This window comes from Diadema antillarum, unplaced genomic scaffold (assembly GCF_040938485.1).
Source record: "Diadema antillarum isolate AM-2024a unplaced genomic scaffold, OU_Dant_1.0 scf00000132, whole genome shotgun sequence".
Lineage (NCBI taxonomy): Eukaryota > Metazoa > Echinodermata > Echinoidea > Diadematoida > Diadematidae > Diadema > Diadema antillarum.
Window position 1 is genome coordinate 75,959 of NW_027271021.1, and position 104,299 is coordinate 180,257.

The window sequence follows — 104,299 nt, forward strand, 5'->3', positions numbered from 1 at the left end:
ATAACAGAATTCACTGAAAACACAACAAAAAGCTTTTCTTGCAAGGATAGCCTTTACTTCACACTTTCTATAAATAAAAGCATTTCTTTGATAAAAGTCTAGAGAACAAGCACACGCACACATTCAGCTAGGTCGCACAACACACCAACAACTATTCAAATTCATACTGTACTCTATGCATTCACCTTTCACACTTTATTTGGACAGAAAAAGAAATCTGCATACTTCAGGTAAACCCTTTTTTGTCAAATAAATAGATATATCCATCTTTATTCACCCCATGCTCTTGATGTTTTCTGATCTGACACATGCAAACATGAAATTGACATGCTCCAACCTTCCAAAAGCACAGAAAGACAATGCAAGGAAAAAAAAAATGGTTCATGAATTAAACCCTTCACGAATCAAAATGAATCCTTTCAAAACACAGCAGTCGAATATGCAATGCAATTGGAAAACAACAGGCACATTGCATTGTAACATGCGCTTTTCAAGCCAAGCGTGAATGGCTGTACAAAGTCAAAAAGAGCTGCAAGCGCATTTCCTTTCTGCCTTTACAACAGCTTCAGAAGGTTAAATTTTCTATGAATAAAACTAGAGAGAAATTTTTTCTGAAATACATCTGCACATGGATAAATGTGACCAGTTCAAGCTGGCAAAGCATTGCCTGAATCCTTCTTCAATGGAAGTGTGAACTGGTGAGCATTCACTTAAAAGAGTTGCCGTGACTATGAATTCATAAAACAAATAATGCCCACCTCTACTGGGGAGACTACATCACTGTACTAACTCGTGTGTGTGTGTGTGTGTGCGCACATAGAGAGTGGGTCTTGATGACTGTGTGCAGCTTGCAGTAAAAACAATTCAGCATTTTTTGTCTTTCCATTTGTTTCTGGGAAACATTGAATTTACACGGAGAAAATCATCATACTCATTCAATCAGAGTCATCTAAGATGTGAGTGATGGGTCAGATCCGTCAGTTCAAAGATAATTTCCATACACTATCTTATTTCATCCATTAGTATTGCCCAATACTTCTACACATACACAGTAGAACCTCATTATAAAGAGGTTGGATTTGACAACCCTCTTACAAGATGATTTTGCAGATCTTTGCTGTTGCACCCTAATATAGTGAGAAACCTGATATAAAGTAATCTTCATGTTTGTTAGGTTCTTGTTACAACGAGGTTCTCCCGTGATCTCTAAATGCAGGCCTCTTTCCCTTTATCACCAGAATCGTAACGACACATTAGCATGAAGTACTCGGTCAATATGACATCCTTTGACCCAAAATAAGCCAAAGTGGAATTACATGACAAGTACAGTACAGGTTGCAGTGATCTGTGAAGCTGAACTAGCCACTGAATACATACAGTTGTAACCCACAATGCACCATCTACCCAAAAAGAGGACAACTGTATGAACTACACAATCGACTGTTTCACCTGTTTCTCAGATTTTTCAATTTACGGTTTGCTCACATGCGGATGTGTAGCTTTGATTTCTATGTGCCGAGGGGAAAGTGGAAGAACATGTGCTCCTTGGATCATGCAAAATAGAAAAAAAAAAAGTCACGAACATTGTCTTCTTTACCAAGTTTTTCTATCAATGGGAGTCATCCAAGTCGGCATCTGAATTGGAGATGTGATGTACAAGATTGGGCATACATCTGAATGATGAGAAAACTTGCCCCAAGGAATAATTTGCTACCAAGAAAAAAAAAAATGTTATTTTAAGTATTCATGGTAAGAAATCTAAGCCAACACGAGCACTAATATGTAATACTAATCACATTTTGTGTATATCGTTCAATACATTGACAGATTTTCATACTGATGTATTTCTTACACTGTCCCCTTGATGCAGAAACTGATCAAAGTCTACAATGTACCTTTTCACCTTCATTAGGTACACTGTACGTTGATCTGACTGATCAGCGAGCCTTCCTAAATTTCACTGCTTTTCACAACTTACACACATTTCTTGCAGAGTGCTTCTTTAAGGCAATTGTGTGTGTGTGTGTGTGTGTGTGTGTGTGTGTGTTTACAAAACAGCTGCTAGTGGCTAAAACAAAACTTTTTGCTCCTTAACACAGACTGTGACAGAGAGACTGCAGCAGTCTGCGAATCTCCTGAACACACCGACAGCCACATCACACTTTGACAAGCGCTAAATGCAGACTGCAAACAAAGACTACCACTTTACAGTCGTACTTGATACAGTTCATGGAGAATGTGCTCCCAACATCAATCTTTGAAGAAAAATTCTCTGCACACAGTGAGGAGTCATACAGAAATAATCGGCTGTATTACAAATTTAACCATGATACACACAAAAAACCCTAAAAATATTTAAACAAATTGTAATATCTTCACATTTGACTATCATTCCTTAAAATCCAGGACTTTATGTCAACATTATGTAGCACTTTCTGCTACCCAGTTTAACATGTTTTCTAACTGTTTAGGATTGCAACTGCACAAGGCATAGGAAAGCTGTTAACAAACGGACAAACACAATATCATCTCAAACCTCAAGATAGAGTTTATATCAGGCTCATACAGTCATTAAAGAGGTTATGACTGGACAAAATATCAACTCTTGTGTGGGGAATTTATCTATTTAATGTGACACATGGAAACATAACCATGGTTTTCTTCATGGGGGGAGAGAGCATTTGACACAAATTTCATCTGAGGTTGAAATAACCAAGTACATGTAGCAGCAGTAACTGTATAACCCAGTGAGGACGAGTCCCGAGTATACTCGGGCAGGTGTCTATGGGAAGTGCCTGTTGTAGCAAAATCAGCCCATCCTCAACGGGTTAAAGATACTCCTTAAAACATCAACTGGTTTATGATATAAGTTACTGACAACATTGGGTATGGACCCAGAACAGCCCTTTTTTCCTCCAAGGTCTTGAAAATCAGAAATATGATGACGTGGAAAAAAAAAAAGAGAGTATAATGTTCCATGTTCTGGGATTCAACAAATTTTCATGATGACAAAATATAAATTCCTCTTCTATACATACATTGTATATACTCCATTCATCGAGTTGTTTTGATGTATAGCTTTATGAAAAATAATATAAACATGTAATTTCACAAACAAGTTGTGCACACATCACTGCAAAGACTATCAGGAGAAGGTTAATGGGCATAATTAAATTTGGACACATTCCCCTGTAAACCAATATAACAATACCACCAACTATTGTCTGTGTCATTATTATCACTTAAACGTTGATAAATGGTTCATGTGAAATAAATTGTCAATTTGAGTATCCAAAACAAAAAGGGCTATGTGGCCAGTGTTCCCTGAACAACTTTCTTCTGGTGGTAACTGATGTTTTTAATATTAGTAGGAGCATGAAGCTACTTGAGAGTGCCAAAGAATATATGCATATACTCAAAGCAAGAGTGCATCAAAGACAAGTTAAAGTTTGAAAACTACTCCTTGAAAAGAGAAAAAAAAAAATTTAAAACAGGACATCGTATGAATCAAGAAGGTATATAGTGAATATATTACTTTGTCTCTCTCTTGCGAAGTTATATAATATATTGATCTCCCTGTACAATGTTTCATGCAATGGCAAGCTATCTTAATACACATTAGCTCACACGTAAAAAAAAAACAGTCGTCACAAATATACTGAAAGGATTACAATAAGTTCAAGCTATCACAATTGGTTCCAACAGAATTAGCATACATGTACTGCTAAACCAGGTCTCAAATACATTGTACGTACTCTGTGTACTAAGGATATCAATATTCCGAACTGGAAGTCGAATCTTCTCTGTATGTTTCTGTAGTTTAGCCAGAATATGCATTGCCCCGTAGAGTATCCTTAGGTATTGTCCACAATGGCTTGTTGAAGAATTTTAATGACAATAAGGATGGAATTTCTGTCTGTGAATGCAGAAAATATGGTACATGCTGCTTTTGCTTCTTTGCAGAATGTGGAGTGCACATCCTCTGCTATATTTCTTTTCAAACAGTATCAACTTTCTTTTCTTCATCTATATACATAAACATAATTTTAATAATACCAGATGTGCAAAATTCAGGACAAAAGGAACAAAAAAAGAAATGATAATTGCATGAATATACAGAAGACAGATACTTTTCAGACCCTTGGTATGCATGTTTGATAGAATTTTCATGACAACTGAACATCTGTCCCTCATTTTAAAGCGATTACGCAATTTATCACAAATTTAGAATACTAAATAGGCCTACTGGATATACAGTACAACCATGTCCCTTGAAGAAGACTTTTTGGTGGAAAAAAAAAAGATGAAAGCTTCACCCACTTGGCAGGCTTAATGTCATCTGCAACTTTCAAATCTCATGCTTTTGAAGTGTTCGTGTCCTGTCATTTGTAATAAATGAAGTTTTGTCACTGAGAAATGCAAATAATTGTATGCACATCTTTCAAATATAACTTGGTATTAATATAATTATGTCAGTTGCAATTGTACTACAATGCTTCTTTTGTTTGTTTGGGTTTTGTGTGAGTGTGTGTGTGTGTGTGTGTGTGTGTGTGTGTGTGTGTGTGTGTGTGTGTGTGTGTGTGTGTGTGTGTGTGTTTCTTCAAAGCTACAAAAGGTGCAACTGTATTATTGAGATCAAGAATGGAATGCAATGTTTGTTTCAAGACTTTAACATTTTTCCATGACTGCCATGTTCACGGAATCACTTAAGATCAGACCCTGGGGCCCATTGCATAACAGTTACTATTATGGTAACTTTGCCATCCAATGGTAACTACCATGGTAGCAATACTCAACAGCCAATCAAAATCAGGAATTCCCATGGAAGTTACCATTGGATGGCAAAGTTACCATAATTGTAACTTTTATGCAACGGGCCCCAGAGTCCTGAAAATTTGCATAAAAGAGCACAAAATGTATCATTCTCTACGATACTATTCCCTTTGATATCATTTTCTATGGTATGGTTAGTAAATGTTGGTCAGTGTTATCAAAAACATGCTACTAAGCATGACTGTGAAAAAAAAAATTGTAAGAAATGCATTTTATGACGACATACCATAAATAGATCTCTTTAAGATTAAACTTTATAATGTAAATTATATGTATTTTCAAAATATTACACAACAGGCAGCAAAATCAATTTGACAATGATGGTCATACATCTTCAGAGCTATACAGGCAAAGTCAAATACACACAGAAATACGTGGGAACCCCGGTGTACAAACACGAACACATTCACGTTTCCATCCTTTCTTTTTGTCTTTTTTGGGGTTTAATTTTTTGAAAGCGATTCTTCTCGCCTCTCTAATCATGTGTATGCTATACGACGCAAGTCTTAGCACATCAGTACCCTACCACAAAACACAACCACTCAATCACTGTCATGCAGTCTACAGTTCAAATCACAGATACTTCAGCTATCACGGATCCATCGAATGTACACACTACCAACACCTCCATTTACAAAATAACCACTTGCTATCTATTCAACACCCTGCTGTGATGTTAGGAATTGATTTCTCACATTTGAACCCAACTAGAAGCATTTCTCTCTGTCAGTTTAAACTTGAAAGCTTAAGTCAGCAAAGCCAGTAACATTGCAATTTATACTGCACTCTCGCCTACTATATCTTGCACAATGTCACCTCACCACATATCTGCTACGATGCGACTCGATATGAACACAACAACTGATATCTGTTCCAAATCCCACCGTCGCACCTACTAGCCAACACACATGTACGTCAAAATCTTGATTGGAACAGAGTGACGTCAAACTGTACGACACATTTTGTCGTGAGGAAATACAGTTCACACACCATAACCCCTACCTCTTGGCATTATTCACATTACAATAATTTCAAAAAAATTAAAATTTCATGACATCTTACACACAAAATGCACAAGAGATCACATCTTTTTCTTTCTTGTCTTCAACTCAAAATCAGGATTAAGGCCTGTGTCTAACCTTGACATTACTTCAATAATTATTATAAATTATACTGAAGAATATAAACCAAGCTTTGGCTATATAGAACTGAATGAAGTACATCTGTTAATAGCATCAGATTTAACAGACAAGAAAGTGGTTTAAAAACAGACTATTATTGGAGACTACATCCATACCGTAATCTCAATCAAGACTGAAAGCTCAGATGAACATGTCGGAACAAACTCATCCCACATCTTATTAAAATTCAATTTTGATTTAATTGTTCACATTCTGCAAAGAGTACAATTCTAATGGGTTTAAAGGAAATTTTGACAGCAAACCCAACTTATTATTGAAATAAATTAGCTCCATTTTGGGCTTGAAAACTGTATACATTTACCTGTAACTCAACAATAATTGACTATTCTACTGTATTGTGCATTAAAAACTCACACACTGTTAAATATAATTCTGGGAACATGTGACGCAATAGAACACCACACAGATACACAAAAAAAATACACAGCCACACACTTATCATCTGTAAATAAATGTTTGGTTACAGAAACCCATGGTAACACACACACGTGAACCACAAAAGTTAAATAATTCAATTCTCGTTCTTGCTAAAAAAAAAAATCTTATAAATATGCACTCAGACACACGTAATCAGGTTTGATATTTAACTTTTGAATAAACAAATATCAACACAATGTGGATTTATCTTCAGAACTGAAGGATATCCTTTGAAAACCATTTCTCGCGATGTATCTCGGGATGTGGACATTCAGCTGCGCTCACTGAGTTGCCACTGACCTCTCTATATATATATTGATATTTTTTTACATGCTGATTTATTAAAGAATACATGTCTGTTTATGATTGACTATGATGTGCGTGAAACGGCTGGGTAACAAAACATCTACGAGATGTATGACACACAGAAAACCCTACATCTGACACAATATACTCCTCTGTTGATAATCTTACATATGAACTGTTTTGTGTCTTTTTGTGCAAAGTTTGGTCCCATCTCCACCAAAGCACCAGTGCCGTTCTTGTCGGTTTATTGTACGCAAAGATATGATACACTTTTATCAGTGGAATCCCATCTCTAAATATGTATTGCTGATTGAGAGCTACAGGGCACCAACACTGTACAAAGTCTCATAAGTTCATGTCAAGTTCATGCTATTCTGGTTCTTAATTGATGATATGATCAACTGAGTATGAACAAGAGCAGGAATGGCCCGTGCAGTCTGTGTGTTACAGGTTAAGTGTCCGAGAAGTATGGACTGTGAAATGGCTTTTTTTTTCTCTCTCTCTGTTCACAAATCTTATGACAAGGATCTAAGAGCCACGGTGAACATGGAAGCAGAAGAAAATATACAACCCAGCAAATGGCAGGGTGACTGTTTCTAACTGCCTGACATGCTTTGGAAAGGGTGGATGATATGAAGTCACAGGTTTTGGCACAAGAATGTGAATGAATTGATTTGAAGTTTTAGCATTCAGGGCTAACACCATATTAGATTACGATGACACCCTATCTCTGCTTATCTCTGCAGAATCCTGAACCTAGCACCAGCAACCCTAACCCCTTTTTCATATTTTCCCTAGTAGAATCTTCACAGAAATCAAAATTCTGCATAAACTATCTTTTGCTCACTATGATTTATCACCCATTACTATTCTTTTTCTTTTTTTTTTGCATTTGATGTGAAAACTGCTTTTATCACTCTTGAAATAATTGTACAGGATACTGTTGACCCAGACAAACTCTGGGGCATTTCTTTCAAACGATGGACTAAAAATTCACCAGCTCTTGTCTATTTGAGGCATACTTTCTTCAACACACCTCATCTACTCTTCACTGCATACCACATTTCATGGTAAAGAGCATGTACTGTACATATTACAATATTAGTGATATCATTCACAAAATATGGCAAGAACTCAATTTCTTTACAATTCACTGGTCTAAATATATACTTTAAATATTCTATTTCATAACTCTCTTGTATCTACACATTAGTCATCTCTTCATATTTTTCTCTTTTTTTTTTGCCTGTAAGTTGTTTTTTGTTTTTGCCTTTTTTTAATCAACCATAGATCTAAAAACATATCTTTGGTTACATACTACTGCATATCCTCCCACTTCAATGGGAAGAGAGTGTTATCATCAAATTGCCCTACAAGGCACTCGCCCTAATTTGCCCTGCACGTCACAGAGCCTCAAAACAAGACAAATCATTCGAAGAAAAAAAAAGTACAAATAATCAAATTAGCTTACTGAAACATCCCCTTTAAAAGGACATGTAATGTTACAATTTTCTCCTGCAAGATGAATGACTGTGAACTCGACTTTGCCTCTTATCATGAAATAGAACGTACTTTCATATGACAACATTTTGAGAAAAAAAAAAGATCTTGAAGGTTGAAACTAGTAAGTATCCCAATTGCTCTATATATAATGTCATGACCTTTTTCACGATATCTTTTTTTTTTCATTAATGTGAATTCAAGGGATCAAACCCCTGAATAATTAATTATGTATAAAAAGTATGCCATTTCATGAACTCGAAGACTTGCAAAGCACAAAGCCCAGGCCTTGAAATTCTATTACAGAGGAAAACCACAAGGACAATACAAATACAACATTCATTGCAATCAACACTATCATTAAATTAGGTCATTAGCTCTGTTTATAAATAAGACATTTGTAACTCAAAGATGACGAAGCCCTGTAACAAGTCGGCTTTACACAAGCATAGCATAGTTTTCAGCGGGGTAACTTATATTGATACAAGACAAGAGCATGCTGGGGATTTGTGGAAAATATGTGTCATAACGCTATCGAACCATCTCCAAGGGTTAACTGCGAGAACGTAACTTGTTAATTTACTGCTTTGGAACAAATTCTCAATGATGCTGAAATTACCATCGCAAGATCAGGCGAAGAAGTTCTTGATGATGTGCTGGATCGGGCGTCGACAGACCGGACACGGCTTCCCACGCTTGCGCAGCTTCTTGGCGCACTTGTAGCAGCAGACCTGGTGTCCGGTGCGGCCATGGATGATACTGGCTGTCTTGGGGCGCACGAGGCAGAAGCGACACAGCTGTTCGTGCACTTGGGTGGGGCCTTCACTCGCTGGCATCATCTGAGCATTGGTGGGCTGATGGCTGGGATCTGGACGGCTCCCTCCACCTGAGGTCTCCTGCCGGGATTCTTGCTTGCCCACTCTCTCTCTCGCCACACAGGAACTGGCATCAATGACAGGTGATGGGCTGATCTCACTGGAGCACCATAGCCCCGCATCGTTCGATGAGCGAGGGGCCTCTTCGCCCTCAGAGCGCCCTGACATGTGCCGCTTCATGCAGACACCAGAATCCTCCCGGCTGACAGAGAGCGCTTTTCGCTTCCTACCGAGGCTTTCCGCCGATTCAAAACCTTCCTCCACACTGATGCTATCAGTCGAGTGGCGAGAGACCGTGTCAGCCGCGCCCGCTACTGGCTGGCATCCATCGCTACCAACTCCAAAGTCTTCACTCCCACTCCCGGCACTGCTCCTTGCGAGGAGTCCACACTCATCAACTCCGGCCTTCTCCGAACCTCCTGGTGCAACATCCTCTGTGGATTCAGCGACAGCAGAGAGCCTAGCTCCCTCGCAGCGGATCCCCTGCAAGGTCCTGATGGGAGTAGGGGAGGACATGGTGGTCTGACCCAAGACATGCTTGCTGCTTCCTGGAATGGTTTCACATCGGTCTTCCTCGCTGGCACGGCTCTTACCGTCTGCAAAGTCCTGGCCACCACTCCCTGCCGGTGGCAAGTACGGCAGCTGGCCATACGCACGGACATTGCGTTGCCGGGTGGACATGTGGCCTGTTCCAGCCTCGTCAGTGGTTACGGGGTAGAGTCCCGTCGGTGTCACAACTCTTGTGGTACTGGAGGCCTGAACAAGGCTGTTCTGGTGGCAGCCAGCTGCAGCATCAAAACAAGCAATATCTCATGAACAACAGCATTGGGGGGGGGGGGGGGGGGGATGAGGATTATCTCTAAAGAGGGACTTGCCAGCTTGTGCCATTGTTGTGGCTTTAACGCAAATATCATTCTAAAATCATTACTGCACTGCTTTTATGAAGACCAAAATATGACCAATGGGGATCACGCTTGAAAACCCAATTACTTGTGGAAGTCAATACTATCAGCAAAAGTACAATAATGTCTTCACATAAAGATAGCACAACGTTTGTGGCACCCATGCAGTTGGCCATCAAAAATAGAATCATATTTACCACAGCATCCAAAATGACACTGCTCTAAATCACGTTTCCCTGTTGAGACAGAACTTGATGAAATTCTCCCCAAAATAACTAAACACAAACTGAAATCTCCTCATCTTTTGACAAAGTTAGAAAGTGTTCCTGACTGGGATTTGCTCACAAATCATAATGACCCATTATGACTCCAGCAAAACAACAATGCAATGGACTCATATTTCTCTTTGGGTTTGGGTTTCCTTTAACCTGTCAGAGATGGGTGACTCGCGTGCAGATACAGTAGTTTACTTAACAAATGGACGCTGAACACAGGAACCATACCTAAGTGCCTACCATTGACAAGGGGATGATAAGAGAGAGAGTAAATTGCAAAAGTCACTTTATTTGGAAGAAAGATAATATGCACAACTCCTTTCTAGTTTTAAAAATAACAGTCCACTCACCGGGGGCGGACAGAGCTCTGCGGAGGGTGTGCTTGTCGCCGAGTCGCTCCGAGGGGTTCTTGCGGTCCTCGTCAGCGAGCCATCCCGTTCTCCGGGCCCAGCAGTGGGAGCAGTAACCGTGGACCGGGTTGTTGATTTGATCGCACTCGGAGCAGCGCCACTTGTCCTACATCAGACAGCGAAAACACACACACACAATGGCATCACGTATCATAAAGGAAGAAATAACAACAATGGATTTCCTAACTGACACTAATTGTGATAAATCAAGCGCAAACTATATTTGTACGCCCCTATCTTTCTTCATAATATTCACTATTGATTTACATATATCCAATACTAATGCTCTCAGTTGCAACGCTGTGTTCAAACTTAAAGACACACACACACCCTGTGAGGGAGAGAAAAAAAAAGGAACTCCTGCCTAACAATAGATTTAATCTCTGTGGGGGAGGCAGCAAGTCACATGACTCTTGTCTGGCTTTGTTCCTTTCTACGGCTCTCACTGGCAATACCTCCATCCAATCAAATTAATATGCCATTGTGTTCACTTGAGCAGACATTTTGCAACTTGAACCAACAACCACCTGGAGTTTCAGTAATAATAATTGCTTGTGGTACTCGACGAAACGATCTACAACAAACAAGAGCTTTATGTGAGTATTTTGTGTGGGCGCATGTGTGGGTAGTTGTGTATTTGTATGTTTTAATTGTATGTGTGTGTAAGTATGTCAATATACATATTATGTATGTATGTATGTATGTATGTATGTATGTATGTATGTATGTATGTATGCATACACATACATGTACTAATTTTGTATTAGTGTGTATGTGTGCATGTGCTAGAATATAGCCAACAATGTTGAACCTGTACGTCTTGCAACACCAGCACCTCAGATTATTAACGAGTCCAGGCAATAAAACTCATCAGAGAACTTATTACCTGAACTAGTTCTTGAAGAGAGTAACACGACTTGGAATAAAGACAGTAAATCTGATGAGATGATACTACATCAGGGTGCTAGATGCTGTGTAGTTCCCTGCAATTTTAGATATCACTATGGATAGCCACAGGCATTCGTACAACAATATGGACTCTCCATTTGTCCTCTTTATCTTGAAACTGTTGCTGATTTTTTGAATCATGAGTCTTCCACATATCATACAAACTTTTTGACAAACAGCTCTGCTCACCAGCTTCCTTTCATCTCCTACCCCTCCCCCCCAAAAAACAAACAAACAAACAAAACACACACACAAAGATCATAATACTCAGTAGTGAGTAACCTATTTACGGCACTTCGTTATACTTACCCATCCTAGATTTAACATTGCTATAGGGTACTGTAAAACACGATATTTTCGCGTCATGAAATTTTCACGAATTGGAGCCAACGGTATTTTTCGCGGCATGACATTTTCGCAAGATGCCTGTAACATTCAATGCATATAGTGTAGACAAGAACATTTGCGTGCATTTTTATTTCACGAATCTTGGCTCTTGCGAAATTTGCGAAATTAAAATGTACGCGCACATTCCTCGTTTCACAGTAACGAAAATCAATGTTAAATCTAGGATAGGTTAGTGTGGCGAAGCGCCGTAAATCATAAAAGCTGTATGAAATGACATGAGCGTGACTAAAATCACAGAAAGAGGAAATTTGAATGACGACGTAATGACTCCTTTGCCTACCTCTTCTGGAATTTCTGAATCTGTCGTGTCTTCATCAGCAAACCTGGAATCGCTGGAGCTGCCAACCTCGACGAATATCTGCAAGGACACAGTTGACTCTTCGTTACAATGACCGAATGCTTAACCAGCAAATGCAAATATATCGCTCCCTTTGCACTCCCCTCCACACCTCAAGAGACAAATTCATCAAGTGAAATCTATTGGACTGGATATCACGCTGGCTGAATGTTTGGAATGAATGCTAAGGCCCTTGATGGAGGTCCTTCCATTCACCTCTGTGCCACAAGGATGAATGCTAGTGTAGTGTGACCCTGCAATACCCGCCGTCAAACATTGCAAGATTTCTGTCTGTGACTCATGAATCAAATGCAAGTCACGGGATGATGGGAACCCAAATATGGGCGACGTCGTGTAAGGTAATTTTATTTTGCAGGAAATTAGCCGGTTGAGAGCCATCCATGACTGACCACAAACACAGACTGTCAAAAAAAAAAATTAGATGGGAGATGGTGCAATCGTGTACTGTTTTCATAATTCTTGTCACATCTTTGATTGGTTTGGCCTAAAAGACACACGATAGCCGAGGCCTTAATTTAGAAATTAACTGTCAGGTTTGCTTTGGTCTGGTTTGTTTTGACTTTTGGTTGTTTTCTTTTTTTCTGACAGCGGTTAATAATAGACCCACCCACTCCGAGAGGGGTGTCAGGTCTCACAGTCTGGATAAGTTCCCACTGCTAAAAGTCTTCACGCAATAACTCAGCTACCAATGGCAAACCACTCTACGTGTGACATAGGAGGAAATCCCCTACCAAGAATACCCATGTGAGAAAGCTCAGTTCTGTTTTAATATTGCTGTTTTTAACCGGAATGATATCTGAGACACAGCCTTAACCTGTCTTCGTCATTTAAATGTAAATACCATACCATCTGCATTGTACATCTAGTTGTTTAACCTTTACATGATTTGCACATACATTCAGCAAGCCATGTCAGCAACACCAAATTCCGGGAACATTTAGATTTTGTTAGGCCACAAGGAAACCTATACTGGTTCATTGGGAGACATCATTGGTTGGGAGGCAAACGGGGGAAATGAAGATCACCTCGGCATCCGTGACGGAGGTGTCGGAACCTGAACTCAGGGACTCGCTGGAATCAGACGCGACTTCGTACTCAATCGAGAACCTGTCGTCCTCCATGAACCAGAGGTCATCAGACGTATCCGTCACCACCGCAGTCTCTCTTTCCTGTGGCAAAAAAAAACAACAACCAACAAATAAATACATAAATACAAGGGGGTGGAGAGACCAGAAGAGAGATTCTTACAGAGACTGAAATGGGGGAAAGCAGTTCAGCCATCTTGCTGCCATCTGCTTCTTAAAGGCATAATCTACCATTAGCTCATGAAATAAAAAACCCAGCATTAGTGTTTCAGAATAGTTTTAAAATATGAGTAAGGGATAGAAACAACCAATGTAAAATTTGAATCAGTATAATCAGTGTGAAGTATTGTTAAATATACAAAACGTGAACAATGGTTATAATAAAAATGTTTCCAGACTAAACCGTCTACAGTTATGGTTTATTGAGAAAAATAGTGATATCTTCTTATATTTTAGGTTTCATTGCAAAATTCTTATATGGTAGGATGTTTTGTGATACAACTGACCTACACATATGCATCAAATGTGATATCTTTAACATTTTTTAAATAAGTGTTCCCAATAGTAAACAGGACCTTTAGATATCTCAAATTTAGTCTCCTTTTGCCGTTTTTTTTAATATATTTTTTTTTTTACTCTCCAGCCCCTACTAAAGACTGCTGATCACAAAGCAAAAATGTTTTTGTAATTCAGCCTTCACCGTCGGCTGTGCACGATGAATTCAGAGTCTACTAAATGCACTGATACTCATGTCATGGTCATATTATCAATTAACCCCAAATCTTGCTCAAAACAAGGCATTCAAAAGAAAATAAAATAATCAGACACAATTGCCTGGACCAGCTGTTGCAGTGTGGCAAAACAGGGCTACATGCATCTACTGTTCACTGTTTGTAGATTGAAGAGTGCACTAAAGCACATGCAGATGCTTTTATTTTCATGCACAGAACATTGAAAAATAAACATATTTTTGTGTTTCATTTACCTATCAGTCTCCTTCCATGCTAAATGCATAACAGTTTAACACTGCCAACCGTTTCACACTTAGCGTTTGTAATAGCTTACGTCTGTGGTAAGTCCCTATTACAAGTGTGTTATTCTTAATGAGTTGTTGAGTAATACGGAACTGGATCATTTTTACAGGAAGCATCTTGTGACGCACACTGGGAAAAGTATTCCATTGAAAATTTTGCGACAAATTTCTGTTTCATAATACTAAATTGTCATGTGAATTCATCACTTTGTAAGCATCATGACTGTGATATTCTGCTTTATTAGACTTTTCATACACTGTAATGATTTCCTTTCTTCATTTTGTATTCAAAAATCATGTGCCATACTAGAATGCCGAGAGTCACTCTTATGGTATTGATATGAAATATGAGATGGGTCTGTAGCCATACAAGATCCTGAAATAACAACATAAAATAATAAAAAAGTAACATAGAATAGGTCTGGATGCAACATCATTGTTTTTTTTTTTGACAATTTTGTATTAAGTTAAGTCCACAAAGTAAATTTTTTCACTCTGGGATTGTGAGTGTATGTGTATGTGTGTGTGTGGGTGGGTTGTGTGTGTGTTGTGTGTGTGTGTATGTGTGAGCGTATTTATGTGATATGTCACCACAAAAAACCTGGTAAAATCTCTGATCATTGATTTCATGACCAAGGTGTTATTCAATTTTCTAGCATCAAAGTTAAAGCTATCCATACACATATTTTTCCCCATTTTACTTCCTAAAACCTTCAGATAAAAATGATAAGAAAGCCAGCCATCAGATAAAATGAGGAGGAAATCAGCTATGAAGTCAGGATACTGTCAATCATGCAGGATATTGTGCATTCCAGTACAAAAGGTCAATTCCAAATGCCATAGCCACATGCTTCAAATAATCTGAAGCATTCAAAACTTACTGTACATTCTGAGACTTTTAATAGACAGAAGGCAGATGATGTCAAAACTTTGATTTTTTTAAAGGAAGGTTAACACACAATTTCATACATTCAGCAAAATTAATATTGTGCAATTTTCTTGGCTTTGAGATTTGAAACTTTATCTATGTTTAGCGGTAATAAATCATATGATACAGTCTCACATAATCTACAATGGATTCACATAATTATGCAAGAGACAAAAGGGGAAAGGGGCAACAGGGCTTACCTGAACACTCCATACGTCGCTACTCTGCGATTTGATTTCCTCTTCTGCCTTGTACAGTATGCAGTACCAGGGGCGATCCTTCTGACTCCGCCCACCATCCACATCGCCGTGGTAACTTCCCCTGGACTTGCTGGACCTCTGCGCTGACCTCGACGATCTTTTCGAGGATCGCTGGGATGACCTTCGGCTCACATGCGAGGTCAGGGTCAGGCTGGATGATTCCGACCTCGACCTTGACTTCCTGCCTGCAATGTTTAAAAGATTCCAGTGGAGAACACAGAGGGTTATATTTCCATCTCCATCTCAGAGATCTTTCACTTGAAACTGGTCGGGGATAGTTTCATGACAATATATATCTCTAAAGGATGTAATGAGTACTTTGCATCACTTTTGCATGATAAATGCATGGACTTGGTGGAGGCATGTCCACAGTATCCCAATTCCAAATGGAACATGAAAAGTGAAGTGACTTTTCTGCTTTTTAATTGCTAAAAAAAAACAAACAATGAAAACACCAAAATTGAACAGAAACATACGATTTGAAAACAACAACAGTGACTTCCACCAGAAAGGAAATCTACATAAAAAACCTCTCAAAACGTCATGTCAACCCAACTGCAAGTGGGGGGTGGGGGGTGGGGGGGTGAGTGAAGCTGTTACCACTTTGCCTTGGCAAATGGAAATGGTATTTTACACCTGTGAAGATCAGAGTACATGGTTCATGAAATGTTTGAATTCACACTGTCTCTGTAAAGGAAAGAAAGTCTAATTCTCAAATGAGAGAATATTAGAATCATGATTTTCTTGTCTTCTGTGAATTGCTTACAAGTTGAATGTGTGTTCATGAACTGACTAACTGCTCATATAGATTGTACTTAAACATATTTCCCATTATATACCCTCTGCTTACTCTGTAATAGCTGGATGGCTAAACGTCTAAAAATAACAATAATCCTCATTATGTACATAGCAATGAACATAGTCTTCATGACACAACTGGTTTTTTCCCTAAACGCGTTATAGTGGCCTTCCCATTTTCATTCCCACACAATCATGTGTGTCAATTACAGTATCGAAATACCGACTGTAAACATTTCAGACAAGAACATCTCCTCATAGCGTGGAAAAAAAGGAAGTGTGCAAGTTCCTGCAATTCTGTTGTAATTTCCCTTAAATGTGTCATAAATATTCCAGACACATTAACACACGATCACACAAGCACACAAAAACACACACGCACATACATACATACATACACTGATCCCCTTGCCAATGCAAGTAAAGAAAATAACATCATGAATACGGCCTTTCTGTTTTCTAAGGAGCATAATATAGATATGTGTAGTTCCATGATCCCAACTAGCACTAGAATTTCATATAATACAACAGGGAGATTTTGTCATTCTGAAACAAACGGGTTTCTTCTTCTCAGACTTTGAAACATGTTCTGATTCCCTGAGCATTGGGGCAGAGCACTCTCACTCCAAGTCTTTTGAACCATACATACAAATCATAACTGTACGACAAGTGTGCACTTCCTACGCGTAGGCGTGAAGACTTCCCTTGGAGACAAGTCCAGACAGCTGCCTAGCATCATTTAAAAGGCACCTGGACTTCCTATCAGATATCCTTTGCTGTCTACATTATGAATAGTATTTTCTTCAGTTTCTTCTTTTTTTTTTTCAGTTCGTGACATCACATATTCAAAATGATAAAAAGAATACAAAGAGAGTTCAACAATATTTAATTTTCTTATGAAAAACATTCCTTTGACTTGTTTCTGACATACTATTCCCCCCCCCCACCCCGCTTTCTGAAAAAGGTAAGCAAAGTGCTCTTTCATAATGGGAGATAAGTGACAATATGTTGAACTTTCTTTATATTTTCTCTATATCAATGTCCATATGACATTGCAAAGTGTTGCAGTCTTATCATCCTGTGATTGCCCACCAAAACTGTAAAAATTCATAGCTTTTGAACAAATTGTCCAATTTTTCTCAAACTCCTCTGATGTATTCAACTAAAATTGCTGCATTCCCTCAATAATTCACTATATTTGGATTTCAAGTCTCTTTATAATACAAACAACATCAAACCATCAAAATATCCTTTCCTTCAAAGTCTAGCACAAAAGTATACTGTACGAGCTGAAATTTTCCCATACAGATATTTTCGCGAATTGCTACTTGGAGGACATTTTCGCGTGTTGTTAATTTCGCAGCTGCGAGGGTCTAAATGAACTTACTTACAGTGTATTCACGCGTTATTATTTTCGCGTGTTGTTATTTTCGCGCTTCAAAGGAAATTCGCGAAATTTGCGAAATAAAACCACTGCGAAAATTTCAGCTCATACAGTATTCTCACTCAGCATCGACCATACTCTGGAGGTCAGCAGATTAAGTGACATGGCGTGGGTAGGATTTTAATGCAGCTACAGTTCGGCAACATCAACAATTCTAACTTCCCCATGATCCAATAATGTTTCCAATCATCTCGGAGGATAAGCAGCAAAGTCTTGTGAAATGCTGTCGCATCCAGATCCTCTCCTCATATGCAGAGCTGAAGCTGCCAATAAAGATTTGCTGGATTCTGGAGATCACGCCAATGGCTATTCGAGCCCCATCTATTTCTGTGAACTTCTCTTTCACGAATTCATGCATTTTACTATGTATGTAATCTTAATCACCAGGATGTTGGACAATGATAACCTTGCTATAAACAGGACGCACATAAGGAAGATACTGACATAAGTAGTGCCGTCTGCATTTTCAACGATAACTGAAGACAGTATTACAGACGATTGTGTGCAAATACTTGGCAAACACCTATTAATATCTAATCTACTTCTTTCACTTGTACTTTAAGCTGGATAGTGTTTTAAAAACAAAAGCTGTTGCTAGGTCGGACAAGACTCGCCAAACTTCACACAAAGCTTAAAGGTTGCCCGGGATAACCTTTGTTTGATATGCACAGGTTATATCTGATCAAATCGGTGACTCAAAAAAGAAGTTTATTGGCCCCGATGCAATCGCAATATGTGCAAGTGGTAATAGCCTCTTTTAGGCAACGGGGAGTGCCATATGCAGAGCTAGACCAGAGGAGGGAGTGTTCTGGCTAGGAGCAAAGTGAACATAAAGCTACTGTATCTTGCTTTAGAAGAGAATGCACCCAAAAGATATGCAATGTAGTTATTACAATGCAGGTAAAAAGTAGAAGTAGACTGTTAGCAAAGATGTTGCATAAAATCTCAGACACAAACATGAACACACACATGGTTGCATGACATTTGCCCCTGCGATAATTGCTCTCATGAAATGTCTGCACACTATTAAAACCAAACATAAACTCTACCCCATACAAAACCATAACCCTAACTCTAACCCTAATCCTCACATCAAACTGAACTTAAAATCCTATCACACACCCTAACCCTAAGTCCTTAGAGAAAATAAGACCAGAGCAATTGTTGCAGTAGCAAATGTCGTGCCACCCACACACACACATACACCCACACACACACACACTCTCACACACAACACTAGCATGCACAAACACACACACATTCCAAAGGTCACTACCTTTTCTGGGTCACTACCATTTCTGGGTATACATGGCATCCATGTATACCCAGAAATAGATTGGTGACTGATGACCAATGAATACACTGCACAGCTGGTACAAATCCTTGTGCTGGACACAAAAAGACCTGTCGGAAATGAATTTATGGTCTTTTTCTACCATAGTACGTTAGGATCCCACAGTATACAGTATCAAAAGCTTCATGCCCCCCCCCCAAAAAAAAAAAAATATATATATATATATATAATAATAATAAAATGAATAAATACCAGTACATAAGTATCTATCCCTTTTAGGTATGATGACAAAGAGGAACCCAAATTAAGGTGCTGTCACTAGATTCCAGAGACAATGATTAAATTTTCCACACAATTCTTAATGACACCAAGAGCAATCTATGCTAAATTCATCATAAGGATATTTTTTCAGAAAAGGATATAAGAAGAGAATCCAACAAAATCAGGCAAATCATCCACTATCTTCAGAATATTATATATCTAAATCAGCTGTACGGGTCTGGTAAAGAGGCAAAGTATCCACCAACTACAGACAAATAATGCACCATCTAAAGTACATTTTATTTTACTTGTAAGGCTCTGGAGATGAGGCTAGTGGCAAGCTAATGATCAATTTAGTGCTGCACATCATTTTCCCGCCACATTGCTGCTCATGTTCACGTGAGTTTCTTCACACCACGGGTCACATTTGACAAAAACACGAGGCAATCGGAAGTGTGGTGGAGGCAAAGTCTCCCAGGTCAAGCGTACTCGAACCGATTTAGGATGTTTTTCTTCCTTCCTCCACTGATAGGAAACAAAAGGGCACGTACTGACATGTTTGACTAAGTCGAATTCATCTTGGCAATATTTGTGCTGTAAAGTGAATCAAGTTTGTACCTTTAATCTCATAAACAGGGCATGAGAGATATTGTGTGTAAATATTTGACAACGTATCCTCGGCTCATTACAGTACCGGTACACATGTAATGGTGGCAAACAAGAGTAATTGTATATGTGTGGAGTGTAGATGTGAAAAACAAACACGAATATTGGCCAACTTTATAGTGATTATTTCCGGTGATAATGCATTCGAGATAGGAGGAGAGTGACAAAGACTCGATGATGTTCACCTCTTGTTTGAAATAATAATTCCATCAACTTCAAAAACAACTGCCCTGGGCACTCTTCTACATAGAGCTGTGAAAATGACAAATCACAATAACTCCCATTCACCACTGCATAAGCAATCTCTGCTTACTGCCATAATTGCAACAAGTTACGCAACAACAATTGCTGAAAGTTGCACAATTTGTAGATACCATGTCAACGACAGACTCCAGCAAATTCTGCTGCCGGGATTATACCACAGCAACACATTTTACGGTAAGGTGCGGGCATTGCGCTTACGATGGCAACAAAAATCATTAATGGCTGCAACAGTTGCAACAGCTGCAGTTACCATGGTAACGACAATCACTGACGGTTGCAGTTACCACAGCGACAACTCAATTATTCACCGCTGATTGATTGTTGCACAGCTGTTGTCATAGAACGTGAAATACCTGCCAGTAATAAAGTGTATGAATAAGGGGCCATTTCTGTCTACATTTTGCAAGCTTTTTTTTTATATACCACATTCCTCCCTCCATCTCCCCCCCCCCCCCAAAAAAAAAAAATGAAATAAAATCACCAGCTGCTGAGAGACGCTCTAAGGCTTAGTTTTGTCACGTAGCTTTGTCATGCCAACATGTCACATTGATGATCATATAAGACTCTTGCCGGATGAGTCTGCACATATTTGTTGTCATTGTCTTGTCTTTGACAATACATGCAGCAGGCCACAACTAACATTTAATCATCCTACATACCATGGTACCTGGCCGAGATGAGACAAGCTTATAGAGAATCTATCTGAGGTTGAATGAACCAACTTCAAAGGGTCAAAGCTTGAGATTGATCTTTAAAAAAAAGGATTTTCCAGGGTTTATTTACAGCAGAGGTTAAAATAGCAAACCTTTGACCTTTCACAGAAAAAAAAACTGCTTCCTTGTACCTCTAGGATCAATGCTGCTTTCAAAAATAAAGATTGGTTTACAAATAGATAAAAATTCACCTGCTTTTCTTTTATAACCATACATGACATTTTTTATAACCATACATGACATTTTTTATGGAGGCATCTTCACTGATATTTAGAAACCACCAACGTCAGAACTATCAATGACTTTGAGTCTGTCTGGTTTATTTTGTAGATTTCCATTTCCAATCAAAAGAGTTGTCCATCCTTACGTATAATCTTCAATCAAATTTAAACAGGTAAGCAGAGTTTACCTTTCACTTAATCATACACACTATACAAACACACTTTACAAGACATGAAGGAAGGCTGGAGCAATCAATTTCTTCAAAGTCGAACGATCAATATTAGTGAAAAGATTAAAAGAAGATCAGTGCTACCCAAAAGCAGTTGTGTGACCATGCCAGCCAACTATTTTACCTGGCCTGGTGATCAAGGTATCATCATCTCTTTTCAAAACAAGTTTCCTTTAGGGTTTGACGCTTCACGTCAGTTTGATACTGAATGCAAAATCAGTTGAGAAATAATGCAGAAGGTCTGTGTTGCTCCGAGTGAGTCTTACTACATAATGTTGCGGACAGTTGAGATATAACCCAGATTGTAACTTGTTGATACAGTGCCTGAAATGGAACACATCTTCTTGGAGTGTGTTTTCTTTTCGGAAGGTGCAGACCAGACCATGGGAATGGTTTACTACACCCCTCACAAAAATGGGTCAATTCAACATGGGCATGACAGGTATGTTTCTTGAAGGCAACAGTTGTGCAAATAATGCCAAAGCTTTTGCCCGTTGTGAACAAATGGTACATATACTACTGTTCATGCACTTTGCAGACTGAAGTCTGATCAAAGACGACTCCTTTTTTTTTTTCTTTTTAAATAAATCTTTCTTTACTCACATGAAGAAATTTTTGAAGGTTGCAGGTACCTGGGAATACAAGGTGTCTCTAGAACAGCTAATGCCTCACATGCAATAATAAATTTCCTCTAATGGGTTTAAAACCATACTGGAGGTTGAGGGTGGGGTGGTGCAACAGAGAATTTCAACTTATTTGAGGCTCTCATTTTATCATTCACGTTATAAATCTTTTATGTGTCCGGAGCGATAAGGAACTGCTCACAAATCCTACAAAAGCCTAAAACCAGGCAGTATCAAGTCTGTCCATGCCTGACAATGGATGAACACTTGCAACATCTTTTCCATGTCTCACAAAATGCTCAGATACAGGGTAAGAAAAGCAGCTACCTTCAGCCATGGATAATTTGCCTTCTTATCATACATGTACATCAAATGAGCCATGAAGGTGAAGTGGGGGGGGGGGGGGGGTTTCATATCACATTCAAAACTTTGCAGCTCATGTGGACAGGGCAAAGGTCTCTTTTGAAAAGGGAAAACCCATATTATCGGAAATGACGCATTGTGCCCTTACTTGATTGTAATACTTTTACCCCCCCCCAAAAAAAAAAAAAAAAAAAAAAGGAAACACTAACTTTTACAGGTTTCGTAGTCAGAAAAGGATCGAGAATTGCTTCAATTTCCTATCACAAATCCTCTGAGCGCTGTGGACATCTTCTACTTGCCTGTCATTGAAAAGAAAATCTTGGTAACTGAATCAATAAAATCGTAAATGTAAAAAAAAAAAGTCTTTATTGGCAGCTACATGTATGCTGGCTGACCTTTTTCACAAACCATCACAATGAAGGCATCTAGTGTTATCCCATTTTTCATTTTTTTTCCCCATTAAAATGCTTTGGTTTGTTAAAGGGAAGATAAACCCCAAGAGCAATGTGGATTGAGTGAAAGCAGCAACATAAGTAGAACACATCAGTGAAAGTTTGAAGAAAATCGGACAATCGATGCAAAAGTTATGAATTTTTAAAGTTTTGATGTTGGAACCGCTGGGTGAGGAGACTACTAAAGGTTATGACGTATGAGTGGACAACAATACCAAGAAAATATAAAGAAAATTCTGCAAAAATCCATTTTTCATGAAAATTACAAATTCCATCAACTTGATATTGACATATGTTAAGGGTAGCAATTATTCCCCCTGCTTTCTGAAAGCGGTTGGTCCATTGCTCTTTCATGATTCTAGAAAAGTGAATTTTTGTTGAATTTCCTTTATATTTTCTTTGTATTGTTGTCCACTCATACGTCATATCCTCTAGTAGTCTCCTCACCCAGCGGTTCCAACTCCAAAACTTTAAAAATTCATAACTTTTGCATCGATTGTCCGATTTTCCTCAAACTTTCACTGATGTGTTCTACTAATGTTGCTGCTTTTACTCAATCCACATTGTTCTTTGGGTTTACCTTCCCTTTAAGTCTATGATGTATCAATCAACAACAACAAGAATGATATTACTGATAATATGAACTTTTTCCCTTTGTAGTTTGGAGTGAAGTCTAGATTTGTTTGTTTGCTTGTTTGTTTGTTTGTTGTTTTTTTTTGCTTCTTCTTAACATGAAAAAACAAAACACAAAAAAATGCAATTGTAAGACACAGCTAATGATTTGTGAATGACATGCTTTTCTATCCAGTCTCCGCCATTTCTCCGCAATACGTTCTTCCCAATTTGCAATTGCACAGGTCTTACTGTACACACCTAGGTATTTTGGGTCTACACTTGAGTTGTTTATTCTGAAGCTGGCTTAATATTGTCTCATAAACTATCTTCCCCTTATCACTTACTTTAAGTACTTCAGGATGTTTGCACAGTACACATTGGTTTAGGAGATGCTGAGCGATTAATATGTATCCCTGTAGATACAATATTACATTAAAGTTCAACACACGGCTCTAAATAGTCAGCCTTTATGATATATGTTCAGATCACTCTGTGAAAAACAAAACACTTATGATGTTGCAACTTCAGATGACAAACATGGCTGCATGAAATCCTGTTTGCTTTTTGAACAAAAAAGAGAGAAAAAAAAACCCTTGTGTGTTTATCGTCGGTTGTAACGAATCTGAGAGTTTGAGAACAGAAAGTCATGGCGGGAAACGATGGAAAATACAAACAAAACGTGCTGAGTACACTAATGACACTGTTTTAAAGACCTGGCAGAGTGGAGAGATTGTGCAATAGAAAAGTTGGCCTGATTGAGTCTATATCCATTTGCTGGCCACCACTGTACATTTGAAAACCACAATCTGCGCAGGCCTGCAGAGGAACAAAATTACCCGTTAGCAAATGCATGCATCAAAACATTCGCTAGTCGACAACAGTCAAGATTCTTCGGTTGCGTGTAGGCTATGTATAAAGCTGTAAACAATTTGTTACCGGGATTCCCCATATGTCCGAGTCAGGCCAACCTTCACAACACACAGCTACCAGGTTATGAAGCAGTGTCCGCCATTTGTCACCTACGTCGAATATACATTTCAGAGCTACCTTCCAGAGTAACAACAACAACATATTTCTGGTCTCCTGAAACTAGAAATTAAAAACTTGGGGGGGGGGGGGGGGGGGGAGTTGGCTTCAAAACATGAACCATACAGGAAAGACACAAATAAACAAACCCATCAATTTCATGCTATTGCAGGCAAACAAGCAACAGTACTTGTACTCACCTATGCACTCCATTATTTCCTAATCGGATATTGAATGAATTCTCACTTTAAGTGAACTCAGAGTGACTCATGTGCCTTTTTCATCATGCAAGATTAGCAAAAGGCACTGTGTGGAATAGTCCGACACCAATACTTGATATGACCAACACATTCCATAATGTCCACAGAAGCCTGTTTCTGGCACTTCTACATCCCCCAGATTGAATGTCTTCATTCTGCCTACATCACATTACATTCCACCATCTCAAGATCGACCCTCTGGGTGCGCACTTAACCCAAATGATGTCACTATAACCATGGGGGAAATATTCAGAGACAACCCCCCCCCCAAAAAAAAAAAAGAAAAAAAAGAAAATGAAATAAAAACAAAAACAAACATATTACATGCAGAGGAAGCAGGAAAAGAAAGTAGAAATGAGATGCTAAACTGTGTGCATGCATATCCCTCCCCTTATATGTGTCTGTTCCCTCATGAGCATTACAAGTATAAACTTTTACATGAGGATACCTACAACCTCTTACAAATGAACACTGATGTACATAATTAACATATTGATGCTTCCTATGGTTGTTGTTGTTGTTTTTCTGGCTGCAAAAGTCCCTGTGTGTAGCTGTTTTTTGTTGTTGTTTCTTGTTTTGTTTTGTTTTGTTTTGTTTTGTTTTGTTTTGGTTTTTTTTTTTTTGGTTTTTTTTTTGGGGGGGGTCTACACCTTCTGTTATAATAAAATGTTTTTTATACTGATTCCTGTAATGTATCAAATAATTTTAGCCCCCCAGGTGTGACTGCAATACACAACTCTTATTGGTTATCCTGTAATCACAAATCTAAAATTCTGACATAGATGTGGATTACTAGTATATTCATGCTTTATGCACTTCAGCATATAAATCACCTTACATGGATAGCTCTATATTTCTTTTGTAAATTCTACAATTACTACAAGGTATCTTCCCACTACTTCCTGCACAGTTCAATGTCTATATGTTCATAAAATTTTACAAAATGACAATACATTGCAACATAATTACAGATGTGATATCTTTACTTTTTGAAATGTCTTTTAAAGCTAAAAGGACTTTAGTCTTCTAGGACACATCCAAAATGTTCATAAATAGATGAGAGCTTTAAAACTTTGTGTGCCATCTTTGCATACTCACTTAACGGCTTGCCAACTTCGCTATTTTGCTCAAATGCACCATCACGCACAAACCAATCAATAATTCACAACATCCAAAGTACGATGAAAGCGTCACGCACAATTCCACTCCTCACATAGCTTGCAGGGCATGGTGACTAAAAAGCAGGGTTCATGCGGATTTTTCAAGTAAATTCAGATTTTCTGTAGAAATTGTGTCTTCAAAAAGTCATGCCTCTCAGACCTATTTAAGAAAGTACATGAAATCACAACCTAGAATATAATTTTGCAGCCTGTTCGTGGGCTTTGTCTTGAAGACTGGCCATTTGTAAGAAAACTAGTCACAGCTTTATCCTAAAAGTCACATCACAGCAAAGCTTGCAATTTTCTCTCAAACTTTTGCTGAACTGCATTATTACTACATAGCATAAACATTTTTATAAAGATGTACATGGATTTGACACAGAATCTTTTTTCGAAAGGGCTCACGTTCTGTGGTCTCAGAATAATGTGGCACACAAGGGGTTTACACCACTGCAAACAAATGTTTGGATAAGGAGCACTTAACTTGCAGCTCATGTATTTCATGACTGCAAAGACCCATGATAAAAATCATTGTTATCATCACTGGGGTGACAAGGGCTTCTACATAAACATTTGGCAGAAAAATTTTTTGGTGACAGTCAGATAATCAGTTAAGTGATGTCCTATCCAAATCCAAGTTGTCTTACCTCCCAAACTGAAGCCACCACAGCATGCAAAAGGAGAGTCTTAGGTTGCAAGGGTTTGGTGTTTTTTGTTTTGTTTTTTTTTTTCAATTTTTTTTTCTTTCACGAACATTTTACATTTTTAAGATATGTTTTGTTGCCCAAACAAAATTATGCTCATCTGAAGATCAATTTACACTAATTTTCCTACAGCACCACACAATGTAATCTTTGTTGGTTGCCTGTCTTTCAACTTGCTAGACCCGGATTCAGTACTATCTCGACAGCAGCCTTGTAAAATCTCCTCTGTTCCTTTATATAGGGCCTCTTTCATCCAGACACTTGCAATAGGTCCAAGTTACATGTACTGCATTTATTATCACAAATTTTCTTGAATCTTGACATAAGTCTGAAAAGGAGATCAGTCATCTTTGTTCTTTATATTTAGGGAGTAGTTAAAACATCAGCAAAGCACATATCACCCATGAAATAACATGACCTCCCCCTCCCCCCCCCTAAAAAAAAAAAATATCCTGTTAAAATATACTATATGAATGATCTACAGTTGTCATAAACAAACCTGTCTGTAAGGCACTGCATTTCTCCACTGTTGGTACTTTTCAACGTTTATATGACAAGCCCATGACAAACTCACCATTAAGCCTATTGTTCAGCCTCCGCTTGGGGTACTTCTTCCTCCTCCGCACTCGCCCAGCGCTGCCCGCGAGGGCGGTGCTCTGATTGCTCTCCGACAGGGAGCCAAGCTGGGGGGCGTTGTCCTCCGAGCACGGCCTGGATGCGGGCGGAGTCACCGAGATGCCAGCGTCTGCTTCATCCACACCTCCTGAAGATGCACAAAGTTGTGATTTGGTTTCAGACTCATTCTCGACATGAATCACTGATGAGCAACTTCAATCACTGTTTTGCCATATCAAGTTGGCAACTTTGTGGAAAATCTTGCTAATGTAAGGATTCCCTCGAGTTGTAATGACTACGTTTTGATGTCACAGAGTACAGGTCCAAACAAGATTGCAAATGAAGGAGTAATTTACATTCTTCTCTTCAAATTATCTAAATCAACTGTTTGACTTTCATTGAAGAATCCAACAACCAAACCATACATATGAGGCCATTCTTCCGTAATGGTTTTAAAAGCAAGGAAGTTATCTCACAAGTACATTTCTACTTCGTGAAGTTCAAAGAGTCATAAGGATCAGAAGCAAGTCCGTACTTGTCACCGACTACTGTATCAGTAGCAAACTTCAATGCAAAACTTCTGGGGCACATTTCAGCTGGTCAACTCGAGCACAGTAGTACAGAGCTGGTGCCAATGTGGGCATGCACAAACATGTAGCATCTTACTGCCATAACAGCAATGAAGAAACTTCTTCTCTGGAGACGTCACAGCAGCGCTAGCCAATCCAATGTGTAATACTTGGATACAACATCACTAGTGGGAATGTTACTTGTTTTTGGTACTGCAAGTCTATTCAACCTCGCCCTGGTCAAACAATCTTAAAAGTCTTCGTGCCATTTACACACGTAGATCCCTCCACTGCTGTGAAAGCAGACCAAACTCATGTGTGTTCCAAATATTGTGCTGGCGAAAGTCCTTTTTTTTTCTCTTCCCGTCCAATCAATCTCAATTATTTGAGATTAATGGTGTTTACATTGGTCTGGTCATTAAAAAGACATTGCAGCCAGCAAAATGATTCATGAGGCCTATGTACAGAGTCACATGTCTTTGTGCGTTCTGAATCATCATCAAAAGAATTTACCCCTAGATATCAAAAATGCATTTCTATAGCTTATAATGTTCGCAACATGCACAGCCTAGATACTTTTCACAGACATGTTGAGGCATATCTTTTTCCTCAATCATATAATCAGGTTTTTTTTAATATAATATTTTTTCTTCTTTTCTTCTTAGTTACTGCTAATGTACTATATTGTATTGTAGTGCGTTGCTCTGTAATGTATTGTTTTATTTTTGTACTTTATCCATTTCCTATATTTTCTTTAACATTATGCTGGAGAGAGCAGCGAGCGCTCTGAGTAGTTCATGACTAGATATCGACTATATAAGAAATTACTTAAATATATACTTATATGTTATGCACTGTTATTGGATCATACTCTTACACGAACATCGGTTTTTTCGGGATGGATTTTGGTACCTCAGCACCACTGCTTGCTTTGACAGAAACTGTAGCTATGCCTTACCCCGGCAACAAGTGGAAATATTGCTACATTTACTATTCAAAATTAGGGAGATCCAAAGAGCAATGTGGGAGATACTTTTACATTACATGCATCTCAAATTGCAATATGCAAAAATATCAAGCAGGGTGGGGGAGAAGGTATTGTAAATAAGAAATTTTCATGTGCATGAAACTTTCAGCTAATTTCACGAGGAGCCAAGATTTATAAAAGTAAAATGCATGCAGAAGTTTTTGTCTCCACAACGCACTGAATGGTAGAACAATGTTGTACACCGTATAAGTATAGACAACTTGTACATTTGTACCACTGCTGTGCTAGCGTGTCTAGTGATGTGCATTCAGTTGCATATGTTTTATGTCGCCCAGCATAATGTGTTGAAAACATCACTGTATTATCAGTACGTATAGTAAAATCATAATTTGTCATGGTCGGCAACATGCGAAAGGCCATAGGCTCAAATTCACAAAAATTTCATGCTGCAAAGGTTTATAATTCTTTTGTCAGGACATTAAGAAATAAGTTTCCACAGAGTCTCCTGTGGAATTATGGAGAGTTTGCAGCTCTGCACAAGCTGCAACAATGTAATGTCACAATCAAACGTATCTATCAAGCCTTTAGCCATTACTCCATATTTGGTACCTGTGAAACTGTGTATGTTTTACTCTCACAGCCTCTCATCCCCCCCCCCCCACCCCATCTTTATGGTACCATTTTATGGCAGGCATGTTCAGTGGCAGTTTCGCTCTTTTTATTGATGCAAAGGAACGCACTTTGCTGATTTAGACCTTGGCAGGCATCAGAGTAGTGAAACCACACTCGCAATGAGAGAAAGAGACATTCATTTACAATGGTGAAGGTCCTGTGCGTTATCCTTCACCATATTCAGAGATGAGATTTGTAATCAATGGAACACGCATAGAAAAACAGAACTGACCCCCCCCCCCAAAAAAAAAAAAAAAAATTGTTGGACTTGTCTTGTACGTAACCTCCATGAGTGTGCTTCTTACGTTCTTGATCAGATAAAAAATAAAGAACTATCAATAAGGTGTCTAAAGACAAATGTGTAAAAACCGATGAAGTCAATGTTCACATATTTCTCAACTTTCCAAATGTGTTCTATGTGTGTGGGAACATAAACAAAAAGATAATCAAAGGAACAAGCCAACCCAACAAAGACTAGATCCATACCTTCCCTGGTCTCCACTAATGTATCCAACGTGATTCCAACCGGCTTGAAGTCTGCAGCCGACTTGCTCACACAGTCTGGCTCGTCCGCGCCGGTCGACATGAGAACCTTGCCACTGAGGAGGGAGCCTGTGACGTTGACGGAGGCGGTGAGGCAGCCGGTGTTTCTGGGTGGTGGGAGGATGTAGGGCTGGGACAGGGAGAATGAGGTGGGCGGGGCACATTCCTGTGTGTGCTAAACGGGACACAGGAAAACAACAGGAAAACATAATTCAATCATGGCTTTAAAAAACACACACACATACACACACTTTTGCCATGTGCAAGCAAAGAACTTCATTGCTAACAATAATTACATCATCATAATTGTGAAATGAAGAGCACTGCAGCAAAGATAATGTGTCTCAAATTAGCATCAGTTTTATTTCTGATAAATTCATACTGCCTCAAAGTAATTATATCTATTGCAGGTAACAATGTAACTCAAAACCAAATATCTTCTTCTTCTTTTCAGTAATGACCTTAATGCCTTTGTCTACACCATAGAAAACAATAGAGTAGTCTTTTTATTATCATATTTTTTTTTTTGGGGGGGGGGGGTTCATCACACCTTGTTGTCAAAAACTCATGTGTATAAAATGTTAACAAATCTTTCTGTATGGCCATCTAATGAAAAGTATATTTCTTTTGTACATACTTCAAAAATGGTGTCAGAAAGAAATGGTCTATCCCACAATATACTAGCTGTCCCCCTCCCTCCATTTCTTGTTAACAGTCCAGAGAAGGTGATTTATGGATGATAAAATTTAAAATATGACATAGTTGGTGGTTGGCTTGCCTCCCTGTTGTTGCGGAAGGTGATGTAGCAGTCCTTGATGGGCTCGGGCAGGGTGTGGCTTCGCTGTATGCTGGCCACCTCGGGTGGTTTGTGCAGCACCGTCATGTTCTCAAACAATAGCCGCCTGTCCGCGGAGGCACAGGAGCACGCCACAACAAAGAAGCAATGCGGGGGAAAAATAAGTCATTTCAGTTTATCAGTTGTAGTTTATCAGTCGTAACAAAACAATGAATAGGTGAAAATGACTCATAAGATGAGATGTATTCATCTGTTGTGTGGAGTATCATTTTTTGGTGAGGACCTTTTTAAAAGCATAAAACATGAAAGTTATACAATTTGCAGACAATTAGTCTTTTGCATAAAAAATTATAAAGTACAATACGTGTAGCCCTATGCCACTCAAATAACAAGGATAGGATACCTAGGTAGTAATCTAATTTCCCTTTGATAATCTTTACCAATTCAGATGCTTTCTTTTTCTTCTTCTTTTTCCTCTTTTTTTGCAACAGACAGCATTTGCGACAGAGGCTGCCCGATATATTCATGTTGTTATACTTCCCCTTTCACAGGTGATGATGTCACAAACAAGGTTCATCGAGCAGCATTGCAATGTAGGTATTTGATACAATGATTGAATAGTGTTTGTTTTAATTTGAGCATAGTATCACCCAAACACCATAAAACGTGATTTGGCCAAGCAAGAAAACAAATACTATGCTGCACTGATAACACTGAAACCTAAAAATAAAAACATCACAAATACAGCTCTTCTAAAAATTGCATGAAGATCAATCATCCACAAGCCCTTTTTTTGAAGCACATCTCTTGTTTACAAATGAAATCAAAACCAAATTCTTGTAAGAGGGCACTGTGAAAAACAGTGTCAGTGCTCATGGTAAACAAATGTATTTTGGTCTTGAAACTTTGTTGCTTGGTTCTGTTGTTGTTGTTTTGTTCTTTCTGGGATTCAAAGGTCACATTTCCATCCCTCCCCCTCATAAATACAAAAAAGCACAAGAAATTTATGATCTCACATCCTTTCCATTTTCTACAGAACTTTAACTGGCAAGCAAAATTTTTGTGCAGACAACTCTTTGAGTCAACTGCAGCGAAATGTGAGTGGCCAGTGATAGTCACTGCCCTGCCCACGTTCCAAAGTAAGCAAAACTCGACACCTGGCCACAGCTCTCGATTGCGCAAACTTTCCCAAAATATTGTTGGTTTCCTTGCCAATAGCCAATGTGTCTTGGGCCATTTCTATATTTGCAAACCCCGGGGGTTCATGTTCGGTGCCAGAGAGAGGTCATCGCGTGCAATGCTGCGGACACCTCTCGCCTGCCCGCCCAAACCAATATCCGCCACATTTTGTCACAAGATGGGATCTGATACTGTCAGCATGTCAGGTGTCAATTTTCAGCTTGACCTCACCTGCACTCAATATACCAAGGAGATAATCTCTACAGACTTTTTCTATTTTCCTTCCGTTTCACATGCTTGACATGTTTCCCATTTTGCCATGCAATGAGAGGGCCTGCCGCATTATGTCAAGAAACGTCCTCTTGTGACAATGAAGAGATTGTTGTGATCATGTCCATCACTTGAGCAATTATCTGAAACAACATAACGTTCACTTCTTTTCAAGACTGCTCGCGATGTTTTGCATATATGTGCTACCACCTTTAATGTCTGCCTGCACTTGATAACGACTCTGTTTTGGATGCATGCCATCAAATTTTAACTGAACCTTTGCAATCAAACACATCTATAGTTTAGTTTGTACAAGTTGCATCTGACTTCTACAAAGTTTGAAAATATGAAATTACCGGAATATGAAATGTTTAATACGCATCCATAACCCCAATGAGCCCACAGCAGTTCACCCTACACTAATTTTCAAAATGCAACAACTACACGACTACAAAAGATAAATTGCTATTAAAGTAAACGAATCAAACCAAAACATGGAGGGGGTTATCTTGAACATGTTGTCAATGCCAGAGAAACAGAAACAATGCCACTTTTATGAAATACATATATGTGTGGCTCTGATTTCTTTTCTCTTGATGTTGGTTTGAGGTTTGTTTATTTTGTCTCCTTTATGTTTGTGTCGCTGTTTGTTTGTTTGTTTGCTTGCTAGCTTGTTTTTGTTTGTTTGTTTGTTTGTAGTTGTTGTTTTTTTTGTTTGTTTGGTTTTTGTTGTTGTTTTTTTTTTTTTTTGGGGGGGGGGGGGGGTGAAGTTAAACCTGGATATCAGAACTGCAATCAGCAGCTATTCGAAGCACTCACTTGGCATCCTTGATGGTGAAGTAGGGGACATTGAAGACATCACCAAGCGGGTCTGACTTGCAAAACACCTTCTTGGGGTCCAGGGGGTCATAAAGCTGTCGGGAACTGATGTACTTGATAAGATATGACAGGACCTGGTGTTTCATGCAACAGCCAAGAAGGAGAAAGAGATAGGAACTTCAAACATATACTCGTCAAAAGTCGAACAATGAAGATGATGCGACAATATGATGTTCTAATCTACATCTGCAATATTCCTCCTCCATATCTTTGTCATTTCTGTGTTTTTATCTACATCTTTATTCATCAAGTTACACAACATTACTACACTTTATTGCAAAGAAAAGACTGCTTTGAGTGAGAGCAATGTACACACCTGCAAGAGGCTGTTTATGAAAATCTGAGAGAAAGCAGAAAAGTTCAGGTGACCCACTGACTCACTGGTCTTGGAAAATATGCGAGAAAATATGCCCTCCACATATCTCACCATGGGTGACAGAGAGAAAGAGAGAGAGAGAGAGAAAAAGAATCTCCTAAGAAATGAGATACTGGTGACATTATATATAAACAATGAGACTTGATAGAGAGTGAGGTCATTAGAACTGATTTGAAATGCCCGTGGGACCCTGTGCTAATTGGCTTGGTGACAATCCTGTTGTCATTGTGCCAAAATTTGTCCAAATTTCTGATGTTTTAACTGGGCTATAAATAGTTTCTGATTCTTTGCTTTCACTCAAAATAACTTCTCTTTCTTTATCTGCTGAATAGAACATCTTACAAAGTACTTCTACAATGTATCACAAATGGAAGGAATTTGTAAACATCAATGCTAGTTTTTTTTTGTGTGTGTTTTGTTTTGTTTTGTTTTGTTTTTTTTGGGGGGGTGGGGTTATCATCACTATCACTGTCACCGGGTAATCTTATTAGAGTTTTTTTCTATGATTTATGACTTTGCATTCTGTCTCGTTTCTGATTCGAGAATCTTTCGCAGAAAGCGTCTAGATGGTAATAACTGCACGTCTTGCGTCGGGCAAACTCCAGGATGGGGAGTAGTACTCCGCATCATGTCAGTCAAAACAAAATGTGCTCGTGCAGCGCGTGCCTGGGAGAGAAAAAAAAAACGCATCCTGGTCTCCATATCCTGGTTGAGAATCCTGAATCATCATCTTACCTGGAATCTCAACAATGGCAACTCCATCACACTGACTAATTTGCCTTGATTGCAAAAGGGAGAGAGAGAGAAAGGGAGAGAGGGAGACAGGATGAGAAGGAGAAACAAAGGGAGAGAGAACGCTCGGACAAAGGAGCTGGGGCTGTGTGTGTAAGGGGGGAGGAGGGTGGCTGGTTGCGGAAGGATGGGGGTTAAAACATGGGTAATGCCTAGATGACTTATTAAACGGGAAGTGAGAGACATAAAAGAGGGACATGGCTGGAGGTAAATATGCTCATACTTTGGCATGTCGCCTGGAGGTTGGTACAGGAAGACAAAGAGACAATGGTGGGGAGGGGGGAGGGAGGTACTTGGAAGGGAGGTACTTGTGTGCAGGTGTCGACAGGGACGGCAGGAGGAGGAGGAGGGCGACGAGAGAGCACTGAATGGAGTGCAGAAGGCAAAGAAGGAGTGAGCCCGGTAAGATTGATACCGCACAAGATGACACTATCAGCATCACAATCTGAGGACATAGAGGTGGGCCAAGGATGACAAAAGAACAGGAAACATCATGGCTGTTTGGGGGGGGGGGGGGGGGTTGGATTGGGGTGGGGTGCAGGGGTGTGTAAATGAAGGCAAGATAGATGACACAACCGATATATGACAAATGGGATGTTGCAGACGGGATGAGACTCACTGTGGGAAATGACAACATGCATGCATAAATTTCCATAACATGCATTTGTGTTTCTTTGGGAGTGAAACCGCAAGAGAGTTCAAAATACAGGAGGGTGTTATAGCGGGGTTTTTACAAAAATACATATCAGTGGAATTTGGGGGTGGGGGGGAGGAGGTGGTATAATAAAAGCATAAGGCAATTTACGGAAGGTGTAAATGGAAGATGGGAGAAAACGGTACTGTGAGGCTGGGCAGGAGAAGAAATGAAGTGCCGGGAGAAAGAATAGATTGCTTTGTAGGAGAGAGATAGATTATGGGAAAGGAAGGCCACCGATGGATAGATGAATACCCTGCAGAGTACATCTGAGGGCAATATACCATCAAGTTTATCTATCAGTAGTTGTCAATCCCTTTCATGACCAATTCCTGGCTCGAGTGCTGAAGCTATGTATTCATAAATATTAGTAACTCTTTGCTGTATGCAAGCAGAGAGCATGGTGACAAATGCTTTTGAAGTCTAAATGGAAGCAATTTTGAGGTATCTTTCTCCGGTTTCTATTGTACACCTACCACTACCCAGAATTCCAAGCAGAGATTCTTGTGTGCTATAAGCTAAAAAGGAGGGGGGGGGGGGATACACTGGCATTGTGCGTTTCATCTTTTCATGTCTGGCGTGTATGAGCACGAGCAATAAACTTACCCAGGCCACTGCAATTGTCACCATGGAAACAGAGCAAGAGTGGACTGACAGATTGATGCAGTCTTAGAAATATGCCTTAAGAGATATAGGTAAAAATCAGCAGACCAAGGTACAAGACTTCAGAAAAGATCAATCTGAGAGATTTGTCCACATTTCACAAGAGGAAAAAGAAAAAAAAAAGCATTGCTGTTTCTAATTCCTTTTCTATTCTTTTTTATTTACTTCACTGGCAGGGGGAAAAATGTGTATTACTCATTCTCTACTACCTTTTCTACTTACTTCTTTGGCAGTAAAGGTATTCCCTCTTGCTCCAACAGACAGGAGCAGGTCAAGAAACTTGGGCTTTGGTCGTACCTAGAGTGAAAAACATTATGGGAAGAAGAATAATCACAGATTTGATTGATGGATAATTCATACAAAGACTTAATAAACATGCCATGAAAGAACAAACTCAACAGACATACGGTACTTTGACTGATCAGACAATGAACTCAAGGAAAAAATCACATTTCCTGGAAGAATCAATAAAATTCACCATAATGGAAAGGTCATCTTGAATCAAAGCAGAGAATAATGATGGAAACACATCAATTTTAAAACTTTATCACAATTGGAAAAGTATCAGGAGGAGTATACCTTAGCTGAATAGGTGCCAGTCAATGAACAATGGTGCCCTTTGGATACACCAATCAAGCTTGGCAGATATATGGCTGTGATGTTACTCACCTAACTACATTTCACTTCTCTCTCATTTTGGTTTTGAATGTCAACAGCTTGATAATTTCTTAAGAGAGACCTTTTCCACTTAAAATCTGTTCATTGCATGTTGAAGAGCTAATGTGCTTTAATAGTACATCACTTGACAGAAAAGCCATCATCTTCCGGTAAAGTGGATACAAAAGGAATTCCTAATGCTTGAAATGTAATAGGCAAATAAAGACTATTTCAAAAATAGATGTCAACAAAGACATGTGATCAGAAGGGCAGGTTTTAACAGCCTAAAGGACAGATATTGGATGATTCTGACACTCAAACAGCCTTGTCTTATTGTCTGATTTCTCCTCGATTTTCACCTGCCTGCTGCTTGGGGAGCACTGTTCACTTGGAATAATTTTCTTTTTTCTTACTTTTGAGGAAATTTTTTTTATCATTGTGACCTGCCTACACATCTGCACAGTCAACTAGTATTTAATGGTTTTGTTTTTGTTTTGTTTTGTTTTTTGAAGTCACCACATGTATTTGTTACAGTATAGAGTATGATATATTTTGGTGATACAAGAAGATGAGTAACTAATTGTGCACTTTTTTTTTTGGGGGGGGGGGGAAGGGTCGGGAATGTATGTTCAACAGAATGAAAGATTACTGTAGCATTGGTATTATAATATCAAATACATATAAAGAAAATCTATAGATCTACAGGGTGTATTACAAAGAATGCACAAAAAAGAAAGAAAGAGAGAGAGAAAGAGAAAGAAAGTAAGCTTTGATCTTTCAAAGATACCATGTACAGTGTATGTAATAAACAACAACACAAACACAGGTATCATCACTCATTTAAAGTCAGGACCACATTAATCTGTCCTTCTGACAAGCAAGCATCAGAGGTTTCAAATTTCTCTGAGATATTCAGGGAATACGCATGACTGGTGCTCGACATAATATAATATCCCATCATAATGATATGTATATCATATAATGCCAACATAGTGTGTTGACTTCATTTCATTTCCTGTTGACTTGTGAGCACTACCAGATTGGTAGAAGAAGTACTAGAAAATTCTACACTTGAAATTTTTGCTCTGTTTGGTACAAAAAAAAAAGCATGAAATCTATAAATGAATTTGTACATAATACATACACATGTTGATAAAAACAAAAGCAAATAAAATGATAATCACGAATTAAGTTGCAACAATATTTCTGCATTAAAAAAAAGAACTGAAAAAGTACTTCCATGACCAATGCTCTATTGAAATTTGTTCCTTCATCAATCTATTGTACAATTGAATGTTACCTATTGTTCTGTCAGGTGACGAACGAACATGATCCATTACATTGATGCTTTGCAGGCATCTCACTGGTTCTGTTTAGCTATACTCTCTTCATTGATCAATGACCTCTGCCATATTTTTACAATGATGAAATACAATTATGCAGACAGAGATAGGGTATTGTAAATCTAGAACTACCAGTTAAACTTTGAATAATTGCATGTAAATGTATGTAACATTTATTCAGATTTCCTAATAACTCCTTAACAGGCATTCAGAATCATAATTCTACAACCCTATCTTATCAACAACAACAAAAATTATCGCTCAAGAAAAAAAATATTATAAACAAAGTGATGAGAGTGTGAAATTACCTAATATCTTACAATCTGAAATTTTACATACAATGTATATGATATATTCAAACTAATTCTTCTGTGTTCTTTCCCAGGAAATGAACCATTGACACCTAATTTCACAATAATTCTTACAATGAATACAATCTTGAAGATAGGCAAAACAGCCGTAAAAGTTAAGAACTGCACTGACTAAACAGCAAGGATTGCAGTTTTCACTTGATGTTTAGTCTATTCCAAAACATATGATGGAATGCACCTGAACCAAGGTAGCTCTATAAAATTGACTACAAGAACAAAATAAATCATGCAAAACTATGATAATCAGTAAAGTCTATCGGAGTGCATGCCAAACTAAAATACAAAATATTCCATGGAGAATAATGACTCTGTGAAAGCTTTCATTCACAGGACATTAGCAGCACAGGAATAGAAAAAAAAAATCTGATTGTTAATGATGTAACAACAGAAAGTTTTACAAAATGGTGCACATGCTATTAGGGTTGGATTTTAACACGAAATGAGTAACCTGAGACAAAAAATAGGAATTGGGATTACCCATCAGGGATCTGCAGTAGAAATAATGAAAAAAAAGCTAACATACCTGACTATATCAGTATTTATCGTAATTTTGTCATAAGCTAAAAAGCTGTTGTTCAGACTTGATACAATTGTGTACACTTTGCTTTTCATTTTCCTGACACTTCTGCTGTTTGTTTGTTTTTTTATTCTTACCTTTATTATAACTACATGTATTAAATCTGAAATTAGCTTCGAGGCCATATACAACATCGGATGATACATGATACAATGGGATACATGCAAATGTTAGTATATATGGGAGTATCTAAGAGCTATGATCTGATATGCTGGAGTTGAACAGTATCGAAAGCTCCATCCGTAGTATCAACACTTGACCTCTAACTATGTTTGTATTCAAGTCAGTTGAGAGGGATTTTTTTCCCATATTGCTTGATTGTCATGCCAAATATGGCACGTTAGGTTCATATTGACACATGACTAAACTATTAGGCAGGAAAAACAGCTTTAGTTTCGACCCTGCTGCAGCTCTGACAATATTCGAAAATTGCAATATAAAGGAAACATTACTATAAAGGGAGCATTGCTATAAATAGAAATTTCCTTGACTACAGCCACAGACACTAACACAGCAAACCACTTATAAATGTATGAATTGAGCATTAAAAGTCAATAAAGAGAAAGTGATGAGGTACAACATTTCACCAAGACTATTTCTATATGAAGGGACTTCAAAACCAGCAAACTTACCTAGCATTCCTTTTGGGATTTATCTATTTTTTTTAAATCAGCTAAAAAAAGAATAAATTCCATTTCTTGACCAGTATATACAAAAAAGAAAGAAAAAAAGATAGAAACCAGATTCATTTTTTCCAGGGAAGATAATTTGAGATCTTCAGCAAAGACATGGCAAGAATTATTGTCTCTTCAGGAAAAGACATTGATTACATACTGCAAGAACAAAGCAAACTAATTTGTACACAAGAGACATCATAACCTTTTAATAAACTGAGGGAAAATATAATGTAGATCAAAGATCACCATATTGGGTGGTCACTACTCTGTTGATTGAATATTCATACTGTCAGATGTTTCTATGTGTGCATATACCTGTGTATCTATCTCATCCCTTTTACAATAAAGTGACTTTGCTTTGTTTCTGCACTGTTACTGCACAATGTCTTTGCCTTTAGGAAGACAATGATTTTAAAAAGATGATTTTTCATGTGTCTCCTTGCAATAGACAACTTTTGTGTATAATATTGTTTTATTTGAAAACCAAGAAATACATGTACCATAATTACAACAATCTATTTCTAAAATTGCTGTCCTCCAAGCAATATTGAGGAAGTGGAATGATATCAGATACATGTATGTAAAATTTGTATGACGGCAATGTTTAGTCTCGATGGGTCTGGCACTGAAGTAATGGTGGGTGGCTACAACATGATATTTTTGCTGTTGGCGTTCCACAGATGGAGCTCTTTAAGAAGTTAGTACAGGAATTAATGTCGACATGCAGTGCTGGAGGCATACCTGGACGAGGAGTGAGCGAGGATACAGCCTGTTGTTGGAGGACTTACTGCACACTGGGGCGTGAACCCTCACCCTTCACCATTCCTACTGTAGCTATGGTGGTGTGCTAGACCTACTGTAAGTGTAACCTCTCCGTTACAAGCACAGCTAGCCCGTATGATAGACCTTCCTACACATGGACCTTTCCTACGGTCAAGGGGTCCTAGCTACGACCTCTTCAAGTGTGTGTGGAAGAAGCAGGGCCTACATGCATCACAAACTTAGCAGGTTGCTGGAGACAAAACAAGAAGAGTAGATAGACTTGCAGTCTTACAATCTAACTAGGTTGTCTGATACCATCAAAACATATAAATGTCAGAAAAACTATATATTTATCACACACAATGAGAGGATTAGACATGAAACATATGCTCTGTACCAGCACATTAATGAATTTTATGTTATTCACATGAGCTTCATGCAGAAATTCCATTTATTTGTACACTGCACAAGTAACACACATTAACTAGCTTCTGTATTCCTTAACCATTCCAAGTCACGCAATTTTTGAGAATGAATGAAAATGTAGATTATAACAAAACCAATAAACAAATTAATAAAGATATATGCATTTAAATATCAAGATGATATCATTATCAATTCAAACTGCCACTGATTCTTCTGATGTATCACAAACTTAGCAGAGTTCTACAGAAAAAAAAAACAGTTGAGAGAGTCTTAAAAACTTACTACATTCTCTAGTAATGTCAAAACATACAGGTACATAGAGATCACATAAAAAGAAAATAAAATGTTCATCAAACACAATATGGCAGGATTAAATATGAAATATAAAACGTTCTCCACAGCACATGCTGCAGTGTATTTTTAGAATGAATAAATTAATACACTATGAATAAGTCAATAAATAAATAACAAACAGATAAACAAATAAATAACAAACAGATAAACAAATGAATATTATATAATATCAACTACATTAAACTAAATCATTTAATTATAAACACTGCTGAATACTCATCCTGAGTAAACTCAGGCAGGTGTCTGTGGGAAATGTGTGTTATAGCAAAATCAGCTCGTCCTCAACGGGTCAATTTAATACAGGCGTGGGACACTTATTCATGGCATTGATAAGAACTCATCTTAGGCCTTTGGTCATTAGTTTTGAAGGTGATTTCTTGAACAATTTTAGCCATCTCCAAAAAATAGTTCCTCTGCATGTGCTACAATCAAGTTTTAACTTTATTTGAGTCCACATGCAACAATAAAAAGGCAGAACTTATGACATATTTCAAAGAGGAGCCTGGACATTTCTCTTTCCAACTACAGGAATCAAACATCACTCGTATGGAAATGTACTTTTGCACTGCTCTATTAAAGGGATGTACAGTATTGGTGGAGATGAGAATTGGGCTTTTAACTTTTTGTGAGATACCAAGAAAAAAACTTATGAAATAGTACAGAGCATACCATTTTAAGAGGAATCCAAAGTTTATTTGATGAAAATCGGGTTTGGAATGACTGAAACATCCAAAAACAAAGTAAAACAAAGCGATTGTAATAAAAGGAGGGTCCCACACTTTATTAGAATCGCTCTGTTTTGGATATCTCAGCCATTTCAAAACCAATTTTCATCAAATAAAATGGAATTACATTCTCTTTCATATTTCTTAAGAGGTTTCTCATTCATTAGAAACCTGAAATTAGGTCTCAACCAAAACTATACGATCCCTTTAAAACATTGTGAATTAGTCAACTTTGCCTACAGCCAGTGTGAAAACTTTGTCTCACAGCCAAGACAGAGCAGTCACATAAAGAATGATACATCAATGCCTATTGCCTCTGATTCTTCATCAATTTATATGACACACCCTCACTGACTATAAGGAAAAGTAGGCAATAAAGAATATTATCAGAAATTTATGACTGAAAGCAAAGAATAAAAGGAAGGGACTGGTGTGACATTTGACTCAAATCAGAAGATAAAAAGATTCTGACCATTTCAATGTATGGACACCAACATCTCATCATATGTCAATTTAAGGGAACCTTTCCAAAGCCAACTTGGAAAAGGTCAGTACATTTCACAAGCATAGAACTTGCGGTTACACTTCGGCCAAAAATGCCATCCTTTCATGATTTTGTATCAAAGCACCAACTTTTTTTCCATCTTGGAGGAAACTTCAGGCCCAAAATGCAATTCATGTACAAATGCCTCCTACGCCGACTCAACAGCTTTACATCAGATGCTGACAGTAGACTCAAGTTGTTAACTTGCTGGATTATGACATGATAACTCCTTGCTCTGCATGGTAATAATAGACAGCGCGAATTAAAGGGGAAGTCCGGACGATTATCAGCCGTTTCGTGTGTAAAGAACAATATTTCATGAACCTATTACCCTTTTCCCGACGAGAAAAGACCATCAGATACATTTACTATGATTTTTTTTTAAAATAAGGTAATTCTTCATGTTCGAATCCGTCGCGAGCTGCCCTTCGTACTATCTGTCCCAGGATGCATTGCGCGTGACGTATCGGGCGCAGTTTCCTCAGCTGAGAGCACCGCGAGCGAAGCCCAGCTACGCATCGATCTCCCATTGCACTGCTGACTGCGGGCGGTATCTGCATGTGTGCCTTGTCGGCGCTACTGCAGGAGACCGTACACCGATTTAGGAGTGCTGTTGCCAAACGCTGTATTCCTTTATTCAAATAATCTTCGTTATATATCTATATAAAATCTTCAAAGATTAATGTAAAATAGTTGCAATGCTACAACATTTTCGTTTAAATTGAAATATGTATGTATTATAATACTGCCGTACTTATTAGTGTCCACCCCATCACTTACAATGCATTAGCTGTTGTCGGGCTGTGCAGGCATACATTTACGTCTGCTGCTGCCAAGTGCTATCACAATCCGCGATCGTTTTTTCGACTTCTGAGTGTGAACAATCTGAAATCAGTCTGTCAATGTCAGAATTATTGCCTCTTTTGCTGTCCGAGACTGTTGAAAAGTGTGTCTGACGGTGATAAAATACGACAGTATACATGTAACTTGAACCGAGGAAGAAACGCCAGCGCCAGCTTGGTACCGCCGCCGCGCCGCGCCGGTAACTACGACCAGCAGCCCACAATACACACAGCGTAATCGGGCTGCGTGTTGTAGCATTCAGGATCATGTAAAGGTAGTATCGTGGATAGATATCAATTTAAAATCGAAATATTTCTTCAATTTGAAGACTTACTAGTAAAGTTGAAGTATTGACAACACCCTAACACTTGACACATCGGCATTTTTTTAATGAAGCAATAGATCATGCCGCGTGCATCCGCTGTGTGGTCAGAGACTGTTGAGCGGTACGCTACTACCGCTTGCTTGGCCCGTATCACCGTTGCTCAAGCAGGGCTCCCCCGAGCCAGCTGACGCTCCAAGCAAAAAGCAATGTGAGGAGGAAACGTCACGCTGTCACGTGATCTTTCTCGCCGGCGTACAGAAATCGAACGGTTACGATTCAAAATTAGTGATGCTAAAAAATCGATTGTGGCGAGTTGGGAGGGTCTTTTTCAATGAAACTTAGTCATTATGGTCCTTCATTTATGTAGATTTTGGTTAATTTTTTTTCAAAATCGTCCGGACTTCTCCTTTAACACTTATTCTAAAATTCTCTTTGAATAATAATGAAAAAAATTCTCTTAGACTGTCACACATTTGACAGGTGGGGTTTCACACAATCAAGCAGAGACCAAAGACAGTTGTCAGCAAAATAAGTGCCTACCAGACATCTATATTATTAAACTCAAAGTACAGAACTTTGCAATGCTTTGGTAAAAGCTAATCAAATTCAATGGGCATTGCAAGAAGGGTACTCTACATCCAGACGACGGGGCAATCTAAGCTCTGGATCTACAGTAATTTCCTATAACATTGCAGGTCAGTGAGAGCTGACTTTCCCAATTAACCACAGTACCTAAGTAATCAGCTCTAGGTGAAAAATTCAATCACTTTCGTGGGAGATGTTTTTACCAATCTTACCCAACAGACGGCTTCACGATTCTTATAATAAGCATTCAAATATATAATGGATGTTCATTTCACGGGGACATACAAGTAGTGACAGGCTATTCCCCTTATTTGTTTCTGATGAATATATTTATATATTTGGAATCCAGTTTGCATAAACTAGCTGTCACTATGTAAGGCAAGCTTGGGTAAGCCTCAGGCAAGCTTTCTGGTTGTTGGAACCGATCTTTGATCAAATGGCATGCATACAATTTTAATACGCTAGTGAATTGGTCTATTAATAGGGGGGGGGGGGCTCGTGATGCTCGTTATTCTGAGACACATGAATTCCCCAATACCTAGAGGTTAGTCAATCCCAAATTGAAAAGGGGTTTGTTAATCCAAACATTTGTGGAATTATTCTGAAGGTTTGTTAATCCAAAAATGAGGTAAGGTTCATTCACAATGATCCGAAAATGTTAAGTCCGTGCACACTTCGGAATGAACCTTCTGAACAACAAACCTTTAATACTTCCATTTTCGGATTAACAAACCTTCAGAATAATGAGCCTTTGAAATAACGAACTGCAACCATAAGGGTACCTGACTAATCGGTACTTACCGGTATTATGTGGAGAAAACTCAAACTCAAAAGTGACAGTCATATGATCATAATATATCCGACTCATGATATACTGATATTGAAAAAAATCCTTTTATTTTGTTTCTTAATTTGTCAACTGACACATTAATGTTAGCTAAATTTTTCTTGACTTGAGCAATTTTCATATAATGTATGTAACATATATATAATGTACACACAAGCTTCTACGCTTAGCAGTTTATTCTTTGAATACAATGCTTTAAAGGCTACAGAACCCCTCCCCTGTCTTAGTGTGAAGATACAGGTAGTACTGCTATTAATGATTTAATTCATTTACAGAATTTTCAAGACGGTACATACAGCAGTGTATGCAGCGCTGACTGGCTTCTTTCATTTTATGGAACACAAGCTAGTCTTTGATTCAAGACCTTACGAAAAATGAGCTGACAATGACTACAATTCTTGAAAATTCATTCAAACATTGAGAGGCTTTAACTTTATTTCACGCTTCTTTTATTAGTAGCTGAGACAGAGGCATCATGTAGTCCAAACAGCAAAGGTTGACTTGGCAACCATGTTTGACTTGCACTGTCACAACACAAGACTGCAATTTTAGTGCTGCAATTGGCCCAATTGCCACCGACAAAGTACTTTGACTGCAAGCACCATCTATCGATTGGTCCAAACCTGTGGCCAAAGGTAAAGAGTTAGAGTACAGGACAACACATGCCAAATGTCAGAGAAAAGAAAAGCATGGAGTATTAAAGCACAAAGGGGGCGGGGCCTTTCCATTGTGTAGCGTGAAAACAGTCACGCTAGACTAACAACAATTGAGCCATGCGTTAGGCAAGCAGTAACATGTCCTGCATAACTTTGCTCTCCGTACCAAGAGGAAACAAATTGATATCCATACACAGCCAACCTCGTTTCCAGGCAAGAGTTCTCCACACCAAAATATACAAAGCGAAAGCCTTTTCTATTTTTGAGTGTCATTTTACAGGGCCCACACACTTTGCCCTCCTGAGGCAAAAGTGACAAATGCTATTGGAAAGCTGTCTAGATATCACAGATAACCAAAGATTAATGCATCATTCTTTGTAATATCAGTATCACAATTATGCACTCAGAATCTTTTACATACAATTGTATACTGCAGAATATCCATACATCATACAAAATTCGTTTCCCAAACAGTTGGTTGAAATAACATATAAAATGGACCTTTCTTTTTTGTTATCATCAACTCACCACCTTTGGTTGCCCACAGCCATTGTAAACGTTCAAACCTTAAAACATGTGCTCAATATTTCTCCTGCTCTCTCTCTCTATCTATCGATCTCTTTATCTCTTTAATATATTTCTACATTACGTAGATGTACACCAAGACCACGTTAACAACACACGGATAATGATTCATAGCAAAAACAAGAAAAACACAAGACCTGGATACATGTATCAAAATACATGCATGATAATTTATATTTATTTCATGACCTATTCTAACTTGCCAAGACTTGCCCAGTCAATTTCAAAAGGTAACAAAATCCTCTGGCACTGGAAGTTTGATGATGGAGTCATTGCACCATGATTATTTTTGAAGAGTCATAGCTCAAAAGTAGCAATATCTTAGACTTCGCTTATTACAGTCTCAAGGTACCCTCTGGCTTTATACCTCAAATATAGTGTACAAAATAAACGTGTAACACCCAAGGAACATTGATTCCATTCACACTGGCAAATGATTAATTTGTAGACACACTTACACACACAAACAATACATCTCTCTCCATCTATATCAATGTATCTATCTGAATATAATCTTTTATTCATTTAGTTATATATTTACCTGTTTATTTATATATCAATAATTCCATTAGCAAATTTAAATAACTTGCCTCGTAAACACATTTGTCATATCACATTTGACCAATCATACAGCGTAGTTGGAGGTTGTTTTTTCAACTGAGTTTTCAGTTTAGGGAGCATGTTGGTAGCATAATCTGAAAGGTTTGACCTCTTGAACATTCATGATGGGGAAGAATTTTTAAAAAAATGTATTCACTTTGACCACGGAACATGCACATAAACAAGTTCTTTCCATTGCAGATATTTTTTTGAAAGCTTTATAGAGAGTTGTGTGTTTGATCGACAAGGAGTTGGTAACACAGCTGTTGTGCTGTTTGCAGTTGTACATGTACGTTGTAATATCAGTCAGGATTTGGGGAGACTATCATGATCAGGAATGTGTTTCAGAAAGATGAATACAACAAGTTTATTTGTTAAAGTGTGACAAACCCTCATTTCTCATCAGATTAAAGTGATATTCTGTACCGTGTTCAAGTTGGCTCTAACAAAAAAATATCAAAATCAAACAAAGAGATTGGTAGCAGTTACATATCAAAGACTAGAAAAGCACTCCAAGAGCACAGACCTCTGCTGAGCGGCTCAGTTCCACCCATATTGTGATTTTCCATTATATGGTCCTACATTCACATCATCTGCATTATTAGATTCCTTGACCATCAAACATACCCTCACTGCCAACCAGCCGCGGTTGCTTCCACTGTACTTTTCTGGCCAAAAGTTCTGAGGATTGCAAAAACTAGCATTAATGATGGGCCCTACCAATGATAAAGAATCCTTCACAAAAATTAATAAAAAACTAAAAAAACAAATCCCTGGATCCAGATGGTGATCCAGATCACTGTGAAAATTTAATCATCAGTTCCTACTGTCATTAACTTTTCCTAAAAATGTCATCCCAAAGCCATTCATATTCATAACTTTTTGAAAATCTGCAAACAGACAGACAAACAAAACAAACCAATGCTGAAAAAAAACCACACATACCCTCCTTGATGGCGGTAAAAAACTTATAAATTGTTCAAGCTTTCAAATCTTTTCCTGAAAGTGGGATGAAATAATTTACCATACATACAGCTGTACATAATGTATGTAAATTAAGATGATAATGTAACCACCTCTCAAGTTCCCTGTTGACCTGCACACAAATCATCTTTACTACCTTTTCTTTTTTTAACTCTAGATCAAAGAGAGAGAAACTTCTATGCATCAAATAAATTTTTGTTACAAAGCAATAACCTGGCATTAAAAAAAAAAAAATGAATATTAGGGGGGAAAGTAACTGACCAAAACATCACCTTTATGGAATATTTGTTACAAAAGAAAATGGCCTGAGCCCTTTATCAATTTTGTCATTTTTTTTTATTGTGTATGAACCTTTTATACTGACCATCACAAACAGTGTTTCTAAAAGCAGGTTATGTATGAATTCCTTGGCTGTGTTCTAAAATACATCACTCTGTGCCAATTAGATTCTTGTCATTTTCAGTAAGCGTTTCAACTATCTTTGTCTTCATATGTAGACAGAGTGTAGATACAAGTACTTTATCTTTTCACTGAATGAAAACAAAAATACAATCTTTCACATTTTACCATATCTGCAATCTTTCTGTCACAGAAATTTCATGTTTGAAGAAAACATACTTGATAAAGATATGTTCCCAAACTCCATATTTATATCATAATGTTATATTGCATCTACATCTATGACAAAAAATACTCTGTGCATGGGATTGTATCAGCAGGTCTCCTAAGCTATTAAACCAACGTAAACGAAAAGAAAAAAAAACAACTTTTTCTAATGTTGTAGAAGCAAAATCCAGATGTGAAAGTCTGAAACAGAGACTAATATCTAAAGATTGGTTTTAATGCTTTTTAAAAATATGGTGCTATTTACTGTTCGCTTTGTACAAAGGCTTCAAAGGGGGGAAATTGATTTTTGTGCAGCATAAGTAGTTTTCTTCTTTATCTTATAGCCCTTTATCAACTGACATCAAACGATAATCAAGGCTGGGGCCTTGGAGAAGTCGTTTGAAGATTTTCCAGACTTGCCCATTCTTGTCCAAAGCCTGTCAATAAATGGCACAATGACACACTCCCAGTTGACAAACCACCCTATGGGGGCTATTGGGTGGAAACAATACCAAGATGCTTGGGATAACAAAAGTCAACACTGCAAAAGGATTTTCACACATTAGTTCAAATCTGTATGGATGGCATTGCGTTTTAGATTGTGGCTAAGCGTAGTGCAGATTTTGCTGTATTTCTCAGTTATAAACAACAGGTCATATTGTACTTGCTATTTTCAGCTTTTTCATCTGAGTTAATGCTGCACTTGGCAAGCATTTTAAAGTTATAGCCAGGCTATTTGAATACGAAATTAGATAAAGTAATGTTGAGTGAATTTGTTGGTCAATATACACATTGTAAGTGGCAGCCCCCTCACACCATGCAGTCACACTTTTTTTTTTCATTGGTATCAAAACATTGAATTGCAAATTATACATATTATATGCCTATTTAGATCATTGCCACTCAAAATAAAGCTGAATATCAAACAAAGATTACCAACAATGATTGTTTTCAAACTTTCTTCCTTCAATCAGCACATTATATTACCGCATGAATATGAATTCGGTGGTCAAAGAGAGGACATGTATCTCTGTTTTACAGTTTATTATATATATTTTAAAAGATATGTTTCTGAGTTAGTGTATCTTAAATATGTCATATCTTTAGAATTATCAGCTGGTTTGCAGATGGGGTACTCCACCCACTACAACTACATGAAATTCTTACACCTATCAACAACAAAAAAGGAAAAAAAAAACTGTCACACAAGTGATCTCTGGTAGACGGAAGAAGACACAACCCGATACAGTCGATAATCCATACCCTTTATGCACACATGCTTGCGAGAGAAACATATGCTGCCAATCAGTATTATCAGTCACAATTGATGAGGGATAGTGACAAGTCTGTGCTTGTTGGCTGTGGAAGGTCACCTGACCCAGATGGAAGACACGTCACATGACTACAGCTCTTAATTCACACTCAATACAGGAGTTCACCGCGAGCCTAACGAGTCACAGAGATCTTACATGTCCAACTCAAACTGGTTTCACAGTCTGATCAGAGAAGAGGTAGAAAAAAATAACACTTTGCTATACCATACAAGAAACATTGGCTTAAATAGCTACTTGCAAGAAGCTATGCTGGCTGGGGGGGGGGGGGGGGGGGGGGGAGGAAATCCAGCAGGAATTATGGGATACAAATTCTCCTTGCATCTTCTTTTTAATTCTAACAGTAAATAATGGCTAAGGTCCCAGAACATTGTACCTTCAGCATATTGAGAAAAAAAAGGCTGTCTGTGTATGTGTAGACTAACAGCAACTTCATGTAGCTCATTATCATTGCTCAGAGGCAATGAGGAGGCCGACGGGTGCATGTCTAGACAAGCAAAATTAATACACTGGTTTTCCCTGTTGGGATTCCTACGGATTTTTTGACAGGATATCTAGCCATCTCTGATGTGTCATGTTATCACATTCCCACTTCTCATGAACATATACATGCATCACATCTCCCTGGAACTGCACCTAAAAGAGCACAAATCCTTCGTAGGCACTTTGTCATTTTCACGCTGACAGCCATGCATGAAAATGGTTTCTGAATCACTGTGCCTGTAACCATGACAACTGTCATGTGCTCTCTTCAACATATTAAAGAGTCTTATTCTTCCATTTTACTCTTTTCCGTCCGTAAAAAAACAGACCAATTCAAAAATGCATGTGACAAAGAAAATAAGAGCTAAAAATACAAAAGTTCAATATTGACAATAAAGTATGCCGGATGTTGTTTTGATATTTCGACTGACATTACAGGATTCAAAGGCAATTTTCATTTCACCCGAGATGTGAATCTGTTTTCTGGTCCATTCTCTGACATGGCAGAGATGTAGAATGGCAAAAAGTCCCAACAAGGATTTCTGGTGCACGCTAAAGTGCATCATTACATTTAATCCTGTTCTGAGATGAGAGAGGCTACCAAGCAAATATCACTTTGCCACGCCCCCACATAGTGTGTAGTCTCAAACTTGGAGACTTTCTCTTTGCCTGTTGGGTTACCAAAAGGTGATCAAAAATTCCTAGCTATCTGAAAGGTCACGACAGACCGCTCTGCTGCAGTAGCATGTCTGCTTTGTTTTTCTATCCCTCTCCTCATGCTATTTGATCACTAGGTCTGGGTATTCACTCTTGAATTGCACATGGAAGTTTGTTTGTACTGCTGTTCTGTGTAAATAGCTTATCAAAAATTCTATTACCCATTTTGGTACATTATAAACATATCAAATTACATGTGGATTTATTTTGATGTTCAACAGAAGAACAGACAATGTAGCCACTACAGTCAAGAAGCCAGATCAAGGCTGATAAGGTTGGTGGGGTGTTTGTTTTTTTTCCTCCTTTTCTGTCAAAAGATGTCCTATCATGCCTACTTTGTTGACAACCCAGTAGAGTAAACAAATATCCATGCATACATGTCCTTACATGACTTCCAGAAAAGACCCCAGTTGCCAGTTCTGTCATTCACCATGCCAGAATTAGCCCACATAACAGCCATCTCACTGTGGTCATGGAACCACCTACTAGTCTGGTTACCTCGCCACAGTAAGAGCATCCAAGAAGCAAATGTAACAGCAAAGATAAGAGGAGCAAAAAGCTGCTAATCACTGGCCACAATGCAGAAAGAAAGTACAGTATACAAATGTTTAAAATGAAATCGTTACAGACACCAAAGGAAGTTGCTGATATGATGATATGAAACAAGGTGGTCATTTCATCTTGAAATGTTTTGTCAATGTCTATTTCATTTTGTTGTTGTTGTTGTTGTTTGTTCTACAAAGCTGCCTGTCATTTTTCTGTCTCGCTTCTAAAAAATACAATTTCACAACTACTGGCAAGTGGTTTCAAGTAGCTTTGCATTCAAAAAGTCTCAAGTTAGATGTGTTTTCTCTACTACTGAAAATGGAGGCACATTTAAAACAGAGAAATCATTTAACTTCTGCAAGTTTTTGTTTTCTTTTTTACTTTCATTACACTTTCTTCATCGATTCAAGCATCGTCTAAACACTTTCATGTGAAGTTCAATTTTTAAATCAAAACCAACAACAATAAGCCAGTTGGCAAAGATTCATACCAATAAATGCCTTTTTCACAACAGCTGGGTGAAACAGGACAGAGTCAAATCCAATTTATCAAGAGGGGGACAGTAAAAAACTGTGACTGATCAATAAAATCAGGATCCAGTGGTTTGCCTTGGCAACTGCATCATCAATCATACAACATTATCCTCCAGAGGATTTTCTACTCATTCGAACATGGGGAAAAAATGCTGAGGAATTCTATAGGAAAACTGGCTGCCACTGGCTGTTTTACACAGCCTCAGTGGACTGAGATCTGGGCATACATGTATGATGTTTTATGTGGTATTCAAGCAATTCAGTGTTTTTTCACATTTTTTTATAAAGGCAGGATGTACAACACTAAAGCATATTCACATTTCATCATCATTTCTGACCTATAAAGCTCTATGAAATGTACAGAAAAATTCAGGGGGGGAGGAACTGAGGACTGGAGAAACTCCAACAATTGATCGCATAGAAATACTTCATTGTATAAACAGCAACTGCTCAGCACACACTATGCATTCAATGTGGCCTTGCAGGTACCTTTCATTTTGCTTTTGATCTTTATTGGCTGTCTAACAGGCTATAAACTCTGTAAACTAAGTCAGTATGCACTGCAATATTTTTAATGTCAAATGACAGTTCAATTGTGATCATGTCACAAAACAATCATTAGAAGGAATAGCCTTCCTCTTCATTCTTTTTTTAAATGTCACATCAAAAGTCACTGTCCATATGGACATTGCTTTTGTTGTCATAAAAACGAAAGAGAAAAAAAAAAGAAAAAAAAAACTTTCCATGGAAGAAATCAAGCCTACCTAATTTTTGCTAACTACTCAGATACAATGTACCTTACTGGTGAGTCAACAAGTGTATTATGTGCAACTGCTAGTTGTATCCTTTGCACATTACCATTTTTTTTTCTCTCTGTGAAAAGTTTTTTACACTGTATATTCTCAATTTAAACTGAGAGAGAGAGGGTTCTGATTGGTGGTGTACAAGTATACAAGCAGCTCTCAGAAGACCCGACTTTCTACTAGAAAAGGGCAAATGTAATAACAAACATGACTCATGTCAAGTCTACTCACACACATAAGCCACATTTTTTTCAATATTTCACAAGATGGCTTTTTTTTATTACTACAAAGCATCTGATATTTTGACATTCCACTGGATGCATCTGGAAGCAGAAAGATGGGAGTATATTATTTTCACAGATATTGGTTTTGAAGCCATCAGAGTGCGAACCAGGATTTGAAAAAAAAAAAAAGAGCATATACGGGGCTGCTGTGGATTTTGGTCAGGATTCCTTCAAACGGAACATACAATCTGCTATTCTCCCTCCAAGACTCTCTCTAGTATCATCACATCTGCCGAAAATCCAGAGATACACATGGCTAATTGTATCCTACAAAAGGTACACAGGGATTCTGCCTCAGCAATAAGCATGACATCTCCTGAGAAGGCACCAACATTATTTAAAAAAAAAAAAATCCATTGACTTTTTATAGTCAAGTGTGCTTTGGGAAAGAATTGAGGTGATGAAGTCCTTTCATTAAACAAGATTCCACAAAAGTCACTGATGCTCTCTTATCCCGTTTATACTGCGGGTGAGTTTCAGAGCCTCTTCAAGGAGGTTCAAAAGCCTGCTCAAAAAAAGTGGTCTCTTGACTGTTTAAACCGCTCGAGCTGGTTTCGCCCAAGCAAGCCCCACTGGTTTCATTCCATGGTAACTGAGTTCCTCTCCTATACAAAGCGAGGGATTTTGAATTTCTTACATAACCACAAATGTGATTGAGCACGGTGAAAGTGTACAATTTGTGCTGAGTTTATCACCGGTGGTTGGTCACCACAGCTGGCAATGACTTTCAGTATAATGACATCCAGGTCGGCAAAACAAAGCTGCTTTATAGAACCCTGAAGTATCTAGGCCTACACCAAGGCTCTTGTAGGAGACTCTGAAATCACCCCCTGTAGGTAATTTCATAACCTTATTTGATCAGATCTCTTTTTCTGAATTATGTCTGCTTTTTCTGTGCTGAAAAGCAGCTTGAGGCTGCTAGAGGAGGCTTAAAGAACCCTTGCTTTGCTTTGTATACACAGGGTATCTCTCTCTAAAGTGGGTTTAAATTGGGTAAAAAATGAACATCAAAAATGTTGCAAAATTACCTAGATGTAAATAAAAAAAAAAAAAAAAACAGATCTGGTCCCTGTAATAACTTTAGATTTACACAAAGAGTATGCTATGAAGATCATCGACATAATAATAATATATCTTAACAAAAGCAGCAGTCCTGCTTGGATTGCACTGCCTGAATCTACAATTTTATTCTTGAGGTACAGTTTGTACATTGTACCTATATGTGTGTTTCTAACAAGAAGAATTTTTGAAATTTAAGGTATAGAAATTCTCAAACATTTACAATCCTCACGGGCCGAACACACAAATTCTCTACCTACAAGGATATACAGATGTCTACTCACTAATGATAGATACCTGTTAGTGTTGTACCAGATAGAGAGATGATGACTGATATTGACAGTGCATGGACCCTATGTGGCCCTGCCTGAAGGTCCCCACAGGAGACCAAATGCACCTCATGAATAACTCTGCATCCCCTAATCCCCCAACTGATGAGTCCGCTTAAATCTGATCAGAATACATCTTGGTGGAAATAATGACATGAGTGTCATTCACACAGACAAAATATTGGGATGTCAATCATGCTCCAAATACCAAGATTTCGTTGTGCCCAATAAGGGCGTGAAAGGTTTGAAATTCACAGATATTTGCCTCCTGGGGTTCTGTCCTTGGAGCCCAGCCCCTGGCCTACTAATGGGGCCCCCTGGCCCTGCACAATTTGAACAACTTTGTATACTGTACCTTGTCCCTGAACCCTGATCCCATTGTTAACTCACTCCCACCCAACCCCTTTTGGGCGTTTACCACCAGGCACTACTGAAAACTGACATGAACAGTACATCTATAATTCTGTAAGTATCGAAGAAGTGTATTAGAAGACCTGGTTGTACTGCTAATTGGGAAAAGACTTGGTCTGGCCAATTTGGTCCAGACAACTGCATTGTATACTGTATACGCTATAATTTTCGCGTACATAAATTTTCGCGAATTGCCGCTGTCACACATTTTCGCGAGTGGTTAAATTCGCGATTGGGGGACCAGAGAAAATATGAAGTGGCAAAGAAAGTGTGAATTTTCAACTTACTAGCAAATAAGAATGATACTAGTTATACACTGCATGAAAAAAACTTACCAAACTCTGCGAACTACACTGTAGTAAGTTAGAATTCAACATTTTTGAAGTGGTTAGTCCATCGCGCTAGATTTCTGACGAGTGATCCCCTTGCGATTGGCTCTCTACAGTATTTGTAAGTAGACGTGGACGTGCGTAAACAAGCTTAGCCAGTATGGTCTGTTCGGTAAGCCGTGACATGTTCGTATCATCAAGGCAAGGGATTCATTTTGGAAGGTAATATTTTCGCGTGTTGTTAATTTCGCGAATAGTTCCCGACTCGCGAAATTCGCGAAAATAAAACCCACGCGAAATATATAGCGTATACAGTACCCGGTACCTCTGCAACAATGTAGGCCCTACCCCTAGACCTAAAAGTGAAATCTTACAACAGTTCATATGACTCAATATGAGCTACATACAGCATCATCGTATCATTTGAAAATGGACTTGAGCTTACACCAAAGTTCTTCAATGTGTCTGATATCCTCATTCAAACCACCTACAGGTAGGCCTATATGCAATCACTTACTAAAAACAACTTTTAGGCATTATTTCCTAGATGACAAATTACCATTTCTTATCCTAGGACTTGTTTGTATACACAGTGTAACTTCCCTCATTTGCAAGGCACTGGGGTTGAGTGGTCTGTAAGATACTGTAAAACACTACTTGAATCCTAAAACAAATCAAAATACTGGCCACACACATTGTAAAGTCCAAAGAGGTTCAACCTTTTGCTGCACTAGACACCTTCGAGCACTCATTATGAACCGTTCTGTGGTTTTTAACAGTAAATCTGAGGAACCATTCACAGACCTCCCAACCGTTCTGATTGAAAAATAGGGACAATGTGGCTCAAAAGTAGGAAAGAAAGAGCAGTTCCCATAGGAGTGTGCAGTAAGATTGTCAAGAAAATAGCAAAACTTCTTTCAAAACATGAGCTGGGAATGGTCAAAATTCATATTCTTTTCCTCCAAATTCAGAATGGTTGGGAGGTCTGCATTCAGTTCTCATTGCAATTTTATAGCTAAAATTGTATGCCTGGTGTTCTGAGGTCAAGTGATTCTTGTCACCAAGAACATACTGTAAAAATTGATATTTTCGCATGAGTTGTTTTTCATGTCTACAGAGTTCACATGTTGTCAATTCTGTGGAATCATAACATTACATAGTGGTACATCTAACGAGCAAAAAATATTTGCATGCTTTTAATATTTTCACACTAGTTTCTGGTTGTGCAAAATGCGTGAAAATTTACATGTTTACAGTATTTACACCGTGGCTTGGAAGTTCGAACCAAAGCGAACCAAACCAAATTGATGTGCCGTGTGTGACACTCCTTAGTACACTCACGGACCTAGTAGGTCCATGGTACGCTGTATGTCTGAAAACAGCTGTCAACTGTTGAAAAGATTCAGCACAGTTAGCCACAGAAAGCTGAAGCAAAGTCTGAGGCTGAGACTAGTCAGTCAGACAGACTAAATAATGAGTCAGGACTGCCCACAAACTCAGGGACATACACTCAAGTGACAAGTCTGTACATGCTTCTCATTTTCCCTTCTCTTTTTCTGTTTCTTTTCTTTTCTTTTTTACTTCAAGTAAATATAAATAATTTAAATCTCAGTGTGTGCATCTCCAGACTTGCCAGTGCTTCGTGCCATGGGTGTGTTCATACAGATATGCAAATTACAAATGCGAGCAAGTGCTTCTTTATTTAAAAGGATAGTCTACTTTTGCAAGAGGCATGGTCATCGCAATGAAGAAAGATCATGTGAGATCAATGACCTAATGTTCAACTCCATGTATCGAAATTGCATCTGCAAGGAGAAAGGCCTCCACTGGCATGACACGAATCCTGACATATTGTATGATAGACGTGATGCAACACTGCACAGAAATGAGACAAACATAGCTCTATAAAACTGTATCAAGAGCAGTATGATCTAAAAATGTGATTGGTTTGGATATCACTGAAGAGAAATCATATAAAAGTTGATTTGTGCAGAGACTGACTAGTATTATCAACGCAACCCTGAAGGCCCATGAGCAAGAATTCATCAAAAATCTCTCTGTGTGAGTTTTATTAAGGAATCAAAACTCAGGGTGAGAATATTATAGGCCTAATTAATCTCCAAATGTGCTGTCATCACGTCAGTCACAAATTTTGTCTAATTTCTATCAAAATTTTAACAATTTCATCTCTTGTTTATGGATGGTCTTTTCAGCAACCCATGTAGCTTTCTTCAAGCAAGCTGTTCAATTTTTCACTGCATACTCGCTATCAAAACTTTAATGACCGTTAATTGATGATTATACATTACACAGTTTGTTTCATCTGATCACTGAATTTATGGAGAATATAGTGCAAGAAATAAGGTGCAGAAATTACCTCTGAATTTGTAAAATGTGAAGAAATTCAAAAGTTCTGCATACTTTATTTTGAAATAAAAGTGTTGATTTCCTTCCTATTTCTGACAAGCCTGTCTTTCTTCTAATTACTGACACTTCAACAAAGTTTCAAGATATGTTGAAAGTGAAACACTTCAGCATGCCAGCTTCTTCTTTTATTTTTTGTAACTGCACTAATACACAGTAAATTCTCTCGTGACGTTCATGCTGTATAAAGAAGCACCACATGGTTATAAACGTACAATTTAAAGGCACTGCATGTCAAATAATATCAAATCTTATTATCTCTTGACTGGAGTGATCACTCATCACCATTTCTTGGTCAGAACAGGTACAAATACGCAGTCTAACACATTTAATGTGATTCTAACAAAAACGCCCTTTTTATCATTAAAGTCAGGTTTTCAGAGTGGGGATCCCTACTAGGAAGAGTGCTAACTGGGACGCCCTCTAATGCCCTCTCCATATAATGAAATACTAGAGCTCTTATCGGTGACTCAAGATGCCTTCCTCCTGGTAACCCTCGAGGCTACATCACCACTCAGCTAATAAAAGTCTCCAACTTGAGCTCTCTAATCTCTGCAGTTAGAGGTAATAGGATTTTGGTCTTTCTGTCATATTCTTGTTTGTTTTTTTCTCTCCTTTTTTTTTTTTTTTTTTGGGGGGGGGGGCATGTTAAAAGGAGACAGACTTTACTTATATCAAGTTACACATGACTCATTTGTCAGAAGAAACCTGGCAAATATCATCTTTGCCAGTGCCTGTGATGGGCCTCAGAGGCCAGAATCACTTCTTTCATCTTATTCCTAAAACTTAAAGCCTCAATCATCTTTTCCAATGAAATGAAACAATATATATACCTAGATAATTCCTTTTCTAAGCAGGATGTCTATGAATGTCAATAACTCTAATAGATTTGTACATACTCTTTTACGGCATTCAAAGTCACAATTTAGCATGGCACGGTATGTCTTGTAAATGCATGAGACATGGTAATACCAAGCCTTAAGTACAGTGTAGGCCAAGAGTTTTGGCATGCGCCTGAATCCAGCTACTTTGGAGGCAGGGGCAGTGATATTATGGCTCAGTCAGTAGTGCGTCTGCCTTCAGAATTAAGGATACCAGATTCGATTCCGAGTCTCACTGAGCAATGTTGTGTGTTTAATCATATCGTCTCATGTGGTAATTGAGGCAAAACACTCTGTTCCTCAAACAGGACCTTAAAAGGAGGTCCATGTGTGAGCTACCCACGACTCACGCACGTAAAAGATCCCACTTCATTCATTCATTGCAAAGAGCAGGGTGCCAACCCAGTGAAGTGGTCCCCCATCCACCCACACAAGAAAACGGACGAATGATGCCGACCCCTCGTGGTTCACCCCTGGTGACTAGCAATAGTCAGCAAACGGTATCAACCAGGCACAGTGTGCCATACATATGCTAGAAGAAGAAGAAGAAGAAGTGCAGTGTACACTGTACAGTTAAAAGTTCTCATCACACAACATTTTTACATATCAACAGGGCAGAAAATCTGGGTAACTGAGATCGTTCTGCTTGCCCTGAGCAAGTGAACACACAAATTGTACAGCTTTGTAGGTACCCTGCTGCAAAAGTGCACCCCCTTCATTCATTTGGAATCTGAGGGACATACTTTCCTACATGAATTGCAAAAGTTAATTAAATGCAAGGTACAGTCTAATACTTCATATGAATATACATGTCTGAAATTTATCCTAGCCAGATTTTTTTTTTTCTAATGCTCTGTGGAACTGCATATAAAATTCACTTCACATCATTTCTTTATCTGCAGGGAAGTGACCGATAGCCAGTTTTGAGTCCCCCTGTCTAGGAGGAGGACATCAGGAGGACCTCCGGAGGACATGCCAGAAGAAAACAAGCATTTTTTTTTAACACAAACTCAGTAGGGGGGGGGGGGGTGAGAGAGAGACCCCCATTTAGATTCCACTGGTTATTAAGTGCGAAGTCGGCATATGTTTCTATGGAAACCAGTAGGCTGGTGTCTCTCCTCCATAGAGGTGGCAGTTTCTCGTACCGGGTAGGCCTACGTACATCATGAATAGCACTCTCCCACAAACAGTGCAGGTCACGGGAAACTGTGTGTGTGCCGTGTTCATGCCATGTTCATGCTGTGTTCATGCTGTATTCATGCTGAGACTGTTTTAAAGAGTCCCCTCATCTGGTGTGAAGATGGCACAACCTCTTAGAGGTTGCGCTAGACTCGTGCTAGGCTGTCGAGCACGACATTCACGCCAGACTCACACCGGACTCACTCCAGACTCATGCTCGATGCTTTATGCCATGACCATTTAGAGCCTCATCGTCTGGCATGAACATGGCACAACCTCTTAACCCATTGAGGACGGTTTGATTTTGCTACAACACACGTTTCCCATAGACACCTGCCCGAGTATACTCGGGACTCGTCCTCAACGGGTTAAGGTTGTGCCATGTTCCAGAGGACTCTAAACAGGGTTATGAGTAACACACAACAGCAACATCAGGATTGTGTGTTATAAGTTAATAAAAGGAATTTTTAATATGCTCTCTCGTTCGTATGCAACTATTGACAGTGACAGTGACGCCACATCATTTAATAGCAGGGAGTAATTTTCAAATTCAAATTTGATTAGCAATTTCAGCAGATGAACAATAATTTCAAATGGTATCCTGTACACTTCTATGGAAGAAAAGTGCTACACATAAGTTAGTTTGTGTAGCAGTGGTGTCAAAATGGACAGCAAATTGAGATGTGATACCAGGAATATTATTCCCTGAATAGCAAATTGGAAAAATCTTGCCCAAGATCAGGAACCATAAAAACTGGTTGTTCAGGAACTAGTTGTAACATAAAAAAAGCATCCAGTATATGAAGAATATTTTATATTTTATCCTCCAGTTGTACTTGTCACACAGTTCAGTGCACAGTTCAATACTACAGACAAGTTATTAGAATTCAAAATGTCACATTTGTGGCTTTAATTGAAATGAGCTGAGCGATGCCACAAACAATGTGGTAAACAATCTGAGCTGGAAGGATGCCAGAAATGTCACAAATTTTCATGGAGAATCAAGGGAACATGCTTGATCATGTACGAACTTGCTTGTAACTCAAGATTATGCCAGCATGCTGATCAGCTAGACAGCAAACAGTAGTTGACTTTTTTTTTCCCCACCAATGTCTAGCACACTATGCCCCATTACATTATCCTATTATTGTCAATTCCAGCTTCATCTATGCACATGTTGGTTCATGAATGCAGAAATAGCGCAGCGAGTGCATGCATGAGCAGTCAACCAGCTGCAGGCACCATTCTACTTCTTGGGGATTTTTCCCCCCTTTACATTGGAGACTGGAATTCATTAATTCTATCCCATCCTCCTCATCTCCCACCGCCCCCCCCCCCCCCCCCCCCCCTTTGGACCCAGTCCACTCCAACTCCTGCAAAAGGGATGAAACTCAAACTAGCAGTACAGATGTATGTCAAAGTTCTCCTTTGTTACAGCAAACAGAACTAAAAGCACCCAGGGACAAATGTTGATTACAAATTTGAACAAAGTGGCATGTTCAGTATCTACCACAGTAGTGATAATACGCATTCATCCTGTGTCAGGATAAGAATACTGCTAACAAGTGCTATCCAGGGCAGTTTGAGCATACATGTTGACCCAATTGGTAGGACATCAATTTATTGTTCATACATTTATAGCAATTATACCCCACGGCAAACAGAAGTTTATGCCACATTGAATGATACGCTGCTCACATCAGCAGAGTATCAAAACCTCTACTGGTATCACTGTGTAAACCTATTTAAACAAACAACAGCTGATAGGAGACTTTTGGACAACCTGACAATGTCAAGCATTTGATGAGTTCAAGTTACAGCACTTAGCAGCCCCCATGTGCACCCACAGTCATATCTCGTTCAGTTCCCGCGCTTGACATTTTTTTACAAGTTCAAACACAATGACTTCTTTTCCCGCCAAAACGAACACTTTGTCCAATGATTAACAATGCAGGGTGATTGGCTTTTGGCCAAGCTTTCCACTGTGTGTACATTCGCAGTTTACTCGCACCAGGGTCCCTCACGTACTGTACTTGTAAATGCAGTAAAATAAAAGCTGTCCCTAAAGCAACCATAGTATAATAGCTTCAGGAGATCAAATGGACCTTTGTCACTCTTCTGAATTTGAAGGACTGGACTTGAAAAGAGATATGCTCTACCTTACATTTACTGGACTTCACAACTTTGCTATCGCACAACAAACATAAAATGTTGTTCCCCAATAAAAAGGTAGGTGGAAAGCAATTCAAATCACCTACTCTACCTCTCTCCATATTACAGGAAATTTCAATGAGCCCCAACATTTAATTTATTGAATGGTGTTAAACAGTCAACTAGAAATGCAAAAGTCCAAAAACTTTACTGATGCATTTGAAACATCCAAACTGCTTGTTGAAAGGCTGATTAGGGAAAAGGGAAAATCTTTTTTTGATGTCAACTTGCCTGTGATCAGGGAAAATATAAGAGAGTCATCATAACAGCACTCACATCACTTAGTACAAACATACTGGGTAATGTAGGGCCTCCACATACACATTCTTTCTGAGATGAATTATGACCACCTATTTTCTTGCGAACTCAGAATGCACAAGAATATGGGCAGCTTGTTGACGGCATTCAGCTACACAGTCCCAGTCAAGCATATTTAGGTAGGCACACATATACACAAACACATGCGACTGCAACTTCTCATAACACCTTCCGTGCTCAAGGAGGATCTCTTGGATATTAAACTATTATCTGTATCAAAAAGAAATTACTGTAAATATTGTATTAAATTGATAAGATTAAAGGCTATGAGACCAACATGCAGGATAAATGTAGGCTTAATGGGTTTATTGCTGACAATGAACAAAATGCAAATGCTACATTTATACAAGATAATTTGGCAAAAGTGATGTTCCAACAGATGGTCAAACAGTCTAAACCTCAACAGCAGGAAAAACAAATTCTAGCTCAACTTAAATACTTGAGTGCTCTTCTCAGAGCTATAGTTTAAGATAACAACAAAATAAGTAGATGAATGATATCTTGAAATAAATAGATAGTCTCTAAGGGAGGTTGACTTGCAAAATTTATGGAAAATTTACCGGACCTGTAAATACCGACAAGAAAAAGCTAAATTGACTTATATAATAATTGGAAAGTACCTTTTTTTTTTGTCAATGCTTAGCTATCGTAGAGCACAACTTACCCAGATCTCTTTCTTGGGCAGTTTATGCTCTGGTCTCAGCTCGCTTCCGAGCACACTCGCCATCTCCTCCGCACTACTCCCCAGCTGTGGGGTGACCTTGCGAGAGACTGCGATGACCGTCCGATGCACGCCCAGACCGTGGCGTTCAGACGAGCTTTGTGAACTCGATGACTGACGTCGTCTCCTGTTCGGTTGCTGTGTGCTGCTAGAAGACTGTTTCCTTTTGCGCTTTCTGGACTTTGGCATCTGAACGATGAAAAAGTATCAAGGGGGGAATCAAAGATAAATTGCTTCTTGTGATAACGTAATGTCCACTCAACACATCATTCAAGCAAATTCTTCTAACTCTTAACCTCTTCGCCAACATTGTGCTAACAACAAAAACTTCTCAAAATCTGCACCCCAAGAAATCACTAGGACCTGCAAATATTACGAGAAGAATGTGCATCAGCACTTTGTCTGGGACTTGGTGTACAACAAAGTCCTGCAAAATGGACCTATTAGAATATTGAAATTTTTTTTTTAAAGTTGACAGCAGATACAATTGTACATGCAGTTTGTTCTCCAACTTTGGTTTGATTCCAGTGCAACTAGGATATAAAACATCAAATACAAGAATTTTGTAATGTAGATCCAAGACACTTGAATAGAGTGTGCACTGCCATCTTGCTACCATCTAATCATTGAAATGACCATACTCAGGGAAACGGGCATTTCAGGTCATAGTGTGTACTGTAACATCCATGAATACACACAGACCCACATGTACAATGTAAAATATAAACAGCTAAATCTCTACATTGTAGCTGTCGATCAATGCCTCTATAATGCTTGGAGATACCAGTCCCCCCCCCCCCCCACACACACACAAATAAATAAAAGATAAATAAAAATGAAACAAACAAAAATGAGACAATGTTCCACAGTCATCTCATTTCATCTGTTCAAGGGATTTTTATATGATAACATATTTTCAGATGGGCATATAGTATACATTGTAGCTTCGGGATTACTGCATCAAGGTAAGGTAAGGGTGTTGTAGATGACAGAGAATACGACAAAGGAATTTCTCAACGTGTAGTCAACCTCTGGAACAGCCTACCACTTTAAGCCACCAATAGCAACAGTATAAACTCCTTCAAATTAAATTTAGAGAAGGTATGGAAACATGAATTCAACCGTTATGATCCAGATACCAAATTCCCATGATGCTCTTGCCCTACACATGCGAAGTCTTGCCCTACACAAGCGAATAGTAGTGCAAAAGATATTTGCAGCAAGAAGAGGATGCAGAGGGGCAAGTAAGTTCTGCATAATATGCCCAACATCAAGCCTCAAGGTAAATCAAGGTAAAATACAGAACTAATACGTCTAGAGTCTAAACCCATACAAGTATAGAGATGAACGTTCTCCATGCAATTGCAGCCCATGCAGCTCAGTGCACGGTGGCGGTGTAGAGGAGGCATTTATTGTTGGCCTTATTTGTTTCATTGATTACAGTCCAAAACTGCACCTTGAAAACTTGGATCATTGGGGATCATAACATATGCTGCCCAGTAGAGTGGAGCCTTGCCGGAAGCAAATGCCATGATGGTGTATTGCTAGTGTTTATACTGTGACACAAAACAATGAATGATGAAAACAATAAAACAAGAGAGGGGAAGGGGAAGACACAGTGAGACCAGGGAGGTGGCTCTCTTCCACTTCCCTGGTGAGATATGCCACAGGAGTCACACAGTTCTTAGTGCGATTCCAGTGAATGACAAGAATGAGTCGACTTTCACTTCTTTCGTTGTTCTTGTTTTTGTTTTTAACGGCAATTAAACTAAAAGGTAGTTTTTTTACTTTTACCTGAACTACCAGGTCCAACATAGCCAATTACAATTATAGAACTCGATATGAGGGCAAGATACGTATCTAGTACGGTAATAGTTAACAGTTAAATAGGTAACATTAGTCACTATCTAGTAATAAGATTAACATTAAGTAATTTATCCTGTCACTACCACAGACAGTACAAGTAACTAATACTATTACGTTACCAGTTCAGTACAGTGTCAGACTGAAGTTGACTTCCCTGTAACAAGTGTGTGTAGGGCCTATGCACATTCAAAAAATTTACTTCCACTTTCTTAGGACTTTCACACAATATTCATGGGTCTTTGTGTTTTATTTTTAGTGTCATTAGCATGGCATTTGAATTTGTTTTTTCATCTCGCTAATAAGCCAAGTCATATTTTATTGAGTGTGAAAATAAAGCCCAAGGTTATTAACGTTAGACCGTCTTAGTTAGAGGAATTAAATCCCTAATCGAGTTCTTTAAAAAATAAAAATAAAAATAGAAGTAGGCCTTACTAGTAGAACAATTAAATGTTTACATTACCATCACATGTTCCACCAGCATTTGACCCATTGTGTATTCAACATTCGCCATCAAAATTCTGAAAGTGAAACGGGTTTATCCATCTGCTACAGTGCACGCCCGAAGAACAACGGGCACAGCGTTCCCTCGGCAGCTCCCCTCGCCGAAGTTCCCCGATACAATAAATGTGTCTCCCCTGCGAGCTGCTATCTGCTCCAAACAAAAAAGACCCCGAAAATCCGCCTCGAGAGCAGCTTACGACTAACCTTACCACCTCACTGATCGACAACAATATGACTAAACTCTTCCATTTACCTTATCTTTTGATTTCAGTCCGGCATTCTAATTTGAAGCGGGCATGAATGCACTTGTTTCTGATGTTCATTCACTCACATGGTACTTTTCTCGGCCTCTCTGCAGTACCGGTTGGACATGTTCAAACATGCTCGCGGATCCGGTTCCTGCATGCATGCAACACAGCGAGCTCTACGCAAGATTCCCAGCACTCTACGTAGGATGACCTATGCACAGAGCTCCGTGAGCATTCAGACGACAGACAGTCAAGCTTTTTGCGGGTTTCGTTCGCCGATATTGTGGCTTAGGCTGTTTCCCAGACGTCTTGATTTTTCGTGAACACAGACCACCCATTGACCCACGTGCTATCTTTATAGATTCGGAAATACGTTGTAATGACAGGCATAGGTTATTTCTCAAAATGAATGCTGTTTTGAAAATTTTGGGGATTATTGTATCGTTTACTAATTACCATGCAACTACATTACCATCCCGACTAATGAATAGGTCCTATTGACCTCGTATAGGCCTAAATACCTGCAGCCGTTATTATTATTATCATTATTTATTTGGCCATATTGCAATATACAGTACATGTAACATAATTACTATATACATTGTATGATATGAAACAACACAATAGTCCTATAGTGAAATAACTCTTTTGCATTACATCGTATTTAGGTTACGGTTGGATGGTTACTCGAGCACAAGATATATTACGTCATGTCATGAACAAACACAAAGCAGGTGTTCATGGGGTAATAGAAAGGATGGTTACGGCTGACTCCCCACCCTCACCCGACAAACACAAACACAAACATAATATACGGTATACCCAACTATCATAAAAGCCAGGCAGTACTGCGAATCGCGTTTAATATCCACCTAGCATCATTCTAAATTCATCCTTTTTCATGACATGCATGTCGGTATTGCATCATTGCTATGACAAGGGATCTTTCTTATAATTAACATTCTTGTAGGGCCTATTCATTAATTATTTCTAATTATATTTATCATCATAAATATAAATACAACATATTCTAAGAGGAGTCAAAACCGTTCTTATACAGTGCGTAATACATTTGACAAGGTCTCTATGCGCTTTAGAGTGGGAAACAAAGAGATAAACAGGAAAGTGTAATTACAGAAACAATAAAATGCTGCATAAATCATCATCTATAATCACTATATGTTACTTTTTGAACAGATACGTTTTTAAAAACGTATCTGATGAAAAAAAAATCATCAAATACACTTCATCTTTGAATTGTATGCTCTTTGATATTTCATATAGGCCCTAAGTGGTTTCTTATTAAAAGTTAAAAACCTGAACCCTCGTCTGAGCCCAAACTATACCATCCCCTTTAAATTTCCAGGGTTAAACTCACAGCATCCGGCCTACATTCAATCCACAGCATCGAAAGAAAGGGAAAAAAAAATGGTTTCAGCGCTCACCCCTCTCCCTCACCCTCAATCTCTCTCTCCCTCCCGCTTTTCTTGCCCCTCTTTTTCTGTCTTTTTGTTCTATTATATCTAAATCATTGTTACTATGTTAATTTGAACAGACATCTCTGCTTTCCTATATATACCTCGTCTCTATAGAGGAACATCAGAGGATGCTGGAAAGGGCTTTCAGACCCCAACACATCGACTATAAAAAAGAGAAAGTGAATGATGACGATTTCACTTTTTTACTAATTATATTCAAACGCAGATGTTTTTATATCACAGGTATTGGTTCCTTCATATCTCACTTTTCTGTCTTCCTTTTCACATTCTTTATTATTTTTTGTATTGGTTTTGTTTTCTTGTTTTTATTGTTTAGATATGAACATTTTAATTGTTTTGTTTGTTTGTTTTTTGTTTGTTTGTTTGTTTGTTTGTTTGTTTGTTTGTTTGTTTGTTTGTTTGTTTGTTTGTTTGTTTGTTTGTTATTGTTTTTTGTTTGGATTTTTGTGGGATATGTGTTTCGATCCTTGTCTACACGGGTTTCATTCATGTTTGGGCACCGTAAGATTATATTGACGCATTGATTTTCAGTAAATCTTAAATGTGTAGTGGTTCCAACGAAAATGACATCCATGAATCATTAAAACTTTTATAACAAAGGCCTTCATTTCGAAATGTATAGGTAATACTTAATCGTTGTGTTATATATAGGTAATACTTTATCATTGTGTTATAATAAAAAATGTAGGCCTACAGTCCCGTATAGTTTTAGAGTAACAAACAAATTGCTCCGCTTGCATCATGTCACGGCATGCTCGCTTGAAGAAAGGGGGGGGGGTCCACGAACAAAACAGACAAATACAATTAACGAAACAACAATAATGAATGCACTTTACTTCCTCGGCACACGCTTGCAGCTGTCGAGTGGCCGATTGCGTACACCTGCAACAATAGATGGCGCAATGCATTTTCGGATAGCGACCACTCTGATCAGTGGCTGCGACGGGTTTGAGGCAATAAGAGATTGTTGGTTGGAGTTACGAAGCTATCAGACAGCTACTTCACCATGTCAGGGCTTAGTTTCTTTTCTTTCTTTTTTTAAAGTGAAAACGGCGTATATATATACATATATATATATATATATATGAAAAGCACAGCTTTTATTTTTTTTTTGCAAAGATTTCTATTATACAAAGATTGCAAAATGTCTCGTATAAGAAGGCCGCATTGCAACGCAGTGGTATAATTATTTAGTGCAAAGAAAATATAAAGGAAAATAACATATGCCAATTAATATTTATTCTTACAGGTATAAAATATGATTGAAAGTGTATTAATGTACTCTCTAAAAAAATCGAGTGAAAATATTCACTCTTAAAGGAGTAAATACAAAAAAGAGTGAATTTAGAGTGAAACTGGAGTGAATTTGGAGTGAAAATGTTTATTTTCACTCGTTTTAGAGTGACCTCAGGGATCACTCCAAAATCTTCGAGTGATCCCTGAGGTCACTCCAAAATGAGTGAAAATGAACATTTTCACTCAAAATTCACTCCAATTTCACTCTAAATTTACTCTTTTTTGTATTCACTCCTTTAAGAGTGAATATTTTCACTCGATTTTTTTAGAGAGTAATGTGAATAGACTACTAGTAATTTTTGTGACTAATTGAACATTAAAACTAACACAAAAACAGCACAAGACATAGCCCTGTATCTCTCTTCCTCTCCTTCTTTCTCTCTCGTGTACATACATTATTGTTATAATAATGATAATAACGATAACAACAATAATAACAATAATAATAATAATAATAATAATAATAATAATTGTTATTATTATTATTATTATTATCATTATTATTATTATCATTTTTTATTATTATCATTATCATTATTATGACATAATTATGTCTTTATACACAACAACTATATCTATCGATGTATACATTATACTCGCACGCACTCACACAAAAATAATGTAATCAAACCATTTTGAATAGTCTTGTTTAAGTTTTGTTTTAACTCTTTAGCAAATAAAGATTCCTCTAGGAGTGCATTCTCCATTAAACACTATTAGCAACTTAATTAAATCTCTTGGTCACACCACCCCGTCCTATGTCATCCACTCAACTCATCGGTCTGACTCAGTACATGGTGCCATGACACGCAGAGCCTTGAAGGCTCTGATGACACGGTCGCAACACCGCCCTCTTTGTCGCTACTGGATTTCATTAGTATTTTCACAAAAACTTGATATGATGGCAACTCTTGCTGACAATTCCATAGCAACGGCAAGAATCCAGCTTACGGATTGGCTGTTGTTATGGGAAATTGCCATTCCAGCAAGAGTTGATATCCTAACATCTTTTATGAAACGGGGCCCTGGTGTCAGGCATTTGTCTTTGAAAAGATATACCACTTGCGTCTTTATAATCTTTTCGTGATCAAAATCAAAAGTAAAAAAAAAAGAAAAGTGGTTCCTCATGAAATCATATTCAGAAAGACAACGGATGAGGGCGTGTCATTTCTTTTGCAGGCGCCTGACGGTAACTGGCGACTTACGTGCACTGTGTAATTTTATTACTGTAACACTGAATTTATTGAATCAATGTGATTATCTCGTCTGTTTATATTTCGTAATGATATTAATAATACAATAACATGATTGATATGTTGATCTGAGAGTCAGTTAACCTTGTCGGTTTTGTTGTTGCTCTCAAAAGGAGTGAAATAAACTGATCTGAATCGAGAAAAAAAAATATGCACTGCTTTTTTTTTTCTCATGATATATTTACAGTCGGAACAAACGTACATGTATCAATGGCACACTCTGCTTTTAAAAGATTACATACCAGATATGCCATTTTCAACAACAAAAATATCCTCCAAACAACAAAAATATGTTATCTTTGTCCTACAAAATCTAGAAATGCCCCTTATACGTAAGGGCTTTTTACAATTGTAAATTTTTGCTTAGTCCCGTACCAACGGTGGGGCTAAGGGGGGGGGGGGGGGGGGGGGCTCACTGACCAATCAGAAACGAGGTAATCAAGTGCTGCCGGTGCGTGCGTGTACGTGTACAGTACACAGCGTAATCATGAATATTCATGTGGTTTGGAAAGTCCGGGGCTAAGAAACCCGAGTGTAAAATGGTCAGTTTTCTCCTTAGCCCCGGACAAGAGATAGTACTTGACTAATTGGCGAATGTAAAAAGCTGAAAAAATTGGTACGGGACTAACGATAGTCCTGGGTCAGAGAAAGTCCGGGGTTAAGAAACAGAAGTGTAAAAAGGGCTTTAAAAAGGTCAATTTTCTCCTTAGCCCCGGACAAGAGCTTACTACGGGACTAATTGGCGAGTGTAAAAAGCTGAAAAAATTGGTACGGGACTAACGATAGTCCTGGGTCAGAGAAAGTCCGGGGTTAAGAAACACAAGTGTAAAAAGGGCTTTAGTTCTATTGTCCACAGCGAAAGGGAGGTGCGGTGTTTATTGTTTCACCACTGGATCACATCTATATGCGAAAACATCCCAACTCTTGCTGCCGTATGAATTCATTAGTTGGTGTGTTACCCCTTTAAACATGTAGTGTCGAATTATGAACCCCTAGTAGTTTCGATATCACGTTACGTTTAGATTGTAAACATTATTAATTATACTCAAAGGGGGAGGGGAGGGATGTGCTACAAGGGGTGACACGACATCTAGGCATGATTAATAACCATTTGCAGATGAAACAAAAACCCAGCATTTCTGCTACAAAATAGTTCTAAAATGTGAGTTAGAGATAGAAACAACCAATGTAAAATTTGAATCAGTATAATCGATGTTAAGTATTGTTAAATATACAAAATGTGAACAATAGTTATAATAAAAATGTTTCCAGAGTTAACCGTCTACAGTTGTGGTTGATTGAGAAAAGCAGTGATATCTCTTTATATTTTAGGTTTTATTGCGAAAATTTTATATGGTATGATGTTTTGTGATACAATTGACTGACCTACACATATGCATCAATGATATCTTGAGAACATTTTTAAATCACTGCTCCCAAAGGTATAAAACAGGATCTTTATGCTCCTGCGACAACATTGCTCCTGTCTTACTTTCTTCACGGACTTCGGGTTAGGCTATACAGGGTTGTGAAAGGGTTTTAGGTTTAGCTTATTTAATGAGGATTATGATTAGGGTTAGGGTTATGTTCGTGAGTAGAATTTGTGACTGGCTTAGCCTGCAGAAAGTTCATGGACGCAATTGTCGCAGGAGCAAATGTCATGGAACCGCTTCAAGAAACGGCTCAAAGTTCGACAACCTATTTTGTGTGTGTTTTTTGTTGTTTTGTTTTTGTTTTTGTTTTTGTTTTGTCTTGTCTTTTTTTTTTTTTGCTTTACTTTTTTTTTTCTATTCAAAACTTACTTTCTTGTGCAATTCTGTGCACTGATAATACCGAACTCATGAACAGAGTAAAAGATTCTGAATTCTCTAGTGTGCCCGGGAAGGGAATCCGTTCTCGCTTGTTTATTAATACTATTATATTCGTCTTTAAGATTTATGTTTTTCATTCTCGTCACACCAATCTTGACTTTTCTCTCCCAACCAACCACCTTTTCCTCAGTTCTCTAATGTGTAGGCCCTATACACATCTTAGTATTTTGACTCTGTCTGTTTCTTTCTCAGCGTTTATTTGTGTTTCTGACTGTCTGTCTGCATGTCTCTGTCTGTTTCTTTCTTTCTCTGTCTCTCTCTCTCTAGGTACTCAGTTGGACAGGATTCTATTTTGTTTTAGTTAACCGCGTTATCTCGCGTTCAGTCCACTTGCATCCATTTATGAGCTGACATAGTGTCTCTCACCCCAACCTCCCCAATGTTCTCCATCTCTTTGACTACACGGTGTATATCAATCTATTTACCAATGTATCAATGTATGTAGGGCCTGTATGTATGTATGTATGTACAAATGTATGTATGTATGTAGGATCCTATGTATGTATGTACGTGTGTATGTGTAAGCTAGTGTGTTTATGTATGCATGTGTATGTATGTATGTATATATGTATTGCGTATTTATAACCGTCCATTTACCTATCTATCTATCTATCTATCTATCGATATCCATCTAACCACCTATTATCTCTCTATGCTATCTATCTATATATGATCTATCTATCTATCTGTTATATCTATCTTTTTCGTTTATATCATTCTAACTTACTCCATAGTTATTATGATGGATTCTGTCTTTCATTGTGGGTAATTCATCTCATCCATGCTCCATCCTGCCGTCCAGTCATAAGAAAACAACTTGTAACGCGCGTTCACAGGAAGAGAACACACAAAAGATATAGGTTTCACTTTTAATTCACACCAGGAAAAACACTATAATTACCATCATGACGTGTACAACAATAATGCGGTTTTTATTAACGCCAGTCGTTAAGGTAAATATAGTTTAGTTACGTTTTGAGGGAATCTTCAGCACACAATATCAGCTATAAAGCTCTCCGCAGAAAACAGTGCAATATTACTGCCTTAAGATTAGAGAGAAACATTCAAAAAACGAAAACAGAACATTATAGTATCGCCTTCAAAACATTCGAAGCATATTCAATAACCGTACGATCAGAGCATACTAAGTATATATTGTTCGTCTATCGACTGAAATAAACAAATCATAATTTCGACTTAGTGATATGAAACATAATACATTTAATGCTAAAAGATAAACTGACTATATATCATAAAAAAACACGAATAAGGATAATATCAGTCAAACTAAACACACCAACGACAACAACAACAGCAAACACACACACACACACACACACACACACACACAAACACACACACAGACACATACATAATTGTGGCCCAACCAGCTAACGATGACATCGCAAACGGACAAGCATTGTCGTTACAGGGGAAAATGTTCTTCTTTCTTTTTCTTTTCCCTAGCCTTCAATACTAAAATATACTGTATCATGTGCCAATAGATGTTGCAGCCCACTTTGTTGTGTGTAAATTTCTGTCGGTGCTCTGGTTGGATCTCCTGGTTAATCATGTTAATTAGAATGTCACTTCTTAATAATAGTACTATAAGAGTAGACATACAATTCTTAAACTCTGCCATGGGTGTTCATTTACTCTTACCTTTAATGAGCTTTCCACATGCACATTATTTTGTTGGATAAAAATCCCAAGTTGTGTTTTGATTATGAGAGATGACAACAAAATAACGATTCGAAATTGTTTTATTGCACATAAAATTTATACCTGATACTACAGACAAGACATCGCTGATTGCAGATTAAAGGCTGAAGACAGCAGTACGACATCATTCTACTCAGTCAATAGTGATGAGTACGATTTTTACGGTGTACACAACAATAATGACAAACACATTATACCTTGAGAGAATTTTCAGATTAGCATTCTGTATCACGATAATTATTAAATAACATAATCAGGGAATTGTGTGTGCAATGTGTGTATGGGGTGTGCATGTGTGTGCATGCGTGTGTGTGTGTGTGTGTGAGATAGAGGGGGTTGTGGTGGGAGGGGGTGAGTGAACCATCTGGTTACAGATGGGGGAGGGGGTTCACTGACGTATTGTATACCACTGTTCCGCTCGCTGTAAGTTGTACGAACTTTACGGAGGGGATAAAACGACCAATACTCTGATATTGCGGTTCTGAGCTGGTTGCAAAGAGAATGGACAGTAGAAGCATCGATAAATAGACTAGTATGAAGAAAATTAAGTTAAAGTAAGTTCAGTATGGATCATGGTGAGCCGTATAGTGATGATGGACGCATTTTGTCGAATCGGGAAGGTATGTTACGGCACATTTTGGTAAATTTACCAAAATGTGCAGGACATTGACGGCACATTATGGTAACTTTCTGCTCCTCCACAATCATCACAAAAACAAATTGTATGTGCAGTTGGTTTTTGTCCCCACCGAATGAGTTCGGTAGCCTAAAGTAGGGATTTTTCAGCACGCAGGAAAATTGTCTGCGGGCGGACAAGAATATACGAGTTTCGCACTTGTGTCTTATTTGCCAGACGCGTGCTACTTACCTTCTACTTGCGTGTATTCCGTTTGACCTGCGTGAGAACTTCGAAACCGATCCGTTCTGTTACGAGCGACTTACGGGTACTGAGAAGTACCTGCTTTGGAGTTGTCTGCAAGGTGCTGCCGGTAAGGGTCTCATACTGGTGTTGTGCGTGTACCCACGCAACTCACTCGGAACATACTTTGAACATGCTCAAGGCCTTGTCATACCGTATCTGGGGAAGTTTGACTTGCGGGGGAAGCAAATTTGCTACCCGGAGCTCTCCGCAGTTGGTCCGCACCTGACAGTACCTAGAGCGTATCTCTCCCGTATTTGCCCGGAGGTGCGCACGCAAGTCCGATTTACCCGCAGCTAAGTTTACAGCATGACCAAAACTTTTTCCGGGTGAGTCGTGGGAATTGCCTGCAGAGGTACACGCAGAACGCCAGTAGGAGGCCCTTAGAGGCAGCACCTCGCAGGCAACTCCCACGCAGGTATTTCGCAGTCCCCGTATGCGGCCAAATTAATGACATTCTGTGGTACTTCTGTGGTGCCATTCCTTCAGAGGAATTCCTTCACTGAGTTGTCGGCCCCACGCACCTGGCACGCAGGTCACCCAGCACACCAGCACGAAAAGCAATCGCAATAGCTCACTCGAGCCTTCAGCTCGGGTGAGCTAAATAAGTGTCTTGCCTGTCTTTACTGCAGGACCATATCACCTTAACTCCTTGACCGTATTATAAATCTCAAGCCCATGGGTTTTTAGTTCAGTTACCAAAATGTGCAGATTGTCCAAAATGTGCAAGCAAATCGACTTTTAACTGCACATTTTGGTAACAGTTGATCCCGTCAGGTATAGGTGCAATATCGGCACATTTTGGTAACTTGCACATTTTGGTAATTTACCAAAATGTGCCGTAACAAGGTAGCATATCTCCCTGGTCGAGTGACTAATGAAATCCGTTATCAAGTTTGCGTTCACTTTATAGACAGATATGCGAAACGCCACTGATATCGGGTACGAGTGGAGAGAATCTATACATGTGAGAATCAAGATACATAATGATAGAGGACAAAATTACTCGTGTTGGATTGCGCTCTTTGGAAGGAAGTCCAAATATTTATGAGGCATGAGGAAGAGATACTGGGAAGACTTGGAGGAAGAAAGACGGATGTCTCTGAACGTGTGTTCTGCACATTACACATACGCCCCTCCCGTCATCCAATAGGAATCCATCATTTCAGTAGTCCTATCCGCCACCCTGGTGTCAAGGGGGTAGTCGGCACCCGCGTCCGTCCCGCTCAAAATCGGCGTCGCGTTCCTATAGTAACGGCCTCGTCGGGCTCGTCCGCGCTTGATGCGCTCCTCAAGGCTTTCGACGCGGATTTCGATCTCGGTGGGGAAGTGGCAGCGGGCCGTGTTCGGGCAGAAGTTCCACTTCCACGTCAGGTAGGCGACCATGAAGAGCAAGGCAAGATAGGCCGTGCACGATATCAGAATCACTCCTACGGAAGACGGGCAAAGACGACATGGAAATAAATGAGATGACCGAACAAACAATAAAATGATGCGTACCAATCATCAGCAGTAACTGTTGTCTGTTCCTGAACTAGTGTTTGTTTGTTTGTTTTATACAGAGCTAAGTAAGAGGAAAGAAACTAAACCTGTCTTTCCTGTACACTTGTATTTCTTATATCTCGACGTCATGGAATTTGTCCTGTCGTCTACTATGAATTTGAAGCACGTCACCAGCTTTTCATTCCTGGTGCAGGCACACAGACTCTGAAACAAAACAAACGTTGCCATTTATAGTGATGATGATGCTTCAAATAATCTTCCCGTTTATTCTTTTTTTCCAGAGGGGCCCACATTCTACAAGCTCTGTCTTTTAGTGGGTCTCTCCATTTTTTTCGCACTTTAAGCAAGGTTATACATGTACTTCATTTCGACCACTTCTGTTTCTTTTTTACTACAATGCATAACTATAAGGTCCTTGATTATTGTACAGTCTTTTCATTACACAATGTTCTGTCTACCTTATTCTCTGTTATCAAAGGAAGTGAAACATGTTTTGTCGAAAAAATGAAATTAACTTTTGAATTTGAATGGTATTTTATATATGCGCTATATCTATTTCTTCGTGTTTTTTTTTTCTTCAGTTTCTCAAGACGCAGTGGCAGTAGAAGCAACAGCGAGCTGGATGTCGGAATATAGGTTGTGGGTTGCGTATAGAGAAAAACGACAGAATGAAATAAAAAATAGGACACCTGTTTTCAAGGTGTAAGGTCACCATTCAACCTCGTTGGATGATGGCTGAGATTGGTAAATACTTGGCATCAACTCGCTTGTCCTTTAAACGTGCCAAAGCCACTGTTGACTTTCTTCTACACAGACGTGACATATAGATCCAATGAACCGATATGGTAATTTGTCCTTTCAGCCAAAGTGCGTCACCTCTTTGTGAGCGAAAGCTCATTGAAACTTTTGGGAAAAGTGCAACTCTAATGCACAGTTAAGGGCTCTTAAATTGTCATTAATTTACGACATCGTTCGAAGATGAGTCAGGGCAAACTAAAATACGTCATGACCAAATCTATGACCAAAGACGCAGAATTATGACTTTTAACAAATATTTTTAAAAATGAAATAAAACAGAAGACAATAATGGGAGATGTGGTCAAAATTTCCCTCGTACTTTTATTTGTGAAAGGTTTTGTATTCCTTGGCCGAATTCATCATTGCACCAATTCCTTGATAAGTCATTCTTTAAGATATACTCGTTTACGTAAACTTTTGCCCGCATAAGTGTTCATTCATTACATCAGATGATATTGTGATTGGCTCTCTCAGCAGAAACAACATCAACAATCTACTCTATCGATAGCGATATAAATTCTATCGCGACATGATTACCGCTGATGAACCAATTGGCTTATTGACATAAACACAAACTGAAAAATATTGTTTGCTGGCTTGATTAAAACTTTTGGAAGCAGATCACTCAATTGGCATAGACTCAATAACAGGTGCATAGTCAGCCGCACACAGTAAGCCACACTTGCTGAGTGATCGCTGTTCGTGAAATGTCACCGAAAGAGAACAAAGTTAAGTGTCAGGGACTATGTCCAAATCCACATTATTGACATGTTATATGATGTATTCATCCATGCATGGGATATAGTATGCGCGTACATGCCTGTATGTATGTAGGCCTATGTATGTATGTATGTATGTATGTATGTATGTACAGTATGTATGTTCAAATACATGTAAATACTGTATGTATGCATTGATTGATTGGTTTATTCGCCTATCTATATCTCTGTCTTTCTTTATTGATAGATTTATTTCTTTATTTGTTCGATTCATTAAACTTCCTAGTGATTATGCTCAAAGGTTTCTGTCTTCGCAGAACCCTAAGGCCCCAACGCAACATGACAAGTCAAACTTGAACTTTGATCGTAACTGCCATTCATTATGAGCCGAAAACAATGTAAAAGAGATAGTGACAGTATTAATAGTGTCCTTTTGAAAGGCATCTCCCTCAATTCTCACCGTAAGACAAGGCCATACTCGCCGGGCGGCTCATCTGGAGTCTCAGGTTCTCATCGTCTAAAACGAAGATGCATATGCAAAAGAGAGGTAGAGTGAGGGCTGCGATGGAGACTAGGAGGGCCCAGCAGATTTTCCTGTTCGTCAGCCTCGCCCGGGATATGTTCTACGAGGTGACGGCAAATGAAGGGCAAAGTTATAGAAAAATGTCTGAGATTATTAAAGGGAAATTCATCCACCATGGAGATAGTGAATGCAAACTAATGATTATTAGTAAGAGTTTGGTCTAAGGAAAACTGGACAATCCGTTCAAAAGTTTCACATTTTTAGAAGTTTTAGTCAAGAAATTCATGTGTCGTCATCGCTGGATAAGAAGGCTTCAAAGGTTCGTGTTGTCACAGCAATGGAAAGCTGTAAAGAAAGTAAAATTGAGAAGTCTACATGATTTTATTTTTCTACAATGACGAAAGTGCACTTTACTTGCCTCCTTCAGAAACCAGGCGGAATGATGTTGACCTTGATATTATATTACGCTCAGTACGCGTACTGCTGACGTAGAATGTACTTTTTTTTATGTGTTCTATTGATATTCCTGCGTTTACTGTACCCACATGAACATTTTGGGAATAAAGTAGCCCTAAAGTAGCATAATCAGCATCGCAAAGACCATGGAGGTGAAAAATATTTGCTAAAGTCTTTTGCTTGTTTGAGTCTTTCCTCTCTGTCACTTTCGTCTCACGTCATGATGTCGATCAAGATTTTCATATACATGGAGTCCTTGACTGATCTTGAGATGCCCATATCTTCCAGAGTAATTCACAAAATATACAAGCTTTGGTTTTCTTGTTGGACTTCTCTTTTCCATAGACAGTTAAACAATATGACTTTAATTGCTTTCTTAGCTCAAAGATAACGATTGCTATGATTGTATCATGTGTTATTTGAATTTGTGTGATTCGAAATTCTTTACTCAACGTAAGCGTTATGTATATATATTATCTTGTATTACTTTATATGGAAATAAAATTGTTTGAATTAAATTGAATTCAATTGAATTCAATTATATTATATTATATTCAATTGAAAGAGACAGAGTGCAGCCGGCATCTAACACAGTTACATGCATTGCATGGACAGACGTGAAAGCCTGCTTTGAAAATTCTGCCTATTTTTTTTTTATTAAGCTTATTACCAAAAGTTATAGTTCCTTCTAAAAGACAAATTTTATAAAGCATTTCACTCTTCAGCCGAAAGCTACTATCTTGATGAGACGCATTGCGATTAGAGAAAAATGATATTAATCTGTAGCTCGCATGACTTCACAATTCTGTCAAGCTGGATCCTTTTGGAGTGCGGTTCCCCTGCCTGCCACAGCTACAAATAGGAGACTAGAAATAAGCCTGTGTGAGCACTCTGGAGATGGAGTACGCAAGCTGTGCTTCATCAGGGCCCCATTTTAAGAAGTTGATATTATGATAGCAAATCCAGCTTCCTGATTGGCTGTTGCTATTAGAAGTTGCCAGATGTTATTCTCACATCTTTAATGAAATGGGACCCATAAGCGAATGAGACTAACTGTGACAGACGAATATGACGATGATGATGATGCTGAGAAGTGCATTGATAATTCCTCTTAATATAACTAAAAAGAAAACTTGTCAGAACTTTTCTTTAAAATGTAGAAGTAGATGATCACGTGATCAAGTTTAAAATCGCTCAGATCTTGACTTAGCTGTTAATGATTATTGCATGGCACGCAAAACATTTGATGCGAAATCTCGTATACCTTCAGCGCCTTCAGCAGCGACGTCGCCTTCCATCCGACATCGAGCTCGTAGAGACAGAGTTCGCAGACAGTACTTCCCGACGTCATCAGCCACTTCTTCAGACAGGTAATGTGCACGTGACTGGCACTGCCGGTGCACAGGCAAGGGTTGATGAGGGGGTCACCGATGGCGTCGCCCTCCAGGCAGATCCGGCACGTGACAGACCCGACGCTGCTGTCGACGAACGAACACTTCCGATTGCTGTCGGACGACGTGGAATGATTTTTGTTGATACACGAGTCGTTAATGTTGCAGCCATCATGCGAATGTTTCCGATCGGCATCGAAAGGAGATGAAGGTTTCCGAAGTGACGACTCCTGTTCCGATGGCGTGTCGAGCGGTATCTCGAAGGGAGCGTCCAGTACGCATTGTCCGTCCGTGATACTTGTTTGCAGCCCTACGGATGACGTTGAAGTGTGTTTCTCCTTCTGCACAAAGAAAAGTAAAGAAAGATATTGACTGAGTGTCGTCCAAACACCTGTCAAAATCGTGGTAATTGCCGTTATATCGATTTGTGTATCACGACAAAGTATGGCACCAATATCATCATGAAAGGATATCATTCATAAAAAAACCAATAATAATAATAATAATAATGATAATGATGATAATAATAATGATAATGATAATAATAGTAACAATAATAATAACTAGAAATGTCGCTATGGCGACTGGTATGCCTCCGCCATAATGCATGGTTCTCTGAGTAGGTCTAAGCACAATGTCTTGACAATGTGTGATGACAGCTTCACATAACTGGCAAAATATTAAAATGGACGGAAGGACGGACGGACGGACGGACGGACGGACGGACGGACAACCCGAAAACATAATGCCTCCGGCGACACTTCGTGGCGGAGGCATAATAACAATAATGATAATAATAATAATGATAATAATGCATTTACATCTCCGCAAAGTTGAATAGGATGAAAAGAAAAGTGAGATGCACAAATTTATCATGAGTGAATAATGATAATAACAACAATACTTCAGTGCTCCAATGCAGTGCCTTCGCTTCAGTATCATATTTTTGATTCATGAAAGAAACAACCACTATCATCCTCAATGTCCTTCGGATACTTGGCAGCTATTTCAAACGGGAGGTACCAGCAGTAACCCTAGTCATTCAGATATTCTGATCAAAACTGCTTATGATGATGACGATGATGATAATGATAGTTATAGTAGTAGTAATAATGATATTGATAATAATAATAATAACAATTATAATAATGATAATAATAATAATAATAATAATAATAATAATAATAATGATAATAGATACAGCGAATAAAGATACATAAAAGCCATTGCTCAGTGCGCTTCATGACATATTCATAAGAAAATGAAAAAGGTGGAAACAAGAATAGCAAGAACATGATAATTACAATGTTTTAAAATAGTATGTTTGTCATTCAGCACAACACAGCTAAATGTAGGTCGTCTTGACAGGAAGGTGAACAGTTTTTGTTCTTCGAACATTGAGGTAGTGAGTTCCACATCGGCGCTAGTCAGGCATGAGCACCCGTTCCCCCAGGATCTGGAGAGCGGAACATTCAACCAAGACTGGAAGTGAAGGATATCGTAACACCCGCATGGGTTGGTAATGACATTAACAAAAGCTTATTACACACGGGGGTCGTTCCTTTGATGATACGATAAACCAAAATAGCATTGTCAAACACAGCGATGAATACCACTTGCCCCTATGTTTTATATACTCGAACTGTCTTCACCAAAACAACGTGTATTAATGTAAGACTTCTAAGATTTGTTAGATTTTATTGACTCTATCGACCCCCTCTCGGGGTATGAGAATAAAAACATATTTACAATATATGAATACAAAACTATAAGTGATAATGTACATGTACATGTGAAAATAACGTTATATAAATAAACATGTTTACAAAACAAGGCGTAAAGGACGTTTAACTACTCTACCACAACGTGTACACACATTCACATCTACTTTACTTTCTACAAAACTACTATCTTTCTTCTTTAGTTTTGAAGAAAACTGAAATATAATCATTCTGACAAATTTGGCTATTTTTTTTCTTCAAATGGCAAGCATTAGCTGAATTGAATAGTTTGGCCATATGTAATGCACTTGGTCTACTGGCCGTCAAGCTACTTGGTATATAGTCTCTCTTTGTGGAAAAAGGGACAAACAAAAATATAATGAAATTCATCCCCTATATCTGCAGATGGATAGTACAATGTAATTCATTTGTCAGGCTTGCATCAAACCTGCCCTTATTAACGGGTAATCCATTAGATCGACATCTGAATTTACTTAATGTATCTTTCTTACACAAGACCTGTAAATACTTCTCAAACATCAAACTATCCTTAAACATTCTATAATTTGTACAAATTCTATTTGACCATGTGGCTGCTCTCCACTCTTGACTAAACATATCAAAAAGTCTAACTTTTGAAGTGTGTGAAATCCATGCAGCACTAAATCCACCCCCTTGTGCTAACCACACATTCCCTATAGCCCTGCATAATCAAAAATATTTGCGATAAATAATAACCATTGTGATTTTGACGGGGAGTGTATGTCTCCTTGTAAACGCAAAAGAAATTTGAAAATTGTACATGAGTGTTTGGTTTCTTTTCCCTTAACTAATCTCAACCAGAATCCAATCATTCGACATCTAATATGGTTCAAAATTACTCCACGTCCAGTTCCACCATAAACCATACAATCAGGAGTACATTTGTTCACAAGCAAAACTTTTCTTAAGAATATGGAACACTTCAATTTTGTGTATGCACTCATAACCCCAGACTTCACAACCATAGAGCAAAACAGGTAAAACAAGATGATCAAATAGATGGCACTGTGTGTCCACAGAGAGCTGTAGCTTTTTAGCCTTGACATGCTATATAAAGTGTTTTTCTAGCTTGTGTGACTTGTTTAGAAATTGCCTTTTTAAAACTACCACTATAATCAAATTTAACTCCAAGGTACACAAAGTCATCTACAACCTCAAGTTGATCACCAGCATAAACAAATTCAGGAATTCTTCTACAACCTTCCCATGGGAGAAAATAAACAATTTTAGTCTTGCTAGCATTAACAATTGCCCTAAATCATGGAATTCCCCTGATGAATATACAAGGTTCTCCCAGTTTTAAATCATTTCGTATAAATCTAAATGAATTTGATTGTTATCAACTATGTACCCAATGACTGAGTTTATCTGACTCGGAATTGTTCCTGTTTCGCCCTACACCGAGAACATACGGACATGCTTTCCGTTCATTCTATCCCCTCCTTTTCTCTCTCTATTCGCTTCCTTTCCCTCATCTTTTACTGTTCTTCATACTGGGTGATCGCACACTACGTGTGCTTGTGACGTTCTGTTTGCTGTGTGTTTTTGTTCTGTGCCAGTGTGAGTGTTTGTGCGTCATGTTACCAATGATATTATGACAAGTGCATGTATTTTTTCTTTTTCGCACTGGTTGATTAGCACTTATGTTTACTTATTGTGTGTGTTTAGTATGAAAATAATGTGTTGAAAACAACCCGCCAATATAAACATCTCTCCGCTAATTATCCTGTTTTCACTGAAATCAAACAGAGAGAGAAAAAAAGTCGTCTTTCTGACCAAATCGGCGTTGTTTTGAAATAACCTACAGTATATGGCAATAATGACTGTCACGAGAAAGTGGTTGAAGCCGTTACTAGAAATCGTGACATCATCTACTCATGATAATAAATAATTTATTTACGTGTCTCCTTTGACCCTGGATTACCCTAGGTCCAATATTCATCCCCTCCCCGATAAAACAAAAACAAAAACAAAACAAAACAAAACAAAAAGCAAAAAAGTCTCATCTCCTCTGAACAATTATTTTGCCAATTTTTATCCGTCCGTTCTCAGAACCGTGCTGTATTCAGCATTGTGATCTATATGACTAACGGAAGATATTTCTAAATGAAACAAATCCTCTGTTGCAGTCATCTGTATACTTTACCTACTTGGCCTATTATTATGTCTTTTATTTATCTATTTATCTATTCATTTATTTTTGTTTTAGGAGAAGGGATGGAATGCAATAACTGAAGACAACGTGACATTCTAAGTTGCGACTACAATCCATGTATTACCTCTGTAATGTTTTGCTCTCAACAACGTATACATTCACTCACGATGTAGGCCTATGTATAAAAGGAACACAACCTATAACTTATACATTGGTCAATTGTACTTTCCAATGAAAACATTTTACCAGTAGGCAGTCGCCTTGCAATTTCCTGACAAAGTTTTGAACCAGCTGGGTCACTTCGTTCGTGTATATATTGTGGTATTGTGCATGCAGTTACAGGTGACTGTACTGTTGAAAATGGCATGACCTGCTGTGAAATCTTGTAAAATCTAAATCCAGCACCCCAGGATGTACTCGCTGAAAGGATATATTGCGTGCTAAATATTTATTATGGTCTGGCAGAGAACGCGGACAAATCTCAGATGAAAGATGCGAAATTATATGAATGGTATTTTTTAAAGGTTCGCCCTTACACGCAATCGAGATCATCGCAGTGTCCATCAAAATAAATAATCCTTCGAACTGGGACTTAGAATCTATGTTCGAGTAAAGTCATTGATCGGCGAAGCATATACAAACTAGTTGCGGTGATGATATTAATCAACTCACAATTCTCCGATTAACAAGTACAGAGAATATCAAAATTGCTGTTAGTCAATAACTCCTTCCATTGATATATGTGTCGTTATCATTGCATCTTCTTCTTTTTCTTTTCTTTTTTTTTTGGGGGGGGGGGTTGAAACACAACAAAGAGTGATGACATAGGCCTATATTGCTGAACATTATTTTGTTAAATTGCATGTAAACTTATGTAAAAAAAAATGATCCCATCGTCGTAAAAACAGCAAGAACTGGACCAAATTAGAACGAAACTAGGTACTTGCACGTTTGGTCTACTAAATATACACATGGAGCTACTCCATGGTCTAGGCTAGGTTTTTAAACTCGACACCTAGAAAGAATAATGTTCACGTGACACTAGGGTCAAGTGAAAGTCATGTAGCTCTGTTTATCGGGCCACTACATGTGTTGTACAGAAGCAACTGCAGAAAATGCATTGTATCTTTAAGGTACGGATAGTTTTGTTTTTCTCGAAACCTTCGCTGCTTAGTTGATTTGATTTTGCTTCTTTCATTAGAAATGATTAGCCTTACCCAGAGTAACTTCCTATTAAGATGATTCCGAAAAGTTTGTCCTGTCAGCAGATTAATTTTGGCTGACAGTATAATGTGTGATTGATGGTTGTTTAAATTATAGAGGAAACAAAACTTGGATGAGGACCAATGGGAATGAGGTCCGCCGTTGGTTTGTTGGAGTGTCAAAGTGAATGTCAGTGTGCCATTTTTTATCATTTATTTTACAAATGTATTTTATAATCTATTTATTTCTATATTGATTGATTGACTGACTGATTGATTGGTCGATTGATTGATTGATTGATTGACTGATTGATTGGTCGATTGATTGATTGATTTGGTAATGCGAAGTAGCTACTAGGTGTTTCAAAAAACATTTCCCACTTTTGATCATAAATATTTCAAAAACTATTCATTCAATAAAATTGTCATTGATATGAGTAATAGCTGGATAGTGTACAATTTGGTTGAAGGTGATTTGCACGTGAAAACATAAATCAGTTTCATTAAATCTAAGATTGATTTTGAAGCAAGGTTTCACATTTTGGTCAAATTTTAACCCTCTGTACAAAAATTGAACTTCGCACAGGAACCAATGATGTGTATGTGAGTGTGTGCTGACAATGGTCCTGAACAATGGACATGCCTGAACCACCTGTTGACTAGGCGTCAGTCTGGCACTCCCTGGCACATGAATGCTTAATCAATAATTCATGTGGATTACCCTGGGCACTGCTAGTCTGAATTCATGCACGGTAAAGTGCTTGCAAACACCACATTTCATTCCAGCTGGCAATCATTTTCAAATTTTGCTTCTGACATATCACTAAATTTGGGATATAAATAAGCATAAATGATCTAAAATTCCTCATTTTAATACAACTGTCTAATAATTAAATAGTCCGACAAATTTGTCGCTTTTTCGATTCGATGGTAAAGAGTTCAGCAGCATTTATCATTGGGGCGATTTGTTTCAGAGTAGATTTATTCAAAGCTCCATATACACAAGTGTATACTCTAATTGATTTTCTTTACTTCCTGTCACCACGTTTACAATAGAACAGAAGGTATTCATTGTAATTTTGTTTTTCAGAAGTAGGGAGAGCACTGACGCGACTCAACGACAGTATCGACAGGCGTTTGACTTTACACAGATACTGCCAGAGGCTGAATAAAGACTAGCTGTGATAGTGGAATTTCTCATGAATGAATAATGAAGCATTCAAACCTTGGCCATTGTTCAGGACCATTGTCAGGGTGTTAACCACACACTCCCATACACACCCATTGACCCCTGTGCAAAGTGAAATTTTGTACAGAGGGTTGAAAATAGAGCAAAGTCTGGAACCTAACTGTGAAATTAATCATGGATTTCATGAAACTTATTTATGCTTTCATATTTAAACTACCTTCAACCAAATTGTACACTATTCAGCTATCATTCATATCAATTACAGTGTTATCTGATATATAGTTTTTGAATTATTAAGAATCAAAAGTGGGAAATGTTTTTTGAAACACCTAGTATTTTGTCAGCCCTGTCACTTGCCTGTTAGATTTCGGTTAGTCTTTCCCTTCCAATGTAGCAAAATGAACACTGAAGGTATTCCACATATTGTGGACGTCTGTAGTAATGTAATCAACTGCGATCATTTCTTTCCTTGCAAATTTAATGTGGTGTCGGCATGTCAAAGTTGCAGCAGGCATACGTCGAAGTGCACATCATTACGTATAGTCACACACTAGTCATGATTATAATGGAAAGGTTTGTGCCATCCCAGCAAGAAGCTACATAGCATATACAGGATGATTACGTTCCATCGCTGTGATTAATTGCAGATAAATTATAATGTGCCTACTGTCGCATTATCGTACTCAAAGTGAAAGTGCATTAATAAGATAATGGAAACTTGGAAGCGAAATAAATACCTTAACAAGTGGAGTGAAACCAAATACTCGATGTTATACTTTTGCTATATGAATTTCTGAAAACCGCAAAGCAATGTTGTGTCAATTGGCATGGCTTACAATACTCGAACTTTCGGCTTAATCAGTGTAACGGATAGGTCACAGAAATTTCAGAATCCTGTCGGTTTATCATGCCATCACTGACATATGAGAGAACACACATGTATGACACGTATCCTCAAAATCAACCGATCACAAAGTTGATGAGAAAATCTCTGGGTACTTGTCACTGTTTGTTTGTTTGCTTGTTTTGTTTTTCTTTCTTTTTCTTTTTTTGCTGCATGACAGAACAACCGTGTTACAGTAATTATGCTAATGATGCCTAGCTCTGTCTTTCCGACATTGCTGCCTATAAAATTCCCCTTTAACTTTTGTGTTTTCAAATCACATGATATCTTGCTAAAAAGCTTGATTACGTGCTAAGTCTTTTTGATTGGTTATTACCATGATAATTAATGTGTTTCTCACCATATTAAGCGCGATGACAATGAACTGTGTTGCACCCCTCGCCCTTCCCTCCTCCCCACTCCTTCCATCAAACTCACAGTTCCGTTTAAAGGTCCATCTTTTATCTAGGCAAACTTATCACATACTCCAGGAAGGCAAAATAGGTATTTCTTGAGGTAAACAAACAAGACAAACAAAGACACAAAAAACATGAAAAACCACTCTCCTTCAAGAGAAGATGATTATCAACGACAATCAACTCTGAATTGAGTGAAGTACTGAATACATATTCCCAAGGTTCGTTGATCCGGAAATGGAAAAAAAAAAGTTTGTTATTCTGAAGTTTCGTAATGCCGAAGGTTAATTATAGTATGTACTTTTTTTTCCCATTTTCGGATTAACAAAACTTATTCAATTTGTGGACTTAAAACAAACCTTCAGAATAACGAACCATGATATCATTTTCGGACCAACGAACTTTCGGAATAGCAAACCTGCGGAATAACGCCACAAATGATCAGATTAACGAACCTTATTTCAATTTCGGATTTACGAATCTTCGGAATAAAGAACATCACGTGGTTTTCACTGATTTTCACATGTTTATTTGTTACAAAGCCATGGATAGCTTAATTTCCGAGATTTTTTGATAATGAAAACCAATGCTGACCTGTTTCAAAATATTTTGCGACAAGCATGTAACTCCAACTGTATAGCTCGTGAAAAAAAAATTAAGAAGCTGAAAATGGTCTTGCTCTGAATGTTATTATCTTATGAAGGGTTTTCTCCCTTTTTTTGTGAATAAAGATGATTTGTCAAAGAGATGACACCTTTAAGCATTCCCGACAACCTTTTGCACGAAGAACATATCCCCCACCCCCTGCGACACGCGAGCTGGCTGCGGTTTAGCCAACTTGTAAGCCACGCACACGCACAGAAACAATGATAATAATATGGGAATTTTGGCACAAACAAAATCATAGTTAAACGGTCATGGCACACGGTCTGAAATGAATTGACTTGCGGGACATCAACACAATACGACACTCGACTATCATAATTCAATCATGATGCCAGAATTGATGGGGGAAAGGTTCAATGGGACAGGATGGTGATGACATCATTAATGGCGACAGAATGAATAGAAGAATTAATTGGCACAAAATAGAAATTGGGGAAAATGTGTGGGTTCTTATTTAAAAAAAAAACACCGGTGGAGGGGGAAGTAAATGTTATGCAAACATATTTTGGCCTTTCTTCAGTGTTCTGTGAAGATTTTTGGCAGATCGATATAACTGAGAAAGCTGCAATTCATTACACTCCCACTTCTCTTCCGATGTTATTGAAATCACTGCTGTATTTCTAAATCGATGATGAATTCCATGATGGAGAATGGGGGAAGGATGGATTCTATATAGTTATTATAATTATTATTATAGTTAAACCACTTTTTACTCAATGTCATCCCGTGGTCTTGAATCATTATCTTCAGTGGAACTTAAAGAGTGGCTTCTGTTCCACCAGGCGCTTTCAACTAACTTAGCATTACCAAAATCGATTATCTAGGACAGAATATTGTAAAAGGACATTTTATTATAGGGGTGTCGTGCAATATAATAATCTCCCTCCTAATTCTAAAGTTGTTTGTAGTCCTGCTTCATTTTCTAGTACGTTAATGTCATTTGTTCCAGATTTTTTATAATCCCTCCATAGTATAAATTCATTATCTTTGTAGTTCAGCCAATATACACTTTTTCTGTTATCAACGATATATTTTTACAGTTTGAATCTTTTTATCCCAATATCAATTTCAAGTTAGGGCCCCATGGAAGAACAGCCATGTCGTCGTATAGACAGAGCTGAATGGGCGATCCTTCCGTACATAATATTATTCATTGCTTGTTTTTCTTTCTTTCTTTCTTTCTTCCCTTTTCCTTTTAATGTATATCCATTTTAAGGACTATATTTTTCTGTTGATTATATGTTTGTATATTGCCTGTCATACTTTTACTGTATACTCTTTTTGCATGAATTTGCGGTGACTGAATCAAATCAAATCAAATCAGATCAAAATCTGCTCGTTGTTAATGTTGATGGGATTCTCTTTTTATGACGGGAATTTTCATTGATGATTATCATAATGCTGTTCAGGAACTTAATCAGTGTGATCATGCGGCTGGACGCACGGAAGGTGCTGAAGGGATATAGGGGATGTGTTTCTATAGATACTATTAAAGAGAATATCGGACATATAGAATGAAACAATAATGATGATCATTCATGAGTAGCCTCACAACATGATTTTTTTTTCATTTAAGGGAAAACAGTCGTTCAGTCTGAACCCCCCACCCCCCCGCATTTTATGCGGTAACTCTTTTCGTTGTTTTGTAAATGAGTATTCAGAATTGATGAGAACCACAATGCCCGCGTTCTGTAGACATATTGTGTATGTGTGTGTGTGTGTGTGTGTGTGTGTGTGTGTGTGAGTGTGTGTGTGTGTGTGTGTGTGTGTGTGTGTGAGTGTTTACTTTCTCCTCGTCCCAAGTTTGAGTCCTGCTGAGAGTGAGAGCATTATTACTATACTATTATATTTCTTCTTATTATTATTACAGTATATTGTTATCATTGTTATCAACTATAACATGTCACGAAAATTGTTGAAATTGTACACAATAACCATACTGTGTTATGCCATATTTTGCACAAACAATATTAATGAAATTTCTGCAAATTTATGTAAGTGTAAAGCAATGCCATACAGGGAATATAATTAATCAATGATGATTTCTTATTATGGATGGTGCAATCATTAGCTGTCTTATAAACAGGGTCAAGAAGTAGGGGATAATGGATGGATCACAAATCATTGATCCTTCATTTATTTGTGATATTTTAGTGGTTATAATAAACATCAGTGTATTTTGTATGCAAGATGTTATCTAATTTTACATTGTTATATATTATCTACATTTAATATCGTATTCAATTTTATACTTCGACTACTGTTTTAACCTATTCGTATTTTGCATTGTGTTGTATATATATTGTATTGTATTGTATTTTTATGGATGTAACATTGCAATGTTCAAAAGTTGCTTCAAATTGTAAACTGTTTATATAAACTGCTAATCGGTGTTTCTTTTTTAAATGTAATACTGTACATGGCTCTCTTGTAAAGTATTAAAGAGACTACCCTGTAGAAAATGTAGAAAAGAGCGCAGAATATATATATGACTAAGAAATATCGAGATCAGGGCCTTTAAGAGTGGTGCGCGACGTCGGTAGGGGATGAAGCCCCCTTTTCGTGGATTAGTCCTCAATCCTGCTAATCCACAGTCATCGCGTTCGAGTTTAGGAGCCTCTAGTGATACAGAATGTCTACGATCCGACAGGGGGATTACCAGGCATAGATGTACGGCATATACCGCGACAGAACTGAATCCATCGAAATCCTGCCAGCTAATTGCCTTGCACAGATGAAAAGAATTATCAATAATCACGACCTCTCATTATGCATGCACAACACACCGACGTAACATTCGAATCATATTTTGTCAAATATCAGCGAAATACTGCTATAGATGACAATTCAATTCTTTTGTCAGAAATAAGTTATCCATATTCCAGCATTGTTTTGAATTCCGGCCATGCATTTGCTTGGTCTAATAAACCGTTAGAAAACTCAACTCAGATGAAGAGCATGACGCTTTGTTACTGCCATCCATCACGTATAAAACCATAACAGATAAATCCTATATTAGCAGCACTTTATTACATAATTAACTCTAAATGTTGCAGCCATATTATTGCTAAATTAAAATACTGCGATACCCGTGTTATTACTTTATGTTGTGCAGGTTATTACTACTTTAATGTACGGCTGGTAATAGAAGCAAAATATTGTACTATAAGCAATGGTCGAACCATCATTAATTCTACGTATATTATACAGCCCATGACTTCGACACTAGGCAAGTAAAGCCCATGAGTTCGACACTAAGTAAAAAAAAAAAGCCCACGAGTTCGACAGATACAACATGGGGCTTAATTTGTCGGTCTCGTGGGCCTTGTTGGCTTACTCATGGGCTGTATGACTCGTAAGCTGTATAACTCATGGGCTGTATGACTTGTGAGCTGTATGACTCGTGGGCTGTATGGCTCGTGGGTGTCGGTCTCACAACGTGCACCCGTTTTGAAGGAACCTCCACTTGAGCTTAAATTTACGGCTCTTATCCCGACATTCCTCTCTTGTTCAATTTCACGTGTATACAGCGATACAAAACAATGACCTCTAGAATCTGTGTAATCAAAAAGACGAGGAATTTTGTTATATCATTTCGCGCTAATAGCTCATTGTACTCTTCAAGTTTCGTTACATGCATGGGATTATAATGCCTTCATGATAATGTCGTCATAATTACTGTAGCAAGTGACCAGTAACGATATTGAAACATATTCTATATTGCATTATCAATATGATACAGTAATGTATCATCTTACTTTCTATACGAAGCAGGGAGGTGAGACCACACCTCCCTGCTAGAAGCAAAGTCCACGAATGGAAACACTCATTCGCAATCCTGTGTGTCGTTAGATAGGTCTTTCGAGTGGCCAGCTGTTTGTGGTTGGACACAAAAGAGGGGACTCCCCAAGCTGCATAGGAAACTCAAACAACAGGAAATTGCTCAAACTTAGTTTTCCATACAGTACTGAACGCCTCGAGGAGGGTCAAACAAAGCAAATTATAAACACTAAGTCAGCATCTATAGTCCACTGAGTTTTCACTAATTCAAGATATTACCCGTTTGTCATCGATTGTTTCCTTGTGAGAGCCCCTTAAGGATGAATGTGATAATAGGTTGAGTAAGATAGTGACCTCATTCTTCAAGCGCATCTCCGTAAGAAGCGCATTTATTGTACCTGGCCACTGGCTGAAGAATCTGTACAAAAGCATACTCTTATATATATGAAGAGAAAAAGATGACGATTTCTCACGGTACAGCAAGGAGAAATCAAAGTTACTTTGATTTCTGCATTTTCCCATAGCATATACAGCACGACTTTGTATGTCCTTCAGGGTTATCATAACCCCATAGTTTGGGCACATTAAACTTAAAAAGTCATCAAATATGATAATGAGGATTTAACAATAATCCACCTACTTATAGATGTCAGTGGTTCTTTTAAAACGTTCTAAAAGGAAAGCAAAAATGCGCAGTTGTAACAATAGCTTAATGTTTGCAACTGATTGACAAATTGCCCTACATCGACATAATTAAGCACTGAATTGATCAGTGTTTTAGTAGTGGCCATGATAAAAACAAATCATGGGCGTACATACTCGAGCAGGATTGATTGTAGGGCACTTTGTCAATCAGTTGCAATGAAAATATCTCGACGGAAGAATTTCATGAATTTGAAGCTTAATGTTTGCTTAGTCAAAAGGGTAAATGCAGTTGGTATTCGCAAAAAACATCTGCAAAACGATGGGTCACCTTTTAACGCAAAATGATGGTGAGAATAATCAGAAACACACGTTATAAAGTGTGAATGTTGTCTCTAGAGCATCAACATAAAATGACTTAAAATTGAATAAATTGAATTAAATTGAACTCGGAAAAGGAAAAAAAGATGTTTATCACTCCATAAGTGTTACGGTGCCTCCGCAGTATACCCGAGGCCTACTAAACACGGGCAAGGATATTACAGGCATGACAAGGCTCATCAACCACTATCTAAGAATAATAATGATAATAAAAAAAATAATGAGGACAGCGTGGTATGAAATAAAGGTTTAGATGGAAAAGGTGAATTAAAAATGAATAGGATCACTTTGGAGGTGTGTACCAGGGAAGGGGAAATCATGGCCAAATCGCAGTTTAATCTCCACATTGGTTGAAATATAAATGATGGTTGATGCGATACTGAAGTAAATATGACTTGGGTAAATTAATGTTCCTGTCGTAAATCATTTGGCCGTCAACATTATGCAGGTATGAAATCATCACAACAATGTCAGTTGCCTTTTACACATACGTGCAATCAGATAAGTTGGCAAAACATTATGCGCAAGTGAAAGCCCACTCCATTCATAAGACAAATGAAACTATATATATATGTATGTATATATATATATATATATATATATATATATATATATATATATAATTATATATATATATATATATGTATACATATAATAATTATATATATATATGTATATATATATATATATATATATATATATATATATTTATTTATTTATTCATTTATTTATATTCACAAACGTTACCACGAAGGGAATAGGGACATCAGTTGTAACCACTAAACTAAGTAGGAGAAACGTGTAGTGCCCTCGTAATCATACGAACTCTGTCATAAATTCATGCATATAAATACACTATTCACATATAAGTATATTTTGGACGATAATGTAGAAAACTGCAATAGATCCCAGTTAAAGGAATTATTGCAAAGTTATCAAAATTCTGTGACAACGTAAAACGAAGTATATTTCCTCTTCTTTCATTAAAGTTCATTAAAAAAAGAAATTCATCTCATGACTCATGTGGGGGTAAAGTGGAGGTTTGTTTAACTAACTTGACAGCCCGTTCACGCTACAGCATACTTAAGGCCCTATGCCAATACTAAGGCAAGCTTTATCATCTAAAGGTCACAAAAAACATATTTCCCCTTTGAATGATCGATTGATTTGATTTGATTTAATATTTGGTTTGATTTGATTGTGTTTCTGCAAGAAAAGAATGTAACACAAAGTTAAAAGAACAAAATCATTGAGTAACACTTGAACATTTTGATAGCTATACTATTCACAGGAAGTCTTTTGTCTTATCTTCATCATCATCATCATCATCATCCTATCTTTTTAACGTAAAGCTATATACGGCTGAACTAATCATTAATACACAATGTATCGGTGCTCGCAGATCGCTGTTCCCATAGAAATATCACAGAGGAATGTCATCAGTCACTTAAATAATCATAGATATCGGGCAGCTGTTGAGAATAACGATAAGCGGCAAAACAAACGGACAAGTAGACAAACAAACATGAGACATAATAAAGGTCCGATAAGATTTCGTACAGGCACATTACTGATTAAGTCAACAATAATGCTAGAAGTGGATATTACCTCTATGATATGCATACGGTGTAAGAACTTAATGAATATGAGGAGAAAAAAAAAAACAGATTCGCCTCTATAGGGCATTTAACTTCTTCAAAATAGGCCAACACGTTTCTAATAATATATAAGGGACTAAAGATTATTTTACTTGCCTCAGGAGTAACGAACTAAAATACGATTCATGCACGGGCAATGTATGAGCTCTGGACTTTGTCCAAGTTGTTAAAAACGCTCATTTATTAATATATTAGGGGCACTACATATTTATTGCCAGATGGATCTTTTTTGTTTTGATAATCACATAAAGGAAGAGCGATGCGTAAAAAAGGTACACCAAAAATATCCATGACACAATAATGTACGAGACGAAAGGGTGCTTATAACGTTTATTTGAGCAGACCATAAAAGAAAGGAGAAGTGATTCAACCAAAACGTAAGCAATGACAAATGTTTCCATGGAGTATGTCGGAATTTCGCTTTTTCTCTTGTGGAAGTTGGAGACAACGGTCAAGTTATTGGTTCATAATTATGCATATACGTTACGGCAGAATATTTAAGTCACAGTGCACATCAATGAATTGTTCAGAATGTTTGCTTGATTTAAGAGTATTGCGTTTATCATTACTTAGAAATGAACTGAATTGATTCATATAAACGTTTAAAATTCACATTATCTTTACCCGTGAGAGAAACTTATGACACATAGTGCGTGGGTTTTATGAAGACCGAGTTTTAGAGCCGCTTCTCTTTCTCAAATATAGAGACCTGACCACTCAGTTAAAACAAAACAAAACAAAACAAAACAAAACAAAACAAAACAAAACAAAACAAAACAAAAAACAAAACAAAAACAAAACAAAAGCAAAAAAACAAAAACAAAAAAAAAAACAAAGCCCGCACAATAACAGTACCAGTATAAAGGCCTACCTGTCCCAGTGATTCAGTGCATGATTCAAATTCACTCAAGTACTTAAGTATGAGGGTGTTATAACGGACTTGGTATAGTACTTCCTGCCCCTGCCCCCTTTTTTTTATCGAAGTCACCCTGTGATAGCATGGCTGTGTTCAATTTGAATAATCATTTTTCTTTTGATATGCTTTGGAGCTCCGAAGTGTGTGCCGCCTGTAAATGCAAAGGGTACTGTATACGTGATGCTGTTCTCTGAAGTTCAAAGTGGCCTGCATGCAGTGACTATAAAAATGAAAAACTTCCTTTCACATCTGTTTCCTCCTCTTCCCGACTTTACCCCGAAACAAAGCGATAATACCAGCGAACAAGAAAGAAAAAACAAAATGAAAGGACTATCCCGAATCTTACGAAGATACAAATGGGCCACCCAGCAATTGTACAAAATGACATCAATAAAATACTGTATGGATTGGTGTTCATCCCATCAGGGTTAATCCTGCGTGCGCGTGTGTGTATCAGAAGCGGTATAAACATGAAAGTCGTATGACGACGTACAATAACAAGAGTCAAAGTTATCATTAAGTGAGGCTTTGGTGTGAAATTATCTATACACAGTCCTGTCGTTGTACAAAAGATGCTGGTGTGGAATATGAGCGGGACGCAGAGTACCCTCTCCCCTAATTCCATCACCACCACACCACCACTTACGATGTCATCTTCAGTGGATCTTGAAGCAGAATAGACACCAATGTGAAAACAATGAGATAAAGTGTACGTCTAAGTAAAATTAGTTATTAGTAAAATTAGTTAGTAATTTTAGTTAATCATCACAATTCTCGTCATAGTATATAAAATCACTTTGAAGTCAGTTGCATTGTTGTCTTCTCGTGTTGTTCCAGTATATTCGCATAAACTCAGCAAGCTCTGTTACAGATCCCAAGCAAAGATCATGTTTGTGATCATGATCATTGTTTGTTTGTCTTTTCCCCACTTCTACGACATCTTGCTACAAGGACTAAACACAGAATGATGTAGGCCCTAATACCAACGGCATCCGTATATACGTACCGTATCATTACTGTCTGCTCGCATTTTTGTTTCCTCGACGACATCGAAGGATCCGTCAGACGACGTCTTGAGCTCGTCATACTGCTTCTCATCGTTCGTCTCGTTGTTGTCGTGCTGGCTCGTCAACATCGAGAACTGTACCGTTGTCGCTCCCCTAGTCGACATTGTTTCAGGAAGTCGATGTCTCTAACGACGACACTTACGATACTGCCCGTTCAAAGAGGGTCGATATCTGTTTTGACGGTCGTTCCGTTTCGAGAGTAAGCTTCTGTCAAACTAGTGCAGTACTCTATAAATCGTTGTATGCTAAAATCTACAACATTATATTCCACCAGAAGGTCTCATTGTTGACGTTTTTAACTTTTGATGGTGGCATGATCTCCGCATGTTTAAAGGCCAACGAGGTGTGTTTTTCCGCTGGTACGAAATACCACGGCAAGAAGCATCGACGCGGGAGTTGCACACCTGTTGGTCCCGTGTAATCTGCCAAAAGATGTAGACTTCACTTCTTTCGTGTTTGTGTCGGGATACCTGCGAAGCAACCTGAACGACGGTTACTCTAACTATTCCGATGTGACATTCATAATGATACCCCCTGGTTGACGGCATGGGATAAGTGGCAGAATTATTCGGTTGTCGGTTCTAGAAGTACAGATTTCTGGCAGGGAACGCACAGCTGTTTGAGACTGTCGTCTGCTACGATAAATAGGTACACCGGTACACGGTATTATCATGTACGTAAACAGGAGCACCAAACGCGCAGGGAAGCAGCTAATCACATATTGACAGAACGCGCTTTTCCGAGTTGTGTTAACTGTCGCTAATGTGCGTCCTTGTCTCTGATAACACAAGGCAAATGACCTTCCGGTTTCCCTGGTGACGTTATTCCAACTCTATCTGTCAGTCAAAAAGAACGAAACTTTGAAAATGTGTGTACGAACTTCCTGTAATTCCAGATGGAACTTTACAAGAAAGCACCACACATGAGGTCCAATAAAGAACGATAGCACAAAGAAGAGACCCGATGGAAGCCAGGAGAACCGATGTCAACAAGACGTGGAATAATAAAAAAAAGTACCCGGACAACTTAACATCTCGTCGATGACCTGTAATAGCCGTCACCTTGTGCGCTGGTCTGGGCGAGACAAATCCAAAGTGGAGCGGGTACAAACTAGTACATGTACATGGGAAAGAAGCTGACTCGGCAATGAACAGTATTCAAATTTTGACTCACTACCCGCAACGCTATGTTGTTAATTCGATGTCGAACATGTAATGACCGCATCCTCACCATTAAAGTGCTGGGGCGTTGTTAACAGAGCGCAATGCACAACATTTTCCTACATCATTGGCTGAAGCCAGAATCACGTCTGGTAAACCTCTGATCCGCTGTTTTTACATGACAGAGATCTAACTCCAACTGCTGTCTCACTTTCTGTTTATGTTCGCCCCACTTTCCATTCGACCCCCCCCCCCCCCCCTTTTTTTTTTTTTGTCAAAGCATTTGCGTTTTTGTGCGCTGGCAACGGACCACCGTATATCAGTGTCCTAACAAAATGAGTACGCATACACTGCCGACGCAGAAGTGACACAATGCTAAACTACTACCAGTACTTTAAGCGCGCTTTCGGGACTTTTACATGCTCGCCACATAATGCAAGATACATGTTGCTATAGGTCACTATCACTTGCATTGCAAGAAAGAAAGAAAGAGAGAAAGAAAGAAAGAAAGAAAGAAAGAAAGAAAGAGAGAAAGGAAGAAAGAAAAAGCGGGAGCATTGTGTGGTGTACTTTAAGGGATTCATGAATGATTAAAAGAATATACCGTGTTTGCAAACACACACACACACACACACACACACACACACACACACACACACACACAAACGCACAAGTACACCAGTATGGCTATGCTATAAGGTGCTGTATATTGATATGTTCCTATGCATGTGTTATTATGCAATGTATGTATAATATTATGTATAATTCATGTATGTATGTATGTATGTATGTATGTATGTATGTATGTATGTATGTATGCATGTAGGCCCTATGTATCTTTGTGTGGATATGCATATCATGCTGGTAGCGGTGGCCCGGTGGCCAAGGGCCACTAAAAATCGATGTCGCGGACCACCATAGATTTCTAAAAATGCTATATTTTTTAGTGGCCCGATCGGGCACTCAAAACACAAAATGTATTTACAAATGTTTCCTTTTATCTATTTTATCACTATAAATTTGCTTTTTGAGCCGTTATTTTTTTTTTCAGTTTTAAAAATTTTAGTGGCCCGAACGGGCAACAGAGAAAAAAAAAATTAGTGTCAAGCCTTATGTAATGTTGGTCGATGCAGATATGCAACACTTTGAATGTAAGATCACGGAAGGAGATATAATAGGCCTAACTCTTCGGTCAAGAAGCAAATTTATGACTAACAATCATAATAAATGTACAGATAGAATCAATCGTTTCTGTATGCATTCGATGTCATAATAATTTGTGCACCACCTTCTCCACACCGTTATGATATCTCTTTTTTTTTTTGTTATCGTTATCTTGTTTAAAACCTTGCAGATTTCCTGTGGGGATTGATTCTTATGAATACTCCACGATGAAGCAATATCTAGTATTGGAGTGGTATAATACTTAAACGTAAATTTTAGCAGCCGTTTGTGAGTATTCATTTTCAGTTGCGTGTATACATGGAATTAGAGAGGGCTCTGCTTTTAGTGTGTGTTGTATTCAGAACTTTCAAAATAACTGGGAAGCATTCCAAGTGTTTACCCGTCAGTTGCTGTGGTTATTCTTTTTCTTTTTTTTTCATGCGGGTTGAGTTAAGAGTAGAGTTTGCTGTACGTTGGGAACCACGCAGCCGCTCTATGTTGTTTGGCAGAGAAGTAGCGTTTCAGCTAACTTTGGCGACAGCCTCTGATATTGTCTAAAAGTTCTCAAGGTGATCTCAAACACATTTACACACACACGCGCACACCACACGCACAAATAGAAGGATTCGGCACATACTCAATATTATTCCTTCCCCCCCCCCCCCCCCCCCCTCCGCCCCACTATCTCTCCGGACATGGCCGTGCATCGATCTCCCTGTTTCATTTTCCCCAGTTTGAAGAAGACGGAAGAGGAGAAATTTGTTCGTCTGCTTGTCTGTTTGTTTGTTTGTTTTGCACATCAAAACATTCGAGATGCTAATTAGGTGTAAGCGCATACACGTATAGTAATACGCAGCACCATTGAAAGATGGAAATTCAATGTCCTACAAGGCGGATCACTGTAATGCGGTGTATGGGTAGCGTTGATTTCCACACTCTCCTTGAGTGTTGTTTAATTATTGTAACATTAGGTGTATGCTCTCTACAATCTTCAAACGACAGCTTTAATAGACATTTTTTTTTCAATTGTAAAAATGAAAAAAAAAAGAACAAACATACGGAAGCTTTAAAGTGCCATTCGACTTGGAGACTTGGCGAGATAATTTATCTTGTCAAGTCAACATAATAGCTCTATCATGTCGACTTATCAACTTTATAAGTTGACATGGAGACAAAAATTATCATGTCAAGTCGACATCTAAAAGTTACATGTCGTCATGGTGAGATAAGTTATCTTGCCAAGTCAACATCGAAAAAAGTTACATGTCGTCATGGTGACATAATGTATCTTGCCAAGTCGACATCTAAAAAGTTACAAGTCATCATGGTGCATAAGGTATCTTGCCAAGTCGACATCTGAAAAAGTTACATGTCGTCATGCCTACATAGGGTATCTTGCCAAGTCGACATCTGAAAAGTCACATGTCATCATAAGTTATCTATCTTATATCTAAAAAGTTACATGTCGTCATGGTGAGATAAGGTATCTTGCCAAGTCGACATCTAAAAATTTACATGTCGTCATGGTATGATAATGTATCTTGCCAAGTCGACATCTAAAAAGTTACATGTCATCATGGTGACATAATGTATCTTGCCAAGTCGACATCTAAAAAGTTACATGTCGTCATGGTGACATAATGTATCTTGCCAAGTCGACATCTAAAAAGTTACATGTCATCATGGTGCATGAGATATCTTGCCGAGTCGACATCTGAAAAAGTTACATGTCGTCATGCCTACATAACGTATCTTGCCAAGTCGACATCTGAAAAGTTACATGTCATCATGGTGACATAAGTTATCTATCCAAGCTGAATAAATTTGCATGAATTTGTATAATTAATGAATTTCCCTATTTCGTGTAGAAGTTTGGAAGCCCTCACCAAGCCCTATCAGATAAAACAATCAAAATCAAAATTGGCCATGAAATGACGGAGAAGTAGCATTTTCTACCATTTGAGCACACACGGACAGACGCACGGACGCATGGAGGACACACACACACACACTCACTTGTTATATTTGATGGTTTTGATTTCATTTTTTGGTAAAATATACACCATGGTATTAATTTTGATCATCTTCCTCATCTTCTCCCACCCTTTTTATAGGTCCTGATCAAGCAAGAATCACAAGGATTGTGTGGGATATGCTGTGATAGAAAGAAAGACAGCTTTTTCATTCCATGTGGACACACACTCTGCCTTCCGTGCAGCACATTCTTTGAAGAGAATGAAAGAAGAGATTGCCCATTTTGAAAGCAGAAAATACAGTCTGTTTGCAGTTTGTTTTATTAGCTACCTTAGACCCTTGGTTTGTGTCTGAAAGGGGTGCATTAATGCATAATGATCTCCCAGTTCATGCCTATGTGGCAGTCCTCGATAAAAGGGTAATTCCACCCAAGTCAGTCCAGTGTTTCTACAGTGTGTTCCTAAAAAAGGGAAATCAAACCTCAAAGGTAAATTATATCATAAATACATAGTTTTTTTTTGTAATTTGTGTGCTGGAATAAAAAGTAGCTCATTAAGTTAAATTTGACACCTTGCTTGCGTCAACATTGCCATGGGTTTTGTTACAGATCGAGTAAGGTTTCTTTGCAGGAAAATGCTACAACATCTACTTTTTCCAAGTTTCAAAGAACCCTAACTCTCTAACTCATGTCAACGTTGACGCAAGCATGGTGTCAAATTAAAGCTGGAGAGCTACTTTTCATTCCATTATACAAATTACAAGAAAAAACACTATGTATTGTTCAGTTGACTTTTGCACTTGCCTTTCCTTTTTAGGAACATACTGTATGGAAGACGATGAATTAAAAAAAATGATCCAATCATGAGTGAATAAGGAAACTACAATCAGTAACATTATCTAGTACTTCATTGTCAGTTATGCAAACTGGCAATGCTGATGAAATCACAATATTTTTAGGAGTAGTTCTCCATTCACATTTTACACAAAATTTCTCATTTTCCAGAGTATGTATTTTCACATCTTAAACTCTGAGTATATTTAGAACAGTTGTCACTCTTTGTCAAACCACTCCTTAGAGTATAGGGTAGAAAAAATGTAGTTTTCAAGAAAATTTAGAAAATGGGAAATTCTTATGTACAGAGAATGCAATGGAGACTTGATGACCCATGCACCACGACGACATGTAATTTTTTTTTTTTGTAAGTCAACTTGGCAAGATACCTTATGTCACCATGACGACATGTAACTTTTTAAATGTCAACTTGGCAAGATACCTTATGTCATCATGACGAAATGTAACTTTTTAGATATCAGCTTGGATAGATAACTTATGTCGCCATGATGACATGTAACTTTTTAGATGTCGACTTGGCAAGATACCTTATGTAGGCATGACGACATGTAACTTTTTCAGATGTCGACATGGCAAGATACCTTATGCACCATGATGACATGTAACTTTTTAGATGTCGACTTGGCAAGATACATTATGTCACTATGACGACATGTAACTTTTTTCGATGTTGACTTGGCAAGATACCTTATCTCACCATGACGACATTTAACTTTTTAGATGTCGACTTGACATGATAATTGTTGTCTCCATGTCAACTTATAAAGCTGCTAAGTCGACATGATAGAGCTATTATGTTGACTTGACAAGATAAATTATCTCGCCAAGTCTCCAAGTCGAATGGCACTTTAAAGCTTCCGTACAAACACACACCAACACTGAGAAAAAAAATGAGAACAAAAGTTGAGATAATTGCTCAACAGAATTGAATCACTTGATCCAAAGAAGAAGGAAAAACAGGGGAGAAGAAGAAAAAGGAAAGAAGAAGAAGGAAAAGAAGGAGAAGAAGAAGAAGAATTTAGAAGAAGAAGAAGAAGAAGAAGAAGAAGAAGCCAAGAAGAAGAAGAAGAAGAAGAAGAAGAAGAAGAAGAAGAAGAAGAAGAAGAAGAAAAAAAAAGAAGAAGAAGGTCACTACACAGTCAGGTTCACGATACCACCATTTTGTTTTTCCGGTTCTTTGCTGGCACTTATTAATATTTGCTGCTCGGTTCCGTTCTGTTTTTCTCATAAAAAGGAGGTTAATTGAATAAACTGGTGTACTATTGAATTAGAATTTCTCATGTTTTTTTTTTCTCTTTGTATTATGTTCCTAATAATCACTAAACAATGGAGATAAGTTATTACACATGTTCGACATCAAATAACAACGCGGTGTTGCGGGTAGTGAGTCAAAATTTGAATACACCTCACTGCAGAGTCATACATACACTCCGCCCTTACTCGTTTTCTTGCCCATATCAACTGGAGTGGTAAACACCGTATTCAACAACAGGGGCGGATCCAGGAATTCCGTTTAAAAAAAAAGGGGGCGCAAACAATATTTCTGGTGCTACTTCTGGGTTTCATCTCTTTTTTTTCCTTTTTATTTCTTTGGTTTTAACAACAAATAAAGAGGGGGGGGCCGGTGTGTCCCCTCTGGATCCGTCACTGCAACAAGAACGGAAGAACAGAATAGTGATAGGGACTCAGTTTTCCAATTCATACGAAAGGGGAACCTGGGTGATAGAGAGGGATGGAAGCAGTTCAACCCTGGATCACGGTCAGCATGAAAAGTTGACGATTTGATTCAGAAGAACAATGAACTGAAGAGAGGAAAGTACCACCATCCAGAACAGTGCAAACTCGCGTAAATAAAGATAGGAGTTCTTATTTGCCGTGGTTTTGTTTTGTTTTGTTTTGTTTTTTAGTTGTTTGATATACTTGTGATGGTTTCGGAAAAGATTTTAGCAGTATGTTATTCGAACGGTTACCGATGTGTTGGCTCAGTAAGTAGAGCGGCTGCCTCACAATCGGGAGGTCGTGGGTTCGAACCCCGGCCGCGTCATACCAAAAGACATTAAAAGATGGGAGTTGCTGCTACCTTGTTTGCCGTTCAACAGTTAAAAAGGTTAGAGCAACGTCGATCTGGCGCTGCTCAGTGGCTGCCGGGCCCACGATCAATTGGGCAAAAAGAATTTCCATTTTCGGACAATAAAATTTGGAGTTTATATCCAAAACAATTATTATTATTATTCGTTGCATGTACTGAGTTTGAATTCAAAGAGAAAAACGTCATTTTCAATTTGTTTTAAGGTCATCACCAAATAGAGAAAAATAAAATCTTTTTCAGCAATACACAGTAGGCTACTTCACACGTAAGATTTCAAGAAAGATTTTAGAAGACGTCATCAAAATAATCATATTCTATTTTGTTTGTCACCAAACTGAATTTCAAATATATCAAATTAATGGATATAGATATGTCTTTTTAGCTTAAACTCTTCACATATTGAATACATACTGCGCACTTTGTGAGGTCATGCAACAGAACTGCACTTTATGGTTCAAAAGGTCATGTGAAGAGTGTTGGTGATTGCAGTATTGCAGAGACTTATTTCCGACACATTATTTTGGTATCTAATTTCGAATTCCTTTGCAAGTGATTATCATTATTTTCAATCTTGCGTCTGCCGCAAACAGACTGATTCTTCAAACTGTCTAATTGGCAAATTTTACTTTAACAATGCGTGAAATGATAGGTTTCCCGGGATAATTTCATTGTTTTGTCATTAAGTTTCAAATTAGGAGCATTCACTTTCGTCAAATACATACGTTCATTCATCCAAATATAATCAAAAATTGGTTTTAGCCGTTCAAATTAATTAATGTGGCGACCGATTTCACATTTGCGCATTCTACTTCATTGAAAGGACATTAATTTTCGGCAATGGTTATTCAACTTCGTCTCCACCTGTCGCCAGTTTATTTCC

General features: G+C 38.2%; 2 protein-coding genes across 3 annotated transcripts; both read right to left on the bottom strand.

Moving 5' to 3' along the window:
* Window positions 1–6,086: 6,086 nt before the first annotated feature.
* LOC139720716 (uncharacterized) lies at window positions 6,087–65,690 on the bottom strand. Of its 2 annotated transcripts, none has more exons than XM_071632069.1 (12): window positions 65,517–65,690; window positions 62,840–63,085; window positions 36,093–36,167; window positions 33,286–33,419; window positions 31,000–31,123; window positions 30,165–30,396; window positions 27,409–27,597; window positions 15,681–15,925; window positions 13,460–13,603; window positions 12,357–12,434; window positions 10,661–10,826; window positions 6,087–9,918 (listed from the first exon to the last, which is right to left on the bottom strand). In XM_071632069.1, the coding sequence occupies exons 2-12, from the start codon at window positions 63,083–63,085 to the stop codon at window positions 8,888–8,890; spliced, it is 2,664 nt and encodes an 887-aa protein (XP_071488170.1). In that variant the 5' UTR covers window positions 65,517–65,690; the 3' UTR covers window positions 6,087–8,887. The 2 variants fall into 2 exon arrangements, with proteins under 2 accessions (XP_071488170.1, XP_071488169.1); XM_071632068.1 differs by lacking the exon at window positions 65,517–65,690 and adding an exon at window positions 65,223–65,478.
* A 9,503-nt stretch (window positions 65,691–75,193) lies between these two features.
* LOC139720728 (uncharacterized) lies at window positions 75,194–96,283 on the bottom strand. Its single transcript, XM_071632084.1, has 4 exons — window positions 96,119–96,283; window positions 79,335–79,802; window positions 77,552–77,714; window positions 75,194–75,501 (listed from the first exon to the last, which is right to left on the bottom strand). The coding sequence occupies exons 1-4, from the start codon at window positions 96,281–96,283 to the stop codon at window positions 75,194–75,196; spliced, it is 1,104 nt and encodes a 367-aa protein (XP_071488185.1).
* Window positions 96,284–104,299: the final 8,016 nt, after the last annotated feature.

What these genes read in the sequence shown, in the direction of transcription:
- LOC139720728 (XM_071632084.1), bottom strand. Translation starts at nt 96,283, where the DNA reads ATGTCGACTAGGGGAGCGACAACGGTACAGTTCTCGATGTTGACGAGC. An exon ending in CGCTGCTGAAGGCGCTGAAG is followed by an intron (nt 77,715 to 79,334) that starts GTATACGAGATT and finishes GTCACCTCGTAG; the next exon opens with AACATATCCCGGGCGAGGCT. An exon ending in GAGTATGGCCTTGTCTTACG is followed by an intron (nt 75,502 to 77,551) that starts GTGAGAATTGAG and finishes CGTCTTCCGTAG; the next exon opens with GAGTGATTCTGATATCGTGC.
- LOC139720716 (XM_071632068.1), bottom strand. Translation starts at nt 65,273, where the DNA reads ATGGCGAATGTTGAATACACAATGGGTCAAATGCTGGTGGAACATGTG. An exon ending in TGCTGGTGGAACATGTGATG is followed by an intron (nt 63,086 to 65,222) that starts GTAATGTAAACA and finishes TTCATCGTTCAG; the next exon opens with ATGCCAAAGTCCAGAAAGCG. An exon ending in CCTCCGTCACGGATGCCGAG is followed by an intron (nt 12,435 to 13,459) that starts GTGATCTTCATT and finishes GTGTCCTTGCAG; the next exon opens with ATATTCGTCGAGGTTGGCAG.